This window comes from Megalops cyprinoides, chromosome 11 (assembly GCF_013368585.1).
Source record: "Megalops cyprinoides isolate fMegCyp1 chromosome 11, fMegCyp1.pri, whole genome shotgun sequence".
Lineage (NCBI taxonomy): Eukaryota > Metazoa > Chordata > Actinopteri > Elopiformes > Megalopidae > Megalops > Megalops cyprinoides.
Window position 1 is genome coordinate 201,675 of NC_050593.1, and position 136,958 is coordinate 338,632.

Sequence of the window (136,958 nt, forward strand, 5' to 3'; positions counted from 1 at the left end):
TGTTCTGTGGAGTGACGAATCACGCTTCTCTGTTTGGCAGTCAGAGGGGCGAGTCTGGGTTTGGTGGATGCTGGGAGAACATTACCTGCCTGACTGCATTGTGCCAACTGTGAAGTTTGGTGGAGGAGGGATAATGGTATGGGGCTGTTTTTCAGGGTTTGGGCTAGGCCCCTTATCTCCAGTGAAGGGCAATCTTAATGCTTCAGCATACCAAGCCATTTTGGACAATGCTATGCTTCCGACTTTGTGGCAACAGTTTGGGGAAGGCCCTTTTCTATTCCAACATGACTGTGCCCCAGTACACAAAGCAAGGACTATAAATGCATGGTTTGATGAGTTCTGTGTGGAAGAACTTGACTGGCCCGCACAGAGCCCTGACTTCAACCCCATCGAGCACCTTTGGGATGAACTGGAACGGAGATTGCGAGCCAGGCCTTCTCGTCCAACATCAGTGCCTGACCTCATAAATGCTCTACAGCATGAATAGGCACAAATTCCCACAGAAACACTCCAAAATCTTGTGGAAAGCCTTCCAAGAAGGGTGGAAGCTGTTATAGCTGCAAAAGGGGGACTTTGACCTAATGGTGGCGCTAGAGGGCTTTATTGACTGACCCCAAAATTGGTGAGTGGACAGGTAGGACTGTCCTTTGTGAGTGTGCCAAATTTCATAAGAAGCATACAAACAGATCTATGGGCTGCCATAGACTCCCATGGCAGATGTATAATAATAATAAGAAAACTAACAAATACAATAGGGTTCCAGCACCTTCGGTGCTTGGCCCCTAATAATCCAAATAAAAACAAGAGGGTTCCAGCACCTTCGGTGCTTGGACCTCTAATTACTTTTCTAAAACCAAAGCATGCTTGTTATGGAAGAAGGGACATTCTAAAATGTTTAGCGTGGCTTAATGTTCCAAAACAGCGATCAATTTCTCTCGGACATCTCTTGTCATAAACACTTCCACCTGTCAAAAAAAATCAAAACCGAAATCCTGTGAGTATGGACGTTATCTTACATTAAGCATTTTCCTCTCCATTGACGCCCATTATAAGGAAAAAGCTTAACGTGGCTTAATGTTCCAAAATAGCGTCCAATGATCACCAAATTTCTCTCTGACATCTCTTGTCATAAACACTTCCACCTGTCAAAAAATCTAAACCGAAATCCTATGAGTAAGGACGTTATCTTACATTAAGCGTTTTCCTCTCCATTGACGCCCATTATAAGGAAAAACGTTGGATAACCATGCCCATAACCAGCTACGAGGTCACCGAGGTCCGGACCTCAGTAATTTTTTTAGAGCTAAAAATAAAATTTGAAGCTAAATACAACTACATAAAAAATCAGTGGTTGAGAACTTCTCCTCCAAGATGAGTGCATGCTTAATTCAGTTTAGAATTGTTATTTAGTGTCCGTGTTCTTTGATCGATGTTTAGGTAGCCTACATTAAGCCACATTAAGCTTTTTCCTTATAATTGCAGAAAAGCCTTAATGTTCCTTATTGCAACAGTAGGCCTACACATTGATGATCATACACATTGCTGATCACCACTCCAGTGTTGGCTGTAGCTCAAGTGATGTCATGAGAGGTTAAACATGAATATTTGCATTAAGCTATTCCCAATAGGCTAACTGTAGGCCAGCTGCCAGCAGTGTCTTTATAATGGGTTCCTATGGGGAAAACCGATTATAAACAAATGAAAACAGCAGTGTTTATATTAAACCCATGGGGTCGTCATATTGGTTCTTGAATGTGTTCATGATCAGAAATGTGTTGTGTAGTCCTGATACATCACTGTTTTGGTCCATAATGCTATGTTAAGCTTTTTATTTGTAATGGGGGTCAATGGAGAAGAAATGGCTGAACGCAAGATAATTACCCCTTTCACTGGATTTCAGTTTTGCTTTTTGACAGGAGGAAGTGTTGCTGACAAGAGATGTCTGAGAGAAATTTGGTGATCACTGATCATGGATGCATCATGGGTGCAACAGAGGCAGTAGACAGGTTGGAGAAAGCATCAAGGGGTGGGAGAGAAGCAAGAACTGTGGATGACAAGGCTGAAAGTGACAGGTTGCGTGTATAACGGCGAAAGATGACAGAGGTAGGCACCAGGGTAGGTAGTGGAGGAGGAGGTAGAGAAAGACAAAGTAGTGGTCAGAGAGTAGGAAGGACGTAACTTTTAGGTCCAAGGTAGAGCAGTTCCTGAGGAAGACCAGATCCAGCAGTTTGCCTGCCTTGTGTGTTGGACGTGACCGTATTAGCGTCAAATGAAAGGAGTGGAGCAGTGGGAGGAATTCAGAAGCTTGAGAGGTCTCTAGGTGAACGTAGAAGTCCCCAAGTAGGATCAGCGGGGTGCCATCCTCTGGAAAGGAGCTAAGAAGGATATCCATCTCTTTCAGGAAGTCTCCCAGGGGGCCAGGTGGTCTGCAAACAACAATACACATTCTAGAGGGGTTAGTAATAGCAACAGCATGAAGTTCAGAAGAGGGGATTGAGAGATGAGAGAGAGGGAGAACAGGGAGAATTTCCAGGTCTGGGATATGAGAAGCTCAGTCCCCCCACCCCGGCCAGAGGGTCTGGGAGTGTGGGAGAATAAGAATGCAGCAGAGAGGGCTGCCGCCATTGCAGTGTTGTCCTTGCAAAGGATAATGCAATGTGAGGGTGAAAGGCCTACTAACAATACCAAAAAAATAGTGATATTGTGAACAGTGTTCATAGATTCTCTGAACAGTGCTACTTTCATAGAGAAATGACAGAATGACACAGGGTGGGATGCTGTTATTTCTATTCTTAGAATGAGACATCTATATTTTTCTTTCCTTGACATGCCTCATTTCAAACTTGAGGCTTATCCTCTTCATTTTGGAGCTGATTCAGAGAGCCGAATGCTATTTCTGTTGACAACACTGCATGATTATTAGTTTTTGGTATTCGGACATATCCTATAAAATAGGAGTGTTACGGCCAGACTCCTGCAAAAGGTGACTACAGGCAGTCACAGAACAGTTTAGCAGGATAAATACTCTGCACATAAAAGTAAATCAGCCCAGTTACTCACATGTAGGTGTTTGCGAGACGGTAGCACGTTTTGTCGCTGGAGCAGACTCTACACACTGTTGCACTTGAACTCTATAAAAGAGAATGGCTATTTTGGCACAATATACCACACTGGTACTCACAATAATCCCTGACGACTGTGCTTGGCACCATAGCCAATTAAAATACCCGAGGTGCATGCCTTCATGCACCTGTGACCCTGACATCACGTCACCCATAACCCCTACTCTCGTGCACCCTTTACCTGATGTCATGTGACATACCCATAACGGGAGGCACAAAGTTACATGCTAGGAATTAATTTATTTCACCCTGGGAAAACAGACCTCCCTTATTAGAGCCTGGTGGCTGATGCATATTCTGACTGTTGAGTTTCATTATATATATATCTCCTCACTGCAGAACCCAAGTGCAAGAAATGTGCATTAAGAACACTGAGGCAGATGTTTCTGAGAAGTGACTGTAAAGTTGAGTTTGTGCCTTTTCAATTCATCTGTGTCACATAAAACTCACCAAACTGTTTGAGCAAGCATTCAAGTGGGCTTTACGTGTCTGTATCTCCAGACAGAAGATGCCCCTGCATCTTGAAGTCTCTTTAGACTGGCTCCTTTACGTTGTGCTGTCCTGCATATCTTCTATCTATCTTTGCTCCAAACACACATGCTCTTGATTAAATCAGGTGTGCTCAGCTAATCAAAACTGCCACTGATGAGTTCAGTCAGGTAGGTAGAGCAGGGAAAGATGGAAAACGTGCAGAGCAGGGGGGGCCCAGGACCAGGATTGAGAATCAGTGCTCTAGAGTATCAAATAAGCCTCTGCAGATACCAGTAAACAAAAATTAGAGAAATCTGAAGAACAAAAATTCTGTGTACCATGTATTTACATGTCTGCAATTCATCACCATGCAATGCAGACAAGACCTCAGTGTGAAGAAAACCGTCAGGCAAAATAAAAATTGCATTGCCATGGGAGCCACAAGATCCAAACTTCCAAAACGGGTGATCTACAGTCCCAATCCTTTAAATACAGCCAGGCAAAGCTCAGGGAGACAGGAGGCAGGGATCGAGTCATTTATGGAGCTGTTCCTGTGAGAAAGAATAAACACACCCAAGTGGGGTCAGACAGTGCTTTGTTCTGGCACCTCTGCAGGTTCTGAAAATAGTTACAGTTGTTTGCCTTGCACTGCACAAATCCCTGACAAAGCACCTGTAATCTTTTTCCTCTCTGCTCTCTGTCTCCACCCTGGCTGTAAGTAATACTGTCATTAACGCAGACCTTCATAGGCAGGACTGTGGGAAATATATGACTGAGCACATTCGCTGGAGTCCAAATGAAAACGGGACACGTGTTGGAAAGTAAAATAAAAACAGACAGTATTTTTAATGTGTGTCAAAGCAGCCACTGTACTGTATATGGCAAATGTAGATTCTGTGTTATTGCCATGCACATATAGATGTGTGTTGTAGGCCATTGTGAGTATGCAGCACCCTCTGTAAAAACCAATACATACAATTGTCTTCTTACAATAATCAGATAATCAACAGGCATCAGATGACACATACAGTGGGGAGAACAAGTATTTGATACACTGCCGGTTTTCCCACTTACAAAGCATGTAGAGGTCTGTAATTTTTATCATAGGTACTCTTAAACTGTGAGTGACGGAATCTAAAACAAAAATCCAGAAAATCACAGTGTATGATTTTTAAATAATTAATTTGCATTTTATTGCATGACATAAGAACATATGATGACGAGAACAGGCCATTCGGCCCAACTAAGCTCGCCATTTCTTAATTAGAGTATCCAAAACTGCATCAAGTCTAGACTTGAACACAGCAAGGGTCTCTGCCTCAACTACATGACCTGGCAACCTATTCCATGTATTGATAACTCTTTGTGTAAAATAATATTTCCTTACATCAGTGCAGAACTTACTCTTAACTAGTTTCCATTTATGTCCTCTTGTTTTACAGACTGAACTCACCCTATAGAATCTATTATAGTTAACCTTATTGATTCCTTTTATAAATTTAAATACCTCAATTAAATCACCCCTAAGCCTCCTCTCACTTAATCTAAATAGGTTAAGTAACTTGAGTCTTTCCTCATAGCATTTATATTTCACGCCAGGAACTAATTTAGTTGCCCTTCTTTGAACCTTTTCTAAAGCTTCGGTATCTTTTTTATAGTGCGGTGTCCAGAACTGCACACAGTATTCCAGGTGCGGTCTGACTAAGGCATTGTATAATTTCAATATAACCTCTTTAGATTTATACTCAATACTTTTGGCTATATATCCCAGCATCCTGTTGGCCTTTTTACTGCTACAGCACACTGCCTAGATCCTGTTAAGCTTGGGTCAACCATTACTCCCAAATCCTTTTCAAATTGAGCACATTCTAGTTTTTTTCCACCCATGAAATAGTCTTGTCTAAGGTTCTTATTTCCTACATGCAAGATTTTACATTTATCTAAATTGAAAGTCATCTGCCAGGTATCTGCCCACTTTTGGATGCTGTTTAGGTCTTCCTGTATTACCTTAGTTGATTCTATACTGTTGGCTAGACCCCCTAGTTTTGTGTCATCTGCAAATTTTACTATTTTACTTCTAACCTCTGCATCAAGATCATTTATGTATATAAGAAATAGCAAAGGCCCCAACACTGATCCCTGCGGGACTCCATTTCGTACAGGACCCTGCTCTGATACAATTCCTGCCACAGTTACAGTCTGCTTTCTATTAGACAGCCAACTTCGAACCCACTCGGTGATAGCTCCTGTAATTCCCGCAGATGTCATTTTCAATATGAGTCTCTCGTGCGGAACTTTGTCAAATGCCTTTTGAAAGTCCAAATAGATAATACATAAGTATTTGATCACCTACCAACCAGTAAGAATTCTGGCTCTCACAGACCTGTTAGTTCTTCTTTAAGAAGCCCTCCTGTTCTCCACTCATTACCTGTATTAACTGCACCTGTTTGAACTCGTTACCTGTATAAAAGACACCTGTCCACACACTCAATCAAACAAACTCCAACCTCTCCACAATGGCCAAGACCAGAGAGCTGTGTAAGGACATCAGGGATAAAATTGTAGACCTGCACAAGGCTGGGATGGGCCACAGGACAATAGGCAAGCAGCTTGGTGAGAAGGCAAATACTGTTTGGTGCGATTATTAGAAAATGGAAGAAGTTCAAGATGACGGTCAGTCTCCTTTGGTTTGGGGCTCCATGCAAGATCTCACCTCGTGGGGCATCAGTGATCATGAGGAAGGTGAGGGATCAGCCCAGAACTACACGGCAGGACCTGGTCAATGACCTGAAGAGAGCTGGGACCACAGTCTCAAAGAAAACCATTAGTAACACACTACGCCGTCATGGATTAAAATCCTGCAGCGCACACAAGGTCCCCCTGCTCAAGCCAGCGCATGTCCAGGCCCGTCTGAAGTTTGCCAATGACCATCTGGATGATCCAGAGGAGGAATGGGAGAAGGTCATGTGGTCTGATGAGACAAAAATAGAGCTTTTTGGTCTAAACTCCACTCGCCATGTTTGGAGGATGAGTACAACCCCAAGAACACCATCCCAACCGTGAAGCATGGAGGTGGAAACATCATTCTTTGGGGATGCTTTTCTGCAAAGGGGACAGGACGACTGCACCGTATTGAGGGGAGGATGGATGGGGCCATGTATCGCGAGATCTTGGCCAACAACCTCCTTCCCTCAGTAAGAGCATTGAAGATGGGTCGTGGCTGGGTCTTCCAGCATGACAACGACCCGAAACACACAGCCAGGGCAACTAAGGAATGGTTCCGTAAGAAGCATCTCAAGGTCCTGGAGTGGTCTAGCCAGTCTCCAGACCTGAACCCAATAGAAAATCTTTGGAGGGAGCTGAAAGTCCGTATTGCCCAGCGACAGCCCCGAAACCTGAAGGATCTGGAGAAGATCTGTACGGAGGAGTGGGCCAAAATCCCTGCTGCAGTGTGTGCAAACCTGGTCAAGAACTTCAGGAAACGTCTGATCTCTGTAATTGCAAACAAAGGTTTCTGTACCAAATATTAAGTTCTGTTTTCCTGATGTATCAAATACTTATGTCATGCAATAAAATGCAAATTAATTACTTAAAAATCATACAATGTGATTTTCTGGATTTTTGTTTTAGATTCTGTCACTCACAGTTGAAGAGTACCTATGATAAAAATTACAAACTTCTACATGCTTTGCAAGTGGGAAAACCTGCAAAATCGGCAGTGTATCAAATACTTGTTCTCCCCACTGTATGCCCATGACTGAAGTCATTTTGATGTGCAACATAATTTTAAAATGATCAAACTCAACAGTCTTCAAATTTTTATTTATATTTTCCTTTTTTGAAATAGAAGAAGTGATAGATATGGCGTGACATATATTTGATGAGAGATGAGATGTATCTTCTCAATGGATTTGGAGGATGAAGTCTATCCTGGTTCATATTTTATTTGGCATGAGGCAGCTTAACATGTTGTCATAATAGATGAAACAGAGGAAAGAAAATGCATGGACTTCATGTGCAGCATACACTGTATATATACAAACTGAGAGGACTTAATTTGTAAGTTTTGCATCTGAACTTTTTCATGGCAGAGCTTCTGTTTGAGTCATGGTCCTAACCTGTCTCCTGCTCTTTTGTTTATGGCACAAGCGCTTGCTTCTCTTTTTGGATATTTTGGCTAATACTGTTCTTGTACGGCTTGCCAAGCCACATTCTGCAGAAACAATAAACTTCCCCTGAGCCGGGAAAGGGGGTTTAGCTGTGCTTCAATTCATCCTCTTATAAAGGCTGCCCTGGAGGGTTTGGAAAGTGCTGTGGAAAAACACACAGGCCTTAATGACAGCTCACTGGTGCAACCAAAGCCATTTATTTTCATCTGTGCATCTAGAATGGATTGTTTTTATTCTCAAGGAAAAGAAGAAGGAAATAACACAATGCACATAATTGTATCCTTGGTTGCAGTGTCACATTTCAGTGTGATGCTATTAATCACATTGCAGCGTGATTAATAATGCCTGGATTTCAATGACCATCATTTAAAACTGGACAAATAATGCCTGCTTAATGCAAGATGTGTTTGAGTCTGGATGGCTCAAAGGATGCTCACATCTCCATCTGTGTGACAGGGACTAGATCACCCTACATGCACCTTCCCATGAGTGTGGAGCACAGATGATGTAGATACCAATATTACATTATAATACATGATGTATTATTTTTAATATGAGATGACTTTTTGATATGATGATTTTCTGCATGGAACTTCTAATTTGAGTGATGACTTTGGTAGGAGCATATGCAGAATTCTTAACAGTGCAAAATTTCATCAAGTTGAAGAGTTTATAAGATATTTATTTATGAAACCTAAGTCCCCTGGATTAATTGAAATTCATACAGAAAAAGGACAAGGCCATATTTTTAGTTCATTTTAGTTCACATTACTGATCCTTGGGTTACTGTTAACATTAGCTGACATAAATTGTCCAAGTATAATGGTTTAAGTTATGAAACGTGGTTAATGTTTATACGTTTGTCATGAGAATGTTAATTGATGTTACAATTATTTTCAATTGAATGTGTCTGTAAGTAAGCTGTTAAGTGTTTTACGAAATGTTACGGTTGACTAGCATTAATAGCAAAAATGGCGAACAAGTTTTTTATTTTCTTGTGATTTTCGTATTAATAATGGCACACGCACATTTAGTTCTGAAGCAGCGAATATGTATTTCGTTCTAAAGCTGTTTAGTTTTGTACAGTGAACTGTAATATACGGAGAGAGAGACATTTTATTAGTAATTTAATTAATATAATTTTGTGAGAGTATTTCAAATACTTACCTGTGTTTGCAGTAGACAACAATGGTAACATACAGTAAGTTGGATTACCGTGAAAGAAAAAGAATACTATTTTATTGAGTGTTAAACTTACTAAAAGTGAGAATGTTAGAACCTTTGAACCCTATCTTGCAATGGAAACAACTTGAAACAAATTACAGAAATAGAATTTTATTAAGGATAGCATACATGATAGTTGTATGTAATGTAACAAATCACTGCCTGTTTTATATGCACAGGTCAGGTGTTTTTATTTTTGCACATGGAAGAGATTTGGAGGTTTGATTGTGAAGATCTTTCCGACATGGCGAGCCACCCTGGAAGAATCTAACTGCATGCAGATGAAAACAGCCAAGGCCCGGACGATGGCTGGACATTTGTTTCCTTTGTATTCCTTTATATATTGCAAACCACGGCAGGACTGAGAAGGCTTTCATTTTTTATTTCTTTTTTTTTTTTGGGGGGGGGGGGGGGGGACGACTTTGTTTACATTTTTTAAAATTCACTCCTTTATCTCTTGTTTACAGGTGCACCCAAACCAAAGAAAAGATATTGGGAAAAAAAAGCACTGTTGCATTGTACATAGTAACAACATATTGTTATATGCGATTCACATATGTGATTCAATGTGATATACATTCACAGTAAAGCGGACTAATTTTTCTTTCTTCTATCTTGCGTCAATCTAATCATTACCACCTCCCTCCGAATCTAGAACACTGGTCTATACGAGTAGGGGTTTAACTAAAACTTGCTACAATAGTAACCTGAGAACAGCACAACAATTTGTGATCCATCAATGCTGATGCTAAACACTTGCATATCTGAGTTATATGCATCATTGCTAAATCTGAAAAGGGGTGGCAGTGTAGCATAGTGATTAAGGAGCAGGACTCGAAACCGAAAGGTTGCCTCTGCAATCCCCACAAGGTCACTGCTGGTATTTCCTTGGGCAAGGTACTTAACCCATAATTGCCTCAGTAAATATCCAGCTGTATAAATGGATAACATTGTAAAAACCTGTAATTTATGTAAGTCACCCTGGATAAGAGTGTCTGGTAAATGCCAATAATGTATGTAGTGAATGCTTTTCCACATACACAAAATCAGTGCTCCATGTGAACACAAATTAAGAGTCAAATTTATTTAAGGACTGATAAATGAAGCCCCTGGTTTCATAGGTGAAAAGGCTCTCCTTAACACTTTCTGACATATTTTAATAGAAATTAAACACTTCTTGGATGTATGCAGTTATAGTCTCCTCTAATTCTTTAAGACCTTTATATCTAGTTAGTAGCCCTTTTCATATTTTTTTATTGAGAAACAGCACACTTTTCTATATATTTTAGTGTGTTATACATTGCACTCAAAAAAGTATTAATTTACATTCTTCGTGTATTTAATCTATTTTTCCATCTACATTTACTAGTACTCTGACCAGTACTCAACATAAAATAGAAAAGTAAAAACATCAAGATCAATTACAAATCAATGGAACAATTCAGTACATAGTTTTTTTTCTCCCAGTCTGCTCTTTGCCCATATATCATATGATTGTGCTTTGTACGCCTGGTCACGTGTTGCCGGAAAATGACTGAAATCCTGTGATGTTCTCCTCCCCCTCCCTTGTCTCCTTGACCATGCTCTCCCACACAGGATGTTCCTCAGCAGCAATTGATGCACAAGCTTTTCTGGACTCGTCCCAACTGATTCACAAAAAAAAATGCAGCATGTCAGGAAGTACAAACTGCCCACTGTCACAGGATGAGTGCTCACCCCAAACATTGATTTAAACTGTGGAATTATGTCTTATTTGGGAATGATGTTTAGGAAATATGTATGTTCACTTGTGGCCTCGCAATGAGCAGCTCCTCTCATGACTTGTACTGTTGAGTGAGTTACCTGATGTGAGAACAAGTAAACTGTGTAAATATTCCTGGGAGTCAGTTAAAGTAATAAATGATGTAAATGGACTCCTGCAGCACAAGGCAACATGCACTTTGGACGACATGGCCACTGATTACACACCTCTGAGTATGAATCAGCTGGTTATTGACACACTGAGGCACCAAAAAGGAGTATTCCCGCAGAAGCATGTAGCAGAACCACACAGTGAGCTGCTTATTTTGCTTATTATTCTCTCTTAGCAACTGCTGTGGTGCCCAGTCACAAGAGTACACTACCTGCAGGAGATAAACTTGCTCTGATACTGTACCTGCAGGAAATGACCCTGCTCTGATACAGTACCTGCAGGAAGTCAACCAACTCTGGATACAGAACCTGCAGGAAATAAACCAGCTCTGATACAGTGCTTGCAGGTCATAAACTTGCTTAGCAGCAGTACCTAAAGGAAAGTAACAATCTCATCCAGGATAAAGGATATAATCCTTCCATGAGTCCTTTTTGATGGATAGTTTTTTTTGACATCGCAGAAATTAAGATAGGGATTTTCAATGGCTTCAAAGCAAAAAGCATCTTTTATTATATACTAGGACATTACCTAGTTCATCACACTTTAGTGTTTGTTGCTAATGTTCTGCCACACATCAGTCTGGTGCAGCTGTGTAGTTCAAGGTCCCTCTGCTCCCCCGCAGTGAGGATGCCACCAAGGACTCAGGGGGTGGGACACAAATTATGGGGTTTCTTTACCAATCTTAAAGGGTGCATGGTCCGCACTGGTCAGGTTAGGATTTTAAGGTGGGGGGCACCTAATTAAAGTGTAACATTTTGATATTGCGCCAGATGGTACATCGTGTTGTAAGAAAACAATTCCCCAGTACCATTCTTTTAGCAGTGCTATTCTCTTTATGTTCTAATACTTTGCTACCATCGTTAGGAAACCATAGGCAATTTTATGATTTTGGCAAGACACACAACCAAACAGTTAGCCTGTAACAATGGAATAAATGTTCGCCAACAGCAATCCCCTGTCCCCGGCTCTCTCTACCATATCTTGCTCTGTATGGAATTCCTCAAGCTATCAATTCATAGAAGAAAAAGGGTTAATGTTTCTGGGGACATAAACCTAGCAAGAACCAGACTCTTCAAACCAAAATCTTTATTTACAAGGACTTCACTTGAGCAGAACATTGTTTTGAAAGAAAAATGAATGGTCTTTCAATAACTCCAGCATTAACTCAAGGCAGAATACCCAAAGTTTACACAAAGTGTTCCTTCAACAGAATCTAAAATAGCTCCAGGAAATTGGACTATATCCATGCCAACAGGTCTCTCTCGCTCCCCCTCTCACTCTCTCCTTTTTTTTGTTGCCTTTTTACCAAACCCATCTTGTGAGGAAGAAGGCAGCCACTAAAGGAATCACTGGAGAAAAGTGGGAAGTGCCTGGAGGCTTGAGGGTGACTTGTGTAAACTCCAGGCCTGCAGACAGATATGGAAATAGAGCAATGCAGAAGAGCAGGGCCACCTGTCCTTTGTGAAGGAGTTGAAGGAGACTTCTCCAATCCATTACTGAAGTGCAAACTTGTTTTCAGAATCAGAATCAGAATCAGAATTTCTTTATTGTCATTGTAACATGTGCAATGAAAATTGAGTGCAATCCTCAACAGTGCAAAAGATCAATAAAAAGCTAATAAATAAAAAATAATTTAAAAAGTAAGGCTATATAAAAAGTAAAAGAGGGTAGAACACAAGTAAAAACACACAGAGATATCTACATTCTGCCAGAAAAATTGCACAGGTCCCTTATTGCAAAGTGAAGAACCATGAACATTAATTGCACAGATCCCTTATTGCACAGTGAACGTGAACATTGTGTTTAGTGGCATTTAAAGCTTGTACAGCTGTGGGATAAAAACTGTTTTTGAGTTGGTTGTCCTTGTTCTAATGGCTCTATACCGTCTGCCTGACGGTAGCAGTTCGAACAGAGAGTGACCGGGGTGGGATGTGTCCTTTATGATGTTATGGGCTCTCTTGAGGCAGCGGGAGTGGGAGTTTTTACATATGCAAACATTTACTTCAGTAGGGCATATGGGAATGGTCTGTGTACTGTTTCAGCATATGGACCCCATCCCAACAAATGCACACTAACAAATAAAGGTGGAGAGGTGAAGCTGTGGGTATAGCAGCACACCCAGCCTAATGGACCCTCTTAGAGAATAAACCCACAGAAAAGACAGGGTGTTGTTAGGAGGGGTTCATCGGCTCCATCTGTTAATGTCAAAAATGACAAAAATGAAAATGAAAATGCCCTGATCACTCATGTTCATCTTATTGAAACTGTTTTTATATACACATATATACAGTGGATATAAAAAGTCTAAACACCATTATGAAATTGAAGGTTTTTGAAATGTAAAGACAGAAATAACAAAAATGTAAATGTCAGACTTTTTCTGTATGTAATGTGATCTTCCAACAAACAAAAATCCAGAGAAAAAACAAATTATTCATTATAAGGAACATTTTAAATAAAAAAAACTATAACTTGCATAAGTCTGCACACCCCACCCAACTAATACTTTGTGGAAGCACCTTTTGCATTTATTACAGCAGCAAGTCTTTGTGAGTAAGTCTCTATTAACTTTGCACATCTAGACTTTTATCCCACTCTTTTATCCCACTCTTCTTTGCAAAAAAGTTCAAGTTCCTTCAAATTGTGAGGGGACCTCCTGTGTACAGCTCTCTTTAGGTCATTCCACAGGTTTTCGATGGGATTTGGGTCTGGGCTCTGATTGGGCCATTCCAAGACTTTTATTTTCCTTTTCTGAAGCCATGCCTTGGATGTGTGCTTTGGGTCATTGTCATGTTGGAATGTGAAATTCCTCTTCATCTTCAGCTTTCTGACAGAGGCCAGCAGGTTTTGTGCCAAAATATCTCATTTGGAGCTATTCATTATCCCATCTATCTTGACAAGAGCCCCTGACCCAGCTGAAGAGAAACAGCCCCAAAGCAAGATGCTACCACCACCATACTTCAGAGTCGGTATGATGTTCCTGGGATGATAAGCCTTATTGGCTTTGCACCAAACATATCTTTTACAATTCAGGCTAGAAAGTTCAACCTTTGTGTTGTCAGACCATAGCACATTTCCCACATGGTTTGGGATGACTGAATGAATCTTTTGGGATAATTTAGTTGGGCTTGGATGTTCCTTTTTGTAAGGGTTTCAGTCTTGCCGCCCAACCCTATAACCCACACATGCAGAATCAGAATTGGTTATAGGCCAAAATTCAATCAGGAGCAAATTCACTCATTTTACACTGGACCTTGATGGACCCTTGCCCCAACTGCAGCCATCAAAGACTGTGCAACTGTGCAATTCCACTGTGCACTTTAAGTAATTTTTAAAAAAGGCCATATTAACGCACAAGTTTTTCTTATATTTCTTTTCATTTACAATGTGTCTTCTTTTTAAATTTGTAAATTTGTATTTTACTGTATTTATTGTATTTTATTGTATATTTTGTATATATATATATATATATATATATATTTTTTTTTTTTTTTTTTTTTTTTTCCTGTGTCGTGTGCCTTATTTGTATTGTGTTTACATAAATTCTCCACAGTGCGCTGCTGTTGCAGATCACCCACAATTTCGTTGCACCCCCACCGTGCAATGACAATAAAATCTATTCTGATTCTGATTCCAAGAGTGGGCAAAACTACTAAAGACGGTAGTGCCTTTTTCTATCGAGCCCCTCTCCTGTGGAACAGCTTACCCACCGAGATTCGGGGAACAGACTCTCTCTCCACCTTTAAGTCTAGGCTCAAAATATATCTATACAGTAAATCCTTCAGCTGAGGGACATGGCCTGGTAATGGCAGGGATCATAGTCTCTGGTAGACTAAGTGGTCATTGTTGTCACTTTATCATGGACTCTGTGCCGTGATCTGGTGTTGACTGTCTTAGGGTCGCCCTCATGACTATGCCGGTCCCTTGCCTCCTGTCCCCTAGGTATGCTGCCATAATGTTAGTCTGCCAGAGTTTTTTTCCTTGTTGCATACTGGCACCTTTTTCACTGCCCCTCCTCTCCTGCCTCTCTGTTCTACATCCCTGCCATTCTTATCATCCACTAATCACTGTTTTCTGTTTGCTTCCTACCCCTGCTCCGGGCTCCTGTCCGGAGCTGTAGCCCAAGCATCTCAGCCCAATTTCCAGTCCTGCTACCTCACTGCCCTGCCCATCAAAGCCGACTGTGTTCCAAGAACCGGACATCCTAGGAGACATTTTTATAATCACTCTGCTGTTAATTACTATTGTCTATCAATCTTAAATGTCTTAAAGTACATTGTCTAACTTGTCTTTAACTCTATCTGCCCAGTGCCGGCCAGAAGCAGTGAAAGTGGCCACTGCCATCAGGGAATGCCATTGCCATGAAGTGGTGTACCTAGTCTGCAACGATGTTTAGATAGGTGGCCCGTGTCAAATTGACGTCCACATGAATGGCCCGACCCAGTGTTTCCCAGCAGAACATTGCGCAGAACATCACACTCCCTCTACTGGCTTATCGTCTTCCCACAGTGCATCCTGGTGCCATCAGTTCCCCAGGTAAACGGCGCACATGTACATGGTCATCCACATGATCTAAAAGAAAACGGTTCTCATCGGACCAGGTGACCTTCTTCCACTGCTCCAAGGTCCAGTTCTGACATTTGCATGCCCGTTGTAGGCACTTTTGATGGTGGACAGAGCATCATGGGCACTCTGACCGGTCTGCGGCTACGCAGCCCCATACGCAGCAGGGTGCGATGCACTGTGTGTTGTGACACATTCCTTCTGTAACCATCATTAAAATTTTGTATGACTTGTGCCACAGTAGACCTTCTGTCGGTTCGGACCAGACAGGATAGCCTTTGTTGCCCTCGCGCATCAATGAGCCTTGGGGGCCCAACACCTTTTCGCCGGTTTGTGGTTTGTCCTTTCACCTACATCGCTCCCCAGTGGTGGAACGAACTCCCTGTCCCGCTACGGACAGCTCCTTCACCCCATTCCTTCAGACAGGGCCTGAAGACACACCTCTTCAGACTCTACCTGGACTGACCCAGCACAAAATTGCTGTCCCCCCCCCCCACCCCCCCAATCAGTGCTGTTGTAAATTGCTGTGCTTTTTGAATTGTTTCCTGTTGCCGCCTTTACCCTGACACTCATTGTGCTGTTTGAAGTTGTTGAAGTTTGCTGTTTGAAGGTGTATCATATTAGTTGCCTTATACGCTGTAGTTGTACAAATCTGATAGTACTGTGTCCTCAAACAGACCTTGCTCTCAGCTGAGAACTGTCTCATTGTGGAACTGTACACATCCTGTCCCCGTACTGTCACTATACTTACTGTATGCACTTTTGTACGTCGCTTTGGATAAAAGTGTCTGCTAAATATAAATGTAAATGTAAATGTCCCTCCTCGGACCACTGTTGGTAGGTACTCACCACTGCTGACTGGGAGCACCCCACGAGCCTTGCCGTTTAGAGATGCTCTGACCCAGTTGTCTGGCAATAACAATTAGGACCTTGTAAAAGTTGCTCAGGTCTTTATTCCTGCTCATTTCTGCTCATGTCAGGGTGACATCGGCGGGCGACAGTGGCTCAGGAGGTAGAGCAGTCGACTGGGGATTGGAAGGTCCCTGGTTTGAATCTGGCTCATCCTGGCAGAGTGTCGAAGTGTCCTTGAGCAAGATACTGAACCCCCAACAGCTCCCAGTGGCCAGTTGGTAAGCCTGTATAGCAGCCTCTGCCACTGGTAGGTAGATGTACTCAAATGAGTAGAAAAGTAGAAATGAGTAGAAAAGCGCTATATAAATGCAGTCCATTTACGTTACGTTGACTACGAGAACTGATTGTTTGCTTACCATCTAATCTACTCAGACCTTGAGATGTGTCCTTGTTTGGAGATGATCAGCGTTATTTGGTTCACCTGTGAGTGGTCATAATGTTTTGGCTCATCAGTGTGTGTATGTTTATATATTAGGGATGTGCAGAGTGCCCAGTATTTGTATTTGTATCTGTATTTGTTGAGGCAAAATTATCTGTATTTGTATTCGTATTCGAATAAAAGTGGAATTAGGCATAACAATCCTGTTGTTGTTTTTATTACACTTATAATTTTAGGATATTAAAGTGTTAATCTAAATAGATCTATAGATCTTGCTGTCTGAAAAAAAGGATAGTAGCCTAACAGGCTATGCAAATATCTCAATCCATGTCATGAGTAAGTAAATTGCTGGGTTGTTAGACGAAGCCATCTATCAGTATCACTTACATCACTTACATCTTAAGACATCGCCGCCATTGTTCCGTCCAATGTGTCTTCAACTCCAAACTTGTTGTCAGGACTCAGTTGTTTGAAATGTCTGAAATTTCTCAGTTGTTTGTAATTTCAGACGTGGGCTGAAGACACCTCTTCAGACTCTGCCTGGACTGACACCTTTGCCTTTTGACCTTGTAAATCTATGATTCTTGGCTCGTACATGTAGCAAGTTACATTGTATTTGTAGCACGTTTTGCCTAGGTAGTATAGCAGCACTTTATTGTCCCAGTGACTGTATTTGATATGTAACCTCAGATCAGATTAGTTCTGTCTCGCTACACTGACCTTGCACTCAGCTTCAGCACTGTCTGCATTGTATGACCTGTACACATCTTGCCCTTGTGCCTGTTGTTTGCCCACTATTTGCACTTTTGTACGTCGCTTTGGATAAAAGTGTCTGCTAAATGAATAAATGTAAATAAAATAAGCCTCTGGCCAAACAGTGTCTGCCTGTGTTACAGGCTTCAGAAACTTAGAGCACAACATACAGATGAACTTTGCCATCTACAAAGTTGTATTTCAGAAAGGATTTCAAAATTTGAACAAAGAAGAATCAGCTAATGGAATAATGACCAAACATTGCACATTATTGGCAAAAAGCATAGCCCAACTCCTATTTTACCTCTTCATGTAGAAGGAAGATGGATGAGTCCTCTCTCTGGAGGACAAGGTCTAAGGTGGAGAAGACTGGCAGTGTTGCTTGATAGAAGAGGAGGTACACCTCCATTAGTGGGTTAGAGAATGCATCCACCAGCCTTCTGAACCTTGGTTGTTTCTCATCTGTGAATAAAAAAGCACAGGTTGTGCATACTACATGTGTTTCCATTTTAGTAGGAATATTGCATTTGTGTCAATGAAACATGCAGCCTACTTAATGACTTGAAGTAGTTGGTGAGTGGCTCATACTGCTGCAGAATGCGAGTCAAACACCTCTCCAGGCTCAGCCATCGTATGGAAATGTGCTGAAGTATTTCCAAGTACTCACTTCCATCAAACTCACAAAATTCTGTGACAAGAATGTAACATCTAAAATTTCAGTCCATTGAAATTCTTCCGCATTTTATTTGTACTACACTGGTGCTGGTTAAGGCACAAACCTGACAGGTAACCTTTACGGTTGCTGCTTCCCCTAAACCAGTATCCAACATCCACAGTCAGATCCTCTGGATCAAATCCAGTCACCTGCAATACATGATGATTTATCACCTTATTACATTTTGGTCACAGATTCATTACACCACTACAGAAGAAACTACTTCACTTGGGATTAGGCCTAACAGACACATCACTGAAAGAATACATGATCAGACTTACTTCTGAAAACCTCTGCCCAGCCTGTTTGGCAGTGTTGTGGATAACGTGGCAGGGGCACCCATGGATATAGATATTGCTATTTTCATTCAGAATTCTGGATGCGATGGAATTTTTTGCTCCTGTATTGACAGGTGCATTATCAATGGACAGGCTTACACAGTTTCCTCATGGTATGGCATGTTTCTGCAAGACCTCATTCATCTTTTGGTAGATCACTTCAGCTGTGCCACACTTACTCCCACCAGGCAAAAAACATATGGACAACTTTGTTGATGTCACTGTCATATATCCGCACAGTGAGTGGATTCATCTTCTCTTGTCCTGCAATGATAAGATACATGTTTTACATATTTAAAGTTACACACTACACTGAAATTGTGTGTCTGTGTGTTGAAGAAATGGGTGCTGGAAAGTGTGAGAAACAAATATATACAAAAGTAGTCAAATTGATACCTGTATCGTTAGAGCCATCTGTGATTAATGTGAAAGGATTTTCCCTCATCTTCATCACCAATTGATTTCTAAAATGTGGTGCCACTGCTTCATTGATAATGCACGTTGTTTTGGTGCTGGCACACTTGAAATTATGTGCAGTGATGGAATCTTTGAAGTACTCCTTATACAATGGGCTGAAATGGTCTGCTACTGCAAATGGCACATTATGTTGGACCATTGCAACTGCAATCTTTACCTCAGCTCTCCTTGTCTGCAACAGAAATGGGTTAATTAAAGCACAGAATCATGTAAACATTCCATGCAACATTAAGAGTTTCTTGTTTGTTTTAATTATTACCATAACCTACAATAATAAGAAATTTGCAATATACCTAATGTTACCACAAGCTTAATGGTTTTCATATGTATCATGTACCTCTTGTGCTGTCATGCCAACAACAGAAGCTGGGGCATAAAACTGTGCAATGCTGCTTGTTGACTGGAGTGTCTGTTCTTTGGCCTGATGCCCTTTACTTTTTATATGCCTGATATCTGTCACACCTTGATGGGCACAGGAGTTCTCTTGTCTGCAAACAGAGTACCAGTAATAGGAGCTGGTGGAGCCTATGGTGATGAATGGCCATTTTGTTGACCACTCACTTTTAAAAGTACATCTATAGGTGGCAGCTCCACATAATGCTCTGTTTTCCCTGTTTCCACTGTCTCGTCCACTGTCTCTTCTACGGTCTCCTCCACTATCTCCCCTACAGTCTCCTCCACTGTCTCCACTACTGTCTCCCTTGGTGTCTTCTCAATTGTCTCTGCCACCGCCTCTTCCTCTGACCTGGCAAACTTTTTAGGGGGCTGACCCTTTGCTTCCAAAAATGAAAGAATACTCTTGCTTCTTTCCTGACATTTTGAAATAGGACACATAACAAGACACAATTGAATCATGAGAGCCAGAGTGTTCTGCATTAAGACATGTGCCGTGCATGACAACACAGCTATGGTGGCATATGCATGATAAAGTAATAAAGTAGAATTTGAAAACAGTCCTTTAGTATTCCTTTCAGGTTTCACCAAAATAGGTAATTAATTTAGTATGAATTTGGCTACATTCCCAACATAAGTTTTCAGTAAATCAAAGGCAAGCAATTTCCTTCAGCTATCCTATTTCATCCAGGAAATCATTACATCAAAATTCTAATGAATGATAAAAAAAAAAAATGAGGTGTTCAACTACCGTATTCATGGGTTGTTGCTCTTCCACTTCCACCTTGCACTCCGTGTGTGAGTGCGTTCATCACATAACGTGCTTGCAGCGGAAAAACTTACTTTTCGATTTTACTGTGATTGGCTGATTAGTCAATATTAACTCAGCTATTAACCCCAATTCATATGCCTGCACCTCATCCATTAATTCTCATCCAATAATAGGACACCTTAATTTTCAGCGTGAGAAATACAAGGTGTGGCGCATGAGCGTGTGAACTTGGTGAAATGCGTGTGTCTCACGGGGAATGCGTGAGACTTGAGAGCCCTGTTTATGAGGAACACCATCTATTGTATCAGAGACCATTATGCCTCTTGCAGAAACAATACCAAACACTTATGCTTTTCAGCATAAAGATTGTGTTTCCCACTACGGGGACACTGCTGCATTTCTAAGGTAGACCCATAACTCAACATCAGGCCCTTTGTTGCCACACCTTCATTCATGCTCCTACATGGAGTCGGACCAAAAAATATAATAAATTCAATAATTATCCTTTTGTTATTTTATTACAGAAACTACATGTCAAATAACATAATTATATAATGATTTAATTTAATACATACATTATACCTTATTTTTAATTTGGCTCCAAAGCACTAAATGCACTAGTTCAGTTATACCTGAACAAGATATAATTCCATGTAACACTGCTAAAGCCTTACATTCTCAAGCAGCTGGCTACCTTCTCATTTTTGAATGTCATCCTGCCCATTGCTCACTATGATGCTACAGTGCCATAATATAGTCAGTGTCTTTAAATAAATTAAAACATAAAACATTAATTTTACTCACTTTAATTGTTTTGCACTGTGTCCATAACTGTCACCAGAAACCTTCCCTGTTCATATTTGTTTTCACTGATGGGACACCTCCTAAATTCTGCTTTTGTTCTTGGACAAGTTGTGTAATGCCCGGTCTCTGCTGAATCTCTCATTGGTTTTCAGATAACCATAAGACTCAGCTTTTTATATCTGCATCTCATTTCTCTTATCCCTGCCATGTTGCCTGACATCCAGACACTTACTTTTACAAGCTAACTAAACTGCAGAACCTTGTCAATATATTTCACATGATAGGTCCCTTTGTCATTAGCATACAAAATACAGAATTCAATGGCTGAGAGCTGGTATTTTGCAAGACCTGTTTCCCCACTCCAGGCAGGGAAAGACTGAGCTCTGAACTCTTGCATCAGCGCAGCGTACAGGATTATAAATTCCAAACCTGCACTCTCATGTTGAAAAGCACAAAAATCCCAGCCCTGTGAACTCGGAATGTTCAAACTAAAATAATACAATTGAAAAGGTTCCCACACAACTGTGCGTCTTGGTAACTAAACAAGTCCTAATAGCTCAGTGGTAGGTAACACATATATACAAAAATATCTGAACTGTGCAGAGATAGCAAAATTAATCCTCACACACAAAGGATCTAATTTCTCAGGGCTTTCTTCCACAACAGCCCTGATCAGTATCAGTTTGCCACATCCAACTGCTGTCAAGCAAAATAACTTGCACAACCAGAACTACTCTGGGTGTTGTTGCAACATTCGCAAAGGAGCCAACTGGCCCTTTAGCCATATCGTTTCTAAACTACATTGACATGTATGATACATTATCACCTGCAGCTATTCAAAAATCCATGGAGTACTTACCTAACTAGCCATGTTAAGGGACCAAGCACTGGAGGAGATGGAGGAGCTGGCTGTAGCTTGTTTATTATTCTTCTGTCATTTTCATAAGATTGGCCATAATTGCTTATGGATGACCATAATGGACTTTTATTATTTTGATCAATTAGTACATTAGACCACACAACATTCTCCAACACCACTCATCTGTTTCACACTAATTTCTGCACACATTTTCTATGATCTGCGACATTTGGTGAAAAAAGACAGCCACCACAAACAAATGCAATGACTAAGTGAAAACATTCTGTGCCATATTCAGAGAGGTGAGATATGGTTCTATACTGTCATTGTGTCAAATTTGAACTGCATTATTTTCACATTTTTTTCCGTTTTGTGTTAAGTGAATGCCTACTCAGAAATAGTTCAATTTTGAGTATTACCACATGCTTGTGGAAAACCAGCAATTGTACTACCACACATAAAGCATCTTTGCAGTGGTTTCAGTTTAAGGAATGTAATCTTTCTGACAGTCACGGACTAAAGAAAGAAAGATTATGTTACGTCCTTGGATGTATGGAGTTTGCGTGTCTGCTCCTGCTCTCGTGCTGTTCGTCCTCCGTTTTCTTTTTTATGAGTCCTTCTTTTCCAGATGGGTGAGGGCTGAGTGGATAGCAGTGGAGATTGCGTCATCTGTGGACCGGTTGGCTCGATATGCAAACTGGAATGGGTCCAGGCAGGGAGGATAGATTTGATGTGCCGCATGACTAACCGTTTCAAGCACTTCATTAAGATGGGCGTCAGTGCAACAGGGCGGTAGTCATTGAAGCTGGATGGAGATGGCTTCTTTGGCACAGGTATTATTGTGGTTGCTTTGAAGCAGGTAGGGACAACTGCCTGGCTCAGGGAGGTGTTGAAGATGTCTGTAAAGACAACTTTGAGCTCCTCTGCACAGTCCTTCAGCACACGGCCAGGTATGTTGTCGGGCCCAGCAGCTTTCTGGGCATTGATTCCGGAGGGGGAGCTCTTCATGCTGGCTGGGGATAGGCACAAGACCTGATCGTCAGGAGGGGGTGGTGATTTGTGTGCAGGTGTGGAGTTGTTTGCTTCAAAGTGTGGACTGGATCCCCTGCCACAGGCTCCTTGTGTCTCTGCTGTCACTGAAGTTCTGTGCTAACTTCTGTGTGAACTGCTTTTTGGCTTTCCTGATGCCGCGGGACAGGTTGGCTCTGGCTGTTCTCAGTGCAGCATCATCACCGGCTCTGAAGGCAGCATTTTGGCCCTCAGTAGCCTGTGGACCTCTCCTGTCAGCCATGGCTTCTGGTTAGCCCGTGTGTTGATGGTTTTGGTTTCAGTAACATCATCAATGCATTTGGTGATGTAGGCTGTAACTGTCTCTGTGTACTCCTCAATGTTGATGTGTTGGTTGTAGGTGGCTGCCTTTCTGAACATGTCCCAGTCCGTGGTGGCAAAGCAGTCCTGCAGTGCTGAGGAGGCACCCTCTGGCCACACTCTGATCTGCCTCTGAACCGTTTTGGTGACTTTCACCCGTGGTCTGTATGCCGGAATTAGCATAACAGTGATGTGGTCAGAGAGGCCAAGGTGGGGGAGGGGTGAGACTCTATATGCTCCTCTATGTGTTGTGTAGACCAGGTCCAAAGTGTTATTTCCCTGTGTTGGAAAGTTAATGTGTTGATGTATATTTGGAAACACAGTCTTAGGGTCTGCATGATTGAAATCTCCAGCTAAGATGAGAAATCCCTCTGGGTGGGTTGTCTGTTGTTTGCTGATGGCCTGGTAGAGCTCACTGATTGCCCCGTTCTTATGCTGCAGAGTCTGCTTCGTTTGGGTGAGTTTTTTGGTTGGCAGTTTTCATTGTTGTGTGTGGGGGGTAGTCATGGAATATGTCATGTCATGGAATTAATTTGGAGGAGTTTGCCATACGTCCCACGCTCGGACAATTTAATCGCTGTTGCAAGGCAGATCTGTTGTTGATTGCCAATTTCTTCAATGTGTCGGTTCCTGGTGGTGCTACAAAGAAAGAAATCAGATCTGTGTTAGAGCCAATGCTGATGGACCAGGGAGTGTTACCGCGGGGTGAAGGGGCCAATGTTGCGGGTGTTGGTCTGGTAAGGGCAGGTGCGGCTGAAGTGGAAGCTGATGCCAGAAACTTGTTACCGCCAGCCATAGATCCCAGTACCGCGTTGGTCAATCCCCAGTGTGCTTCCTTTCTCAGAGGTGTCATTTTGTGGGTCGCATGTGTTGATGCGTGGTGTAGAGCTGGGCTGTGTGTCAGTCCCCCTACATACGGTCATTGCACGGTGGGGGTTGCACCCCCACCATGCAATGACAATAAAGTCTATTCTGATTCTGATTCTGATACCATTTACCTCAATTCTAAGCTTGTATCCGGCTATGTATGAATTGGGGTGTGTTCATGGTTGCCTGTGGAAGGTGTTTCTCTCCTCCTCGGCAACGATTTGGTGGGAGGTAAAGTGTTTCCTTTGCCGGAGGTGGTTGAGGAACTGAGTGTATCTGACCAGTTAACCGAACAGTTTCCTTCCACCTTCCCCACCTGTGTGGTGACGCGTGCCCAGACGCGTAAGTTTGGCAAGGGACCTTTAACACAAACATGGACACTGTCTACACAAAATGATATGGGGTGGAACACGATTTATCAGCTTGTTGTTCCTGTCGGGTATTGGCCACAAGTGCTGGCTTTAGCACATGATCATGCCTTAGCTGGTCATTTAGGGGTCTGGAAAATGTATCATCGGGTCTTCCAATATTTTTTTTGGCTCGGGTTGAAGTCGGATGTGTCAAAGCATTGCCGTTCATGTCACACTTGTCAGTTGGCAGGGAAGCCCAATCAGGTGATTCCCCAGGGTCCACTTCACCCTATCCCAGTTATCGGTTTGAGAGGCTTATTATTGACATCAGTATGTTTTGATCTTGATGTGCGCTGCCACACGCTATCCTGAAGCTGTGCCGCTACACACGCTCAAGGCAAAGGCAGCTGTGAAGGCACTGGTGAAATTCTGTTCGATTTTCGGTTTACCTACGGTCGTCCAAATGGACCAAAGTTCAAATTTCACCTCCAAACTGTTCGCCCAAATCCTAAAAGAGTTGTCCGTCCAGGTGTCTGGTGTCTATCACCCAGAGTCCCAAGGTGCGCTAGAGTGCTTCTATCAGACTCTCAAGTCTATGTTGCGGACCTGTTACCTGAGTTCGGGTAATGAGTGGGACGATGGACTTCCCCTCCTTTTATTTGCTGTACAGGAGGCCATACAGGAGTCCCTTGGTTTCAGCCCTGCTGAACTTGTATTTGGCCATATGGTTCGTGGACCGCTGAAACTGTTACATGAGTCCATGGTGTCTAGTAAAAATTGTGCTGAGTATAACGTGTTGGATTATGTAAATTCTTTTCGCGAGCGGCTTCACAGTGCATTCGCTACCGTGAAACAATCTCTGGAACTGACCCAGTCCAAAATGATAACTCATTTTGACAAAAAGACAAGGCAGCGAGACTTCTCACCTGGTGACCAAGTCCTGGTTTTGCTTCCCATCCCTGGCTCTGCTCTGCAAGCCTGATTCGCTGGCCCTTACATCATCGAGTCAAAGAGTGAGACCAACTATGTGGTGAAAACTCCGGATAGGAAGCGAAAAAGTCATGTCTGCCATGTGAACATGATAAAGGCTTATGTCTCTCGCAGTGTGGCTAGCGGCAACGTGTCCTCCGTGTTGTCTCTGACGGAGGAGGATGAGCTGGTGATGCGCTCCGCTCCGATGTCATGTGCTCGGTTGCAAAATTCTGAGATCCTGGGAGACTTGGAGTCTCATCTATCCCACCTGGCTCTGCCTGCCCAGTTAATTCAAAGTCATCCCACCATTTTTTCCAATGTTTCCACACAGACCGATGTTCTGTCTCATGACATCGATGTATGTAATCATTCACCGATCAAGCAGCACACTTATCATATGAATCCCACTAAAAAGGACCTAATGCAGAAGGAGGTGGAGTATTTAGTCCATACGGTTTTGCCATCCCTAGAGCTAGCTCCTGGAGTTTTCCCTGTATTCTGGTGCCGCAGCCTGACGGCACAGTGCATTTCTGCACGGAATACCTTCGCCCTCAACCTCTCGCCATCACCTGCGACCCACAAGGCCGGCAACCAGCTCGACCTCGTGTTCACCAGGAGCTGCACCACAACCCACCTCACGGTGACTCCCCTCCACGTATCGGACCACTACTTCGTATCATTCATCCTCACTCTCCCCTCCACCCTCAACCCCCCTACTGATCCCCCCCACCTTCACTTTCAGAAGAAACTTCCACACACTCTCCCAGTCTGCATTCTCCTCTACTGTTCTCTCTTCCCTCCCTCCCCTTCCCTCCTTCTCCATCATGCCTGCTGAGTCTGCTACATCAGTCCTTAACACATGTCTCTCTCAATCTTTAGATGCTCTCTGCCCTACTGTCTCCAGGCCATCGCGACCATCAACCTCTTGTCCATGGCTGACTGACTCCCTCCGCTCTGACAGGACTGCGCTGCGAGCTGCTGAGAGGAAGTGGAGGAAATCCAGATCCTCCGTGGACCTGGCTACCTATCACTCTCTGCTAACAGCATTTACAACCGCAACAACATCAGCTAAGTCCTCTTTCTTCCAATCCAAAATTAATGCTAATATAACTAACCAATGAAAACTTTTCTCCACCTTTTCAACCCTCCTCTCCCCCCTCCCCCTCTCTCCTCTCTGCCAATGATTTCAGGGTTTACTTCGAGGAAAATGTGCCCAGCATCCGGGACTCCTTCGCTCCTTCAACAACACTCTTGACCACCATGAGCAACCAGCTGTCTTCCTTCATGCCGCTCAAAGACTTGGAAGTGCTCCAACTCACCACAGACCACCATGCCACAACCTGCCCTCTGGACCCCATCCCCTCTACTCTGCTCCAATCCATATCTGGTGAGATCGCCCCATTTCTTTCCTCATTTATCACTTCCTCACTAATCTCTGGTACTGTCCCCACAGCCTTCAAGAAAGCTCTGGTCACACCACTCCTGAAGAAACCATCCACCGACCCATCAGATGTTACAAACTACCGACCGGTCTCTCTCCTCTCATTTCTACCTAAAACGCTGGAACGTGCAGTACTTAACCAACTATCCCCTTTTCTTCTCAGGAACAACTTTTTGGACCCCCATCAGTCAGGTTTCAGAGCTGGCCACTCAACAGAAACCGCACTCCTGGCCGTGACAGAGGCTCTCCACACTGCTAGAGCCTCCGACTTGTCATCTGTCCTCATCCTCCTCGACCTCTCCGCTGCTTTCGACACAGTCAACCACCAGACACTAATATCAAAGCTGTCTGAGATGGGCATCTCTGGAACTGCCCTCTCCTGGTTCAAGTCCTACCTGACTGGTAGATCCTCCCAGATCTACTCAAAAGGCTCCACCTCTGCACCCACCCCCCTCACTACAGGAGTTCCACAGGGTTCAGTACTGGGACCCCTACTCTTCTCAATTTATATCAACTCTCTTGGCTCAGTTATCAAATCACATGGCTTCTCCTATTACTGCTATGCTGACGACATCCTACTCTTTTTCTCTTTCCCTCCCTCTACCTCCCAGGTCAACGAAAGAATCTCTGCATGCCTGGCTGACATCTCCAAATGGATGTCATCCCACCATCTCAAGCTGAACCTCAAAAAATCAGAACTGCTCTTCATCCCAGCTGGCCCTTCCCCCCTGCATGACCTCTCCATCACCGTTGATGGCACCACAATACCATCCTCTCAGTCAGCAAAGAGCTTGGGCATCATCCTCAACAGCAACCTGGACTTCAAGGAGTACATTGCTCGCACGTCACGGGCCTGCCGATTCCTCCTCCACAAAATCAGGAGGATTCATCCGTTCCTGACAACATACACAATGCAGCTCCTTATCCAGGCCACAGTTCTCCCTCGACTGGACTACTGCAACGCTCTCCTCGCAGGCCTCCCAGCCTGTACCACCCAGCCTCTCCAGCTCATCCAGAATGCAGCTGCCCAACTAATCTTCAACCTCCCCAAATTCTCCCATGTTACTCCCCTGCTGAAATCCCTCCACTGGCTTCCTGTTGCTGCCAGGATCAGATTCAAGACCCTGACCCTCGCCTTCTCTGCAATCAACAGGACAGCCCCTGCCTACCTCCAAAAACTCATCCAGCCCTACACACCAGCCCAACCCCTGCGCTCAGCAGCAACTGGACTCCTCGCTCCTTGCATGGTCAAGGCAGGAGGTGCTCGTTCTGCCAGACATCGGCGTTTCACCTACATCATTCCCCAGTGGTGGAACAAACTCCCTGTCTCGCTACGGACAGCTCCTTCACCCCATTCCTTCAGACGGGGCCTGAAGACGCACCTCTTCAGACTCTACCTGGACTGACCCAGCACATAATTTCTGCCCCCCCCCAATCAGTGCTGTCGTAAATTGCTGTGCTTTTTAAATTGTGCTTTGTAAATTGTTTCTTGTTGCTGCATTTACCCTGACGCTCATTGCACCGTTTGAAGTTGAAGTTTGTTGAAGTTTGCTGTTTGAAGGTGTATCATATTAGTTGCCCTATAGGCTGTAATTGTACAAATCTGATCGTACTGTGTCCTCAAACAGACCTTTCTCTCAGCTGAGAACTGTCTCATTGTGGAACTGTACACATCCTGTCCCCGTACTGTCGCTATACTTACTGTATGCACTTTTTCTAAGTCACTTTGGATAAAAGTGTCTGCTAAATAAATAAATGTAAATGTAAAATTACCGGAGGGTAAATGCAGTAACCAAACCTGACTCTTTTCCTCTACCTTGTATGGAGGATTGCATAGATAAGGTTGGTTCTGCTGGTTTGTAACCAAGCTAGACCTGTTAAAAGGTTACTGGCAAGTGCTGTTAACTCCTCGTGCTTCTGAGATCTCTGCTTTTGTGGTCCCGGGCTGTTTCCTGCAGTACACGGTCTTGCCATTCGGTCTACGAAATGCTCAAGCAACATTTCAAAGACTTATGAATATAGTCCTTTGTGATGTTCCCAACTGTGAAGCCTATCTGCACGATGTTGTAGTGTACACGTCCATCTGGGCCTGTTGCTTGTGTTTGGTCGGTTGCGAGATGCGTCTCGTGTGCGTGTGAATTTGGGAAGGTTACTGTTACCTACTTGGGGAAACAGGTGGGTCAGGGCGAGGTGCGCCCTGTGGAGGCCAAAGTCAAGGGCATTGTAAATTTCCCGGTGCCTACTTCTCGACGGGAGTTACGGCGTTTCCTCGGCATGGCTGGGTATTACCGCGCCTTCTGTCAAAAATTCTCCACGATTGTCTTGCCGCTCACTGACCTGCTCCGTAAGTACAGAGAGTTCGTATGGTCAATGGAGTGCCAGTGGGTGTTTGAGTCTGTGAAAACCCTGCTTTGCAGTACCCCCATGCTTGCTGCTCCCGACTTTGCACTGCCTTTTAAATTAAAGGTAGACACAAGTGCTACCGGAGCTGGCACTGTGCTGCTGCAGGAGGACTCCAAAAGCATTGATAATCCTATGTTTTTATTCCAAAGTTCACCGAACTCCAGCTCAATTACAGCACAACTGAGAAGGAGATGTTAGCTCTACTGCTGGCTCTCCAACACTTTGAGGTGTATCTCGGGTCCAGCACTCTTGCTATAGTGGTGTACACAGATCACAACCCTCTTGTGTTTTTAAGTCGGATGAGCAATTCAAACCAGAACTTAATGAGACGGGCACTGTTGGCGCAGTCGTTTCCCCTGGAAATATGTCATAAAAAGGGTTCAGACAATGTAGTGGCAGATCTAGGGCATAAGTTTATTGGTGTCAGTGCTCCCGCCCCCTAGCCGTTGTGTTTTTGTTTTTTCCCGATCCATGTGCCTTTGTTTTCCTTGTGTTTTAGCCCTGCCCTGCTCCCCGCCCAGTTCTCCGCACATCTGATTGCTCATCGCCTTCACCTGCCTGCCTGCACACCTGCTTCCCATCCCCTTGTCAGCCCTGCCCTATATCTGCCCTGCGTTTCCCTGTCCTGTTGCTAGTTCGTGGCAGTTTATTTCGTCCCCGCAATTTTTCCTGTTCGTTGCCTTATTCCATTTTCGACCTGTCCGTTTTTCGACCTGTTTTTTGCCTGCCGATCTGTACTGTTCGCCCGATCTCTCTGCCTGCCTGTTGTTCGACCCTGCCTGTTCCGGTTTACCCTCTCCTGGATTTTCCCACGGACTGCCTCTCTGGTTTTTGACCCTGCCTGTATACTGTTTACGATCTGCTCATCGGATTACTTCTGCCCGGACATCTACGCACGGTGGTCTGTGACTGAGTCCTTGCCCGAGCCCTGACAATTGGGTTGCTTGTGTGTGTGCACTATGGTATCCTCAGACAAACCCCTCTTAAAAGGAAAAAAACATTGGGATGTTTTATTTTGTGTGTGGGGGAACAAAACCTGTCCCCAAGAATGGGCTATAACCCATATCGCACCCTTCTGCAATGGGTGGGACAAATACCGGTGGCACAGTTTGGAGCAACACAACACTTTTGGGATCCGAACATTTTTTGTTCCAAGCCTTGCAGTCCGCAATCAAATGATAAGGCTTATGACAATAAAAACATTCCCGTTATTCTCCTGCACGAATGGAACCGGCGGGACAAGACATTTTCATACCATCCTGTCCTAAGGCTGAGAACCCCCTTGGTTCTTTTGCCACCTGTGGCAATAACATTTCCCAAATGCGTGCTGAAAATACCGTCTTATGGGTCAACACAAACTCATCCGCCAGAACAGCAGCATCAGACAAAGATATCACTTTCTGCATGTTTAGATACACCACAATATCCTCGTGCAAACATCTCTTAAAATCCTCCAGCAGAACCAACTCACGGAGTTGCTCAAAAATAACCACCTTTCTGGCTGCACACAATTTGTCAAAATGTGAGGCTTTTTCATGGGTGAATTCCACAAATGTTTCCGGAACTTCTGCCGGTAAGCTTCAAGGACAAACTTGTACGCATGCAGTACAGTGCTCTTAACTATGTTGTAATTCAAGCTATGTTCTATGGAAAAGACTGAACAAACCTCTTGAGCTTTCCCGACTAACTTGCACTGGAGCAACAACGACCACATGTCCTTTGGCCTGCACAGTTGCGACAATACGCTCAAAGGCAGCAAAATACGAATCCACCCCCGATTCACAAAATGGAGGCACTAGACTGATATGCTGACTCACATCAAAATCAGGAGTACTGGAAGCTATCACCGAGGACTTTATGGGAGATAAGCAAATGGGAGTGGTAGCTGCAGCAATGACCGGAGATGAGACAGGAGAAGCAGGGGAACTGGTCATGGGCCCAGCCCTCTGAGGTACAGGCACTGGACACGAGGCACAACACCCGCCTCCACCTTCACCTCAAGCCGGCGTAACTGTATGTCCCTGTCCGCCTCAATCTCCAATGCCCTTACATGTAAGAGCTGAGTTTGGTACTCTTGCCTCTTCAGCTCCAACTCCAATTTCAGCTCAATGGCTAACTGGGGATTGGCTAATGCGATACCGGGATCTATGGCTGACGGTAACAAGTTTTTGGCGTCAACCTCTGCTTCAGCTGCACCTGCCCTTACCAGACCAACACCCGCAACGTTGGCCCCTTCATTCCACGGTAACACTCCCTGGTCCATCAGCGCTGGCTCTAACACAGATCTGGTTTCTTTCTTTGTAGCACTACCAGGAACTGACACATTGAAGAAATTGGCAACCAACAACAGAAAACAGCACCCACCCCCTACTACCCACTGGCTAAATAACAAAACGGTAACACAAAGAAAGTATTTATAGCTGTTTACAAATTTATCAAAGAGCACACACAAACGCACATCAGCTAGCACTCTAGCAGTTCACGGACGGGCATTAGCAAAAGGGGAAGCGCCGTTCCATCCAACGGAGGACAGACAGTGCAAGAGCAGGAGCAGACACACAAACTCCATACATCCAAGGACGTAACAAGTAGTTATTTACAATGCATAGGAGAAGCACAATGACCATAACAACAGTAAACAACCACCTTTGGGCAACACATTGTCAAAGCCAAACTACATATTCCCCTGAGTACTTAGAAGCTCAGAGATATATTGGTGCAAGGTACTGCACTGTTGCAAGAGACTGTCACAAATGTCTGCATCAAAGGCAATGCAGGTCTTGTGGGTTGTACATGGTCATTAAATTTCATGCCAGCTGTCTCTTCAGTGGGCCTCATTCCAACAGGACTTTTTATAAAATTAGCCCCAACAGCCAAGAAAATTTCTTGACTTAATAGCCCATTTTTCAAAAAGAAACATTCTCATGAATGTCCAAACCCAGCTCAAATGAAAGTTGGCAGGTATGGTCCCAGGGCTTGCCCTTTATCAAGTTTTTGAAGTTATGCATGTTAAACAATATGGGGGCCAAAAACCCAATCAAACTGCCAATCAAAGCCCATTAATTACATTACATAATATTACATGCATTTAGTAGGGCTGTCCCAACTCCCGAATACCATTTTTTGGCCTCCGGAGCTTTGGTAGCAAGCAACAGTGAATATTCGAAGCTTCAGCCAGGGGGGGGCGTGCTGAGCATGACTTGGGAAGGACTCGGCCAGACATTTCTCCATTCTCGGCTGAGGTGGACGGCATAGTGCTGCAACACGTCTTTCGGTTTAATTAAAGGCATTATCTTTTCAAGGATTCTGTTATAAAGTATTGTTGTTTGTATTGTTATTGGTAAATAAAACATTTTCCAAAAGGTTTGGTGTGTTGTATGCATGTATGTAATCCCGAGGGGTTTGGTTGAACAAAGTCCTATCTATGCACTTTTTGTGACATAATAACAGCTTGTGACAATTTTTCTTATCATGGATAAATTATAGACCTACATAAATGCTCATAATAATAGGCTCTGAATCCAAGACAACGCCTGACAAAGCGCTGTGAAACAAGCGCAGAAACAGCATACTAGCTCCAACAAAGTTAAGATTTGAGTTTTATATTTATACGATTTATATTTATTTATAATTTCTTTATCGTCATTTCTCAGTACTCGCATACATTGAAATGAAATTTGTCCTCTGCATTTAAGCCATCCTATACACTCATCGCCGTCACTGCTTACGGAGCCGCGGTATTTAAAAATGGTCTCACACCCCTCCAGAAGCAGAGAGAAGCATGGCATCCCTGCAGCTAACATCCTCCCAGGGTGACAAACTTAGCTAGGTGTCGGTCAAAACCATTACACCCGCTGTTCGAGTCCCAAAGCACGAGCTTGGCAATTGCTGGCTACTTTTTAATTCCCATGACCATGACATTCACTGCTATTAGTGAGAGGGATGTCAGGCACCCAAGCTGAGATGGTATATATTGCCACATTTTAACAGTGCAATTAAAAAGTATAAATATAGTACACGAATGTGCTGACAAAATGTAGTTTGCAGTTCGCATTTATTGATAGCCTACATTTAGCAAAAAAAAAAAAAGAATCTGAATCCCAAAACTGAAAACCGGATACCTATCCAACGAACAAATATCCGAATAGTAGCATTTAGCAGATTCTCTTCTCCAGAGCGACTTCGATCACAATATAGCATAAGTGTATCCACTCAATTTAAACGAGCAACAGTATCAGATCAGTGCGCACAGCGCAAACAGTCCACTAGCCAGGCCCCTGGGTGCTTATAGCATGAGCTCACCACTAGGGCCCCCAAGACCCCTCAGTGCTTACAATGGGAGGGCCCCCAGACCCCTTGGTGTTTAAAACGTAAGATGACCACTAGGGCCCCCGGGCTGACTCCAATATGGAAAAGAGGTTTTCCCCACCTGGCTCCAGGCTCCTGCCTAGAGCTGTAACTCAAGCACCAAGCCAAAAGACATGTGCCCAGGGGCCTCACTGGACCATGAGCCGGCCCTGAGTGAGTGTGAGCTTAACACTATTCAAGCCATACAACAAGCTGGCTTTTGTCAGAGTGCACAAGTTCAGTACACTACGATACAACAATCCCTAGAACACAGAATCAAAATACATCACAATATTACACAAAATATTTTCCTATTGTACAAAACTTGGCAGTTATCGTTGAGGCTTTTGGGTCACATGCACTCACCAGCTTTCATGCCAGGAATTAAAACATTTTGGAAGCCAAACTGAGTTACATACTCAAGAGTACATAAGTACATCCCTCATTCTTCTTGACATGAGAACATGAATTGATTCACAATCATTATAAGTACAAACAAAAACCTAAGAAGCCAGCTCAGCTGTTACATGATTACATGATGTTACATGATTCCTCCAGGGATACTGCTGCTTGTTTTATGCCCAAGAAACAATGCTAGTGTTTCTTCTTGAAAGAAATGTCAGTGTTCATACTAACATTTATCTAGATATGCACTTGTAGCCTTAGTTCTGGTTCTAGAATAAGCAAGACACCCAAAATGCAAGAAATGACTGCCCTCTCCTTTTTGGATACCTTTGAAATGATCTGTTCACATCCAACACTTTTGTGCACTTAAAATAAGTCACCCAAACACTTTTAATTGTCATAAATCGTGTTTCCCAGAATTTGGCCTTGTATTTTACATGTGACACAGATTTAACATTGACAGTTCAGTGTGGTTGTGTGGGACAGTGTCAATCTCCCCTCCCAAAAAAAGCAAGAGAGACTGTACTAGGACCTGACTGAATTTATTACACTGTTAAAAACCATGTATAAAATTTGTCCTGCTCCAGAACAAAGGCACACAATATCTTGGTTCACGATCTCAGGTTTTGTGTAGAGCAGTCTATATAAAACATCCAAACATTACTGAGGTTAAAATTCAGAGCAGCAAGACTACCATATGAAAGAACTGCAGATGGAATGCACTAGTAGTACGTCTCTCTTTCCACCCACCCTGAAATAGGAGAAAGACAGAAAAAAGTTTAATGATCTCATCTCACTTCAGAATCCCACTGGGGTTCCAGGTAAATTACAGCCACAATGAAACTGACATGACTTGTAGATTACAACAAGCATTGCATGACGTGTAAGAGCAGGCATGGCACAGAGTATGTGTAATCTGCTCAGGCACCAAGTAAAACGCATTTTATTCTGACCTCCTGGGCTGCGTCGGATGATAAGTTTCCGGATTTCGTCATAAATGAAAATGAGGAGCGAGTAAGGGAAGGCGCAGAACCACCAGTTGGGCCTGTGGACATATAACGTAAAACAGAAAACAACCATGAGAAGAGAGCAAACACAACTTAGCATAACAAAGAAAAATAGAATGTATTGTCAAGCCTGGGGTCAAAGGGCATTTCACAACAGGCGTGGACAAAAAATAATGCCAAGACCCTGAAATGTGCAGCCAGATTCACTCTCCAGTGACATGCTCAGAACAAGTGATGGACAAACTCACTTGAGTGGGTACATCCTGAGAGCGATGTCCATTCCTGGGCAGTAAGACAGGAAGGCGGCCAGGGCTGTTTCTTCAAACAATCCGAAGATGAGGATTTTATTCCTAAAAATCAGAGAAAAGGCACATTTTTAGCTCGGCGGTGCCTTTCATTCCATCATGTTGTTGGAAATCCTTGTTACGCAGGTTCAGACCCATTCCCCTCCTCCTTAGCCTCTTGCACTTACTTCATTCCCTGCTGGAAGACAGAGTTTCTCCTGGTCTTACAGATAATCAAATCTGCCCACTGCACGACCACAATGCTGGTGAAGAAAGCTGTGTGACAGGTGAACTCCACAATCTTCCTTTGCTCATATGTCTGAGATGCAGGAAAAGGAGGAAAACAATGATTAGTGTTCTGGCACAGACTATTCCAGCCACCCCCCCCATCACCATGGTGATGTGTTCAGGTGATGGGCACTGACCCACTGCTGGCCGTAGCTGTCCTCCAGGTCGTTGATGTACTTGTCATCCCAGCTCACACGGATGCCAAGCAGCTTAGATGGAAGGAAGCCATTCTCAGCAAGGATGACAAAGTAGGTGAAGAAACCAGCCAGAGCCTGGATCATACCTAGATAGAAAAATGGACTGGATGGCTCACTGTTTTTCTCTGATAACTGCAATTATGAGCCAAGATTTCCATAACACTTCTAGAATTGTATAGTGACCATCCAATAAGGGCTGCCAATGTCAAATGATGCATGTCCATTTTTCCATAAGGTGCTTCAGCAGCAGTTTCTGGTAAACCATCTCTGAGTACCACATTACAGGTCTGTTTGGAAATACAATCATGTAAACACACTGTCCTTCCTGACATGTATCTTTTTTATACACACAGTATGAGGAAAAACTTCATAGATGTAATAACAAAGAAGATTCTGATTGTCATGCAAGGCTGAGGTGACAAAACTGTTCTGTACATTAAAAACCTTCAGCATATCTTCAGCACTGAGACCACAAGAAAAGACTTCTGCTGTTGTCCCTTTTCCAGACAGCAGACCAGACAACCCTTAAGAGGGCCAGGTGCAAATGTTTGGCTAGTTCTACTGTGTTCATACCGATTTGACCATAAGCTATGCTGATGAGTCTCTCGTTCACCAGCTTGTCTGTTTTGGGGTTTCGGGGCTGCCTCTTCATGATGTCACTTTCAGCAGCTTCATAGGCCAGGGAAATAGCAGGAACCTTGCAGGTCACACATAATATACACACACACAAAATATACATCGATTAATAATCCTCATAAATCAATCATGTTTGTGAGTAAATGAGATTTCATAAACTGGTAACATCCCTTTACCATGTCAGTGCCCAGGTCAATGCAGAGGATGGTGACAGTGCCAAGGGGCAGGGGGATGTTGGCAATGATGAAGAGGAGGAAGGGGGTGATCTCAGGAATGTTGCTAGTCAGGGTGTAGGCAATTGATTTCTTCAAGTTGTCAAAGATCAGACGACCTGGAGACATCAGAAATGCACCAATGACTCAGTTTGCAGTGACGCCATCTCCTGAGAAAGCTGCTTCCAAATTCACAGAGATCCCTTCTAAAGCTCCTTTTACCTTCTTCCACCCCAGTCACAATTGAAGCAAAGTTGTCGTCTAGGAGGATCATGTCAGCAGCCTGTTTGGAGACGTCTGAACCAGCGATGCCCATAGCAACACCAATGTCGGCCTTCTTCAGAGCAGGGGAGTCATTAACACCATCTCCCGTCACAGCCACGATGGCACCCTTTCAGTTTGAGGCATTTCAGTTAATGAGCTTGAATGTTTCATCACACGTTAAACTTTCCTACGGGCCTGTGGGTAAACGAACCCATCCCACAGTAAATACCCTTCTACTACAGGTATAAAAGTGATGAGAAAAAGCTTTAATCACCCAGGCTGTTCCCCAAAGGGTCATTCATTCACAACTCCATATCAACAGTAGAGGTAGTAGTACAGGAGGAGAATAATAGCAATATCCCTATTCATTGCAGAGAATCACATCAGTCCTGTTTATTATTGCTATGCCAACAAGAATATGAACACAACCAGGCTTGACACCAGGAGAAAATACAGAGGGGTGCAACTGCAATCCACGGGGGTGCACAAAACGTCATATCTTGATGTCTGCATAGTATTTAAGGAAAAAACTGTGGGTGCACTGAGGTCGAATGCACCCCGAAGCACCCCCACTGCACTGGGCCCAGACACAACCATGATCCTACTGATGGATTACTATCTACTGCCTTGTCTGAGCTTGAGGAAAATGATGTCACTCTTACTAGTTAGTCCTTAAAAAAAATCACAGAGCTTGCTAAACTACTCTACCAGGATACTGCAGGTAAGAAGCTAGCGAGCCGGTTAGCTATATTACATATGCAAGATTGCAAAAAACTCTTCAAAATAGTCAAAACTCATAATACATAAGGAAAGGGAATAACTGCTGATAATCCCTCCAGGGTCCCCCTGAAGTACCTGTCGCTGGCAGCCTTCCACAATGATCAGCTTTTGCTGGGGAGAGGTTCTGGCAAACACAATCTCAGTGTGGTGCTTAAGGATCTCGTCCAGCTGCTCAGAGGTCAGATCCTTCAGGTCTCCACCATGGACCACACAGGCTTTAGCATCTCTGGAGACAGAAACATTAAAATGGTATAGTCACATCCAGCTAAATGGCACTCACCAACATGCATCTGATTGGGGTCCAAAATTTCTTACTCTCTAGTTCGGTTTACCAACTTCTGATGAAACCACGATGTGATAAAAATTACCTAGGGTTGACTTCATGAACAGGAATGTTCAGACGAGCAGCAATGTCTTCTACAGTCTCATTGCCCTCAGAGATGATACCCACACCCTTAGCAATGGCCTTTGCAGTGATTGGATGGTCACCGGTTACCATGATAACCTAAAACAAGAGGGGATAGACTCAGTTTGAAGTCCTAAATGCAGTTTCAATTTTAATGAATTCTACAATGGAAGATCCAAGGATGAACCTTTAGGATATACCTTGATTCCAGCGCTTCTGCACTTCCCCACAGCATCAGGTACAGCAGCACGAGGTGGGTCGATCATGGACATGAGGCCAACAAAGCAAAGGTTCTCAGTGGGGAAGTTCACCTCATCTGTGTCAAACTGGAAGCCCTCTGGAAACTGGTCATCAGGGAGAATGAAATGGCAGAATCCTGTACAGTAAAAATGGAAAATATTTTAAAAGTGAACATTAACCATCTTCTCAATCCTTTGTAGCAGTTTTGTTCCAAGCTTACATTTATGAACATGGATAAAAGCACACTCTGTTCAGTCATTACTGCAGTAGGGAATGCCAATTCCTTAAGATCCATGAGTCAGGAGATGTTTACCCATAAACAAACAACAGTGCAATCAGATGAAGTCTGGAGATGTGAACTGCTTGTGAATGACTAATACTCAACTATCTCTACTGTGAGCTTGCCCCAGTGCATCATGGGTATGTTCCTTACCGAGCACTCTCTCTCCCAGCCCACCCAGCTCCAGGTAGGCATTCTGGAAGGCATCCTTCATCTCATCATCAAGGGGCTGCTCTTTGCCGTGGATCATGATGGTGGAGCAGCGATCCAGAATTCTCTCTGGGGCCCCCTTCATTACCAGGAGGTGTTTAGGCTCAGAGGAGTTGGGGTTCTTGTGGATGGAGAGCTGTATGAGGGGAAAACCAACAGACAAACAGATTATTCAGATTACAGTTAAATATGATAACACGGGAAAAGATGACAGGATATGCTCTGTGTACCTGGTACTTGTTAGTGGAGTTGAAGGGGATTTCTGCAATCTTGGTGTACTGCTCTCTCATGTCCTTCACAGACCCACAGCACAGCTCAATACACTTCAGCAGGGCAGACTCAGAGGCATCACCAGCCACATCCCTCTGTGAAGGATGAAAGTGGAAAAACAAGGAGTGAACAGGCTGGTCACACATCCATCACCAGCTTAATGAAGATTCCAGCAGCTCAGACTCCAAAGCAGCCCCTCAGCTGCTGCATGTGATGGTCTCCTGGGGGAGGTCAGGAAACTGCTGGGGCCAGGGAACGTGCATTCAATATATCACGGCTCCAGCCTGCGACCATTTAGTCACATTTTGAAACCATTTTTGGAGACAGTGCGACTAAATTTTATAACTAGGCGCACCAGTGAGTCTTGCAAATATGCCCGCATATGCGAACATTTTTTGAGAGTGTGCAAGTTAAAATTTCACATGGTCACATTCATGCAAGTGCATGATGATCATTTTGGTGCCCTTCCCGCACGGGTACTGCGATAGCCATGGTTGAAAGTAGTACTTTTTCTTCACTGGCTTAGTCGGTCTCTCCCTACCTGCACTCTCCCTGCCTGTACACACGCACTGATGATGAAACGTGCGAAACAATCCATTTAGCTGTTGCAAAGATGAAACAGTCTATAGCTGATTATTTTAATCCTTTCGCACGTAACTTATTTTATGCTATGTAGCACGCGTAACCTTACATGGTTCGTTATGTTTTCATTAGCGTTATTAAGCTTCTCATAGTTTTCACCGCCGCATTTGCTATAATTTTAATGTTAAATCGCTGTTTCCTCAAAGCTAGAATTAGCTAGGATTTTTCCAGTCTCATGTTCTAATCGCACTGGTTTTAGCATACGCACTAAATGGCTAATCACACCGGTGTGACCGTACGTGCGAAGGGGTTTAAAAAAAAAAAAAAAAAAGAGGAGATAGAGGAGGAGACTGGTGGAGAGACAGAGCCAGCAAGAGGTCCCAACTCAGACACAACTGATGATGAGAGTGCAGGTGCAGGCAGGGAGAGACCGACTGAGCCAGTGAAGGAGAAAAAGTACTACTTTCAACCACAATGGCTAACGCAGTACCTGTGGTTGCAGTACGAGGGAAACAATGTTCAGATTAAAATATTTTGCAAATATCAAGTCTCGAGTCACTGTCAATCTTTACATCAATGCAAAACTAGGGTATGCAATTTAAGACAACTATTCATCAGCAAACAAGGTCATTGATTAATACCATGCTGCACCAAAAAAAAAGGGTGCGACCAAATCATGTGCTGGTGCGACCAACTGAGAAAGTGCTACCAGTGGAAAAGTTAGTCTGGAGCCCTGTGTTTACATTTGTAAATTTATAATTTGGTGTTTATATTTAAAAAAGCACCATTTAACTTTTTTCTCTTAAATCACCACTTCACTTTGACTTTTTCCTTTAAAATAAAACAGCACATTGCTATTTCTGTAAATTGTCTATTTATTACCAAACGATTTATCAGTAATACAGTTAAGATGAAAAAAAAATACGAATCTGTTGTGTTGCATGTCGATTTAAGTGGTGCGCCTAAATTTTATGCTGGTGCTCCTAAAATTTTCAGTAAGGAGCACCAGTGTTGATAGTGGAAAAAATTAGTCTGGAGCCCTGGATGTGCTGTAATGGTAAAGTAAGTGGTGCAGTAATTGCAATAAAGTGATCACTTACCGTATGGTTGCATTTAATGTATTTGTTTAGCTGTTTTTTGTACTGTAATGACAGGAGGGTCACTGAACAGATATTTCTTTGTGTACATTTGTTAAGTTGAGGTTCTTCTCTGACCACATACCTCATTCTGACTACATTCTGTAAACATGGTTGAAAAAGCACCATTTCAATTAAAATGTGACACTGGTAACAGCACATTGTAGTTTCTGTACTTATTACAGTTAAAATGGGGGAAAATGTGAATAATTGTGTTGCAAATCGATTTATGATGTGCGCCCCTAAATTTTCTGCTTGCGCTCCTAAAAATTTCAGTTAGGGGCTACAGTGCTCCTGGTAAAAAAGTTAGTCTGGAGCCCTGTATATGTAGTTTTTTTGGCAGTAAATGCTTAGGCATTACCATACCACATGGCTTGGTCCTACCATTAAACTGAAGCAGAAATCATCAATTCCACTGCTGTGAAGGGATGCAGAAAACTGTTCACTTATCTCCATAACATAATGGACACTTGGAACACACCTTGAGGATGGGCACGCTGCTCTGCTCAGCCAGGAAGACAGCCCGGTTGCAGAGGCCTGCAATGCGAGCCAGGCCAGCCCAGGTGGCAGAACTCCTGTCAAAAGAGGTTCCGCTCTGGTTCTCCGTGGTGTCTGCCTCATGGATCTGGTTGTCGAACCACATGTGGGCCACGGTCATGCGGTTCTGGGTTAGTGTGCCGGTCTTGTCAGAGCAGATGGTGGAAGTGGAGCCCAGGGTTTCCACAGCTTCCAGGTTCTTCACCAGGCAATTCTTCTTGGCCATGCGCTTGGCAGTCAGCGTCAGACACACCTGGGGGGACACGTGGATATCAGGCAGAGACAAGGAATCTTAACTGTTGTCAAACAGGAGAAGCTGGTGAAACTGCTCGGGTCTAACAGGTGAACGCAGCAGCCTCTGGCTAAAACCAGCTGCCTAATCACAATACATGTCCATGCACAAATTGCAATGCACTTTAATTCCTCGGAATCCATTTTACAATTTGGCAACATAGTTGCACTATTGAGGCTTTTCACTTTTACTTGGCTACTACTCTGACAGAATAGGTTCAGGGACTGAAAAGAATCCCAGGAATTTCAATAACATCAGATTCTTTACCCAAACATAGTATACATGAGATCTACACTACAGAGCTGCCTTCACTGTGCCACAAGCCTAGCACAAAACAGAATGCCTTCACTCCTTTTCCAGTGTCTCCCAAAAAGTACAAACTGAGAACTTACTGTGACGGTGGCCAGGAGGCCCTCAGGCACATTGGCAACAATGATTCCGATGAGGAAAATGACAGCTTCCAGCCAGGTGTACCCCAGGATGAGGGAGAGGATGAAGAAGGACACGCCCAGGAAGACAGCCACGCCCGTAATGATGTGGATAAAATGCTCGATCTCAATGGAGATGGGGGTACGCCCGACTTCGAGACCGGAGGCAAGGGTAGCGATGCGGCCCATCACAGTGCGGTCACCAGTGTTGATCACGACACCACGGGCTGTGCCTGTTGGGTATGCATAGCATATAGGATGACTGCATCTGGGATTTAATTTGTGGAAAATCAGTCGTTTGTAATGTCAGATTTCATTTTTTCAGCAAGATCAGTATTGCTGGGATGGGGCTACAAACCCCTGGGGCCAGCGACAATTCAATTCAATTCAATTTTATTTGTATAGCGCTTTTTACAACACAAGTTGTCACAAAGCAGCTTTACATTGATCCCAGGCCTGAGACCCCCTGAGAGCAAGCCTAAGGCAACAGTGGCAAGGAAAAACTCCCCAATTAACAGGAAGGAATCTTGAGCAGAACCCAGCTCAGAGGGGGAGCCCATCTGCTTCTGGCCAGCACTGGGCAGATAGAATTAGAGAGAGTCTAAAAGTTGTACAATGTACTTTAAGACATTTGGGTTAGATAGACAGCAGTAATTAACACCATAGTAATTATGAAATCTGTCCTATAATGTCCGGTTCTTAGCGCGCAGTTGGCTTGACGGACAGGGTAGTCAGGTAGCAGGACTGGAAGTCGGGGCAATCAATTAAACATTTAAACTTGGTTAATTTTACCATTCCTGAGAGACTGAGAGTGACACTGGTCACTCCCACAGCACCCAAAGGGTCAAAACACTTACACAAAAAAGACATTTTTATTTTGAAAACAGTATGAATTTCAAAAAGTTCTCTGAAGGAAATATCAGTAACGTTAGAAATATTATCACATATGACTACATTTCTTCAAATCGTGGTAACATTACCAGACTAAAATGTGATTTAATATGCTCAGTACAGGTAACTATAGTGTGTCACAGCTGTGCACATTTCAAGAGCATCGTAAATAAAAATTGTGAGACTTTGCCGGATTTGCTGGCAGGGCATAGTAAACTGTAATCAAAAAAAAAAAAAATTCTAATGAACCGTTTGTCATATTAAAATTCAGAGCACAGTAACAAATACATTTTTTGACTGAACCAATGAAAATATGAAACACACTGAATGTCATTTCCAAGAATATCTGTCCCCTCCCAAATGTGCTCTGCTTTAAACAAATCATTCTTAAGCTTGTACTCAGCTTTTTCTTTGGAGCCATTTTTCTGGTTTATCGAGTGCCTGTCCTACAATTATCCTGTAACCGTTCCAATGAAACCAAAACCACTTTCTCTGGCCTTCTACTCTCTACTGCTAGGCAACAACACTTGCATAAACCTCGGGTTCTGTTTGTTATCTGGAACAATTCATCTTAATTAAGCTGGATCACATCCAAATTCAGATCACCCCAAGACAAATCCCTCTACTTCACAGGACAAAAGTAAAGATTATTCCAGGTTTTCTGCTTGCAGAGAATGCTATCAGCACAAATGCAAGCACCACTGAACAACAGAGGCAGTGCTCAGCTTTGAGAGGTTAGGGACAGCTGGACAGGCAGCTGAAACTAATAAGGCCCTTCAAAGCTGCTGCTAAAGAGCTCTTCTGGAATGAACGGGGTTGAGAGCACCTGATGTGGTGGTGGAGCATGTGGAACCTACCCTCAACACAGTTGGTGGAGAAGAAGGCGATGTTCCTGGTCTCTAGGGGGTTGTCATTGGAGAAGTCAGGGGAGCGTGTCTGAGGCTCAGATTCACCAGTGAGGGAGGAGTTATCCACCTGATTGATGGGCAAATATCAATGTCAAGAACCAGGTCTGAGCAGATACAGGTGACCAAATTCAAACAGGAGTCCTTGAGGGGAACTTTAGCGACCCACCTTGCAGCCATGAGCGGATATGATACGCAGATCAGCAGGGATCCTGTCTCCTCCCTTCACTTCCACCAAATCACCGACTACCACGTCTTCAGCATTAATACTTTTCTTTTCACCATCACGGATTACCAGGGCTTGCTACCAAACAAAGAAAAAAGAACAATAAACATTTACCACTTTCAGGCATAACACAGCCAATTTATCATTATGTCAGAAATGTTTTAAAGGCCATACCTGAGGGACCAGGTTCTTGAAGGAGTCCATGATCTTGGAGCTTTTGGCTTCTTGGTAGTAAGAGAAACAGCCAGTGATGATAACGACAGCAGAAAGCACAACACCCAGGTACAGCTGTGCAGAGGGGAGCACAGTCAAAAAGTCACAAACCAGATGTTGGCACATGAATCAAATTCAAAATTAATTAAAATGTGGTTCACATGTTCTTACATTATCGTTGGCTGGCTCCTCCTCCATAGCGGCCTGGATGCCATAGGCAAGGAAGCAGAGGATGGCCCCTGTCCACAGCAGCATGGAGAAGCCACCAAACATCTGCTTACAGAACTTCACCCACTCTGGTGTGGTAGGGGGAGGGGTCAGGGCATTTGGCCCATCACGGGCCAGAATCTCCAAGGCACGAGCAGCAGTCAGTCCCTGCAAGACAGGAGAAAAGATTTCCATCACCACAAAAAAAACACCTTGTTAATTAAACAACCTCATGCTGTAGCTTTTGCAATAGCGCACAAACTACAGACAATCTGTGCTGTTTCGTGAGCATAATCATTTACTCTACTTACGCATTGGTGTCAATTATTCTGTGAATTATTTGTTTTATTATTAATCAAGGAGGATGAAGGGGAACAGGTTGAAAGTAATGATAGATTTAAAGGTAATGTTTCAGCCTCCCCCGTTTCCAGCTCACCAGCCACCACTGTTCCTTGCCCCCCAAAAACATTTCCTTACTTTAATTCCTCTTCTAAGTCATAACACAGTGCATTTCAGTCATACCTACTGAGAGGCAACCAATGCAGCACTACTGAGAACCATGAGAGCCAGAACCACCGAATGGAAGTGCTGGATCAGAAACTTACCCTGCTCAGATCTGTGCCATACTTGCGATGCAGCTCATCCAGGCTCAGCTTATGATCATCCTACAGGAAAATAAGTAAACCAATGGCAACACACTGTAGTCATTTAAAACCTTAATTTAAATTAATCTTGCTTGCCCAAAACTGGTAAGTGAACAAAAAGGCATTCCACACACAATGGTATATTGTCAATACAGACTAGCAAAAAGTCTACAGAAGACCAAAGTGAAAAAGGGAAAAAAGTGATCCTCACCAAATCCACTTCCTTCTTGAGCTCATCCATGTCCTTCTCCTTCTTCTTTGCCTTGACTTTCTTCTTACCTCCCTGCTCCGAGGTTGCTGCCAACTCGTATTGATCCCTTCCTTCCTGCAATGCAGACAGACACTGGGCATGAGCATGAGACATGCATACAGATTTTACTCCTCAGTACCACTAGAATCCAAAAAGATCACACCCTAGAAACAAGGAAAACTACAAACCCCACATTGGGTTTCTTCAGTACCCAATGCAGTCTGATCACAAAAAAGAAATTAACATTAAAAAAGAAAAGAAACACTCAAATTTTTCTCTCAAGGGTAGGTTAAGGGCCTCTCAGCTGGTGCCACAACAAGGTTGAAAATATGGAGACTAATAGGTGCTAAACGTGACCATAATCTACAGCACAAACTGACATAAAAGGACACAGTGCCTTAACACAACTCAACCAACAAATCTGAGAACATCGCACCAGCACACAAAAGGCAAACACAGCTTGAATGGTTTTCCTTGTTATTGATTCATGTTTCTGGGAGAGGAGGTAAGATGGGTTTTAGAGAGTTTGACCCTGTGTTTTGGACAGTAGACTATTGCCCCCACTGGCCACTTTGGACTTCTACCTTATGTTACAATCAAATTAGCACATTTTTTTCTTTTGTAACAATACTCTTCATAAGGATACTTTCACAGACTCTAAGTAACAGCACAAATGAAAGATGGGTGTGCTTGAAGCACAAACTGACACTCACAATAAATAGGAATAAACTGTGCACCTGAAGTGTCTCAACCTTGCTTACACAAAGTCACCAAATCACATTTTTTCCTTATGAGCAAACCCAACCCAAGCAACACCGAAACCCCTTGCCTGGACAGAATGTTCAGTTTTTCTCAGTACTAAGCCATGCTGTTGCTCTACAATAGTAACAGAGCACTACAGAATACATTAATGTCTAAACATTTGTGTACAGGTGACTACACCACAGCCACTGAGGCAGGTAACCATGTCCACCACCAGATAAACTGCTCAAGACTTTGCATTCATGTTTTATTCAATGTTCCAGTTCCCTGGGGTGCACCAGAATTGTTACCCGCAGCTAGAACCCATACTCTTCTTTACCCAGTACCATGCTCACAACACAAGTGCTTGTGCACAGATCTGGTTATGGTGAATTTGTGCACTGTCTCACTGGATCAGGATTTGAGCACAAGAACCTGATCAATGATACGATGTCAGATTACACAGAAATTTAAAAACTCTCCAAGTCAATTGCTGTTGACACACTGAAACAGGCTGATGGCTGAAGCTACCCTTTCAAAGTTTCTAAGAGCTGAAGCGTTATAATATCTACCCTGCAGTCCCTTAAGATACTATTTCCCTGAAGCTGGGAACCCACACATTTGCCAGAATGAACCATATGGATTTGAATCAGATCCAGATTACTCCCAATTCAGGGAGTAAAAGCAGTCTCAGCACCATGTTTTCTCTTGCTTTAAGGGCTGGGCAATTAGTCAAATTTTATTTTCAATTACAATTTTGGCTTCCAACAATCATGAAAACAAGATAATCAAGATAAAATGATTATTATGCCACATTATTTATTGAAACATATCTTATATTTTTTCCATTTATTGTTTTATTTGTTTTTCAGCTGAAATATATTTAAAGTTCAAGAAAATCCACTGTTAACCCTTTCGTATGTAACTTATTTTTATGCTATGTAGCGTGCGTGTTACATTACATGGTTTGTTATGTTTTCATTAGCGTTATTAAGCTTCTCATAGTTATTTACTATATTTTTTAACGTTAAATCGCTGTTTCCTTAAAGCTAAAATTAGCTAGAATTTTTCCAATCTAGTGTTCCATTTGCGCCGGTTTTAGCATATGCGCTAAATGGCTAATCACACCGGTGTGACCGTATGAGTGAAAGGGTTAAAAAGACAAGTTTTTTAAAAAAAGTTCAATAAATGCATGATGTTTCCAAAGTCAATGCGTAATCGTGTTAAATAGCCTAATCGTGATCTCAATATTAACCAAAATAATTGTGATTATGATTTTTGCCATAATCGAGCAGCCCTACCTGCTTTCTGTGTAACTTAAGAGTCACCATCTCTTTACACGTATCCAGAGTCTGCAAAAACCTTTAGCTGTAGACAGTAGGGATGCAACTAACGACTATTTTGATAGTCGAATAATCTTATCCATTACTGAAACGAATAATTGACGGTTCGAATTATGAATAGCACAATTATTCAATGGCTCTTATTTATCTATAGACTTAAATTTAGCTTGACATTGTTTTAGGCATATGCTAACTAACAATAAAGACAATAAAGATGAGAACTACATTCAAAAATATGTCTTTTAATGAATGGATACTAGGACTAATTTAGTGAGGGCAGTTGCTTGCTGGGGAGTAAAAGTCTGCTTCATTTGAAGAAAGCCATCCATGGTAGCATTACGAGATATAACAAACCCATACCTCGTTGGAATTAATTCGAATGCAACCCACATTGGGCATGCACGCATAGAGACGAGTTGTAGAAAACTGTCACGATTTAAAAAGTATAAAATTCTCTGGTGTTCTCTAAACTTGTGCACTCGACAGCATCACTATCTCCAGCCATAAATGTCGCCATGACAACAATGCAACGTTTAAACAGAGAATTTCTAAATAGCAGACATTGTAACATTGTAAAGTTAGGGCACATTTGGAATATGAACCGGATCATTGTGAATAATAGGTTATTATTTGCTACACTGTATGTTCAATGTCATTAATAATTTATTGATCAAGAGAAAATGTATTTCAAATAGAAAATGTTACAGCTCATAACGTGAAGTAACATGGCTTTTGACATTAACATTAGCTATGTTAACTAGCTAACTAACTTAACGAGACAAGTCTTCATCATCCAGACAGCCAGCGTGCCAATACATCATATTTAATTAGTAATCCAATTTCAAATGGTGAAACACCATGTCAATACACACGCGTGTGCGCACACACAAATATTCTAATAAACAGTCTCTCACAGCTTGCAAAATGCATTCTATTTGTGATATTCCATTAACAATGAATAATTGGTCATTCTGCACTCAATGATGAATTACACAACATCCACAAGAGTGGTTCCCCAAATTATAGATAGCCAGCTGCCTTCAACCAGCCCAAAATACACACTGCCTGGCTCAAAGACCTTGGGAATCCCTGTCAACTGGAAGTCACCGTTTCCTGTCCTGTACCACTTTTTTTTTTTTTAAACTGCCTTTACATAGAAATCACCTTAAACTATTCTCTAGTCTTCACAAGTCTATATTTAGTTGCGACAAGAGGCATGGATGTTGCTACGCAAGAAAAGCCTGGCCACTGCCTTTTATGGCAAAACTAATCAAAGAGCAATTAGGACGCTGCCCTAGGAAACACAAAGGATCACATGCGAGGTCCCGCAAAACCAGCTTTTCTGCCCTCAGAGAGAAGTGTTACAGGAAGGATCCCAGGGGTCCTGGGCAGCAGGGCGTCATGGATTCCTATGGACTCCCACCAACCCCATTCCACCCCACCCCCACAACAGTTTAAAACTCAGACAAATGAAATATTTTTGGGTAAAGTCAGCTTTCATTCTCCACAACACAGATGGGATCCTGAGAGACCAAAGGGTTGCCTGATACACAGTGACTATCAAGAAGAAAGAATCTTAAACCTATAGGAGGAAAGTGTCGGGTGGGGGAGGACATGGCCTCTGTTCTCTTGTACGTTCTGAGGATCTCAGTGTCACCTGATGAGCCTAACAGCACAGCTAGGGGAAAACGTAACTCAATCTTTTTATTTGTTCTGAATACACCACAAGGGAATTGCTACATCATTTATAAACACAAAACAGACAATATGAACTGCCAGCACTCACGGAAAGGAACATTTTTGAATTTTCTAAGGAGAGATCTATGCCTAGTAACTGTCTGGCAGATCTGAGAGCTAGCAAGGATGACTGTGCATCCAATCAGAGGTGTATCCACATGCCACAAAATCAAGGTGAACAAATACTGAAACAATCAGGGAGAGCATGATAACCACCTACATATCATAAACGAAGAGCATACTAGAAAATAGCCACCACCATCTCCAATTGTAGTTAACTGAAGGATATCCATTACCCCAAGGTGGCATCAGGAAAAGCCCAAGAACTGCGTTTCATGTTTGTCGCCATCGAGCGGGGCATTCGAGCGTTGCCAAATTATGAGAAACCCCTCTCACAAACGCCCGTTGATATAAGACTTTAAAGTGGAGAAAATAAAATGGAGACAGATGCCACAGAGGATTTCATGGGGAGAATTATTTTGTTCAAGAGGGGAAATTCAAACGCTCTTCTTAAAGTGCCATCTTTGCAAGAGTAGAAAATGTGTCTGACAGCTGACAGATTTTACCTCTGGCGAGAGTGACATGGAGAATAACTGAAAAAAAATCTTCAAATCGTTAGCGTTAACTCGGACTGCTCAGTAAAGGTAATGACGCAGCTGGCAACCCCGGGCGACTAGGGCGACGCATCAGAGCTCTAAAGTACATAAGGTATCAAAATCAAACCACAAACGCCATACGACTGATGAGACTTTAAGCGCATTATTTCAAATATTTAAGGTTCAATAATCTTTACTACGGTGTACTTTTAAAAAATATGTTTCTGCTTCTCTTCTACGTCAAAGTAGCAAGGTAGCCAAACTAGTTCTTCTGCTCCGATCTATCTGAATGGAGCGGTGTGGACTTCGTCGTGCTTTAGCCAAACAGCGCCGGGGGGGGCGGGGGGGGGGCGATAATGTGGGACAATGCGCTTTTCATTCCCTGATCATCACATTCAGCACCGACACCGTCATGCCTGGACACGTTTGTCACAACGTTAGCCAAGCTCACTTCGTACCATGAGCCAACGAATCTTGCCTCTACACTCAGGAGCCCCGATCAGATATCAAAAGTAGAAGCAGAATTACAAACGCACGAAAAAAATTTAAATGATTAACTGCCTTCATATCGCGTCAGATAGCGAGGGTACCTAGCAACAAATGGAAATAAGCGTTTGCTCTCGTACTTTAACGCAACCTGCTCTTTCGTCTGGTGACTCGTTCTCGAAAATATAGTGATGTAGCGAAATGTTAAATTCCAAACCAAGTCACAAGATCACTTCCCCTGTCAAGGCGAACTGAGAAAGCCCACGCCATGTATCGGAAGCTATCGCTAGCTAGCCACGTTCCATTAATGCTAAAACTCTTCTCAGCGGAGCTAGCCAAGCTAACCTAGCTACCAAACTTAAGTTTAAACGGCAACATGTCGTTTAATATATGAACAATTGAAATCGATGTCAGGACACGACATAGCCAGCTACCAAACGAGCAGCATAGGTACGCCTTATTCCAGCGTGAGAGAGGAACGTAGCTTTTAGTACTTTACACATGCCCCTTTAAAACCACCTTTTATGGCCCTCAGATACGGAAGCCAAGCACTCCCATCACCAAGTTAATCGCAGGCCTTTTTTCGAGGTATGTAGCTAGCTACTACCTAGCCAACGATACGGACACCATTTGAGAAGTTTTTGTTTCCTCCTTTTGAATGACCTGTTTGGGTGAAAAAACGAGAACTCTGACGTACAGTTCAACCCAACAGATAGCTAAGAAAATGTGTCTAGTTGTCTAACAAAGGAAGCCCGTTTTGATAATGAAAGCCGAGAGAAAAGTCAAAGAGGAAAACAAAGTACAGCTACTCACTCCAAGTCCCATATTTGCTGGATTTTTTTTTTTGAAAATTTCCTGAAATGCTCCACACCCAACGTGCTAATAACAACTAATTTTTTTATATGTAAGACTGTATTTTAGTGCCTCGGCTATGCCCCGTCCACGCCTGTCAACTCTCCCGGAGCCGCATTTAACCGCCCTGGCAAATCGATGTTCAAATACTTATATACTGCGTTCCTTGGCTCGTGACGTCCTCTCATTTTCCCATGGTAACCATGAATAGAGGGAGGGTCTGCACCGTCAAATAGCTTTTCGCCTTTTCTTTTCTCGGTCACAATCCGCCAGCGTAGCTACTTTCAGTAGGGAAGTAGGCTATATCTTCAAATTTAAGTAACACTAAATTTTAAGATATAACGCCAAGAGCGAATTGTACAATGTAAAATTTCACACAATTTTCTCAAGTTTTATTTAAAACGTATTTTCTGTTTCTTGACAGGATATTAGCATCACGATTTCCCACAATACAATCGTAGTACAATAAAGTACTGTACTACGATTCAATTTATTCATAATTACCTTAAGAATGGAGGTTTATATACCTACAGCTAAATATCTGCTGACATCATCACCTTGCACGCACGCAGACATATGTCACACACAGTGCTTAAGCACGAGACGCTGGTTGGCTCACATGGAAAACAAACGTTACAAAATGCAATTAACCAAGGGAAAATATCCCTTATTTTGTGCAGTTTAAGGATATTTTACCTTCACCAAAAGAGGCAAGGAAGCAAGATGGCTTTGCATGGAGACAACAGTAACTATTTTCATCAATCTCTTAACTGTTCACTTTAAGGCCATGAACATTTTTGCTTGCTTATTTAGTCTAAATTGGCTTTTTTTTTTTTTGCTTTTTTTTGGTCAAGTGATTTTATTTTATTTTGTTAGCGTAGGTCATTGACATTTTGTATTTGTGTGTCTGCTTTTCTGTATTCATACTTGACTTAGTTTGGTGTGTTTTGTGAGCTGCAGTGTACATGTGTAGATCAGAATTATGCATTTGTTCATAATTCTCATTTTGAGATCAAGATCGTGCTTACATAATACAGGGCATGCATTACAGGGCATGAATTGAAGGCATTATGTATAGTTTTTTAATGGGCATTTTAGAAGTTAACAGTAACATGAAGATCAGTTGATCAGGGTTATTATAATTTCACAGCTGTATAAACCTGAAAAAAGAGATTACAATTTTTAAAGAGGTGGAGCTATAAATGAGCAATCCGAATTATTCTGCATGCACATTTAACAAATGGCAAAGTAATCTTTCATAGTGCAGAAAAGCTGAAAGTTAAAAAATCACACCCTTCTATTTACAGTGTAGAATCAGTCTCATGCATGTTCTGCCATTGAAACAACCCTCAAAGTGCAGTGGAACCACAATTGTAGGTTTTTTTCCTCCTAAATTGAGCGCCCCCTAGTGAAAGCTACATCACCGGTGTTGCCATGTCATTCATGTTAATTCTGCCTACAAAGACTGAGCCCAGGCGGAGTGTAGCAGAGCTGAAGTGAAGAGCTTGTGTGAGTCCTGCGTAAAAGCCTTGGTAGCGGGTAGCAGGTAGCCGCACGATTGCAGCGGCTGCGTCACTCCCCGGGACCTGGTTAAGTGGCATTGTTGCCAACAGGCTAGGGGCAATTTGCCTTTAGCTCAACTGGCAACGACGCTGGCCGCAAAGGGTTGGCAGCGAGCAGCGAGAACCTCAGTTTGAAACTTGCTCGCTCGCTCTCCATCACTGTCGATGGCACCACAATACCATCCTCTCAGTCAGCAAAGAGCTTGGGCGTCATCCTCGACAGCAACCTGGACTTCAAGGAGTACATTGCTCGCACGTCACGGGCCTGCCGATTCCTCCTCCACAACATCAGGAGGATTCGTCCGTTCCTGACAACATACGCGACGCAGCTCCTTATTCAGGCCACAGTTCTCCCTCGACTGGACTACTGCAACGCTCTCCTCGCAGGCCTCCCAGCCTGTACCACCCAGCCTCTCCAGCTCATCCAGAATGCAGCTGCCCGACTAATCTTCAACCTCCCCAAATTCTCCCATGTTACTCCCCTGCTGAAATCCCTCCACTGGCTTCCTGTCGCTGCCAGGATCAGATTCAAGACCCTGACCCTCGCCTTCTCTGCAATCAACAGGACAACCCCTACCTACCTCCAAGAACTCATCCAGCCCTACACACCAGCCCGACCCCTGCGCTCAGCAGCAACTGGACGCCTTGCTCCTTGCATGGTCAAGGCAGGAGGTGCTCGTTCTGCCAGACATCGGTGTTTCACCTACATCGCTCCCTGTCTCGCTACGGACAGCTTCTTCACCCCATTCCTTCAGACGGGGCCTGAAGACATACCTCTTCAGACTCTACCTGGACTGACCCAGCACATAATTTCTGCCCCCCCCCCCCCCCCCCCCCCCCAAAAAAAAATCAGTGCTGTCGTAAATTGCTGTGCTTTTTAAATTGTGCTTTTTAAATTGTTTCTTGTTGCCGCCTTTACCCTGACGCTCATTGCGCCGTTTGAAGTTGTTGAAGTTTGCCGTTTGAAGGTGTATCGTATTAGTTGCCCTATAGGCTGTAATTGTACAAATCTGATAGTACTGTGTCCTCAAACAGACCTTGCTCTCAGCTGAGAACTGTCTCATTGTGGAACTGTACACATCCTGTCCCCGTATTGTTGCTATACTTGCTGTATGCACTTTTGTAAGTCGCTTTGGATAACAGCGTCTGCTAAATAAATAGATGTAAATGTAAATGTAAATTCTGACTTCTGAAATGTAACCACTGCTCACAGACACTTGTGATACCAATAACTGCCTATAAGCCTGCAACATGCTACAAGATCTTGCAGCATAATTCTTGTAGAACTGCATGTACTGCACTTTCCATATGGAGCTGAAATAATGGGGGTCCAGACTGGTCCACACTTACTCTGTCCTGACTTTGCATTATTGGACCTTGTAAGGTCCAAATAAGTGTCTGTCATTAATTACGTTTATTCACTGAGAAGTAATAGCACAACATTTTACAGCCTGTATTAAATAATGCATAAATTATTGACTTTCTTTGAGCCAATTAACTACAGTTTGCTAAATGGCCTCCATTCACAAAATTAAATAAATGTTTATCTTTATAAAGATATACATTTATTTATCTCTTACCTCTTGGTGACTTGTACTCCTCACACCCTTGGTAGCAATGCCCTTTGGCATAGGTTGATTCAACAGTAGGAATGTGTGAATGTGTTTACCACACGTCAAAAAGAAACACCAATAGACCCATACTAATTTCATCATAGACACCCTTGCTACATTTTGATCATTTATCAACTGATTCTTTCTATCAGTCTGTTGGAGATTAGAGAAACTGTATTTATAAGTGATTAATCCTATAAAGTACCCCCCCCCCCAATCCCCATAAAGACAAGCCATTTTGATTAGTTGCTCTGTCTGGGATAAACTGGTTGTAATAAATTTTTGTTTGTCCCCTGATGTGGACTTTGAGAGCCTTAGCCTGTATGGAATGTTTGCAGGAGTGGTTAGTGCACTTATACATACAGTATTTCTGAAAAGCAGCCATCCATATGTTCTTAGTAAATGCTAAATGCCTCATAAATACTGACAAAAAATATAAACCACCATTTTGTGAGGTTATCAAATATTAACTGTTATTGCGGCCTGTCTTCCCAGAAACTCTTATCTTACCCTTATCTTTTTTTCCCTCTCTGTATTCCCATTGTTCAGAAAGCAAGAATGTCATCCAATCTAACACAAACATACTTCAGATAACATAAACACAGATGGTCAATACTCTCCGGCCCTTTCAAATGAGTGTACTTGTGTGTTACAGACAGAAAAATGTGAAAAAAGTGTCACTACTGCAAACTGAGAGAAAAACAGCAAGTGGATGACTGCTCTGGAGTTAGAAAAGCAGAGGAACTTTGCAAGGTACCTTGTTGAGCAGCAAAACAAGGGCTTTTTCTAAAAGATAAGGGAACCTAATTCCCTAATAAAATAGAAATATATAAAAGATAGAAGTTGAAAAGACTTTGCAACTAACAGTGAGACAGGAGACAGCGATATGTTCATGGAATCTGGAGCAAAAATGTTATTGCTTATTATTATTATCGCTCAATGCTATTGCTTAAGCATACTCAAAAAAGCTCCAATATGTTACTCTCCAATATCAGCGGCTCAATTGAGTTCCACTTTCTTCTCTGAATACGATCAAGTTCATGCACGATGGTTACAAGCATTCATAAAAATAGGAACTGCTAGTCCCACTAGTAGCAGGTACAAAAGCCTGCTTTTAGTATGGCTTACCAAGCTCATAGGCATTAACTTATGCATGTGTCTGGGAAGGGTAGTTGAAGAGTGGTAGCTGGTTATGGACAGTTGCACAAGTGATATGTGAAATTTCATTGATCCTTTCCAATATTTGTTTTCATGCATATTTGCACCACATTAAGCAATAAAGGGTGCAAGTGGTATCTTTAATTTTTTTCTGATATAAATTCCCTTCCTGTCATGATCCCTGTGTTCCCAGAGTGCATCCTTCATCCAATAGAGTAAGAAACCAGCTTGCAGATATCACATTCCAATTGTCCATGTCATTTACAATCAGCTCTTGTGCTGGTGTGGTTGTCACTTCTCATTAGGACAGCTCTGGCAGCCATGTGGAATGAGAGTTCTATCACTTCTGCTGATAGTGCTCGGGTGAGCATATTTGCTTATGTAATATGCATGCATGTAGAGAAAACACACACAGCACAGAGTGTAGTTTGTTATGGCTGACAAGCATGTAGGAAGCCCTAGAGTAGTTATTGGAGCAAAAATAGAACACAGACAGATGAGAAATATCAATGTGGAACAGCAGAAAATAGGCATGATGTTTTTATTGTTCATTAGTGTCAATTTACTAAAGATGTTCTGAGTGATAGAAGAGAAATGGATGTGCATACAATGTGGAGCACAATAAAAACAGAAATGTCTGGAAGTGTATGGACTGATGCATAGATAGTTCATGGCCTCTTTGACCAAGAGAAACAGTACTATTTAGATCTAAATACTTTACTGTGGACAAAATTGTGCATGGAGTCATCAATTTGTCAGTGGTTGAACAATAATTCCTCAGATGACATGCCAGAACTTTCATTATTCTATCCTTTTAAAATAATGTGTTGCTTTTGAAATAACAGGTATAAATAGTGGGTACATTCAGCAGCTTTGTAAATGTTGAACAATGATGTACCCATCCAGCAGGCACAGATCTTCCTGCAATGGGATTGGCTGCTTTTGCACTTTGGTGATGGACAAGTCTCTATGAACTTTGTCCCTGTTTTGTGCATATTGTCTTGAGCAGATGAAGGCAGTGGGCGGCAGTGTAGCATAATGGTTAAGGAGCAGGACTCGTAACCGAAAGGTTGCCGGTTCAATCCCCGCTGGGACACTGCTGCTGTACCCTTGGGTAAGGTTCTTAACCCACAGTTGCCTCAGTAAATATCCAGCTGTATAAATGGATAACATTGTAAAAAAACAACTGTAACCTATGTAAGTTGCTTTGGATAAAAGCGTCTCCCAACTGAATAAATGTAAATGTAAAATGAAGCCTAATCTTCACTAAGAAATAAAATCACCTGTCACTTGTCACAAGCTGGGCATTCAGCAAAATGAATTTTGGATGAATGAAATGAGGATGCAACTGGAAGAACTTGGAAATCAGTGTACACTATTAATTGCCTTTTTAAAGTTAATATTCATCATTAAAATAGTTATGCTAATCATTAAAGCAATGCTTAATGATTAGCCAGATAATCCAGCGTTTTCCAATGCTTGCCAACTGAACACATATCTGTAGTAAAGATCTTCCAATAAGTACTTATTTAGTGATATCATATCCATAATGTTTTCAATTAAAAGCTAAATCAAACCTAATCAAATTACAGCTCAGCTGTAATGTATAACAGCATGCATCCTCTGAACCTGGATTGTGAAATGCTGGGTTAATGATTGACAAGTGTACAAACATACCAGTTGTATTTGGAAATCTGTCTTTGATTCATATCTGAGGTTCACTTTTTAGCAAAAATAGAACACAGACTTAAGAAAGAAGAGTAAGCTTAACAGATGAGAAATATCAACGTGGAACAGCAGAAAATAGGCATGATGTTTTTATTGTTCATTAGTGTCAATTTACTAAAGATGTTCTGAGTGATAGAAGAGAAATGGATGTGCATACAATGTGGAGCACGATAAAAACAGAAATGTCTGGAAGTGTATGGACTGATGCATAGATAGATTGGCCTCTATGACCAAGAGAAACAGTACTATTTAGATCTAAATACTTTACTGTAGACAAAATTGTGCATGGAGTCATCAATTTGTCAGTGGTTGAACAATAATTCCTCAGATGACATGCCAGAACTTTCATTATTCTATCATTTTAAAATAATGTGTTGCTTTTGAAATAACAGGTATAATAGTGGGTACATTCAGCAGCTTTGTAAATGTTGAGCAATGATGTACCCATCCAGCAGGCACAGATCTTCCTACAATGGGATTGGCTGCTTTTGCACTTTGGTGATGGACAAGTCTATTCACTTTTAAGGTTTCTCAGGCCTTGTTTCATTTGTGCTGAAATAGCACTGAGAGGTATTCTTCATGTATTTTTTGACTTAATAGAGAACACCACAGGCAAGATATTATGAATGTTAGAAGACAGCAGCGCCTGTGATGAGCTTATGGATTGGATGCCAATAAACTTCACTTAACAGGTGCAAAATTCTTCACATATTTTGCAAAATGAATCATGATTATGATGATGCATCACACATCTTAAGGTTTAATTCAGATTGAATTCATTTTGGGTCATTAACTTATGAATGTTCATGTTCCTCTACAAATGAGTATACCATGCTCTTTGCAAAACTAAATAATTAATAATAATTAACAGTTCCTAAGACTTGGTTCCTGATAATTAATGTTATGTAAGTAAGTGTAAATGGTTTAAAGATTGTTTCTTCACTCGAGAACTCCCTAGTACTTTCCCACGAATATTTTGTCCTTTATCCTCATTGACTCCCAGTGTGAAAAAGAGAAAAAGGTCATTCCACTTTCTGACTGAAACATTGTACATTGGCAGTATCCCATGGAAAAAACACTAGACAACAAAAGATTTACTCTGAACTGAGGAGGTGAAGCACATGACACTATAGTTTATTATCTAATTTTTTGTGGGAAGAATTCTCACAGTTGCTGAGGTTAAAATTCAGAGCAGCAAGACCACTTGCATGCTGATGCACACTGACTGCTCTAGTAGTATGTCTCTTTTTCCACCCAACCTGAAACAAACAAACAAAAAAGGATTTAGGAATTGATTTCAATGCATTTCTAATTCATCAATACATAACACATTAACGGCATTATTTATTTCCTTAGCAGTAACTGTTGATCTGAAGTATCGATTTTATTTCATTTATTAATTTATTTAGTTGGTTACTTAGTTACTAAGTATTCATGTTCTCCCTCTGCAAAGCCTGCTTCTATTACAGTCTGACTTCACCTTCAGTCTGACTTAAATGCAAACAAGACAAAAGCTGTTTTTCACCCCTGACTGAACAAAGGTACCAAACTTCCTCATCAACACTATAAAAGGAATTCCTATTGAATGTATAGAAAGATCTAAATACTTGTGTATTTGGGTAAACAAAAATCTTAATTTTAAATACCACGCAGAGTGTCTAGCCAAGAAACTGAAGTTAATACTGGGCTTCTCTTACAGGTTCATGCTTTTCTATGTCTTCATATGAACAGCTGGTTGCTGACAAATTCCTGCCCCAGCTTGATTGTGGAGAGACAATTTTTGATTTATGTGTTCATAAATTTGATTTAGTATATCATTTTGCTTTGGGATCTAGTACCTATATTCAGGTTATAGGACCCATTACATTATTTTATCCTGTATAGTTTGGTCTTTTTGACATCCCTTGCTGTGCATAGAATGCAACAGACTAACTAGACTACCTACTAATGTATGTCAGCACTAAATTTTTATTCTCATGCAGAAGCCACAATCTTCGATCTGAAAAATGGCTGTACTTTAAGGAATGTTCAGACATTTAGTGTTCAGACAACAGCTGCAAAGAAGTGGTGGAATGAATTCCCCATGGATGGTAGGACAGGAGAATCACTGGCTGTTCTCTGACCCACCTCTTCAGACTGCAAATCGGTTCCATCTCAATCCCTGCCCCCTAATACCTGCTATTTCTAGTATTTGATGTTCTGTTCTACATGTAGTATTGTGATGTATTTTGGATACTTTGTTCTAGTGACTGATGTATCATAATATACTTGACTTCCGTTGCCTAGTCAGATTGTACAAGTTAACTGTGGTAGGGTTTGAATGGTGTTATGCTCATACTAACTGATCTGGGAGTGTTGTTAGCCTGGTCTGACAGTGTTGCTCATTTAACTTGAATGGATACACTTATGTTCTATTCTGCTGGAAGTTGGTCCCTGTAATAGTCTCTCCTAATGTGTGTCCCCTGTAATGTAATGTTTTATTATGGCTGTAGGGTCCAGGCCAGTCTCAAACTTGAGTCCCTCTTTTGAATGCTGTTTTTCAAATGGAAGTGAGTAGACATTCTCTCTGAAATTCTTTTTTTTTTTTTTTTGCCTCAGCTATAAATTTTGTCATTTCACGTATGTGTTTTGCTAAACCAGGCTTGTTTCTAATTTTTATTCTATAATACTATATTCTATAATATTTATTCTATTAATTATTCTATAATAATGTTTTACCTTTTGATTGAATGATTTTTCTGTTTTTGTGCTGTGCATGCTTTTAATTGTAATTGTAAATTGTTTAATTGTAAAAGTGATTCTTTATTTTCATGGGACCTTCCTAGTAAAATAAAGCTTAAATCAATTTTAATGTTACTTGAGCAAATGGCAATTGAACATCAGGCTCTTCTCACTGCAACAAGCACTGCACTCCACGGGAGCAAAGGGCACAGCGAAAGTGATCTTCTGATACATGAGCAGGTGACAGAATCTTACCATCTGGGTTCCGTCGCAGGATGTACCTTCGGACCTCGTCATACAGAAAGATGAGAAACGAGTAAGGGAATGCACAAAACCACCAGCAGGGTCTGAAGTGACAAAATGCAGAAAAGGAATTTCAACACGTAGTAGTCACTGTAGTCACAACAAGAAAAAATATATATTTGTGAAGTATCTGTAATATGACAATTAATCATAATACTACACCGTATTAGAGATCTAATTTGGTGCATTTGTAAGAAACAAGTTGCAGCTGGATTGAATAAATATGAAAACTAGCCGAACACACCAGATCAGATTATGATAGCATTTTGAGTTCTACTGTTGATCAAATGACTAGAGGACATGGCTAGAATTTAGGTCATGTGATTCACGTATGAATACATTGTAATTCTAATGGTATAGCTGCATTTATTAAGAATTGTGCGCATTATTTTAAGGTGCTTCAAAACTATGAAATATGAGCTAGTACACCAAAAACACAAAATACTCACAACTCAATAGGATGTGTGTACCCACTTAAAAACTTTGGTTTTAAGCATTTTACTCTGTAATCAAGTGCATTTCCCTTCTCTTATCTATAATAATACAACATTGGAACACGTCTCCTGAACTCACTTGAGTGGGTACATCCTGAGCGCGATGTCCATTCCTGGGCAGTAAGACAAGAAGGCCGCCAGGGCTGTTTCTTCAAACAATCCAAAGATAAGGATTTTGTTTCTGGATTGAACAAAAGGCACATTCTCAAATCAACACCATTCTCACCATTGCATGTGCCAGTTTTGAAGTTCCCAGTCAATCAAAGGGCGATTATCCTTCAATCCATCTCTTCAATGCATGATGCCTGACAGAAGTCCAGTGGTTTATAGATTGGAATCGGTATCACTCAGTAATGGAATGTTGGGTACTTACTTCATCCCTTGCTTTATGATGGAGTTTCTTCTGGTCTTGCAGATGATTAAGTCTGTCCACTGCACAATCACAATGCTGGTGAAAAATGCAGTGTGGCATGTATACTCAATAATCTTCCTTTGCTCATATGTCTGAGGAAACAACAGGAGGAGGTAAAGAAAACAAGAAAGGAAAACATTAATAGAAATTTCCTGCTCTTTACCACCATTCTCATTGCTATCTGAACACGCTCAGGTGATGGGCACTAACCCACTGCTGGCCATAGCTGTCCTCCAGGTCGTTGATGTACTTGTCATCCCAGCTCACACGGATGCCAAGCAGCTTAGACGGAAGGAAGCCATTCTCAGCGAGGATGACAAAGTAGGTGAAGAAACCAGCAATTGCTTGCATCATTCCTTGGGTTGTAGACAGTAAATAAAGGATGAACACTCCCTTGAACTCCACTCAGCATTGATTGCCATTACAGGACTAAACCAGTATGTACATTTAAACAAAAGAGAATACAAAATTGAAAAGACTGAGTTATAGTTGGCACAATGAGTCCTTACCAATCTGGCCATAGGCCATGCTAATTAGTCTCTCATTCACCAGCTTGTCAGTTTGTGCATTTCTAGGCTGTCTTTTCATGATGTCACTCTCAGCAGCTTCATAGGCCAGAGAGATAGCAGGAACCTTGAAAGTGGGATCCAGCATGAGCAATCAAAAACCATCAGATCTTTGTCAGTAAGATTTATAAAGATTTCTCAAAAATAATTGTTTGGGGCCTTACCATGTCAGTGCCCAGGTCAATACAGAGGATGGTGACAGTGCCCAGGGGCAGGGGAATATCAGCAATGATGAAGAGGAGGAAGGGTGAGATCTCAGGAATGTTGCTTGTCAGGGTGTAGGCGATGGATTTCTTCAAGTTGTCAAAGATCAGGCGACCTGACGATAGCAGAAACACATGTTCATGCCTGAAACTTTAGCAACTTATGCCACTGTTGCAGAAGTCACAGAGATCTCCTCCAGAGATGGTTTTACCCTCAGATTTAGGCTAAATCTATCTTTTTAAAATATTTAGGATACTGTATAATGTCAGATTAAAATTTCTTCTAAAAGATTTATTGTCTAATGTAAATTACAAAATTACAATATTCTGAGATTTTAATTACAAAATTTTAGGTTGTACTTTATGTCTGTGACCCAACTGAAAACTGTTGCAGAAGTCACAGAAATTCCTTCTAAAATTTGCTTTACCTTCTTCCACCCCAGTCACGATTGAAGCAAAGTTGTCATCTAGAAGGATCATGTCAGCAGCCTGCTTGGAGACGTCTGAACCAGCGATGCCCATAGCAACACCAATGTCGGCCTTCTTCAGAGCAGGGGAGTCATTGACACCATCTCCTGTCACAGCCACAATGGCACCCTGAGGGTTTATCACACATATACAAGCACCAGCATTCAGATCTCCCATGTTCATCAGACAAGCTCCAAGCATTTCATCCAAGCTCTCTGGGTGAAATTATGTATTTGTTTTAAATCTGCACAATGAACCACCTAATCAGTTTAAAATATTCTAGCAAGCAGTCTGAGGTGTGTAATGGGTTACAACTACAGGGTACAGTACCTGTCGCTGGCAGCCTTCCACAATAATTAGCTTTTGCTGGGGAGAGGTTCTGGCAAACACAATCTCAGTATGGTGCTTAAGGATCTCGTCCAACTGCTCTGAGGTCAGATCCTTCAGGTCTCCACCGTGGACAACACAGGCCTTGGCATCTCTGAGACAGATGCATTTATTTAATTTGTCTACTCTGATCTCAGTCCAACATTCTCATATGCACCCAAGCCAGTCCATACTGAGACCAATAATGCTATGTGAAAAGATGGCCAATAAGAAATTGCTATTAAGGTTCATAAGAATAAATATCAACATTATTGATATAGATAAGAGAAACTGAAATTCCCTGGCACAGTCTAAAGCCAAGGAACTCTATTTTCATGTTGTTCCTTACCTCACATTTTATTTGGCATGCCAATTTAGTGCAGTAATTGTGCTAGGATCAACTAACTCTCTGCTTTCTCTAGTTTTTCAATTTTTACTTTCAAAAGACCAGCACATGACATTTTCCTGCTCTGGGAAGAATACAAGTGGATGGATCTCAGATTTGAAACTCCCTGCAACAAAGTATTACCATATTCTTGTTACGATTAATTAGACACAAAGCCTAATCAACTGTGGTTTAAAGATGATTTTGTACCTAGGGTTGACTTCACGGACTGGGATGTTCAGACGAGCAGCAATATCTTCTATAGTCTCATTTCCCTCAGAGATGATGCCCACACCCTTAGCAATGGCCTTCGCAGTGATTGGATGGTCACCGGTTACCATGATAACCTGGAGTACGGGAGGGACGTTCAGTTCAAAGTCCTGGATATGATTTGAGGCAGTTCCATAATAGCTGATTGAGCAATTAACCTTTTGGATGTACCTTGATTCCAGCACTTCTGCACTTCCCCACAGCATCAGGTACAGCAGCACGGGGTGGGTCGATCAGGGACATGAGGCCAACAAAGCAAAGGTTCTCAGTGGGGAAGTTCACCTCTTCAATGTCAAACCGGAAGCCTTCAGCAAACTGTTCGTCAGGGAGAGCAAAATGGCAGAATCCTGCAGAGCAGACATAGAGAGTATGCAACAAGTGAAGATTCACCTTCTGTTCAAATATTTAATAGAAAAAATCTTCTTTTGTGGTTTGTTTACTTTCCTTACCGAGCACTCTCTCCCCCAGCCCACCCAGCTCCAGGTAGGCATTCTGGAAGGCATCCTTCATCTCATCATCAAGGGGCTGCTCTTTGCCGTGGATCATGATGGTGGAGCAGCGATCCAGAATTCTCTCTGGGGCCCCCTTCATTACCAGGAGGTGTTTAGGCTCAGAGGAGTTGGGGTTCTTGTGGATGGAGAGCTGTATGAGGGGAAAACCAACAGACAAACAGATTATTCAGATTACAGTTAAATATGATAACACGGGAAAAGACGACAGGATATGCTCTGTGTACCTGGTACTTGTTAGTGGAGTTGAAGGGGATTTCTGCAATCTTGGTGTACTGCTCTCTCATGTCCTTCACAGACCCACAGCACAGCTCAATACACTTCAGCAGGGCAGACTCAGAGGCATCACCAGCCACATCCCTCTGTGAAGGATGAAAGGGGAAAAACAAGGAGTGAATGGGCTGGTCACACACATCCATCACCATCTTAATGAAGATTCCAGCAGCTCAGATTCCAAAGCAGGCCCTCAGCTGCTGCATGTGATGGTCTCCTGGAGGAAGTCAGGAAGCTGCTGAGGCCAGGGAATGTGCATTCAATATATGTAGTTTTTTTGGCAGTAAATGCTTAGGCATTACCATACCACATGGCTTGGTCCCACCATTAAACTGAAGCAGAAATCATCAATTCCACTGCTGTGAAGGGATGCAGAAAACTGTTCACTTATCTCCATAACATAATGGACACTTGGAACACACCTTGAGGATGGGCACGCTGCTCTGCTCAGCCAGGAAGATAGCTCGGTTGCAGAGGCCTGCAATGCGAGCCAGGGCAGCCCAGGTGGCAGAACTCCTGTCAAAAGAGGTTCCGCTCTGGTTCTCCGTGGTGTCCGCCTCATGGATCTGGTTGTCAAACCACATGTGGGACACGGTCATGCGGTTCTGGGTTAGTGTGCCGGTCTTGTCAGAGCAGATGGTGGAAGTGGAGCCCAGGGTTTCCACAGCTTCCAGGTTCTTCACCAGGCAATTCTTCTTGGCCATGCGCTTGGCAGTCAGGGTCAGACACACCTGGGGGCAGGTGGATATCAGACAGAGACTAGGCACAACAAATTTGCCATAGCAAAGACGACAGAAAAATTTCAACAGAATCTACTCCAAGTTTTCAACATATTTTTTGCCCAGCATTCAATTTCAGCTCAGCTCATTCAAAGTCATCTCATGTACCCAGTGAGGTGCAGCATTCATAAATTGAAATGACATGTATGCTTGACTGTAGTAGCATTTTTGCTGCTGTTGTTTGTGTATCTGTGACCTGGGAGTCACTGAGCAAATGGTATCTTAATGTGGCTCATGGCAGACCCCAGAGCTCTCAGCATCCATCATCCTCCAGTGAAGTTTTAAACTGTGTTTTTTGTTGAACATATTGAAAAGGAACTGATTTTTAATTTTTTAAATGAGTTCAGCCCTGTGGTATGTTTGCCTGGATATACAGAAGCTACCCAAATAGCTTTTCAGATTAAATATACAATTTTCACTGGAAGCTATGAAACACTACAAAACATGTCATATGTAATTTCCACACTCACAGTGACAGTTGCTAGGAGACCTTCAGGCACATTGGCAACAATGATGCCAATAAGAAAGATAACAGCATCCAGCCAGGCGTAGCCCAGGATAAGGGAGAGGATGAAGAAGGTCACGCCCAGGAAGACGGCCACGCCCGTAATGATGTGGATAAAGTGCTCAATCTCAATGGCAATTGGGGTTTGTCCGACTTCAAGGCTTGAGGCAAGGGTAGCGATGCGGCCCATCACAGTGTGGTCACCAGTGTTGATCACAATACCACAAGCCGTGCCTGGTGGGAGGGGCATAGTGCATGGGATGTGGAACGTGATTTTTCATTACAACTGTTTTCTGAAATATGTGAAATACTGCACATTCAATGGTGAAATTTTCATATATTAAAATGTTTGGTTTTAAAATGCAGAAAAAACAAATAGCTAATTTTTGATAAAACTATACTTCATTTTTGAATACAGCTAAAAAACAAATTCAGCTCAAAGGGGGCATTCACTATACTAGTGAGTCTGCTGCTCTTGTAGTTATCTCTGATTTTCTGATTTACCTTCAACACAGTTGGTGGAGAAGAAGGCAATGTTCCTGGTCTCTAGGGGGTTGTCATTGGAGAAGTCAGGGGAGCGGGTCTGAGGCTCAGATTCACCAGTGAGGGAGGAGTTATCCACCTAAGTGACAGTCAAAGATCAAAGTCAAGAACCAGCTCAGCGCAGGTGCAGGTGACCATCTTTGGTGGGGGACCATAATCTTTGAAGGACCCACCTTGCAACCCTGAGCTGAGATGATACGCAGGTCAGCAGGGATCCTGTCTCCTCCCTTTACTTCCACCAGATCCCCGACTACCACCTCCTCTGCATTGATGCTCTTCTGTTCACCATCACGGATCACCAGGGCTTGCTACCAGGGGGAACAGCCAATGGTAGAATTGAGCATCACTCCATATTTGCATGCATTACATAGTAATAGATGTAAGTATCTTGCCCTAGGCTTACTTATTACTTGTTTTAAATAACCATGTTCCCCAAATCTGGAAAAATATCCAAAGTCATTCATCTGTGGTCCCAGACATAGATGGTTGATGATGGGATCACATTTTGGACCAACTGACCTTCATTTTTGGGTACAATTTTCTTATGCACAGCGGGGTTGTAATATGCTAGAGGTCATACCTGAGGGACCAGATTCTTGAAAGAGTCCATGATCTTGGAGCTTTTGGCTTCTTGATAGTAGGAGAAGCAGCCAGTGATGATAACGACAGCAGAAAGCACAACGCCCAGGTACAGCTGTGCAGAGCAAATGAGAAATGAGGAGAGAAATATTGCCATGGTTTAGGTAGTGGACTTAGTAGCTGTGCATTCCAATTCTGGATGTGACACAGTTATTTTACCCTTCAAACAGATTATTTACTTAATTATTTAAGCAGATTCAAACAGATCATTTACTAAAGTAAAATAAAAAATCCAGCTTGACCAATGAATTATACAATGCAATATTGTGTAATTCATTTGTAAAGCTAAAATTTACATTAAAATCGTAATATACGTAAGTCCCTGCTGGTGATGGATTTCTTCCAGGTGAGCTAAAGTGGGCCATCCAGTTTGTTATACATCTGTGTTCTTACGTTATCATTTGCTGGTTCCTCTTCTGAGGCAACCTGAATGCTGTAGGCAAGGAAGCAGAGTATGGCTCCAATCCAGAGCAGCATGGAGAAGCCACCAAACAGCTGCTTGCAGAACTTCACCCACTCTGGGGTGGTGGGAGGAGGGGTCAGGGCATTCGGCCCATCACGGGCTAGAATTTCCAAGGCACGAGCAACAGTCAACCCCTAAGGGAGAAACAAGCTTTGTTACTCCTGCATATGAGCATATATGTGTCCATGACTGTTGACATTTGATGAGTCGTGGCTGGATGCTAACAACTGTCCCATTTCTCTGGGCATTCTGAAAAGCCATTGATGGACAACATGTTGTGCTCCTGTGGCAAATGAAGATGCAATCAGACATTTTAAAACATACCCTTAGGCTGAAGAACCCTTGTAGGGTCTTGTGTATAAAATTGGATGTCTTTGGAGCTTGAAAGCATACAAAGGCATTTTCCTTTAGCTTGAAAATAAGTGTCAGACATAAATCATACTCAACATCACTAAACCTCTTGATAGTTTATGTTAGGATTTACCTCTAACAGCAAGATTTTTTGTGCAGTCCTCATGTATTTTTTCCTTCCCATAAATAACATCTTATAATGTATTGAGTGGAATTGCACAGCACTGAAATCATTTGAAATAACACCTTGGGAGATCATTGCGAAATAGAATTGCTCATAACTTGACATTTTCCAAGGTATTGTGATTTTACAAGTATATTCACTTGTTGCATATTTCAGTGAGCTGTTGATGACAAAACCTTTTTCTTCCACAGTGAGTCATTAAGATGTCAGCAAGAATGAGAGAAGGTCTAGAGCTGACTGAATGAAGCTCTCAGGTCATATCAAGTTTTCTATAAACCAAACACGCACTGGTTCCAGGTTTCTCAAAAGTATTGTTTTCCTATACTTAAGCCAAAAGACTTTATTACAGAGTCCAATGAAAACTAAGAACTCTTCAGCATCAGAAAACAGCAGGCATGCCAGTGCATTCTGCAGAATGTATTTCTAGCCTGTATATCTAGCCGAATGCAGAATGTATATCTAGCCCGTTGTGCTTCCTGCTTCTGAAGAAGTTGTAGAAATTGATGAAAGACACCAATCAACATGTTGACATAATATAAATGAATCGTGGAATCATTTTCACCTGGTAATAGTGTAAGGTAAGACAACAGTTCCATCTTTTGTTACAATGGTTCCACAGATCTATCCAGGATCAGAAACTCACTCTGCTTATGTCTGTGCCATATTTTCGCTGAAGCTCATCAAAGGTCAGCTTGTGATCATCCTACAGAAAAAAAAATGGAGTTTAGATGCAAGTATTACATATTTTTTTACCCAGAGTGCTTTATTATTATTTTTGTATTGGAATTTAAATTAATGTCAAATAAAACTAAATAAAAATAAAATTACTTTCCCCATAACTGAATGTAGGAAATATTATGATTAATGCATTGTGTACATTTTGGGAAACCACGCAAAAGGGCTCTGTGTGTAATATTTTTTCCACTTTGACAGATAGGGGGTGCTCACATTTTCCTGTACATTGCTATGTTCTGCCTTGATCTAGGAATTCATCTAGACATGGCATTTACAATTTGAGTGATGTCCTGAAAATATATGTTCGTATGGATGGATCTTCAAAATCAAAATAATATGAATACCACCACATCCACATTTCTGATATATTATGCATTCACATCCTACAACTCCATCAATCTATGATGTACCACAAAATGGATTCCATAAAAAGTTATAGGTTTGTTCTTGGTAAATTCACTCGTCACCACACAGTTCAATGAAAATAGAAGCTCTGGTTGACCTGAGACCTACAGCTGGAGCGACTACAAGTGAAAGAACACTGTCCACTGGGGTAAGAAACCTTTCTCACCAAATCAACTTCCTTCTTCAGCTCTTCCATGTCCTTATCTTTCCTTTTCTGTGGCTTCTTCTTTTTGACCACATGCTCTGAGGTCGGTGCCAGTTTATACTTGTCACTCCCTCTCTGTGTCAGAAAAGAAACATGACTAATTGCTTCAAACTCAAACAAAATATCTGCCACTCAGAAAAGTGAATCATTTATCTTGCCAGATTAGAAATATTCTTTACATTTAGAGAGAAGTGGTTTGGTTATAGCAATATAGCACAACCTCAGTGAAGCAGAAGGCACAAATGTGCAGAATTTCATATCAAAGCGTGGCTTCAAAACATTCCAATTAAGCTATATTAATTTAATGGTGTTATTAGCCAGCCACTTATTGCTGACAATTAACACAGCAGGACAACAGGAAACCCTTAAAGGTCAAATCTAAGATGACTGCATGCCTAAAAAGCAGATAGTGTATACTATCACTGTGCCTAATTGACTTATTTTACAGTGAAATAGAGTTAATAAAGAGCACTTTTTTTTACAAAGAAAGGAGAACAAAAACTAAACAATAACTTACTCCAAGTCCCATCCTTGCTGGTGTTGTGTAACAGTCTTCTCAATTTCTCAGATTTGAGTGTTTTTATATTAACAACTATATTAAATTATAAATATAATAAAAATTATATTTTCTTTAAGCTGTGTGTAAAAATGGCTGTGACTGACTAGGCCATCAAAGGAGCATCACACCTGGACACATAGCCTCCCCTTTGGCCACACCAAGGTCCAGGTACTTATATACTCTATTCCATTCACCTTGACCAGAAGGTGGAGTCTTCAATATTGGGATGGATAATGGCATAACATGCTATGTAATGAATATATTCATGCTTTCTCCAGGTAGAGCAGCTAAAAACCAGTTTTCAGTTTCCGTGAAGCCTATCCAGGAAGTGTACACTTATTTATCCAGGCAAATCAGCTGAAAACCAGTTCTCAATTTCTCTGAAGACTGTCTGAGAAGCTTACAATGCAAACATTGTGATGTTGGCCATTACAATAAAAGTATGCATGCAAGGACATGAAACCCTGTAGGACACAAAACAGTATAACTAAATGGTAATCTACAGAACCAATCAAACCTACCTTTGTTCCTATGCACTTTCCAATGCATTGAAATATTATATTTCTATTCATACTGATGGATTTATTTTATGTGTTGATTCCAGCTTACAAACAAGTTACATAGTGTATGACATAATTTTTCTTTATGGGCTTTAAAGGGGAAAGTTTAAAGGGGGAAGTAGCAAAATATATGGAAAAAGTACTCCAACAGAAGTTCCAGCATTGTTCTGGAAAAAATGCCACAACTCTTAAAATATAAAATAAATAATTTCAAATTAATTAATTTTTTCATTTGATTTAATAGCATAATACCACTGTCACACATTGCAATAAAGAAAGCGATTGCAACTTATAACATTAAAATGAACTGGAGTGAAAAAGGATGAAAAATCATGCACAATGTGTCGGGGCTCAGGCAGGGACTCAGGCGCGGACCACGGGAGCTTCGGGTTCCAAGCCTCTTTAACGGAATCGTCAGACAGATCGCTAATCCGAAAACAAGCAGGGTCGAAAACCGGGAGACAGTCCATGGACAGAGCGAGGATCGGGAAATCGGAGCAGGCAAGGTCGGGGAACTGGACAGGCAGGCAATCAAGCGAACGAGGCAAGGAGGCAGGCAAAAACGAGGTCAGGGTACAAGCAGGGTCGAAAAACGGGAAACAGGCAGACAGAAGCATAAAGCGAATGCCGGGGACGAAACAGGAGAAAAACACTGTGACGAACTAGCAACAGGACAGGGAAAAGCAGGGAACATATAGGGCAAGGCTGACGAGGGGATGGAAAGCAGGTGTGCAGGCAATCAGGCGGGCGGAGACCGGGTGGGGAGCGGGGCAGGTAAAACACAAGGAAAACAAAAGCACGACAGCTAAGGAGGCGGAGCACTGACAGTACCCCCCCCTCTACGGACGCCCCCAGGCGTCCTAGCGGGTGCGCCAGGATGCCGGCGGTGGAAGTCCCTGATGAGGGCAGGATCCAGGATGTCCCTGGCAGGGACCCAACACCTCTCCTCGGGGCCGTAGCCCTCCCAGTCAACCAGGTACTGGAGTCCGCGCCCCCGTCGCCGAACCTTAAGCAAGCGGCGCACAGTGTATGCCTTTGTCCCGTCGACCAGGCGAGGAGGTGGAGGAGCCCGCGGAGCCGGGCAGAGGGGGCTACGGACGACGGGCTTGATCCTGGAGACGTGGAAGGTGGGATGTATGCGGTGGAGTGAGAGCGGTAGCTTAAGGCGGACCGCCACGGGACCGATCACTTTGGCAATAGGGAACGGCCCGATGAAGCGAGGATTGAGCTTGCGGGAGTCTGTCCTGAGGGGAAGATCCCTAGTGGAGAGCCACACCCGCTGACCCAGGCGATAGCGGGGGGCTTTGGAGCGGCGGCGGTCGGCGAAGCGCTTAGTCTGGGCTGAGGCTCGTAGCAGGGCGAGCCGCGCACGCCTCCAGGTGCGGCGACATCGCCGGATGAACGCAGGGGAGGGGACGCCGACCTCCTCCTCCTGGGCTGGGAACGGGGGGGCTGGTAACCTAGACAGCACTGAAAGGGAGACAGTCCCGACGACGACGAGGGCAGGGAGTTGATGGCGTATTCTACCCATGGCAGTTGCTGGCTCCATGCCGACGGCTCTTGGGAGGTGAGACACCGCAGCACAGTCTCCAGTTGCTGGTTCGCCCGCTCGGCTTGGCCGTTGGACTGGGGGTGGAACCCGGACGACAAACTGACCGTGGCGCCCAGCAGCCTGCAAAAAGCCCTCCAGAAGTGAGAGGTGAACTGGGGACCCCGATCAGACACCACGTCAGTGGGCAGCCCGTGCAGCCTGAACACGTGGTGTACAAGCAGTTGGGCGGTTTCTCTGGCAGAGGGGAGTTTGGGGAGTGGAACGAAGTGGACGGACTTGGAAAACCGATCAACGATGGTGAGGATGGTGGTGTTACCATCAGATGGGGGCAGACCGGTGACGAAATCCAGCGCGATGTGGGACCAGGGTCGTCGGGGAACCGGCAGGGGCTGCAGCAGACCAGCAGGCGGCTGGTTAGATGTCTTGTTCCGGGCGCAGACCAAGCAGGCAGAAACAAAGCTGCGGACGTCCTCTTTAATGGTGGGCCACCAGAACCGCCGACTGATGAACACCGCCGTACGTCGGGCGCCGGGATGGCAGGCGAGTCTGGACGAGTGTCCCCATTGCAGGACCTGGGATCGGACAGAACGAGGAACGAAGAGGCGATTAGGGGGACAGGAGCTAGGACCCGGTTCGGTCCGGAGAGTGGCGTGGACGATGGTTTCGATGTCCCATTGCACCGCTGCGACCACACATCAGGCAGGCAAAATGGTGCTGGGTTCCTGGATCTCGTCTGCTGGCGCGAACTGGCGAGACAGAGCATCGGGTTTCCCATTCTTGGTTCCTGGTCGGTAGGACAGAGTGAAGTCGAACCGGGAAAACAGCAGGGACCAGCGGGCCTGTCGGGGGTTCAGACGCTTAGCCGACCTGATGTATTCCAGGTTCTTATGATCGGTCCACACCAGGAACGGCGTCTTCGCCCCCTCCAGCCAATGCCTCCACTCCTCCAGCGCCAGTTTAACAGCGAGTAGCTCCCGGTCACCGATGTCGTAATTACGCTCAGAGGGTGAAAGACGGTGGGAGAAGTAAGCACATGGGCGGAGCTTGTTGTCCGAAGCAGAGCGTTGTGAAAGGACGGCCCCCACTCCCACGTCCGAGGCGTCCACCTCCACGACGAACTGTCAGGCAGGATCGGGCTGGGTTAGAATGGGCGCTGAGGTGAAGCGCCCCTTCAGGTTGCGGAACGCCTCCTCCGCTCCCGGGGACCAGGTAAAAGCCCTATTGACAGATGTCAAAGCAGTGAGGGGAGCCGCTACCGTGCTGTAATTCCGAATGAAGCGGCGGTAAAAATTTGCAAAGCCGAGGAAGCGCTGCAGCTCTCGACGGGAAGTGGGGTGAGGCCACTCCTCTACTGCTCGCACTTTCTGCCGGTCCATTTGGATCTCTCCCGCTGTGATCACGAAACCCAGGAAAGAGACGGTCTTCCGATGGAATTCGCATTTCTCCGCTTTGACATACAGGTGATTCTCCAGCAGGCGCTGGAGAACCCGACGGACATGCTGAACGTGTTCGGACAGGGAGCTGGAGAAGATGAGTATGTCGTCCAGGTAAACGAAGACAAACCGGTTCAGCATGTCCCGGAGCACATCGTTTACCAGAGACTGAAACACAGCTGGGGAATTCGTTAACCCGAACGGCATGACCAAATATTCATAGTGCCCGGATGGAGTGTTGAAGGCAGTCTTCCACTCGTCTCCCTCACGGATACGGACCAGGTGGTAAGCGTTACGGAGGTCGAGTTTGGTGAAGACGGTGGCCCCTTGCAACGACTCAAAAGCAGTGGACAGGAGCGGTAGGGGGTAGCGATTCTTTACGGTAATGGCATTGAGACCCCGGTAATCAATGCAGGGACGGAGAGAGCCGTCCTTCTTACCGACGAAGAAAAACCCGGCCCCGGCAGGCGAGGAGGACGGGCGGATGATCCCGGCGGCTAGGGACTCCCGGATGTAGCGATCCATGGCCTTCCTCTCCGGCGGAGACAGGGAGTACAGGCGCCCCCTCGGGGGTGAGGAGCTGGGCAGGAGATCAATCGCACAGTCATAGGGGCGATGCGGAGGAAGCGAGGTGGCGCGGGACTTACTGAAGACTGGCTTCAAGTCCAGGTACTCCGGTGGCACTGCTGACAGGTCCGGGAATTCCTCGGGTGCGGCGGCGTCAGGTGACACCGGAGTCAGAGCATCGCGAAGACAGTGGGAATGGCAGAACGGGCTCCAACCCAGAATCTTGTTGCCCTGCCAGTCAACGTGGGGCAGACCCGGCCCAAACCAATTTGGCGCCCTAGGCGAAAATTTAGGTGACGCCCCCCCTTGCATCGGAGTAAATTCGACTGCTGGTGTACATACTCACAAGAAACTGAATAGCTTTGTCTTCGACATTCTTTTATTTGCGATTGCAAAATCAAAACACTTGGAACAAATTAGAAAGAAATACAATAAAAATATGAAATGAATTTTTGAAATACAATATGAATAGCTTAAATAAAGTCACATCACTGCTGGGTTGTGCTGTTGAGGTGGAGGAAACAGGAGGAGCGCTTGATGCTGTAGATGACCCAAGATTTGCAGGGGTGGGACTGAGAAACCTCAACAGCGCATCTGAAGAGAGAAGAGGAATATATTACACCAATCTAATAATAAATATGATAAATAATATGATTTTAAGAATAAACTGAAATATGACAAATTAAAAATTTAAGGGATACGTGCGTGATGACTACGCTGTACATGTTTAATACTCTTCTGATATGCAAATGATATGAGATTCAATTTTTGTCATTACAAGGAAATGCTGATTAGCAGAATGCAAAGAAGTAGTAAACTGCACTATAATATAGAATGTAGGAATGCTAAGGTATGCCTTAACAGGAATGATGTGCATTGTGCAGGCTTAAAACTATAGGAAAAGGAATAACACGTTAGCTTTTTGATTAAGGCTAATATTGCAAGCTAAGAAAATGTAAGCTAACCAGTTTTCAATAAAAATGTAAAAAAGTTTTATTTTAATTTTAACTCTTGCTGCCCCTATAATATTTACATATTTGGAAGCTGGGTGGGAGTGCCATTTTTCATAACAGCTTTGGTCCTTCGTAACATGCCATTAGCCTAACTGAAGTTAAAACAGTTCACGCTAGCTATTTATTGATTAGCAAACCATGTTTGGTTAACAACGTGTCGTTGTTCTCCTACGTACAAATAATGTCATGACATCACCTTTATTGTATCATTACCTCTGTCTTTCTCTCTTTTTTCCTCCTCTTCTTTTCTTTTTTTCCTCCCCTGGGCACCAGACAGTTTGGGACGTTTTGACATGTTGTTGTTGTCCTGTCGTCGTTGTCTTGTTGTCGAGCTTGCTTTTGGGGTCACGTCAATGCGTGCCCCCCTCCCCCCTCCCCCCTCCCCCCTCCGCCAGCAGGTAGAGTCTAATTAGTCCGGGGGGAAGGGGGAGCATCTCAGGAAAGTAAAGTGTGATCATCATTATTATTATTATTTATTCATATTTAATAGGGTTTGCTATGCAGTTAGATATTTTTGGCTCATTATCTTCCTATTAAGATATATAATACCAACTAATTTTAAGAAGAGTAATTTTTTTTTCTCCCCCGTTTTTGGCGCCCCCTGGATGGTCGGCGCCCTTAGCATTTGCCTATACTGCCTATGCCGCGGGCCGGCCCTGACGTGGGGGTTGTGCTGAGCTAGCCAGGGATGGCCCAGGACCACGGAAGCTTGTGGGGTGTCTAACACGTGCGACACGATCTCTTCGCGATGGTTGCCGGAGATGAGGAAGCTCACAGCGGGGGTAGCGTGGGTGATGCGGACCAGAGGGGCCCCGGTGATGGCGTGGGCTTCTAGCGGCGAGTGCAGCGGGATACGGGGCAGCTGCAATCGGGCCGCCAAGCCGGCATCAATGAAACTCCCGTCGGCCCCCGAATCGATTAAAACAGAGACAGCATGGGAACAACCCCTGATGAGCAGAGTGGCCGAAAAAAGAGGGCGGATCTCAGGGGACTGGTTTAAAGGGGTCACGCTCACCTGTACTCCCCTTGCTACGGGCGAGCGCTGGCTTTTAACGGGGCAGGTCGCCACGAAATGCCCTGGCTGACCGCAGTGCAGGCAAGCTCCAGCGCTGATCCTCCTCTGTCGCTCGGCAGGGGACAGGCGAGTCATGCGAGTGCGGTCTACTTGCATCGGCTCCGGGGAAGTAGGCGGCAGAATGGCGGGGCTACGCGCAACCGGTGCGGGCAGTTCTTGGAAGGGGCTCAGCAGTCCACTGGCTCCTCTCTCCCGGCACCGCTGCGACAGGCGCTGGTCGACACGGATGGCCAAATCCACCAGGGCGTCAAAGCTGGCCGGCAGTTCCCGAGTGGCCAGCTCGTCCTTGATGGACTCCGAAAGGCCGTGGAGAAAGGCGTCGTACTGCGCCGCTGTATTCCAGCCACTGGTGGCAGCGAGAGTGCGGAAGTCTATCGCAAAATCCGACACTGACCGGCGGCCCTGGCGAATCCTGAGCATCTCCCTTGCAGCCTCGCGACCGTGTCTGGATCGGTCGAAGACCTTCTTCATCTCCTCAGCAAAGGCTGTGAAGGAATGGCAGAAAGAAACGCCGGCATCCCAGACCGCAGTGCCCCACTCCCTGGCACGTCCCGTCAGCAGGGTAATGACATAAGCGATCTTCGCCCGGTCCGTGGGAAACGTGGAGGGCTGCAGTTCGAAAACCAGGGAGCACTGGGAGAGGAACGACCGACAGGTTCCTGGATCCCCCGCGTATGCCTCGGGAGGAGGCAGACGGGGCTCCCGGCTCGGGGGTACTGGTGAAGCTGGTGGGGGAGCTGCCGCAGGCGGCGAGAGGCGATTACCCTGGCTCAGCTGCAACTGTTGCAGCTGGGACGTGACGCTGGCGAGGCTGGCAGCGAGGCCCTCCAGGGACCGGCCGATGGTTCCCAGCTGGGATTGGTGCCCCCCCAACAACGCGCCCTGCAGCTCCAGTGCAGCCCGCAGCTGGGGTAGGTCCGCTGAGTCCATGGTGGCTAGTTCGTACTGTCGGGGCTCAGGCAGGGACTCAGGCGCGGACCACGGGAGCTTCGGGTTCCAAGCGTCTTTAACGGAATCGTCAGGCAGATCGCTAATCCGAAAACAAGCAGGGTTGAAAACCGGGAGACAGTCCGTGGACAGAGCGAGGATCGGGAAATTGGAGCAGGAAAGGTCGGGGAACCGGACAGGCAGGCAATCAAGCGAACGAGGCAAGGAGGCAGGCAAAAACGAGGTCAGGGTACAAGCAGGGTCGAAAAACGGGAAACAGGCAGACAGAAGCATAAAGCGAACGCCGGGGACGAAACAGGAGAAAAACACTGTGATGAACTAGCAACAGGACAGGGAAAAGCAGGGAACATATAGGGCAAGGCTGACGAGGGGATGGAAAGCAGGTGTGCAGGCAATCAGGCGGGCGGAGACCGGGCGGGGAGCGGGGCAGGAAAAACACAAGGAAAACAAAAGCACGACAGCTAAGGAGGCGGAGCACTGACACAATGATGCAGAGAATATGTCAAATAGAAGGATGCTATTAAATAATGAAATAAGGATAATAAATTAAACATATAAACTCATCCAGTTTAAAATCACTTTTAAGATGGTATTACAATACACCGACTTTATCATCAGATAATAAACTGTCAGGTTTGCTCCAGTTAAGGGTGAGAGTATGCAGTCATGAGTTACAGAGCAGGCAATATTGCCAGAAAGCCAATATTGCCAATGTTTTCATATTTGCATGAAAATAAATGAAAATAAATATCACTTTTGGCATTCAAATAGTGCTTTCTATCAAAATAGGCATAATGCAGACAAAGACTGTTGTTGGGCACAGTTGTAAAATGATATAAATACTACTGTCATGACTTGAACGTCAGTGTATCAGCAACATTCTGAAAATTCTGATAATGAATGTAGGGCCCAGATTGCTCCATAAACTTTATCAGTGCTGCTTTTTCAAACTCCCATGTTCAAATTAAAGGAATGTCTGTGGGGTGGGAGGGTGTGGGTTGGGGTATTTGATTGACATTTTGGGCTTTGATCATTTAAAAACTAAGTGGCATGCATTGTGGTTTACTACTGAAAACCGATGACAAAATTAACACAGCAAAAGGAAACAGCTTCACCACATCAGCCAAGGCCAAACAGAGCAAGTACAGATTCAGGAAGGCAATAACTTTAGATATGCAATTAAATCAAATTTGAGGCCACTACACATTTTGCAAAGGTATGAATGAAGTAGTTTCTATGCATCTCTCATAGGAAATTTACTGGTGCAGATCTGGAGTGAAGCAGGTTTAAAATGGGGATGTTTGTTTTTAAAATATATTAAAAAATAAACATTGTTTATTGTTCCCGCAGTGAGTTATGGGGGAGACCAGGCAATTGTCAGGCAGATGTTCCTCAGAGCTGCTGATGTAACTGTGTCGTTGATACGGACAGTTACGGAGTTACGGAGAGGGCCCATTAATCCATTAATTCATTTATTTTTTGTCTATTTTTGCTCAAACTCTCAGGCTGGGTTTTGCAGGTTCAGCCCTAAAATAAAATTATATTTTACCTTTTAACTAGGCAGCAAGTTACTTCTCATCAGTTGCACAGTTGTCCACTGAGCAAATTCAACTAGTAATCCTCTATGGTTTCCTCTATGGTTTCTGGTCACACTCATAACTTAATGCTCATTAGCATGCTAAGCATTATTAACAGTTTTACTACCTGACTCAATGAAAAAAATCTGAATGGAATAGATTGTTAAAAATCTGAATGGAATAGAATGTTAAACAATATTATTTTATCATTTTAGTTGTTAATTCTTGATACCTTCCATCTAAACTCTACAGGAGCTGTCTCATACAAGCTAGGAGATCTTGACTGCCCTGAATGTATGATCTGTAGTGTCCAGCCAGATTGAGAGAAAGAAGGATATGTATGGTTAGTACAACATGCAAGTATGTGGTGAGTTATCATGCATCTTTGCCACTCCTGGTTGGACTGAGGGAGAGAAAGACAGAAAAACAAAACAAAAGTTGGATGTGGTTCAATCTCTCCTCACAGCTCACAAAACTTCACGTATCTTTTCTGATGTAAAGACTGGAGAGAAGGAAGCGTTGCACCAAACAAAGCTTAAAAGGGAAAAACTGAAAGAAACCCAAGAATGTGTCTCTCTTGTGAAAAGAGAGATGAACACAGGATGAAACCTTTCACAACACACAGTAGCAATACTGGATCCTAAGCCAAGTCCAAGGATTGTCATGTGGCTTTTTCACTGAAAGGATAGATGTGTGATAAGTTTTCACACACACACACACACATTCACTCAGCCCCCGCAGCAACGTGCATGTACATTCTTTGAAGGGGAAAGGGGGGTGGGGGGGCTGGGTAATGTGTGTTCAGATAATCCGTGGATATTGGCTAACACACTTTGCTCGTGGAAATAAGACCATCTGGAGGACTGTTCTAGAAACAGGCAGTGTTGATGGTCTTATCTGAAGGAGCATGCCACAAAACACCAAAACATGCATTCACCTGCGGGGCTTTCCTGACACTAACTGTAAGCAGGCCTCAGTATCTCAGCTTATGAGTGCCTTTACATTAGTGCATAATTTCAACAGAAGGCATGGCAGATTTCACAGCCTCAAGAGTGGTATGAACTAGCTGCCTTGCGCAAGCATGGATTTTGATCAAAGTCAAGACAAAGACAAGAATTACTATTTTTTCTAGAACCAGCAGAGATGCTGTTTATCTCTCATGGCACAGGTAAACAGGTAAACAAAGATGTCAATTTCATATTTGTGTATATGGCTGCCCCTACAATGCATAGTGGTAGTAGTAGTAGTAATTTATTTCAGTCCTTATTAACAATTTTACAAAATGAATGCACATAAAAATAAATAAATAACAATAAGGCATTAAATTAAAAGGAAAACAAAGAATATTGACCAAAAAGGTGTAGGCTGAAGCTTAGCTTATTAAACATACCCTTTTCCAAACATTTCATACACATACCTCAGTTATATATTTGTTTACCACCTTATTTTTAAACATAAAATTTAAATTCACAAAGTGAGCTATACATTCCTAATTCCTTGTCACAACAATTCCACAAGTTTACCCCTCTGACAGATATACATGTATTTTTTATATTTGTTCTTACCTTAAATATACAATACATATTCCCCTAAGTCCATGTTGGCTCTCTTTAATTTCAAACACCCTCTAAATACAGTTAGGAAGTAAATCATTTTGTGCTTTGTACATTATCTGTGCAGTTTTAAGTTCAACTAGATCACAAAATGTTAATGTATGTAAGTTAGTAAAGAGTGCGTTGGTTGGGTCATAATAATCCAATTGATTTACAATTCTTATGGCTCTCTTCTGTAGCATGAAAATTGGATTTGTGTTGGTTTTGTATGTGTTTCCCCATACCTCCACACAGTAGGTAATGTATGGAAATATGAGAGAACAATACAGTATATAATAGTGATTTCTGATTCAAGATATCTTTAGTTTTATTTAATATTGCAATGGTCTTAGACATTTTTGCTTTTACATTATTTATATGTGGTTTCCAACATAATTCATGATCAATTATTATGCCCAGAAATTTACTTTCATACACTCTTTATATTTCAACATCATAAATCATAATTTTTGCTTGATTATTGATTTGCTGATTACAAAATGTTATAAACTTTGTTTTACTTAAATTCAATGATAACTAGTTAATATCAAACCATTTCTTTAAGACTTTTAATTCCACTGTATTCAGAAGTCGTTCCAAACTTTTCCCGGAGCAATATAAGCTTGTGTGATCAGCAACTCTTGTGGAACCCAACAAGTAACCTTCCACAAATCAGATTTGACATTATTTATTTGGACATATTGATATCTGTCATCAAGGTAACTTCATTCATTCTTAGCCATGACTATACTATCCATCTAATACCATATCTCTCCAGTTTCTTCATTGATAAGCCATATGATCAATAGTATTGAATATTGAATAAACAGTATATTCCTTGTTGTCCATTGCAGTAGAAATCTCTTCTACCAGTTCCATCACTTCCATTAAAGTGGACCTATTTTCTCTAAAGCCATACTGATGGTAAACACAACACTGAACAAATACATGAGAATGTAGCCTTTTATAACAATATCAATATACCAATGAGCCTAATGCACACACAATCAACACGAGCTCTCATTTATAAATCTGAACTTAGTGCTTATGCAACATTATGGATGTACTCATTCATATTTTACACACCCAGACACAGCGCTTATGCAGTGTTATACAACTCAGACATTGGTGATTATGAGTATATCAAGGGACCAGTGGGCGCAGGGACCACGAGTTATTACACAACCCCAACAGCAGTGATTATGAGGTGTTATACAATAGAGCTAAGCTTGTGAGGCGCTGTATGCCCAGGGTCAGAAACTGTGGTGTTCTACTCCCATACATTGTGCTCATGGCTTGTTTCATAGTCATACTCAGCACGTACTAGCTGTGCACCTGAGGTTAAGATTGAGAGGCTGAGATTAAGTCAATAAAAGAAAACAAAATGGCACTATGATGACATTCCAGATATTTTAAATTTTTCAACTGATGTATTTTCTCAAGAACAGTTATTTGAGTGAAAGTAGCAATCAAAAAAGTTTAGGCAAAATATGCCATCATTCAAATGGGGCTTTCACAGACTGACGACACAGGTGCCTTGCATTCCTATTCGCTGTTAACACTTCCATTTCTCATACAAGTTATGACTGTCCAATTCACCATCTTCCTGCTCATCATTACTGGATACCTGTTATTTGTTTGCTGGTAACTGCATCTCCTTCTTGTTCAGTATGAATTGCGATTCATAAATAACTCTAATACCTTTCCATTCTGTTTTCTTTTTCTCATTCATGTACATTTTGCCAGCCTTTCCTGAACTCCAGTGAAATATATACATAGCAAGAGAGCACACAAGCTGTCTTCAGACAATATTTAGATACCCATCAATCTAGAAATTCTGTAAAGAAAAGAAATTAGTTCTCTTTGAGTTAGTTTTCTCTTCATTTTGCCAGGGTTTGGACCTGTCTTAGACTACACAGACTGGTTGTGCTCTGAGGCAATATTGTGGCTGCATCTCTTTGAGGCTGAGCTTAGTTAACCAGTTTGGGGGCAGAGGAGCACCAGACCACTGATAGCTCTGCCCCAATCTCCCACCCCCCTTTGCATCCCAGGCCTGCATTCATGTGTGTGGGAACAGTGGAAAGGGCCCAGTGAATGGGGTGCTTGTACACAGACGTCACATTGGGGTTATTGTGTTGCCAAGTCCTTGCGGGATGAAAGAGCTCATTGTTCCTTTTCAGAGTAAGGGAGAGACCTTTCACGAATACCCAGGCCAAGAAATTGGTCTTTCTAAGGCTCAGGTTACCAGGCAGTCACTCTCCTCTCTCTTCTCTTCTCTTCTCTTCTCTTCTCTTCTCTTCTCTTCTCTCCCCCTCTCACTCCTTTTCTCTCCTCTCCTTTATCCAAATCCTCTTGGCTGTGCTGGTTGTTAGAAAAGCTTTCAGTTTCAGTTCCGTCCTCTGCCTCTCTTGTGCAGTCATTCATCATCTCCTTCACAAATCCCCCCTTTGATTATAAGGCATTAAAGAGGATTTCTGACAATTATAAACATTTTGAAATTCTTATCAGCGTAATTTGTCTCCAGTATATCAGCGTGGCTGGCTACTGCCATGCTATAGTGGAGATATAATTAATATTTTCTCAATTCTCCACTGAGAAATTGTATTAATCCTTACTGGTTTATCTGCCCAGTTTGTGTTGTCTTCGAAAAGTCACCATGTTTTTACAGAGAGAGAGCAAAGGAGAGACAGAGGCAGAAAGGAAGGAAGGTCATTAAGAACATATCCGTGAGCAGAATGGCATGATGCAAGGTCACAGTGGCAGCTGAGATCACAGAGTTGTAGGTAACATGTCCTTGACCTGCCTCCATGAAGACCACATTGTACCTCCTACCTCCCAGGGACTCACCAGTTGGTGCCTTGGTGGTGTTTACATTAAACTCAGTTTTTCATGCTCTTTTGCACACTCATCTCAGAAAGAGTTGCAATTCTTCCTCCTACCAGAAAAATACATCCTGCTCCAGTCCCCACACCTGAAAGTCACTGTTGTGTTGCACAGCTTATCAGGGATATGGCTGAACTGCCAAGAACAAAGAAGGGAAAGTGAGTGTAAAGTGTGAGTGCCTGGATCAGAAACACGCCCAACAAGGCCTGTGAAGCTGAGTTTGTTATCTTCCCCCTTTGTACAGCCATGTGAAGATAGATGCCCATTTCTGCTGCTGCCCAGCCCAATCCAACCACCAAGTACCTCCTACAAGAGTACATGAGTACAAGCAGCCATATCTCCTCCAGCCCAAACCAACTGACTCTGAGGCTTACTGGACAAATTCACACAGACACCAGTGGACCACAAGGGCAATAAAACACTAAAACAATTTTGAATATGAATGAACGTCACCATAGAAAACAGAAAATCGGAGAGGTGAAATAAAATCAGGAAATAAACTTAAATGCAATCTGGTTCTAACCTGAAATATTAATTTTGCAGAATACCTCAACATTCAACTCACAAGAAAGAAAATTCCCAACTAGATCTGGACTCAGTGACCACAGCTAAGTGACCATAATGTCCAAATTTAATGTGCTCCTAAATGTTATTAATCCTTGATCCCCCAGGGAGAGGAGAAAAAGTGCCGTAGTTTAGGAGCCAGCCATAGTCTGAGGGACAGAGGGAAGAGATTTTGCTCTTTCTGTTTTTGGAGAAAGTGCAATTTAAGGGATTAAGGTATTATTGTTGTGAATGTATGTTACCTTTCAGTGACATTCGGTTGTAATGGTGTTGTTTATATTAATAGTGCAGTCATTGCTTTGGCAACATTATATTTTACGATCATGCCAGTGAAGCATATCTGAATTTTAATTTGAGAAAGTAAAACAAGAGAGAGTTGCCAAAGGACTGATAGAGTGAAAGAGTGTGTAAGAATGAGGAAGGACAGAAATAAAGAGAAGAGAGGGAGGGAAGGAGAGAGAGTGAAAAGGGAGAGAGAGGCTGTCTCTTTTTTGCCCTTATTTGTCCCAGTGAAACCTACTGGCCTGGCACTGCAAACAAAGACCCCCTGTTTCTGCTAAGCCTGCATAGCCAGGTCCTGTGGTCAACTGAAAAGAGCAGTTTATGAACAGACATCTCTCTCTGTCTCTCTCTCCATCTCCCTTTCCTTTTTCCTCCTGTTCAATTCAATTCAGTGGTGCCTTATTGTCAGGACAAACAAAAGCAATGTTGCCAAAGCTGCAATGAACAATATTAAAGTAAGCAAAACTATGCAAAGTAGAAGAAAAGATGTTTGTACGGGGATACAGTCAGTGGAAGCGACACATACACGAATACACAAACACACACATACACACATATACATACAAAATTATCAGAGAAAAGTTACAATTAGCAGGCAGTCAATAAGCAACAATTAACATTAATCAACAATTACCCATCAATTAGATGTAACAGTGAAATTAAATCAACAATTAAACATATCCATAAACTGCCAATTTCTGCATCACTGGCTATTTGCAGAGATGGGCAGTATTTCAATTAAATGTATTTAAAATACGTATTTAATTACTTTTGAGTATTTTGCAATTTGTATTTTGCTGGACAGAAAATAATAAGATATAATTTATAACAAAATACTTTGAGAAATTGTATTTTGTGTATTTAAAATACTCAAAATACTTAATCAAATATGTCATTTTATTCTCAAATAAGACAAGAGCTTTCATCACCAGCCTTACTATAGGACTACTAAATATAGCCTATCACAGTCTTTGGCTAGATGCAAGTAAATCACGTGACACATCCTGTTGTGTCCAGCGCGCTCGTTGTGAACTGATTGTTTTCCTCATGACCAGTAAGCCAAGGAAAGAAGCTGCTTTGGTGCTCGGTGCAAATTGCCTTAGGGTAAAGTATGTAGTAAAATATATTATCAGATATTGCTCACTGAATGTCAATACAGGACAGAGGAATAGAGCAATTAGCAAATAGCTGTGCTCTAGAACTTATGCTGCGTTCAAGACACCTCGGAACTCGGATATTTCAAGCAGGAAATTTCCCACTTCCAATGTCAAGCTTTCACGCTGTTTACTTGGGGAAAAACAAAGATGGATGCCTGTAGGAAAACCTCCTTTACTTTGTTTGTCAAGGAATATATTAAATATACGTAATAGTAATATGCTACAGTTCTCCGCTTCTTGCTGAACTTTTTGAAGAACAGGGGAGATACATTAGATTAGTGCAAATGTAATAAATGTCTGCATATAATGTTATATATTGAAATATAAATATTTAGGCCTATATTAAATATTTTTCTTATAAATCAATGACTTTCTAGAAGTAAGATATTTATCTAGCAAACATATTCAATAGCTTACAGGCTTTTTTCCTTTGAACCCATAAATGGGCTACTTTTAACCCAAATGCTGGAAACTTTTCCTCGTTGTTATGTCACTGGTGCTTGTTTTTAACTAGTTCCGAGCTGTCTTGAATGCAATATTACTTGCTAGCTTGTTAGTGGCATTCCAGCTAACATCACAGGCATGCTCAGACAGCCTGGGACAATGGCATCTTGTGGTTAGTCATATATAGAAGACTTCATTAGTGATAAATCAGCCTAGCTACTTTTGTTCCTAAGGACAAAATTAATTTCTAACAGCTAAATTTAGGTGTTTTTATAGTGGTTAATCTTCATTGTTGTCAGCAAAATAGCTTCGCGCCATCCTCTTGAGGATAACATTTTTTATTAATGAGTTTTCTGTGTCTGTGGAGGGTCAGTTTAATTGTATGTATTTTTGTATTTTCAAATGACAAATTACTTGTATTTTAATTAAATACATTTTCTCATGCCAGTATTTTATTTTGATACATTTGATGAGCAAGTATTTGTAATTTGTAACAAGATACTTTTTGATGTATTTGTGCCCATCTCTGGCTATTTGTTGCTTGTCCCTCATGCTGTGATATGTGGCCACATAGTGAGATGCTGTTGGGGCTTTGGGCCCTCTACTAGCTTGACTGACATTTTTTACTGTATCAGTCATGGGGGAAATGGGGGAGGACAGCTAGACTCTTTTGACTGACCAAACCATTTACTGATATTGTCTGTAAAATGTGTTTAATCAGCTCGGTTTAACCTGGCCTGGTGGTATTTATAACTGTAGATTCCAGAAACAGCATGTTAGTCCCCTGTGCAGACTGAATGTTAACACATTTTTCAGAATTACTGTGTGCCCTGAAACCTTAAACTGAGGTCCTCAGAAATACCCCTGCTTGAAGCACATATACCTGGCTTAATAGGTTTCTCTGAAATTTCCTTTTACTGGCATAACCATTCTCAGGACCACAAGGGCCAAAAGTGCAGTGTGTGTTTCTTAGAATTCAAGGATATGCTTGTTTAAAATAAAATCAACCCCAACACACACACACTATTGCCCTGACAATTGCCACTAAAAATAAATGAATTAATATACTGGGTTTTGGAACCCAGTTTGGAACACAGATGTGACTATAATGTGGACACATTACTCTCAAACATTTATGAGGTGTCCAACACAGCCATGGACATGACTGTAGATTTTGATCAATCAATTGATTTACTGTCATTTGCAGAGCTAGAGTCCATTTTTGAACAATGCACATGTAAAACAGAATGAGAAGCTCAAGAGAAACATGTACAGTTCACAATTATCTCTGAGAGTGTCAAGTTAAACACAAGCATGCACCTTTACCCTTATGAACAGTTAGTGGAATGAAAACTTATAAATGAAGATGAGACTTTACTTTCTGTAGTATTACATTATTTACAGAGGAATTTGTCACAGAGTGCTTTACACAGAATGCATTACAGAGAAGCAATGCAAATTATAAAGTTTTATGCAGAACACCCAGACATTCAGGCCATCATATTTTCTTTTTGAAGGGTCCACTGAGTATTCAAAGTAGCCACAGTTTAGTAGTTGTCAATGGGCCAAGCTCTGTGGTCTTCTCCGTCTCAAACTGCACCGCCTCCCACATCTGATGAGTGCTTGTGTCCCGCTGCCAACTCTTTGTAGTGTTTTCCTTCTGCGCACAGAAGTTTAATGAGTATATGTAAGTTCTCTCAATGACAGAACGGGCTGACGGCATGTACTCTCTGCATCAAAGCAGAGAGGAAAGAGACATTGCCATGAGCATTGGCTATTCATCCAATACCATCAGCAGCCCATAATTTAACTCGGTCTGGGTAAAAAAAATACTGCAGACAGAATGAACACTGTGAAAGTATTGACTTACTAAAAAAACTGCATGATTACAGCATTATGCGTTCCAGACAGTAGAGGATTTTACAGGTACATCATACAACATGCATTATCTTGATTTAACCAGCACTTTTGACTGCAGACACTTTTGAATACCAATTACTGTGAATATGTGCCTATTCTACTGTCATCTAAGGGATAACACAAAAGTACAACAGAGTACATGATTCAGAATGTTACATGCCATTAAAGAGCTTTGGGCCTACCATGCCTTTTCCTTGAACAACAGCAAGCCAGTCTTTTAAACATCCATAACCTCAGTGCATCTTAGTACATTGTTGTTTTGTTTTTGTCACATGCTCTATTATTATCCATACATATAGACACACACACACAAACACACATGTACACAAAGACATGCACACACATACAGGCACACACGGAACACACACGCAGGGAAAACAGTGCACTTCCCAGGGGCAGCAGCTGTAAAGACAGCTCCCCAGCATAATGCCTTCATGGTGAGTTTACAGGAAAGTAGAGTCAAAACAGCCAGATAATATTGGGGATAGGGGACAGCATGGTAGTATATGTATCTGTACTCCTTGTAACGTTGGAGCAGGCAGGACCCAAATGCAGAGATCAGTCAAAACACACAGGAGGACTACAACAAACAAAGAAACTTTACAGAACAAGCAAAATACTGGCACAGGAGGGAACAGAATGCAGGTAAGCTCAAGACAGAGCAGGGAACAATACAGTGGGGGTTTAAATACACCAAACATTCAGAGACTAATTACAGACAGATGTGAACAATGAAACAATGATGAGACATAGACAGTGCACACATAAACAGGAAGAAAGTCCCTCTGGTGGCGGCTGAAGGAAGCAGCCGGCAACTGGGACAGACTGGCTGTCACGAGGATGCCTGCCTGGTCATTTCGGGAAGCCATCTCCGAAACCCTGACACTTCTCGCATTGTTTCTATAGTCATGCATTGTTTCTATAGTTAGCGCATACACTGTGGGACTGATTCAGCCCTCTTACTATTATCTTACTATTGTCTTTTTAAACAGTTTTTTTTAGAAAGTGTTGCCTTTTGTGATTTGCAAGGTTTGTACAAAGTTACAAGTGGTCACCAATGCTGTTGTAACAGTTTCTTGGTTGAGGTAGCTTGAAACAGACGATAGTTAGAAACTCACAGCCACACTGATACTGGGACTTCCACAATGTTTGTCGTTTATTACTAACATAAATTACTCAACCTTACCAAGCCCGGTTGTACATGTACATCGTACATGTACATGTACATGTACATCGTTCATGTATTTAATCATACATGAACGAAACAGAAGCCACACGTAACCTAAACGTTACCATTGAGGTGAATAAAGAAAAAAGGAAAACTAGCTCAGCAATAGGAACTTGTCCATAACACATGAGCTGCTCAACTAACTTTCCGATGATGTTGCCTCTCTTGCACTTTGGCACACAGTATGTCTTAAATGGACTGCATTTATATAGCGCTTTTCTACTCATTTGAGTACTCAAAGCACTTTACAGTTATATATGCCTCACATCTACCTACCAGTGGCAGAGGCTGCTATACAGGCTTACCAACTGGCCACTGGGAGCTGTTGGGGGTTCAGTGTCTTGCTCAAGGACACTTCGACACTTTGCCAGGATGAGCCAGATTCGAACCAGGTCGACTGCTCTATCTCCTGAGCCACTGTCGCCCCCACGTCTTAAAGGTACATTTCATAATTTCGACTGTTACACTGTATTTGTAATGAAAAAAGGTAACAGAATTTGTCGCTTGAAGCTAATGAAAGCAGCTAGTGGGCAAAGTGTTATAACATAGTTAACTACATTTAGAGCTGGCTTGAACAGAACTCTGTGTGTGTATATATGTGTCATTGCTATTGTATGAGAGGTGAGTCTGTGTGGAAGGAGTGAGGCTGGTGATGTGTGTGTGATGTCACAGCTCCCTGAGGTCTTGTTATGAGTTCTTCAAGCTAGGGTAACTCCTTAGTCCCCTACCAGCCCCCTTGCTGGTAGATAGATGGACCATTAAATACTGATGAAAGATAAAAAACTCATTTGACATCTTGCCATGGAAGCTTTGAACAAACATCACAAATGAATACACTCCTTTGTTCTCTTGCAGCAGGGGCTTAAAGCTTCAGGGCACAATGGAATTCCCAGAATAAGACTGTGGCCTTGAACACCATCAACATAATACTGGGTAGAGCTCAGACTGGTGCCAGTTCCTTCCAGCAACATCCTGTACTGCAGTATGTCCCAGTTTAAACGTCATCAGCCTACTCCCTGTCCACACAGTGAGAAAGGGCATAGCATTGGTATAATCCCCACCTCCATGTACACTTAGTGCTCACCTGTTAGTAAATCTCTCCAGCCAGTCCCCTGCACAGTTGAGCAGAGGGAGTTCATTCAAATGTGTGGTGGTGCATGTGGCACCAACAGCTCAGAGGTCCTGGAGAAACCATTCTCATCCAGATGCTGAATAAAAGAGACACAGATTCTGGTCCAGCTTAAGTATGCCGGGATCATGAAGAGGTTGACCACAGGTTGCTGGCAAAAATGCAGTAAAATATTAGTTTAATAAACAAATTCTCATGAAGGTTTTACAAGTCTAATTTGGAAAAAAAATCATCTTAGGCTTTTAGAGTCAACAGAGTTTATTGATTGATGCAGATATGTCACTTGCATCAGGTAGGACACCTTTTCCCTTTTTACACCACATTGCTCTGGTGACACTGGCTTGCTGGTGTGTAACAGTTGCTGTAACCCCACATGTCCACTGCATAACCCACAGCCAAAGCTGTAGCACATGATGAGGCATACGTTTGGAAAGTTGGGTGTAACGGTGTGTGATTCATCCAAAACACACTAAAGGAAGGGTGTCGTGCTAAGTGATCATAACTGAAGAACATACATCACACTCTATTTTGAGTTTCATGTTTTTTCTTTTGTTAGTAATCAGAAGGGATGTAACAATCGGCAAAAGCGTTGTACTCCTTACGTCATCACGTCTTAGCTGGAGCAGAAGATAAATAGTTTTGAAAACAGTTTATAATTCTCTTAATTTTGCCAGTGTCAGTCACGATGCAATAGTAATGACAGCTTGTCAGATCCGTCTACAGCTCAGTTATGATTCGGCCAGCATCAGTGACAATATAGTTAATGTGCCACATTAGGTCAGTCGATGCTGTGAAAATTGGTTTTGGATATGGATTTTTTTACTTGGTGGGTCCCAGCATCGAGCCCCAGTAGAAGACTGGTGTTGTGTCCTTACACACTGCTCTCCGCCTGGCTCTCTCCAATTAACATCCAGCGGCTATTGTATATGTATCAAATGTAAACCATTTGAACCAAACCAGGAAAACACTCCACTTGATTTAATACACATGTATCGTCCTTTTGCTGTAACTACACATGTCTGGGTTTATACATACTCACTGTGTTCGTAACCTAAATGTTTCAAAACATGTTTGGATATAATTCCTATAAAGTGCAATAGATTGGATGATTGTACAAGAGAACAGGGCACATTGTGCAATGCGTGCAAAGGCACCAAGTAGTGGATTGTGCCAACCACCCCCTCTTCAGCTGCTGTGCTGCTTGACAGCTGACTGACTGACATGTTGGGTGGTAGCGATGTGTTGTTTTGTGGGGGACTGGGGGACTAGCTCCTTGTATCATCCTCACATCCCCACATCAAACAGCTGATGCAGCTGGAGGTTGTACAGCACCTGTCACTCCATCAGCCTCCCCGCATCCTCACAGGCTGCATCTGGAACCATACTGAGGCAAAGCTGATGTCTGAGGTTCATTTTTTGGTGGCCATCCCAACAGCTGCAGTGGCTGGCCAATGGTGTGGGTAAAGAAGGATCAGGTCCTGGCCTAAGTCTGCCTCTCTGGTGTTATGATCTCACTAGGAGACAGATCTTTATTGCTTTATCACAAAGACAGAGCTGCTCTCCTATGACTGCTGTTCTCCAGTATATGCTGTTCTCTAATGAAATGCTGTCATGTGACTGCTGCTCTCCTATGTATTCTGTCCTTCTGTGTACGCTGCTCTCCTATGCTTTCTTGTGTATGATGTAGTGGAGCAAGGGGGGGGGGGGGTGGAGCAGAGGGTGTGGCTGCCCCGGGCCCACGGTTCTTCCAGTTTGGGCCCAATCTGCTTGACTGAAAATGCATTTTTGTTTAGTTGATTATTTTGAATAAAGTTTGTGTGTCTTGATTGTGGCAAAAAAATAAAAAGTCAAACTGAGGGTGTAATGATTTCGACCGACCCCTAGCTAAATTTGTGGCCGTGATATTTATTTTGAATGAGCAGAGACACAACAGAGTTACAGAAAACTCTATTCGCTGTCCAGTATCCTTGTGTAAGTGTACAAACAGAAAAATTACGCCCTCTGTTCGAGTCCCAAAGTAAGAACTAGGCGATTGCCAGCTGTCTTGTTTTCTTTCCCATCGCCGTCACTGCTGACAGAGCCATGGTATTTAAAAATGGTCTCACGCAATGAGGTGTGCTGTAATCCGCATTTCTCTCCGTTCCGCCCTTCTGTCTCCGTAAGTTTCCCCTTGGATCTGTCTTGCATCTCCATACAGCCTATAACAGGCTGTATACGGGCCCACTACGGGTCCTCGTGTAGCAGAGCTGAAGTAATAGCTCGTGTGAGTCCTGCATAAAGCCTTAGATAGCGGGTAGCAGGTAGCCGAGAGGTTACAGCGGCTACGTCACTCCCCCGAGTCCTGGTTAAGTAGCGTTGTTGCCGACAGGCTAACGGCAGTTTGCCTTTAGCTCAACTGGCAACGACGCTGGCTGTAAGGGGTTGGCCCACACCCGTTCCATTGGTGCCGTGACTCGGATCACTGGCTAAGCCACTGCTTGGCCGCCAGTGGTCGCTGGGGAGTTAGAGGAGGTCAAAGTGTAGCAGAGCTGAAGTGATTAGCTTGTGTGAGTCCTGTGTAAAGCCTTAGGTAGCAGGTAGCCGAGCAGTTGCAGCAGCTACGTCACTCCCCGAAACCTGGTTAAGTAGCGCTGTTGCCGGCAGGCTAGCGGCAATTTGCCTTGAGCTCAACTGGCAACGACGCTGGCTGTAAGGGGTTGACAGCGGGCAGTGAGAACCTCGGTTCGAAACTCGCTCGGTCGCCGACTCCCACCCGTTACGCCCCCTCTGCAATGAGCCATCAGCTCCGCCCCTGCCTCTTAGGTATGCTATTCACTAGTGTGAATTGCTCTCCTGGCTTCTGTTTTTCTGATGGCTTTTAGTTCACTGTACATCTAATCCCAACCCCCTGGGAAGGGGAGCAGTATATTGTGAGAGCTAGTGTGTGAAAAACATTTTTTTACATGTGCACATTCTCATAAAACAAACAAATTTAAGACAGTTCAAACATTTTATCCATTCAAACTGCAATCTGGTAATATAACCCATACTCCGCATATCTCATAATATGTGAGCATCAGGCTATGTAACGGCGTTACGTAATTAGGATACAAAAAAAGGAAACTGTATTCCATTACAGTTACAGAAAAAAAAGACATAATCAGATTACCGATACATTTAGTAAAAATGGGGATTATTAGCAGGATTACAATTGTAAAATGGCTACATTTTAAAATAAAGAACGATACTACCATGCACATGCGCACACATTACAATACTTAACGAGTCTCACAACACCACTCTGGTCTCGAGTGAAACTATAGGCAATCTTACAGTTGCCAATTTATTATCATGGCCTCTAGTGGAAAAAAAATGCTCTCACTGGGTGGAAATTTCGCAATAAGTTTGTCTTTAAAGCAGAAAAGGGGAACAACATCACAGTACAGTGCAAGTTATGCCTTACAGCTGTGAAAATGCTGTCATCATCCAAGGACTCGACATAATTTTAAGAAACAAATATAGGTAAGACCAACCACTAATGTTAACTACACAGAAATCCAGTTAGCTAAAGTCTGATAAAGTTTGATAGTTAGTAAGCGAAATTAGCTAGCTAGCTACTTGCGCATTCAACTGAAAAGTACAAATACCACCAAGTACAAATCTAGCTAGCTAGCTACAATACAAACAAAACAATAAACGTAACTAGCTAGCTACTATCACATTCCGCTGACAAATACAAACATTACCTTGCAAACAAACACATAGTGTAGCTACCTCAGCTAGCTACAATAAAAACAACATAGAAAGCTTGATAGCTTGCTAGTTTTCACGCACTTTCCTCAACTGTCGTATTACTAATAGCTATCTCGCTAGCTATCAAACTAATATACAGTCTTATCACGTCTCTTCTGACCAAATAGTTAATTTTACCACAGACACTGCAAGCAAACTGTTCTGACAACTTTAGTACTGTTAGCTACCTAGCTACCAAATTAACATTATAGTTAGTAAATTCGCATAATTATCGCCAGTGTGCGAAATACTCGGTGGCAATCGGGGGGTCCCCTCCCCATACCTGCCAACATTTAGGCCTAGAGTTTCAAAATACGGGAGTTTTTTTCCGGCGGGGGGGGAGTTTGCCGGGAGAAACAACAAAATGGGAGGGCGCTGGGAGATGGCTTTTAATTTATTGCAATGAAAAGCAAATACATTATTTTGTGTTTACATCCCACTTTGTACAAAAAGTAATATCAGCCCTATGTTGGAGACAATGCAGAAATTTGCTGTGATTTCAAAACCGGATTACTCGACAACGCTTCCTCACACAGAGAAATAACTAATAGGCTATCATCGGAAAGGGTAAGTTCTGCTGTTTATTTTGATATGTGGTACGTTGTGAAGCGATAGGGACTTCGTGACTAATTCAACCAAGAAGCAGGAGTCTGAAAATGGGTGAAGAAATTTCGCACCCTGGTTACCGCGATTAATCTAAACGCATATTCGCGCAATTCCTCCCCTACCGACGTCTGCATGGTAGTGGAGGCGTGCCCCTTTAAGACAGCCGTGGAATAAGCGCGCCCCCTTTAAAAACAAGATGGCTGTCCCCATTCCACAGCTTCTCTGCAAATGGTAAAATAAGCACTTTTAAAAACCCAATGTTGTACTTTATGCAGGCTATTTCTTACATTTAAATAGCCTGTTTAAGTGATCTCTCGTAGCATTTAACTATGTACTCCGCAACCTGAATGGATCTGTGTAACCTTACTCGGTTATTTTTAAAAACATTTACAATGCGTAACTCCAACTAACATTTTCCCCAACTCAAAATACACCCATTGCTGCAACTTATTGCTGTGACCTGACAAAGTTTGCTGGCAGGGTAGCATCCCAGCCGCAACATACATAATACATTTTGGAAATTAAAAAGGCTATTTTTGTATTTTTACATTTATTTATTTATGCATTTCTACATGTATTTATTTCTGTATTTCTACATTTATTTTTATGCACTTCTACATTTATTTCTGTTTTTCTACATTTCTATATTTATTTATTTCTGTATTTCTGTGTCCGTATGTTAATTGAGTGGGTGGTCCTATACCTCAGTCTAAAGCCGAGTTGGTTATAGCAGTGCGATTGGATCGACTGCTACTGCCTTGACTTGACTGGGGTTATGCACGTGATGTCACAGTACGCAGAGTCACTGCAGTTTCCACCTACTGAGTGGCAGCGTTACTATTCAGCTCGAATGCTGCGAAAACACAAAATCTAAAATGGGAAAGAGCTGTTGTGTGCTTGACTGTACAAATAGATTCAACAAGAAATCGGAGCTATCTTTTTACAGACTGCCGAAAGCTAAAGAAAAGAGAAGCAAATGGATTGCTGCAATTCACAGAAACAAGTGGAATCCAGGCACCGAAACGTGTAGCTTACAGCTTTCCAAATAAAAGTTGTAATGAAATAAAAATATTTATACAAACCACATACAACCAGAATATCCATTGGTGTTCTCATCACTTTAAATTCGCCAACAAATCCTGCCTTTAAGTAGGCTAGCCTACGACCAAGTGTCAAGGCTTTTGCAGACATTCTAAAACGCTTAGGACGACGTGAAACGGTTTAACGTGGCTTAATGTTCCAAAACAGCGATCAGTGATCACCAAATTTCTCTCGGACATCTCTTGCCATAGGCCTAAACACTTCTACCTGTCAAAAAATCAAAATCGAAATTCTATGGGTATGGACGTTATCTTACATTAAGTGTTTTCCTCTCCATTGACGCCCATTATTAGGAAAAGGCTTAACGTGGCTTAATGTTCCAAAATAGCGTCCAATGATCACCAAATTTGTCTGACATCTCACATGTCATAAATGCCATCTCCTATCAAAAAAAGCAAAATTAAGCTACAAAGCGTTTTCGTTGTAATGGGCGGCAGTGGAAAGTTTTGCTTTTTTGGCTCGAAATCAGGTAGATATAAATGTCAGGAAACCCCGATTCCTGGCCACATGTCAATGTCCATTGACTACTGGTTCTTTGGTAAGTTGTAAATATCACTGTCAAGTCCACCTGCCTTTAATTTAGCCAGATAATCATTTGTTTCGCAGTTTCCCCTACTGCAGGCAGCCATGTTGCAGCATGTTTTGCCTCTCAGTCCGACTGAGGGGGCGTATTCCGGTGGGACAGTGACGTCAGTGCATACCTTCCATACGGGAGGTTTGCCTTTAGCTTGCTACTAGCCGCTTCGCTAAACTGAGTTGTTGACAGTTTTGATGTAGGCCTGTGTTATTGATGGAAAGTTTTGTACGAGCCATTGCGCGGAGTTACTACCAAGGTTAGCTAACCAGTTTATGTAATGTAGATATTATAGGAATCGTTTGCTTCTGTCTGGTTCGCCCAGCTGACCAATCCGGCTTTATACTGAGGTATAGGACCACCCACTCAGTTAAAATACGGACACAGAAATAAATAAATGTGGAAATGTAGAAATGCATAAATAAATGTAGAAATGTAGAAAAACAGAAATAAATAAATACATAAATAAATGTAGAAATGAATAAATGTAGAGATGCATAAATAAATAAATGTAAAAATGCATTTAAATAAATGCAAAAAATGCCCAAAATGTATTTATTTTTCATTTATTTATTTATGCATGCTTATGTCATTTTTGTCCTCCATACATCCCAGGCCAAAACTGCTTTAGCATTTAGTACCACGGAAGCATAACAATCATGCGCATGCTTGAAAGGGAGCAGCAGCAGGCCGGCTCATCTGCTCCGTGAGGAGTGCCGAACGTGCTTCCTCACAGTCCAGGTATTCATGAATTTTCTCTGCATGCAATTGGTACGCTACTCTTGATTTCACTGCACTGCATACATGTAGAGGAATCCATGACGCTAGCTAGCTGGACTGGAGGAGAGAATAATCATTTCATCCGCTATTTGCTCCACAACAGTGTAGTCTACTGTAAAAACAGTGCACGTTGCTAACACATTATCTTCCACAAGGAAACACTTTGTTTCGGTACAAATAACAGACAAACACGATCACAATTACAGTGCACACACAATATACATTTTACAAGAATGTATATCACCCTCCTCTCTTTACAGACAATTGTAATGCAACCAGTTGAACTGAGGCATAGTACTTACATAGGCATAGATGCACACAAGAATACAACCTTTATGTTGTCCAAAATCCTTGGCCCTGTTGGGGTTCTTATTGGTGGCCAAAGGGTATGGACAGGTCAGAGGGCATATGGTGACCTGGGGGGTCCATCTGTGGGAGTCCTGCTGATAAGGGGAGCAGCAGGAACATGAAATTATTGGCATTTAGGAGATGCTCTTATCCAGAGCGACTTGCATCAATTACAGTTTTTTTTTCTTACAATGTTATCCATTTATACAGCTGGATATTTACTGAGGCAGTTGCATATAGCTTGCCCAATGGTATAGCAGCAGTGCCTGTGTGGGGAATCAAACCTGCAACCTTTCAGTTACAACTCTTGCACCTTAACCACTGTGCTACACTGCGGCCCCCTGCTGCAGCAGGACTGGTTTGGGCAGGTTTCAACTGAGTTGTAAACAAAGGGTCTGTGAGGGGTGGGGTGGTATGCACGAATGGAGGCAAAGGGATGTGGCCCATTTTAACAGAGACCTTTATATTTGCCCATCTGCACTTCAGGACTTTGTCAGATTCTCTGAGTAATTTGCACATTCTGACAGTAAGATGTCAGAAATTCTAAAAATGTCTCCTCCTCTCTCTTTCTGTCAAAAGTATGTGGGGGACTAAGCAAACATTATATTTCTATCCTGCTACTTCAAATAACATAAGATATATAGGAATGCTGTCTTCTAACATCCCTGCTGTGTTTAAGCATTATAGTACTATCACATTACTACAGCATATAGTCATAACAGTAGTGTGGGTAAAGCCATCAGTTAAGGGTCAAAGAAGGGCATGTTACAGAAACACATGAGCATGATGCCAACCTCATCAACCTTGTGAAATTGACTGTTCCTGAAAGATGCTTTAGTGATAGCAAGACACACATTGAAGCACAAAAGGTGTCGCTTAGGTCTTACAGATTTGAAAATAGAATAGATTTTTATACCTTTTGTCAAAATCAAGCATTAATTCTGTGCTACCAAGAGGTTGCAGGGATGGGCATTATATTTTTGGTTTTTGAGCCCAACACAGCACACCAGTAGTACTCCCTTTGGCCACCTAAGAGTCTACGGTCTCAAGGCTGATGGATGTTTTATTTTACAAGTCTTCATGTCTCTATACCAGTGTGTGTTTTCTCTTCCACTGTCAATCACACTGCCCTTGGGTCATTGAATAATTTCCTGCAACTGGCTGAGCTTTATGGTTTTCTGTTCCCTCTGGAAAATACACTCTCCCCAGCACTATGCTGCAATGTACTTGCAAGCTGGCCAATAGTGAACAAACACATTGATCATTTCATTGATTGTTTGATTAATACTTTGTTCAGGAGGAGCTGACATAAGTCAAGACACAACCCTCAGGGTGTGAGACTTTCCCAGGCTGTGAGGCCTAAACTGAGGCAAATGCGTGGATTATACATTAGGGGATGCTGGCGTGACTGAAATGTACCCCCTCCTGGTCTCTCAGCTCCAGCCCCCAGTCCCTGTAGGTGCACTAGTGGACATTTGCATCAATATTTGGTATTGACTTCAAATGTGCACACAGGTGCTTGGAGGCCTCCTTGTGCTGGAGAATTGATTTCACATTAGAATAGTGTGGGATGCACAGCCCTGCAGCACCTGTGCCCTACCCAGTTCATTCAGTTACCACCCTGTACCCTCTCAGCAGTGCTACACACTGTTTTATCTGGGGAGGTGTCTTCTGCCTGGAGATCTTGCTACATAAAATTGGCCCCTGACTGCTGAACACCCCCTAATAAAGAAACACAACCTATAGATATTGAGTAGGAATTCTGTCAGTACCTCTGCATTATTGGCGATAAAATCAGTGTGTGAGGATGTCCTTAGTACTACTAGTGGAAGAGAGCTGTTGGTGCAAAAACATTTCATTGCTGAAAGTCCAAAATAGAGAGGATGATCTCATTACATTACATTATTGGCATTTAGCAGACACTCTTATCCAGAGCGACTTACATCAATTACAGGTTTTTTCTTACAGTGTTATCCATTTATACAGCTGGATATTGACTGAGGTAATTGTGGGTTAAGTACCTTGCCTAAGGGTACAGCAGCAGTGCCCCTGTGGGGAATTGAACCAGCAACGTTTCGGTTACAAGTCCTGCTCCTTAACCACTGTGCTACACTACATATTCCACTGCTGCTCAGTGGAATGTGCTGTTGTAATACTGATGGAATGGCCCTCTCCAGACATAACATTTGATAAGTGTCACTAGGACAAAGAGAAAGAAAGAGGAGGAAAGGAGGGAAAGGGAAAGGACAGAACAGGGAGAAGTGTGGTACTAAAGTGCTGGTAGTTAGTTTTCAGTGATTTCTACATTAAATGTAGCTCTGTGGATTGAATCTGCTTAAATTTGGTATGTCGCTTCAATGATATAATTTAGTGTGTTTCATATCACTCAGTTTATTAATACTTTTTTCCTGAGATTTGATGGTGTCTCTTTCCAAATTATTTTTATGTTGCGTAAGTGAAACATAAAGGGTTTACTCACACACTGTGCAGTGCTGATGAGATTGTCAATAATTTTGACAATACCAGATGAAACATGAAAACCTGCAGCACTGCCTACTTCAAGCAAACAATTTTGGACAATCATTCATCAACCATACTGGTCAAGTATTGGTTAACTAACCGCTGGGAAACATGACATAAGGTCAATGTGCAAGCACATTGAAGACAAAAACTGTAAATCAGCATGATACACTTCAAAAGATAAGACAATTTATAAATGACTAATTATAATTCAAATCATATTGCACTTCATGGAATATTTCAGATTGTTCTTGGAAGAGGCCTTTGCTCTATGTTCCATTTCGTACTTGTAGGTCCTCAACAGCAAACGTAGTACAGCTATGAATAATGAATGTGTTTGGCCTATGGGGAGAGGCGCTGAGTGTTCTTCTTTAAGAAAGAAGGGTAGTTCTGCATGGTCTTCGTGTGTATCTCTCCTTCTCTATCTCTCTCGCTCTCTCACTCTCTCTCTCCTTGTCCCCCTCTCTTTTTTTCTCTTTTTCTCTCTCTCCAGCCCTTTCTCTTCTCAAATTCATTCACTTAAAAGTCACCAAATTCTTTGACATCCTCTTTGCACTCCTCTGTGGGCGAATTTGTGTCCATCATTGCAGTATTTCTTCTTTTCTCCTTCATTTCCCTCACAGGCCCGGCTTCCGCAGTTTGGAGGCAGGGGGTTTCAGCGCTCAAGTTTCTTCATTGGTCTGGCTTGTTTGTAGACTTTGCTGGCAACACCATGTCCACCTTGATCTGGACCCAAGGGCGTTTCCGCGGCAACACATTCCACAGGCTCCATGGGCTCCAAAACAAACGGGCTTCTCATTCACATAAACAAAAAGATCCCATTCACTGCAGGTTTTGGGAATCACAGCAAACAGCGGACTGTGTGACATGGCTGAGGGCAGCTTTGCTTTGCAACGGCAGTGGCAAGTGGCAGATCTTGTTAAAGTGTTGAAGTGGGCTTCATAAACCAGCCCCTCAGGATCTGAATCCTGCTATTCCATGGGCATTATGTAAGAAACAGCGCTCAATTGACTTGAGACAGGAGGCAAATCAGATTTTCATGAAAAAGTAAACTTGGGATTAAATCAATTATTCATAAGATATTAATACAAAGTATTAAATATTTATATTATAAAATATTTGTACGTAGTACTTACTTAATATAGTATAGTACATAGTATAGTATGAATATTCAGAATTGTGATGCTCACAATACTGGAAATCACACACACACAAATCATGATGCTGAGATAGGTATGCACCAGAGAAAAAGTGAGAAAGTACACACACTCTGTTGATGAAATATACTTTCAGCTTCAGCAAATGAGCTCCAAGCAATGATTCCCAATGGAAATAAATGTATTTTTTTTTAACTCCCCTGTTTTCATTGGCTCTTCTTCTCAGTTTCCCACAATGCAAATCAGAATTTTGAGTCATACAGTAATTAACGGGGCCATGCTTATAAATGTATAAAGGTTGAATGTTGTAAACCATATTGCTCTGAAATAGGGAGTGTCTATCTCAGCAGCTCCTCTTGTGTTTAGTGTTGTCTTCCCACAACATGTCTCAGCTCACCAGCTAATGTTCAAAATTTTCAAGTTTTAATTGTGTCTTTGAGAACACGTTGGTGCTATTGTTGGTTTTATAAAAAAAATTATCGCAATGATTCCAATGTGTCCATTTTCAGTAATATGTCGTATACTGTGCGTGTCTCTCCAGCCAATAAACGCACTGTATCTGTTTTCTCTAGCCAATGAGTAGATGTTGAATAATGAGTATACTATTCAATACATAATAATCACCAGTAGGGGCAGTTGCACCAGCTAAGTCAGGGATGGGCAACTTTGTTGGTGGTGGGGGCCAACACATTTTTCTCCTTACTACCAGGGGGCCAAATTACAAATTCACACTTTCACATAGTTCACCCCCTTAATACAGTTTCCCCATTACTGTGGGTAATTCATGTAAGAGTAATGCAATGTGTTTTTGAAGCTTTTATTAACTACCAAACCTTCAATATTTGCTATTCAACTGGAAAATTACTTTTCAGTTAACAAGCAGTGCTACTTCACATTACATATTATCAAGGAAATTTGAATATCTCAGTGCAGAAAATACGTTACGTTTCCAACACACACAAACTTACAGACATAGGTCTTATCTTTTTCAGTTTTACTACCTCTCAAATCTTAATTTTTACCATTCAAATTAACTATTCCATTTTACCCTTCTTCCATTTTCTATTCAGTCAGTTAACAAGAAATGCTACTATGCATGACATTAACAAGAACATGTAGTGTTTCAGTGCAGAAGTACATCCAGAATATTAAATCCCCCCCAGCACACAAACACACACACACACACACAGGCTCAGTAAAAAAACATATGTCTCAAAAAAACTATGTCTCCATGAGAAACCTGTGGCCTACCCGGCTGGCGTACAATAGACTCAATGTCAATCTCAAAATTTGTACAACCAATCTGCATTATCTGGAACAGTGTTTCATCTGTCAGCCTGTTTCTCTCTTTCGATTTAATGTGTTTCATTGTTGAGAAACTACTCTCGCAGATGTAAGTGCTACCAAACATGCTGGACATGGACAGTGCAAGTCCATGAGGAGGGGAAAACAGGACTCGGGTAGCAGTTTCCAAAATTCGATTCCCCTCTTGCCTGAAAGAAGGGGTCGGACTGAAGTTCGCACAGTTCCAGCTGCAGCTCTCCAGGCTGCTCTGACAGTCGCGTTAAGGGGGTCAGTGAAGAGGTTTATGCGCATGGTCTGAAAGTCTTGAAAGCGAACTTTGAATTGCTCCTTTAAATTTCCGATATCTCTTTGGTACTTTGCAAAAACATTCTCGCGCTCGGGAACATCTTTGCACATCTCCTCGCAGGCACGGAAGTGTGTCACATCCACTTGATCAGATGAAAATCCGTCTTGAAAAAGGTTAAGTTTACGCTGGAACACATTCATATGCGCATAGAGGTCTGACGCGGTTTGGGCTCGTCCTTGTAACAGCATGTTTAGATGATTCAGACGAGAGGTCATATCTGTGAGGAAGGCCATGTCGCAGAGAAATTCTGTATCCCTGAGTTTGCTACAGTAAGCACTTGTATTAGACCTGATACTGTCCTCCAAGAACACAGGGATTTTGTTGCACAGTGCAAAAAACCTTTCCGTACACTTCCCATGGCTCATCCATCTCATCTCTGTGTGCATCAGTAAATCTCCATAAGCCGTGCTCACCTCCTCCAAAAAGGCTATGAATTTCCTGTGATTGAGGGCCCTGCTTCTACCTCAAAGGAGATTAATAACTTTTGTGACTAAATTCATGACATGGCTGAAGTTCAGACTCTTCGCACACAGGGCCTCCTGTACAACAAAATGAGATTTACCGATCACATATCACAAATTTCAGTATATATATATGTAGGCCCATATGTTTTTAATCACTGATCATTACATAACATTTACAATACAAATAAAAAAATACCAACCTGATGTATTATGCAGTGCAGTACTGGACAGTTAATGCCACTCTTCTGGAGAAGTCCAGTGAATCCAGTGAGTTTCTTCCTTGCATTGCTGGTGCTCCGTCGGTCACCACAGCAGACAGCTTAGCAAAGCCCCCATGCTCATTTAGTATGCTTTCAACAGCATGAAAAATATCTTCTCCCTTTGTGGTGCCATGTAAAGAGACAAACTTCAACAACTCCTCCTGAATCTCGAACAAACTGTTAATGGTTCTTGAGAAAATGAGGAGCGGACTTGTATCCATCACGTCTGTACTTTCATCCAGTGCGAGGGAAAAGTACCTGCAGTCATTGACGGCGTCTTTTACCTTTTCCTGGACTTGATTATGAATGTCACAAACCCTACATGTCACTGTAGGGGACAAAGATACCGATTCAAAATTCTTTGCCATACACTCATCTCCAAAAGCTTTTGCCATCTCAATCGCGCAGTTTCACCCTCTGATAATGGCTTTTTCGCTTTAGCTAGCTCAAGGCATGATGCTTTAAGGCATGACTCTTGCACTGTTACGGCTTTGGTAAAAGGGCTTTGCTGCCGATGTATTTTCCTCTTCAAATCTAAGACTATGGCAGCTCTGGCGGCACCTGTGTACCTCTCATACTTCTCTTTGTGAGTAGTGGTGTAATGGCGATTCAAACTGAAATCCTTCATCACAGATTTGGTCTCCAAGCACATCCCCCTCACAAACAGTTTACACCTGCCAATTTAGATCTTCAGCAGCAATGTCCTCATTGCAGAGATGTCCAGTTTCTGGAGGACATTTAGAAATGGCAGACTATTTTGTAACACTGTCATTGTGCAGCATAGGATATCAATTTCAGCCTTACATCATAAAGCCTTGAGAAATACCATGTGTGGAGATGGCTTAGTACACTTTTATCTGTGACTTAATTTGAAGGCCACAAAGTTCTCTGAAAACTGGCTATGTCATGTGCAGTTCATTCAGTTTAACAAGGACTTTATTTATTTTACCTTTATTTTACCAGAAAGTCCCACTGAGATCAAAAATCTCTTTTACAAGAGAGACCTGGCCAAGATAGCAGCGTACAGAGTCACAACATATACAACATAAAGTACGACATATACAACATGATATACAAAAATCCACAACAACAAAAAAAGCTATTTAAACTCAATGGCCTCTTAAGAAAAGCAACAACATGTCTCATTCACCACATTCTTTATGATCAATGATCACGTAAATTTATCAATGGATATAAATGTATCCAATTTTAAATCTGTCTGTAGATTATTCCATGTCCAAGGTGCATGGTAAGAAAATGCAGTTTTCCCCAGATCTGTCAAAACCCAGGGTTTCATTAAAAAAAACAACCACCTGAAAGAGCGTAGCTGGTAACTACCCGAGCTGGGGCAGAGAAGGGTAGAGAGGTAAGCAGGAAGTTTACCCAGTATCGCTTTATAGATAAAAAATAAACCAGTGCTGTTGCCTGCGAGTGGTTAGTGATGTCCAGCACACTAAATCATAAAGAATGCAATGGTGAGTGAGAGACGTTGCATTTGTAATAAAACGTATCAATGCATGGTACACTGAATCAAGGCTCCGTAAAATGGAGGAGGCTGCATGCATGAAACTGAGGGGGCAGTTTCCACCGTAACTAGGTTCAGGCTAATTTGCTGTCACAGTGGGGTGTCAGTCAGGACACAGGAGTCAGGTTCCGGGTTCAGTTGTTTATTGGGGATTTGGAATGGGTGGATGTGAGGGTTTGTGTTGTATGTTTGTGGTTTCCTGAAAGGAGTAAGCATGGAGAATAAATCAGAACTGATGGTTACATGGCGAATGTGCAATATACAAACAGGCATTCTAGCAGTATTGCAAAGTACATTGCACCGGGATAACATTGTATGGGACATACAGGCTTTGATTGCATTGATGGCTATGGAAACATTTATACATCAAGGACACACTATCTTAATTAACATGCACACACACTCTTCTCTCTCTACAGGCAATTGTATTACAACCAGTTGAACTTAGGCACACAGACGCACACAACAACAGCACAATGCTTGGTCCCCAAAGGCTTGGTCTCCCCAGTTCTTCACCTCCCAGGTATTGTTGCGGTACTGAGGTGGGGGAGGTCAACACCACCTTCATATTGTCCCGTCTCCTTGGCCCTATTGAGGCCCTGATTGGTGGCCGAAGGATACGGGCAGGTCCGAGGGCAAATGGTGACCTAGGGGCTGTCCTTGGGGGTGCGCCTGTGCCTTGGGTTACCTGTGGGGGGGGGGGGGGGGGTCCTGCTGATAAGGGGAGCAGCAGGACTGGTTTGGCCAGGTTTCAACTGAGTTGTAAACAAGTGCCTGTGAGAGGTGGGGGTTATGCGCAAACAAAGACAAAGACAGAAACAGAAACATGTGGCCCTTTTCTACAATGCATATACAACATATCACCGTAATCGATCACAGGTAGAAAAGTGGCTTCCTCAAGTTTTTTCTTAGCATTAAAAGTAAAACAGGATTTATTTCTAAAATAAAAGCCAATCTTCACTTTGAGCTTCCTAACTAACTTAGCAATATGTACATTAAATAAAAGCTTGTCGTCTATCCAAATACTTGTAAGAGGGCACCCTTTCAATGGATTTACCATCGGACGTGAAAATGCTAAAATCATCAAGCAACTGTAAGCGAGCATTTGAGAGGACCATGAACATTTAAAACCAATTTTAAACTAAGCAGAGCAGTCTGTAATGACTGTAATGCAGTCTGAAGCTCTTGTACCGCCTGTGCTATGGGGGGGAGCATGCGTATGACAGTGTCATCAGCATAGAGGTGTATTTTTGCTTGAATGTCCTTACCCAAGTCATTTATAAAAATAGAAAACAAAATAGGTCCCAGAATGGAACCCTATGTATTTCTTATGTATTTGTCAGGAGTTTCTTCTGACAGCGGTAATTTGTTCGAGCTGTACTCCTTGGGAGAGCGAGGGGGCTTGGGCATGCGGCGGGGTGTAATTCAATTATTGAATTATTCTTTTTTTGTCGGGATTCACTGCCGGTGTGTGCTCCGCACCTGCTGCCTATCTGGGTAAGGGGACGCCAGGACTATTTAAGCAGGTGAGTGGGAGCAGCACGCAGAGAGCTGGGAGGCCAAGTGCACGGGATTTTACTGTGGGGATTTTTGTTTGGTATATTCTTCGTTGAACGTGCTGGCACGGCTAGGTTTGCGTTGGTTATTTTCGGTTAAGTTTTGTATTTGGTTTGAGCCCCGAGAGTCGCGGGGGCGGATTTTTGCAGTTGATTTGTTGGTTAATTTTTTTCCTTTTGGTGTGCGTGGAAAAGAGGTTTGTCTTTGTGTGTGTGTGTGTGTGTGTGTGTGTGTGTCAGGAGCGGCGTTGGCTCGCCCCTGAACCCCAACCGGTTCTTTACCCTTTTGGGATCCACCCACCACAAAGGATGCTAGGAGTATGTAGAAAAGAAAGCGAGACTTTAACAGCGAGACTGTTTCCCCCCTGGTTTGGTTCGCTCCTCTCCCCAACCTGCTGTCCCCTCCTGAGGCTCCTCTACCCAGCCCGGGACGACCAACATGGGCAACCCCCACACAGCACACCACACACGCACCACTCGGACTGCTCGGGTCTTCTCCCACACCCACACGTGCTTTTAACCACTCCAGTTGTCCCCATTCTGGCCCTTCCTGCGCCCGACCCCGCTTGGGGGGGGGGGGGTCCCGCTCGGCCTCAACAAAAAAAGAAAAAAGAAAACTGAACCAAAAACCCAGTATAAAACTTCCCCTCAGAGAGACCCCGCGGAGCTGGCTGCTTCTAGCGAGAAGACGACGTGGGTAGCCCATCCTCAGGAGCCACGTGGAGGGCTTTGTCTTTTTGTGTTTCCTTATTTTGTTTATTCTGGGACGTAGGCGAGGCCTGGCACGGTGGTGCGGGCTGAGCTGTGTCCCCCCCTTATACTCTTGTGTTTTGTGTGTCTGCGTGGCATGCGTATGTGCATGTGTGGAGCCTCCCCGTGGTGGTAGGACCTCCCCCTGGTGTGGGAAAGAGTGGTTCTTTCTCTCCCCATGCCCGGGGGGGCTAGGGCAGATCACGGAGTGTACTGCAGTGGGGCATGTGTGTGAAAGGCTATTGTGTGGTGTGGGTTTGTAGTGTGTGGGTTTGTGTACCCGCTCATCTAGGTCCGGGAAGGGGAGAACAAGAGAGGGTAGCAGGGGAGGGGGGGGAAGGAGAACAGCTGTGGGCGGGAAGTGTATTAGCGTCTATGTTGTGAATTTGCGTGCAAACTTTTCTTTGTTTGTAAATTTGTAAAATAAAGGGTGCTTATTCTGCTGACCTTGTCCTGGTGTCCTTGTGGCGGGCAGATCCCCAGGAGGGAACGAACCGGTTAGGGCAGGGCTGGGCATACTGTCCACTCTCGACATATTCATCATAAATGCACTGATTAGAATCATAGGCCACAGAGTCACACCCACCCACACTCATTGAGTGGTTGTCCATTTCCTGGTTTGTTTTGACACCTTGATTACTCTGGGTGCATCCCAGTATTCATACTATTGTCATTTTTTTATTTACTACACCAAAATAAATGGATCTTTTCCAAATTGTCCTCCTCTGGATGCTTCACACTCTGACACCAAAAAAAGCAATGTACCAGGAGTAAAAATGAAACAACAGAGATTCACATTGTGACAGTGATTGACAGCTGTCATTCAAAGCAAATTCAAAGTAGCCTCAAAAAGAGCAGGTTAGCTGCCTTTAAATCTGGTCTATCACAGCATAGTAATATCTCCATGTTCATTTGCTTTACCTGTGTGCCCCCAGTAAATTAACATGGTCTATGTGGTTCTTTGCCTCTTTTATAACCCTCTCTATGACTCTGTGAGGGGGGACTGAATTATACTTTGAATGGATTGCAAAGTGAATAGACCCTCATGTGAGTGGATTCTGCTGGAACTGGATTGTACATGTTACTGTATTGCAGTGTACTTGGAATGGAAAGTGGCTTTATTAGTGCTTGAGCTGCAATAGGATTGGATTGGATTGTAAGAATATGTGTATTCTTTTATTATTATTATTAGTAGTAGTATTAGTATTATCATCATCTCTGGAAATTGAGTACTGTAAAGCTGCCTCATAAATTTTAACTGTATAGGTGGTTGTTCCAAATAAAAGTTGATTTATTGATTGATTGTTTAATGACTGCACTGTGGTATAACTGGATTACAGTATGACTGCTGGAATGACTTTACTGTAGTATGAGTGGATTATAGTGACTATGGCTGCATTACAGGATGGCTGAATTATAGTAAGATTAGACAACAATATTTCTTATGTTAATTGCAACTGGACTGCAGTATGACTGAATCACAACCTGACAGGACTGCGGTGTGGCTGCAATGTGGTTAGACAGCAGCATCTAGTGGCCTTTATTCTCATGGTGTTCTCACACAGGTGTACCTATAGCAAAAAATGCTGAGGCCTCGTTGCCTCCTTGTAGGACAAGGCTGTAGTGATTAACAGGTAACACTTCAGCTTCATGGTCAGTGTGAATTCTGCTGTGCATTACAGTTTATGTTCTTTGTCTAAGGAAATTAATTGGCTGTTTCGGCAGGATATGTGTAATGTGTAAAATTGTAAGCTTTGTTAAACTGCAGAAGAGTGTCAGCCAAGTTAAGAAATAATGTAGTATTAATAAGAAAACATCTCTCTCTGTTCATTTCCATGGAGTTCACACTGTTCGGAGAGAAGTGTGTGACTTCAGCTATAACTGCTGTATTTTTCCAGTAAGGTCATCTCATGTGTACAATGCTGAGAATACTGGCATAGCTCTATCTCTGCTCTGGTTTACATTCTTTCTCCTCTGCCTCACTGTTGCCCCCTGCTGGGTGGTAGGCCTTCACACTGAGTAACAGATGTGCTTTCCTTTCAAAACACGGTGAAATGAAGACTGCAGCAGTTGAGCAAAATTAGTCTCCTTCTGGTCTAGACCTATGGTATTAGCATGGGATAACAACAAAGTACAATGTCATCATGGGGTCAACCACAGATGTGTACCTATGCTATTGTAGTTGCAGCGTAAACATGTACATCATAGCTGGAGACATGCTGATCCTGTGAAGGTTTGGAATCCTTTGCAGCAATGCATATATGGTTCAGTAACCAGAGCTCCAATTGGTTAAAAAAGTATCTGTCTTTTGTTGTAAAAATTTTAATGAATAAACACTTGAATGAACAGTTATATTTAAAAGCTAAGCTCCAGATGATTGTTATAGATAATCCTAATACAGAGTTGAACTTTCAGGAGCAAGAACATGAAATGGCAAATGAAACTTTGGTAAATGAAATTTTACGCCATTCCAAAGAGATAAACATATTTGTTTTGATTGAACAATAATAAAAGAAATGCACTATATAATATTAAGTTACTATACTGGTATGATCATTAAAAATATGTTATCAAGGCTGGATGTTACTGCATAGATGTGTAATACAGATGTTTCACCATGTAATTTGTGGTGAGCAGGGAATTTCCATGGAAGCCCTTGAGTTTAACTGCTGGAGTCAGGAACCAGACCCTGGTTTCTCACCAGCTTCCCACCAGTTTCATTTAATTCAGATGCAAATCAAAACATCAGTTGGAATGATACAAGTCAATGAGGAGAGTGAATACACTCATACCTCTTAGTAGCTGGCAATCTAAGATGGGCTGTAACAGCTGGGATCAGTGATTGAGTGTGGAAACTCCCCAGCATTGCACTGAAGGTATCTCAATGGCAGCTGTGGGCTTTGTGTTGAAAGTACTGGTAGGAGTCATGGTCTTGAAACATTTGTTTCCAAGCACCAAATACACTGTGTCCATGACACTAAAAAATTGCTGCATTGTACCCATTTCAAAATAATCTCAATACCATGGACACTTGTGCAATTAAGGTATTGCAGCTAAAGCTCTTTTGAAGTTATAAACTTCTATATTAAAAGTGTATGTGTGTGTGATTGTGTATGTATTATAACGCAATAAAATATAATATAGAATATAGAGCAATAAAGCTTACACAGGAGCCTTACGTTAATGATACAGAGTGTTAATGGAAATCCTGTCCTAAACTGGAGCATCAGGAACTGAATGGGCACTGAATGAACTTTGGACAATGCTATGCTTCCATCTTTGTGGCAACAGTTTGGGGAAGGCCCTTTTCTATTCCAACATGACTGTGCCCCAGTGCACAAAGCAAGGGCTATAAAGACATGGTTTGATGAGTGTGGTGTGGAAGAACTCGACTGGCCCGCACAGAGCCCTGACCTCAACCCCATCGAGCACCTTTGGGATGAACTGGAACGGAGATTGCGAGCCAGGCCTTCTCGTCCAGCATCAGTGCCTGACCTCATAAATGCTCTACAGAATGAATGGGCACAAATTCCCACAGAAACACTCCAAAATCTTGTGGAAAGCCTTCCAAGAAGAGTGGAAGCTGTTACAGCTGCAAAAGGGGGACCAACTCCATATTGAAGTATATATATTTGATTACAATGTCATTACAATGTGATGGTCAGGTGTCTGAATACTTTTGTCCATATAGTGTCTCTCATTGCAAATCAGGATTTTGTGTTGTAAATCAGTTAATGCAGGCATTTTGACAAGTGTCTTCAGTTGTTGCCATAATCCAGTTGGTCATGACTGTACCAGTACAAGACTAATAAAGTTACATTTATAGTACTAATAACATTTTTTCTAACTTTCCGGCTCTAGTGTGGTCCACTCCTCATAACATGCACTGCTTTGTCCTTGTATGCTGATGTGAACTTTCCTCTGCTCTCACCCTTTGGCAGTGGTGACCTCCCATCTCTTGTGCTGATGCCTTTGTTTTGTCCAGCCATACAAGCCGCAAGCACTTGCTTGTATCAGAGTCTCACTGGAGTGTGAGGAATTCTAAAAACACCTGCACCAGTGCCGACACCACGTCAGCAGCACTCTCATTCAAACCTTCCTAGAGACAGTCTCCTGAGAAGCCATGAAGGAGGTGTCTGAAGATGACAAAATTGAGAGTATATGTTCTTTGGGGTTTCAAATGTTTGACAAATATGTTGTTCTATATATAAGGTCCCAAAATTTAAAAAGCCAGCTGAATTGAAGGCAGACTATCACAATCTCTATACAGAAAAGAGGACCGTCCTTAGTGGATCATTAGATCTTCATTTTATTTGAAAGGGCACATTTGTCTCAGCTTGCTTTTTAAATTTTGGATTGATTACTTGCTATTATCAGCACCTCGTTGTGCACATGGCTTTTTCTTCTCTACACACACAAAATTTTATATGTACACATGGCAAATTCTGATGTCTGTGTATAATATATTTGGAGCTTTAAGAGATTTAAAATATTCCTTTGAAAATATTTTTAATCAAAATGTGAACATATTTCAACATTATTAACATGTTTCACATGGAAGGCCTTGGGGACCTACCATCAAACTCAGAAAAACTTGCAAACTCCGGTATTCCTTTTTTTATACATGATAGGACAGACATAAGGGCCACAGTTTGAGTTAATCAGGAGCAGCACTGCTGGTCTGGGTTGATTCCATCACATCACAGGGGCTCAATACAGAACAGCTGTGTGCATGAATACCCTGAACTACTCTCACAAACGAACATGGGGAGATGGCGACAGGGTTAAGGTGGGGTCTCTCACTAAATGAGGGAGATTTTAATTAAAGGAGTTGCATTGTGGGGGCACCTGGCCAAGAACATTTTTCCTTCACATGCTGTAACATACAGATGCATGTATATTAAGTAGAGCAAGTACAGGGGCTGGACAGGGCCTCACCAATTCCTTTTGAAAGGATTTATTGTTCATGTACTCTCATATACAGGTTAGCCATTTGCGTCTTCAAGGTGTGATTGAGCTTTGCCTTTGGTCCATGTGGGTGGTGAAGTGGTCATAGGAATGCTAGTGTGTGTGTGTGTGTGTGTGTATGTATATGTGTGGTGGGGTGTATCAGTGTACACAGACAGTAGCAGGATGTCAGGGCTCAGGCAGGGACTCAAGCGCAGACAGCGGAATGGGGTGCACAAAGCGATGTTTAATAAAGCCAAGACGGGGAATCCAGAAAACGTAGTCAAAAACAGGCGAAGTCAGAAAACCAGAGAAACACGGCTAACAATACCAAAAATCGGATCCAAAAACGTAGTCAAGAAAACGGGCAAGGGTTCAGATAAACAGCAAGCAGGCAGGCAGGCAGGCAGGCAGGCAGGCAGGCAGGCAGGCAGGCAGGCAGGCAGGCAGAACAGGAACAAACGGCTTGTAGCGACACAGACAAACTGAGACGAACTCGCGATGAGACAAGAAACAAACAAGGAATATATAGGGCAAGGCAGATGACAAGATGGGGTTCAGGTGTGCAGGTAGGCGGGTGGAGCCAGTCAGATGACCAGGTGGGCGGAGACAGGGTGGAGAGCAGGGCAGGGCTGGAACACAGGGAAAAACAAAAGCACATGGACAGGGAAAACAAAAACCAAAACAAACCCGGCTAGGGAGCCGCAGTCCTGACACAGGATCAGTGTGCATATCAGAGTTGGGGTTAATTCCATTTCAATTAAGGGAATTCAGAGAATGAATTGAAATTGAATTCACGAACTAAAATATCTTCACTGAAAATGGTGGGGGGGTTGTAATTGACTAATTGAAATAGAATTGACCCCAGCTGTAGTGCATAGACAGTGGATGGTCAGTATTGGCAGATGGTGAAGATCTGTGTTTGTATGTTTTAGAAGATCACTGAATGTGAAAGATGAAGTCCATATGCTCTAGTTTCTGTGATTCTGTGCACATAAATGTGGCATATCAGTTGTCCCGGAAGCTGGTGGGGGCAGGATCAGTGGATGTAGATGCCTGGGTTGTCCAGGAAGTCACAGATCTTCTTGGCCATGATGTCCAGCTCGTTGGCGTTGGTGTACTTGAGCAGATTGTAGCTGTGGACGAAGTAGTGGCGGAGGTAGCGCTGGCTGGTGCACTTGTGGAGCTTCTTGGCCAGCCGTAACACACTCTCCCTCAGGTTCCTCCAGTCTTTGGAGCTAGGGTACTTCTCACAGGTCCAGAAGAGCAGTGTCTGTGGGAGGAGGGAGTTGGCTGAAATGTCAGTGTATGAGCAGGAGCTCAGATTACATAATCACAGTCAGTGGTGAGTGGGGTGGAGGTGACTTAAATCTTGGTTTGGTCTGCAATTATCAACGTGGGGAGGAAAAGTGGACCACAGGGATTGTGTCATCTACAACAGGCCCAGTGTCTTACATTGTCAGTGTTGGATCTTCACAGCATTGGAAGTGGCACACAGATCAGATACTAGGGTGTCACCCTGACATAGTTAAACCTATGGTACCACCTCAGCTCTCGAACAGTATGCAGCCTGCACCTGAGACAGGTGAAGAAAATGAATTTTCTGTTTCAGGCAATAGTTCAAGCACCCCTTCTTCAGGTCAAGCCAAAACTGCATCCACTGAGCCACCAGCTACACCCCAGCAGACTACAAGGAGATATCCCTCTAGGGTTTGTAAACCCCCAGACTGACTTATTCTTTAATTGTGAGAAATCTAGTAGACTCTGAAAATACTTTTGCTAGAGAGTGCTAGGGTCTGAAGAGAGTTGGGTCTGAAGTGTTGATAAAAGTTTAGAAAAAAAAGGTACACTTTGTATTGAGAACCTTATTAGCAACTGAAATACTGTAATTGTTTGCCTGCTAGTTGTTAACTTGTAGAGGCATGCATATTGCAGTTCAGTCTGGTGAAATGACTTGTTGAATAAGTGGGGAGCTGTGATGTATTCTTGCTCTTATAGATATTATATAGAAGGATCTAGAGGGTGCTAATCCCCTGTAGTGTCATGTTTACAGTTGTTCCAAAATAAACCAGTGTGGTAAAAGCCCAGCTACGGAATCTTAATTCAGTTATACACTATATGGACAAAAGTATTTGGCCACACCTGTTTTTCAGGGTTTGGGCTAGGCCCTTATCTCCAGTGAAGGGCAATCTTAATGCTTAAGCATACCAAGACATTTTGGACAATGCTTCCAACTTTGTGGCAACAGTTTGGGGAAGGCCCTTTTCTATTCCAACATGACTGTGCCCCAGTGCACAAAGCAAGGACTATAAAGAAATGGCTTGATGAGTTCGGTGTGGAAGAGCTTGACTGGTCCGCACAGAGCCCTGACCTCAACCTCATCAAACACCTTTGGGATGAACTGGAATGGAGATTGCGAGCCAGGCCTTCTCGTCCGACATCAGTGCCTGACCTCATAAATGCTCTACAGAATGAATGGGCACAAATTCCCACAGAAACACTTCAAAATCTTGTGGAAAGCCTTCCAAGAAGAGTGGAAGCTGTTATAGCTGCAAAAGGGGGACCAACTCCATATTAAAGTATATATATTTGATTACAATGTCATTACAGTCGCTGTTGGTGTAATGGTCAGGTGTCTGAATACTTTTGTCCATATAGTGTATGATAAGCCAGTTATAATGTCAATCTGCTAGTGAGTACAGTTATAACTAATGCATAATGATCCATACATAACACAACTCACAAGCCGAAAATCACCCATAATTTTCTATGAAGATTTTTCACTTTAAAAATTTTCATTTCAATTCATTTCCTCAACCAGCTGGGGATTGGTTGAGCGGTACCTGCAGGTGGTAGGCAGTGATAACAGGCTTGGACCCCGGGCACCACACATCCTCCTTTAGCTGCCTGATGATGCGGTAGCCCTTTCGGCGGCAGCCCCCATCTTCATCGATGCTTCCCAGCAGCACTTGCTCTGCCCGGGAGAAGGACAGCAGCCAGTGGTAGTTGGATGTGGCCATCAAGTTGAATCCAAAGGACTGCAGAGAAATGTGAGGGAGGATCTATTTCCCATGAGGAGCCCATGTTACTGCTCTGTTGCCAACCACATGACGAGACCCCAGACATTGCATCACTCTTAAAGATTACTCAGAAACTGCCTCTGTGGGGCCTGATCCACTGTGTCCCACAGAAGCAGTAAACTTTTCCTCCATAAATTACACTCTGAATAACTACTTCTCAGTTTTCTTTTTTCTGGAGACACTGTAAAGCATTCTGTGGCAACCTGATTGTAGAGGGCACTAAAATGAATAAAAGATTTATTGCCAGAATGATATGCAAATAAATTAATACAGTAATAATAATAAGAGCTTATAGTGCACTCTCTCTGAGTGGTAGAGCTGGCTGGATGTTGTTGGATAGTCATTGGATAGTAAGACTGTTGTACTGTGCTGTGATGCTGAATACAGTCAGAGTCACTGGTACTCATTGTACTGTAAGGTTCTGCCCCCTCCCTCTGTCTCACCTTAATGCAGCGCACCCGCTCTGTGGATGGCCACCGCTTCAGCAACCTGGGCCAACGGGCTTTTTTGGGCCAGCAGTTCATCATCTCCACTGTCGGGACCAGCTCCACCTCAATCTGACCCTCCGTTGTCTCCACGGCAATGCGGACCACTGATCCCACCGTTTCCAGGATGCTTACTTTACCTGGTGGAGGAGCGAACCATGAGAGCTGTAACAACCAATTGTACCTTTCACATTTCACTTTGATCCAGTGTACTTATTCTTTAATTGTGAGAAATCTAGTAGACTCTGAAAATACTTTTGCTAGAGAGTGCTAGGGTCTGAAGAGAGTTGGGTCTGAAGTGTTGATAAAAGTTTAGAAAAAAAAGGTACACTTTGTATTGAGAACCTTATTAGCAACTGAAATACTGTAATTGTTTGCCTGCTAGTTGTTAACTTGTAGAGGCATGCATATTGCAGTTCAGTCTGGTGAAATGACTTGTTGAATAAGTGGGGAGCTGTGATGTATTCTTGCTCTTATAGATATTATATAGAAGGATCTAGAGGGTGCTAATCCCCTGTAGTGTCATGTTTACAGTTGTTCCAAAATAAACCAGTGTGGTAAAAGCCCAGCTATGGAATCTTAATTCAGTTATACACTATATGGACAAAAGTATTTGGCCACACCTGTTTTTCAGGGTTTGGGCCAGGCCCTTATCTCCAGTGAAGGGCAATCTTAATGCTTAAGCATACCAAGACATTTTGGACAATGCTTCCAACTTTTGCACAGTTTCTTTTCACAACTTTTGCACAGTTTGCTTCTTCATGGCGTGAGTGAGAGAGGGAGAACATCAAACACAGTAAACATAACCTTCACCATAGACCGGAAACACAGCCTCATTAAGCATAGCGAGAAACAGAAGCATAAGCAGTAGTGCAATTTAGCTAAGATTTCCAAAACAATTGTGCATTTTGTGATAAAAGCATATAATTTGGTACACTTATAGCCAAAGGCATTCCAAAAAAATCTGGATATTGAGCCATCATGAATTTTCAATATGTCGCCCATGACAACCATTTTTTTCAAAATTTTCTTATCAGCATTGGATATAATACAATATTGAGGACATAATTAGTTGAATTTATTTACCATACATAGTTGGGAATGGGAATTGCCATTTGGATAGTACATACAAGTCATTGAAAATTCAAGATGGCTGCCATCTTGCACCACTAAAGGGGATCTTTTCCTTTTCAACTTGCTCCATGATCCATGCTACTTAATGTCCTATGAAAGCAGACATCTGTTCCTGGATTAGTCTCTGCTCTGCATTATTCCTCCATTACTGACTCTACATGTCACACCCCTGGCCTGCCTTGTTTCTTCCCACTGTTCTATAAACACACTGCAATAGGCTTTACCAAACATCATTCTGTATCTAGCGCCATTGTCTTTACCTAATTTAAAGTCTGTACATGTTGGTCTACAGATGCTAAACACCTTGCTTGAAGGCATTTTACTTTTTGTTTTTCTTGCAGTATGAACACAAAAATATTATATTGCCTTATTTTATCTGTTTTGATGCAGCATCGTGTAGTGGAAATAGAGATGTACGCCTAGATGTAAGCCTAGCAACACTCATTAACGCTGTTCATCTGAGCCGGTTGGCAGAGCTGTGTCTAAGAAAAAGGAAAATACACAATTCAAGCTGCTGTTAATTACATGGAGAGTGTCCAGTAAAACGGTACATCTCAATAAAACTGGAAGCTGAGCATGTGCTGCTCAGGCTTTGAATGTTTCCTTTCCATTACCAACCAGACAAAAGGCAGTGTGTTCAAACTGCTGTGTAAAATGTCACAATCATTCTCATGGCCATTATTTTACTCACCATGTTATTACCGTTGTCATTATTGTTATCATGATTAGCTCTGATTGTGTTGAGCAGTAAGGAGGTTTGTATATGAGAGGTTTGTAGCGGTTCCCACTGGCTAAGTCTCAGTTCAGTTTAGAATGTAGAATGTAGATGAGATGGAATTCCCTGTGAGAGCTCTTCAGCATTACAGTTTACATGGTATGACCTGACCAATTTGAGGGCAAATGCCTCTCTCAGACTTTTTGAAAAATGGTTTTGAACTCTTTCTGTGTTACAGATCTATAGCAGAGGGCTGTAAAACATGTGATTCAGACAAGCAACCATGTCATCATCCTCCTCCCCATGGCACGTGCACACACAACCACACATGTGCATGCATGCACACACATACACACACACACATACAATACCCTGTCAGAATCATTCATTGACGCTCTTTCTCCACATGACACAGAAAGCATCATAGCTGCTAAAGCAGCACTGTTCAAATGACATCTTGTTGGGAGTTGCCCACATATGATGGTATTGAAAGCTTTTTCCAACTTGGACAGGAGGGCAAAGAGGCATGTGCTTGAAGGCACTACATCCACACACCCCACATCTACCACCTCATACAGAGTCGTCACTGAAAATACCCACAAAGAGAAATCAATCCTTTTTTTTAAAGCACTGTCAATTAAACACTGACAGGAAGATAACACAGAGATTCCTTGAAAACAGGTCCACGATCCAGCTTCTATAGTACTTCAGACTTGTTTGTTGGGTTAACAGCCTTCTGAGTGAGGTGTTCTCCCAGACATTTAAAGGCTGTACATAAAGTACTGTACTGACTGTACTGAATTTACCACTTATATTTGCTGAAAATGTACTCCTTCAATTCCAAGTGACCTTTTATCTTTTTGAATGATGCCACCACAGTATGAACAATAAATTTCATATTTATTTGAAAAAAAAAAACCTTGTTTCTTATTTCCTAGTTGAGTATTATAACTATCAAGTGAGGGTGTGTGGGGAAGGGTGCCCTGCAGTGACTCACTGGCCAGGTTGCAGGCCTCGATCGCTGCCTCCAGCTGTTCCTTGAAGACATTGACCACCTTAGCAGGCACAATGTCGCCCTCAATGGCGACGCGGGCATCGTGCCACTCCTGGGCGGGGTTGAGGAAGCTCTCCAGCTCCAGCCACTGGTGTAGCTTCTCCGGCTCTCGGACAGGGGAGAGGAGCCGTGATCCGCTCAGTGTGTAGTACCGCCACTGCCGCGTCCGTCGCTCCTTGTAGCCCATCAGCCCCCGGATGGGCACAGAGATCAGGAACAGGGTGGGGGTTAGGACCTGTGAGAGCCATTGGTCAGTCAACCAAGCATGTTCTTCCTACTGCATCTTTATTCTTACACTAGCAGACATCCTTCTTGAGTGTATTTTATAATCTTACTATATTATCTTACTGTGATACACTATAATATACTATACTCTCTTACTATATATACCACAAGCTTACAGTGGGTAAGTACAGCGGGTACTGTAACAGTTCCTATAGCACATTAGAGTTCCTTTCTCAAAGGAAATGATGTTTTTTACTCAAAGGTACACCAGCAAAATACAATCTCCTCTTCACAAATCTACAGTATTTCAAATACCATTACTTTGCATTGCTGAATCAGGTTCACCTGGATAGCAGGGTTGAAAGCACATTTCCCCCGGAGGAGGTTTGACCACTTGGCTGTTAATGCAGGTTGATCCTAATGACAAACAAAGGGACAGACAGACATGAAGATGCGGTATAACATACATCATGATGCTTTAAATACGTATTATCACATAATCTCAAGTCCTACAAACAAATTTAACAAATAAGCAACACATACTAGCTGTAAAAAAGATCTGTCCCTAAATCGCATTTTCAGATGTCATACTTTGATGTTGTCACTGTGAATGCCAGAGTTGGAGATGCATTGGAAGCGGCTGTCTTTGGTGCTGACCTCCATGGTCAGTTCCTTGATCATCCTCTGAACCTCCTCCACTGTGTTTGACACCTGCCTGTGTCTGAGATCCACCTGCACAGAGCCAACTTGAGGGTTATTGCAAAAACAAGCCATCATTGCCCATCAATCAACATGGCAGATTACAGGAAATTAGGCTAGATCAGTGCTCGGCCTCCCCCGTGATGAGAGAACTCAAAGGACAGTGCATTACTTTAACTCCTCCTTTTGGCTCAGCATATATCATTATCAATATCATTTCCACACCATATCGCTAGTTACTGGCAGTAAATTAACAGAACTAGTGATACTTTCTGCACTTCATGATCCTTTACCTGATTTTGTAGATAGTGGTCCAGGTCCTCCTCAGTGAAGTCTGTCATTTTTACACCCTCACTCAGGACCTTCCCTCCAAAATAAATGTGTGAGTGTGTGGTTTGTGGTCTGATGAATGGCTTCTCCCTGTTGTAGAAATAAGCCACAATGTGTCCAAGGAAGTTTGCGATCTGTACAACTATCCACACTGCTGTGCTGCTTCAATGTGTCACAGGCTGAACTGAGGGAAGCGTACTCCTGCAAACAGCCATTGATTTTCACAGCATCAGTATTGATTTTAGATGTTTAAAAACGCTGTAGTCCTCTATCCCGATGGATATAAATCAGAGACACATTTATACATCTGTGTGTGTATGCATATAACTGAATTAATTTGTGATTCAACCTCTCCTATGGGCCTGGATAACTTTAAAAGTTACCAGAGGTACATTTTGTTCGCACACTGACTCAGCATACATGAGGATGAACAACACGCATGCACTCGAATGTTAATCAGAGCGTGATGACATTAAAAGGGAACAGACTTTTGGACCCAGGGGATGAGATCCAACCAAACTGGCCTATTTTTGGCTCATGCTGTCAGTTTCTTTGTGCCACCCTGTGTAAATCTGGTTTAACTTATGTTAAAGAGAAATCTTAAAGAGAAATATTAACACAAATGAACTGGTTTTTAGCTGATGTAGCTGGGTTATGGTTTGATTATGTTAAGACATGGTCTATCCCTGCAGTCAATGCTTATTGTAAAAGCTGCCACACAGACAATGAATGACAATCTTAGAGATCGAAGCCCATTGCTGCACCCTCACAGAAACCCTGAGTTTGTCACAGAAGGTACTCCATCCCCACGGTCAACACCTGTGGTATTGTACTGAAAAGGTTTTGTCAAAATTACACATAAAGTCATTACATACATAGAAAGACACCTGTTGCTATTTACAAGAAACACATTTTATTTGTGTTTTAATTGTAAGGTACACCATCTGAACTGGATTGTACTGAATAGCCTCTCATGTGGGTTCTGTATTTGGGGATTGCCCACCCCCAGTGCCTTTCATATTAATATGTGTTAGGGTGGGCCGAGGGCGGAGGACACAGAGGACGACGAAACAGTGATGAGGTGCTGATGGTGGAATTTATTTACAGGTGGCCAGTGGTGGAGAACGGTGGCAGTGCAGTGTACAGTTTTTGTTTTTGATAATTATTTACAAAAACAAAAACTGTACAAAATAAACAGACAAAACAAAAAACTAAGCTTGCTTGGCTATATTTGAAAATCAGATCCAAGTCTAGCATCCACAGAAGATGAACATTGTGTCTTATGTGCTCAAGATGAGGGAGCAGCTGAAAAAGACGACAGCTCTCGCAAGAGAGAACCGGCCAGACTGAAGGTCTGGTACGACAGAGTGGTCCGGTCATGGAGCTTTGAGCCTGGTGAGGAAGTACTGTTGCTTTTGCCAACATCAGAAAATAAATTGTTGGTTAAGTGGCAGGGTCCTTACCAGGTCAAGCGGAAGATGGGGCCAGTGACATATGAGGTCTGCATTCCAACCCGCAAGGAGCCATTGCAGACCTTCCACATCAACTTGCTGAAGAAATAGCATGCCCGGCCACCACCATCTACGTCAGCAACACCGACACCACCACTACAGTCCCTGTACGTCCGCACAGTGGGGGAAGAGGAGGAGGTCAATGAGCAGTATTTCCCCAGTGCCCGGCAGGGGAGTGAGCTGGACTTGCAGCACCTGTCAGGGGAGCAAAGGCAACAACAAAGGTGCATACCAGAACAGCTTTTTATGGACGAACCGGGGAAGACAAACCTGGTCGAGCATCATATCACCCTGAAAGGCTCCAAGCTTATTCGCCAGCCTGTGTGCTGGGTTCCTGAGCGGCTTCTTCCAGTTCTGAGGGAGGAGCTGAATGCCATGCAGGACTTGGGTGTGATTGAGCCTTCAATGAGCGAGTGGAGCAGCCCAGTCATCCTTGTTCCCAAGAAGGACGGAAGCCTGAGGCTCTGTCTGAACTTCAGGAGGCTGAATAGCGTGAGCAAGTTTGACCCCTATCCAATGCCCCAGGTGGATGACTTGGTAGAGCGACTGGGAAGCGAGATACCTGGATGCTAGAATTGGATTTGATCTTCAGATATAGCCAAGCAAGCTTAGTTTTTAGTTTTGTCTGTTTATTTTGTACAGTTTTTGTAAATAATTATCACTGTATATTCCTGCACTGCCACCGTTCTCCACCATTGACCACCTGTAAATAAATTCCACCATCAGCACCTCATCACTGTTCCATTGTCCTCTGTGTCCTCCGCCCTCGGCACACCCTAACAATATGCATTGCTGAATGAATAATAAATCGTAAGAACAATATCTAGAGCATCAAAATACATAGGTCTACGATATGATGCATGATAATTAAGCTAAGGTTATTTGTAACCTTAACTATCTATAAAAATAAAAGAAAAATGCTTGAGAGTAACACCATTACAAGTTAACATCATTATACACATATATTAATTTCCAAATCTGTCTCTGAAATGTTTTGTAGGCCTACCATTGCTTACATAAGCTGTTTTTAATCAATGGCATTGTGTGAAATGTTAGCTAGCCTACTAATATGAAAGAAATAGCCTAGCCTTCATCATGGCCAGAGTACACATATTTAACATGTTTCATACAATTGCCCTTACTCCAGATGCTGTACCAGGTTACTGTTTTGAACATTTTTACAGATAATGGCATAACGATCATTGCTTTGTCTTACTGAATGGTATGCTGCCAGTTCACACACAAGCCACCTGCTGCTGTCAACGTGTGTAGATTCCAATTGCTGCTGTCGGTGGAAGTGCTGATGATGTAAGGGGCTGTGTTCGCGCCCTCTCCCGCAACTCTCACACACAGTGGACACTAAATAACAATTCTAAACTGAATTAAGCATGCACTTGTCTTGGAGGAGAAGTTCTCAACCCATGATTTTTTTATCCAGTTGTATTTAGCTTCAAATTTTATTTTTAGCTCTAAAAACTTACTGAGGTCCGGACCTTGGTGACCTCATAGCTGGTTATGGGCATGGATACAGCTCAGAGAGAGGCCAATTGTTAAGGCTTGATGATCTCCTGGCAAGCTACAAGTGGCGGATATGATCAAAGATAATATCAACCCCTAATATCAACCCAATGATCAACGATTGTGATTTTGTTTTCCTTTGTTTTGTTTTGTTCTATCCTTGCTTTGTAAATAAACATGAAAGATCTGCTCTGAATTAATTCATAAACCATTCAATATTTTGTGGATCATGACACATAAAATATTTGTTTCTCATAGGGGCTAGCTGGACATACCCTGATAATTGCACTTCCTTTTTACAGCACACATACAGACATGTATGTGTGTTATGTATGTCAGGGAGAGCAATAGCACTGCTGATTTAGGTTAAGATACCAAGAGTACCAGTGCTTGGCCCACCCCAGGTGTCCTGTATAAAAAGATAGAGGGTTCATGGTTTGTCTGTGTAGATGGCTGTAAACTGAATGTTGTAATGCACAAAGTTGCTAACCCTTTGACCAGAATAGAAGAGTCCATCACTACTTTGAAATGCATTGAATGGTGCTGTGGCAGATCTAGCAAACTTGTATTTGGAGGTAAAAGTGGATTCAAGGGACAAAAAAGACTGACTTTGCTGCCCTCCCTTGGCTTTGAAAGTCCTTTTAGCTTGTGCAATGCCCCTGTTACATTCCACCAACTGATGAAATGCTGCCTGGGAGGACAGGTGAGTGATTCTTTTATGATCCTCCTTGGTGATGTAATTGTTTATCTTCTGACCTCTACAGCCAGCCAACCTTGGTGCACCTGGAACATATGTTTTAGCATGTCCAAGCCCGTGGGCTCCAGTTATAGGCAAAGAAATGCCTGCCCTTTCAGTGAGAATTGATGGTTGGTTCTTTCCATAATATTTTGAAATGGTAAAAAGCAGACTTGGCCAATTTTGGCATCACAAAATGGTTGAAAACAAACACTGACCTGAAAAAGGCTGTGGTAAATGTTATAGCAAAAGTAACCAGAATAGGAAAAACTGATTCCAATTATCATTGCAAAGTTACCTTTTCTTTCATTTTAAGAAACAGATAAAATATACTGCTCAGAGACATTCAGAGCAGCATATCATAATGCCAAAGAAAGGTTAAGCTATTAATAACACAAGAACCTTGATTTCTTTGGAAAAATAAATGACCACTGGAGTGATTTAAGCTTTAGAAAATACATTAAAACCATGCTTTGAATATCAACTCAGATGTAAACCAGATTCATTTCCATTGCATGTATAATCTGGGTGTATGTTGAAATGCCTCCTTGATTTGGACCTTGTAAATTCACTGAAACCACTGGATTAATGCTTCTGGTCAAAAGTATGTGATCATATGTGATCTTTTAAATGTTTTTGTTGTTCTTCTTCTGTTCACACATACACATATACATACACACACACACACACACACACAGAACAGGAAATGGATAGCAATTGGAGCACAGTAATCTGAATTGACAGTCAATGACACTGACCTCTAACCCCTGTTTCCTTTGCAACAATATATTTCACTCAAACATCATGAACACATTCTGTCATTTCTCAGCTGAAAAGAAGAAAGATCTTTATTAAAACACAGTTTTGTTTTTTGAGCATGTCACTCTGAAAAATCGCTTTATTGCCAGGTTGAGTAATTTAATCCATGGTACCACAGCAGCGTCTTGCAGTGCCCTATGTTTTCCTGGCTCCTTAATATAATGGAAAATGATGCACTAAGATATTACTTCCTTGTGCTTAATGCATGTCTGGGGATTGAATTCAGTGATGGAATGTGCTGATTCCTCTGTTATTTTTGCATGGATAGGTTTTCTGAGGACAATATTACAGTATCTGATGGAGTTTTTCTCTGTGGGTATATTTGCAGTCTCTTTCAAAGATTATTGTTGCAGCAATCAAACCATTTTGCACTTCGTTTTCTAGGTCTGCATCGGAATTGTTCGCAGGGTGCTATTTGAAATGTTTCCGTTTTAGACCTAACACAAAAACTGAGCTGCATAGCAACTAGCACGGCAAACTAAAGTCCTGCACCCCAAGTCAAACCCAATGGCACCTGAAAAAACATGTTGGGTTTGGAATGATTTGATCATTTAATTGTTGTTATAATATTTGGATTTAGGTTGGGCCAGGCTGAGTGTCTCTGGACATCAAGTTTTGAATTCATTGCTATTTAAAATCAGGGCTAATCTTATTTTTAATGAATTACATATACATAAGAGGAATTAACATTTTTAGGCTGCCCAACATGTCAAGCTTGATGGAAGATTTACTTTGCTTACTTGTTCAGACACCATTTATTTTCCAGTGCCTTCCATTTTCCCTAAAAGGAGTGTTTGTTTTATTGAACTATTGAGCTGAATTTTACCGTGTTCATTCATTTACTTGTACAGGCTTAATTTACCATATTGTGCACCGTTTTCCCACCAAGGATGAACTGACTTGTGTTAATTTGTTAAGATGCTGAATGTTTGATACTATAGGATTAAATTACTTTTTTATACAGACCTTTGTTCACTGAGTGCACTGTAGTTTACCAAAACAACAGGGTTTAGTCATATTTTGATATATGTAAGCTGCATTTTTAGCATTAATAACTTAACAACTACAGTTGCAGCAATAAAGATCATCCTGTTTACTGCATGAAACCCCTGCCTGTAAACTATTCATTATAGACTGAGCACATAGCTGATCTGTTTAACAGTAGAAGCCACTTGTATGTGACAGATGCAGCTGTGGTCTACACTTTAAGCAAGAATAGAAAATCCCAGTTGGAGTTAAACAAATAGAGGACCTGTCCTATTTGGCAGTGTGGGAAAGTAAACAGCTTTTGAAGAGCTTTTATGCTCATTCAAAAATAGAAGACTTTCCATTGCTTGCAACAAACTGTGTGTGAACGAGAGAGAGAGAGAGACCACATTCTCAGAGAGTGTGCAACACACCACACCTTCACCAATACCACAGGTCTATTCAGTCACATTCAGGGCCAAACCTACATGGGGTTCAAGAATACAGGGTGAGAAGGAACGAATTCCCAGGCGGATCCCCTGTCTCATGAACAAACATCCTCCAGCCGTCAGCGCTGTGCAATGAAGCCGGCAGATGCTGTTTTCCCACAGGGTCCCGCTGTTTTCTCAGAATCCACTGTTGTTTTTCCTTGCAGGGCACTGCTCCCTCCACCTGGCCGCAAGGCCCGTGGAGGTCCCAACAGGGCAGAATCCAGAGGTGGACATTCCAGAGCATCACGCCACCCCCCTTGTCTCATCTTTGTTGTTTGTTCAGTTGGGCTGATGGCCTCTTCCTCCTCCTCTGACCCCCGCAACTTCTCATCAGCTGAAGTCCTCTCACCAGCTGGCCAGCAGAGGGGAAACCAGCCCGAACATTGACAAAACATAACAATAGATGAGTTGAGGTAAAGTCATTAAAAACACTCTCAGCCCCAGGCTAACACAGTGGCTTGGTGTGTGCATCCACCTTAGTGGTTTACTCCCTGGATAAAACTCTCTCCCCAAAAACACATAACCAGCACTTCCATGGGACCCTACATTGGTTTAACAGCCCTGGGACAGGTTAATAAAGGTCCGCATATTTCCAGAGAGAGAGGGAGAGGAGAGAGCGGAGTTCTGCAGAGATCCAGCGGTCAGCAAGCAGGCTGACACAGATAAGGCTGCACGTCCTGCTGGGACCTGCGTACGTGCCCACAGTCTGCTGCTCTCCTCGCGGATCTCTCTGCTGCTCGTATGGCTGACAGAGAGGCTTTAAACATAAACTTAACCCTCCTTGCTCTCAATGTAGTATCTAACGGTCTACTGTAAAACTGCCTTCGGCTTACAAACAAATGACTATGTTACTCTTGCATATGAATTATATATTCTTCATAAGTCAGCAAAACACATTTTTAAAGTACTGGTATTGTAAAATATTGAATTACAGCTTACATATTGGCCCATGTTACCACAGCACACTAAGAGTCATAGAATGCTATCTAATGATTTTGTAAGACAGAAAGGAAATTCATTCAATAGCGGAGACTATAGAGTGGAATATTTTGCACTTCACTAATTCTTTTTGTTGAGGTTCTTAGTATGTTTACATTTACATTACATTGCATCCGGAGCAACATACAAGATGTGAGTACATTGAAAGTTACTTTTACATTCTTCACTTCCAGCAGTATGTGGAAGTATTTAAATAAACGAAATCCAATGGGCCATTTTATAGTCACAGTCCTCTGATGTGATACTGTGGCTTTACCATCATATACATGGTGGCTGTGCTAGTAATATGACCCTAACCTCACTTGACATAAGATGTATGACACAAATAACTGTCCCTGTTCAATATATCGACCATTAGCTCATGTGGCCTCCATTTGTGGGTAGAGAGTTATAAATTATAATTTGTTATTGTTCAAGCAAAGCGACAGGGTTTGGTATGGGGTGGATAGCATTATTGTTAGTCCTACACTAGTTTCACACACTCTCACGAGTGCTTGCCTCTGTACATTGGAACCCCTTAATAGTCTTCACACTCAGCAGTGCACTTTACTTGTAAATTATTTAATACTCCTCAAACCTCTGACTCCCACCCACCCTGTAATACACTATATGGACAAAAGTATTTGGCTACACCTGTTTTTCAGGGTTTGGGCTAGGCCCCTTATCTCCAGTGAAGGGCAATCTTAATGCTTCAGCATACCAAGACATTTTGGACAATGCTATGCTTCCAACTTTGTGGCAACAGTTTGGGGAAGGCCCTTTTCTATTCCAACATGACTGTGCCCCAGTGCACAAAGCAAGGACTATAAAGACATGGTTTGATGAGTGCGGCCCGCACAGAGCCCTGACCTCAACCCCATCGAGCACCTTTGGGATGAACTGGAACGGAGATTGCGAGCCAGGCCTTCTCGTCCAACATCAGTGCCTGACCTCATAAATGCTCTACAGAATGAATGGGCACAAATTCCCACAGAAACAAACAAAAAGCCTTCCAAGAAGAGTGGAAGCTGTTATAGCTGCAAAAGGGGGACCAACTTCATATTAAAGTATATGTATTTGAATACATATACTTTATACTTGTCATTACAGTCCCTGTTGGTGTAATGGTCCAGCGTCCGAATACTTTTGTCCATATAGTGTACCTCAGTCTCACAGTTTTACACAGTATACATGACCCCAATAATTTAAATTAAATTACTTAAATTTATCCACTGTGATTGGACCATGGCTCAGAAATATCATCCTATCATGGATAAGCAACACCCAGAGGCTAAACCATTATGATGTAGTAAACCAGACTGTCACAGGGCAGTTCTTTCTAGGGAAGTGTATCCCACATTACAGGCTCATCTTCTGGGTAGGATACAATTTGGCACCATCTAGAGGAAATTATCATGGTATAGCATTTGGGAAATGTGGGAAGACGGTCTTCGCTGTGTACAGTGGAATTTGAAGCAGTCATGCAATGTAAAATCTACACAGTTTCACTGGTCTCCATATCATACTGGTGGCCCTTTCCTTTCATTGCACTTACGATGTCAGCTGATCTGCGCCTGGTTAAGATCAGAGATATTTTGCCTCCCTTCAGAGTTGTCTCAAGAGCAATTAATTACTTATTGATCAAGTTGTAATTGCACATTAGAATTGCTAGTGCAGGAGTGCAAGTGAGAATCTAGCTGATTTCTGTGGTTGACTTACTCACACCGTGAGTATGGAGTAAATGGACTTAGATCAACATTCAGTATACAGTGTGGTGTAGTGGTAAGGACCAGGGCTCGTAACCAAACGGTTGCTGACTCAAATCCTCTCTGGGGTACTGCTGTTGTACCATTGCACAAGGTACTTAACCTACAACTGCCTCCGTAAATATCCAGCTGTAGAAATGGATAAAACTGTGACCTATGTAAGCGTCCCTGGCTAAGAGCATCTACTAAATGAATCTGCTAATTCATTTTTCAGCAGAGCAAGGTAAAAGCTAAACTGGAACGTACATGGACTTGGGTATATGACACACTTGGTGTGTGGATTAGTAACCCCCTGACAGGCTATGTTCCAGCTGGAAAAAAAGTAATGCATGAGGTAACAGAATTTTTCTCAGGACTACAGACTAAATTTGAAATGCTTCCATGGTCATCTTCAGCGCAATGAAACTCTCTCTCTGCTGATCGCTGAGAACAAACAAATAAAAATGAAAAAGAAGAAGAAGAACAAACCAAACTATACACCAATAGCACTACCCCCAAATATTTGTATGTAGTAGTAGGTGTTTTTAAAAAAGAAGAGGTGCTTCATGGCCTTTGTGACAGAGTGCCGTTACTACTGCTGAGTATGCGCTCTGACTGCCATACCAACAAGCCTGGCTCTTTGGTGTCATGGTCATAGCTGCAGTTTGGTACCCTGTAGACCTGGGTACGAGGCTGGGTGGGGTGACTGCTCTCGCCCTTCACTACAAATGGTGTCAAAGTGGGATGGCTTACCACGAGGCCATTGGAGGCATGCCAGAGTGTGTGAGCTGTATGAGGGACCCCCAGGTTAGGTTGACCCCTGTGTGAGGGACCCCAGAGATGGGTGAAGCACTGGTGAGTGGGGCACCCTGGGATGGGAGAAGTACGGCAGGGGAATGTGTGAGGGACGCCTTGGTGCGTGAAGTGCATGGGCGTGCTTCCTGAAGGGGAGGACAGTGTGACGGAGTGCTGTCACTACTGTTGAGTACGCACTCTGACTGCCATACCAACGAGCCTGACTCTTTGGCGTCGTGGTCAAAGCTGCAGTTTGGTACCCCGTAGACCCAGGTGTAAGGCCGGGTGGGGTGACTGTGACTGCTCTCGCCTTTTGCTACAGCCTTGCAGTTCCTGGTTTCTTACTTTCAATGCTCTAAGTCAGCCGGGCCAGAAATAGCTGAACTGTTTCTGGGATGAGTATGAATCTTGCAGAAGAAATAGTACAGACAGCTAGCCAGCTAGTTAGCTAGGGATCTGTTATCATAATGTGGTGCACTGTGCAACATTATTTGTACTGTAAATATAATTCTGAAATATCAGTGTCAGAGTTGAAGCCAGCTGGATGCAGTGGCTCATCTTTCCATTTTGGACTCTGATGCCACTGCTGAGGGCTATTCCTCTTTAGCTGTGACCCTAGATGGCACTAAAGATGGACGCCATAAACCTTGTAAGCCGTGGCTTACAGGGAACGAGTTGAGGGTGGAGTCGATGCTCACTTTAGTATGCCCCATCCTGTGGCTGAAGACCTATTGCAGCTGTGCCCCATGTTTGCAGCAAAGGTCACTGGAATTCATGCCAATTCTGGGTGACTTTTGTCAGCCTGTTGGTGACATTCAGATGGACATTGATGATGCCTTGGATACCAACCCCAGTGATCCACAGGAAGCAAGTGGATGTCTTACAAGGGCCAGTATGGCAGCTCAGACAGCAATCTCAGTAAAGCATCTATATGAGCACAGCATACCAATGATTACTTCTGCAGCTGAATACATTGGTAATTAGTGTAATTATGCAAATATGTGTCGGGGGGGGGGGGGGGGGGGTCAAGAGCCACAACTGCCAACGTTGGCCTCCGGCACCCAACTCAGGCTCCCCAAATAGATCCTCCCACCACAGACGACCAGGACACAGGAGTACGGGTACAAAAGCTTTATTATAAGTAAATAAAAAAACAATTCATGCAGGGACGGCTCATGGTCTGCTGACCCCACCCCTCCTAACCTTCCTCCCCCCCTTCTCTATGGCGGCCCTTCCCTCATCCCGCTCTCTCCTCACTCGGCCCGGCATCCAGAGCAAGATTGCCCTCTCCCCCACACACAGCACAGCAATCTCAGACACCCCATGCTACCCCGTGCACACACACACACACACTCCACACTGTGACCCCACAGACTCGCCTCCAGCGCCGGCCCTGGTGGCAGAAACGAGACCCCTCTCGGCCGCCCAGGGGGGGGGGGGGGGTACCACCCGCCAGGGAGGAGTGGGTCCTCACACACGCGCGCACACACACACAAACCACAAAGGGTGGGATGCCGGGCTCCGCTTGCGTCCCAAAATAAAAAACAAAACCAAAAAAACAAAGATGGAGTGCCCTCTCGACGCTGATGTTCGCCACTCGTCCTCGCGCAGCTTCAGAGCAGGCGTTATGGCCATGCTGGGGGAAAAGGAACACAGCGGCACAAATCACCCGCTCTGCTAGGCTGGGCAGACTACAATATGGAATGCACACACAAATGGCAACACCGCCAGTCACGTTCCTTACTGCACAGGGGGCACCGAAACACAAAAGAAACAAAACCAAACTTAACCAAAATATTCCCAAACTGAAAGGAAAACTCAGCCGAAACAATAACCAAAATCCAAGCCGAAAAGCAAACACAAAAGAAAACTAAACTAAACCAAACAAAAAAAATAATATGCACTGAGGGGCCTGTGGGCCCTAGTGGTCAACTCACACTGTAAGCACCCAGGGGCCCGGGGGCCCTAGTGGTTAGCTCACGCTTTAAGCACTGAGGGGCCTCACATTGTAAGCGCTGCGGGGCACAGGGGCCCTAGTGTTCAGCTCATGCTTTAAGCACAGAGGGGTCCAGGGACCCTCACACTGTAGGTGCCGAGGGACCCAGGGGCCCTAGTGGTTAGGGGGCCCTCACATTGTAAGCTCTGAGGGGTCTGGGAGGCCCTAGTGGTTAGCCCACACTATAAGCACCCAGGGGCCTAGTGGTCAGCTTGCGTTGTGCGCACTGAGGGCCCTGGCGTTCAACTTCCTTCGGACGTCTTGGGCCACACATAGCGTGCGGCCAGAGGCTTAGAGGCCCCTTGGCAGTCGGAGGCCCCAGGGCACTGGCCTACTGTCTTGGTCCATAATCCAGCCTTCGTATCAGATACACTTAACCAACTGCTCCCCTCCATACCAGTACCTGCTCTGAATTGCTTGTGTCCTCTAAACCAGAGGTTTTCAACCTTTTTGGGGCTAAAGCACATCAAAGGTCAAATCAGAACATCAAGGCACACCAACTTAAAGTTGGTTATCAACTATGAAGAATGTTGTACAAACTATGAAGGCTGTAATGTCGTTAGTGAGATTTGACCCATATTGCACCACAGCTGACTGAACTAATGTGATGAGCTTGTGTGGAAGGAGTCACAAGACAGAGATCTCAGCTTCTCATGAAATCTCCTGTGCTCCGTACATCGCACAGATCTAGGAGAAGCTGTTTTATTTTACTACATGATACATGCTTATCATGCATACTGGCCGGAGGTATTCAATTACTGCAGGAGTCTCGGCCATGGTGGCTCATTGCTATTTAGCCCCTAACGCTCTCTAAACAACAATTTAAGTTTAAACATTAACAGTCCCATGAGCCTTTGCGCTCAAAACAAGAAAACTGACAACAATTAGAGCGACTGCCTTCTCCGGTCGTTACAATAATAATCCTCCCCGGCCCTAAATTTATTTTCAAAATCAAACTGAGAATGGGAATAAAGGCCATTTAGATAAAGAAAATGGCAAAAGTTGTAAATAAGTGACTACTTACAACCTTCTTAATTAAGAAGCAGTGTCGTTGGTGTATTTAAAAATACCATTTCAGTATTTCACTGAATTTCACCTGTATAAAAATGCATTGGGTTCCTCAAAATTCCACAGCACACTTCACTTTGCCTCACGGCACCCCAGTGTGCCGCGGCACACCGGTTGAGAACCACTGCTCTAAACATAGCAGTAGCAGAAGTGAAATACGGATATGTAATTGAATGCTCCACCTACCAAACAAGAAAGTAACTTTGATCATGTGTACTGTGGAGACACTTGCTGGTAACAGTAGACCCAAACCTATCTAGACATTCAAGTGCATGTAAATACTGAGCCAAAGCAGTGTAAAAGTAGTTTTAGGTGTGGTTGTATTTTATAATGTTCACAATAGCATGGAGAGCACACAAATCATATTGGGACAATATCATTTAGCTGATATTATTAAATCATTAATTAAATTTCTTCGCAAATTTCTGTAGTGCCAGCACTATCCTAGGGAAATGACCGTCTTTGAAACTTGACTAATAAACCTAACATTTAGAGAGGACGTTTCCCATGGTCACACAGTAACCACTGGAACATACTTCACCAGCTTAACGCGGGTCCAAGTCAGATGAAACATATAATTAGATTTCCAAGCCATCTCGCCTTCCCAAAGTTTACCCACGGGAAATGGCACACTATGGAAACCAACCATGTGAGTATTGACACTCAAAACAATTCAAGCAGTAAATGAAACAATTTATACCATCTCACGTTTGTTTATTTTCTGTAGTCAAGTAACAGTTTAACCTCAGACACAAAATACATACATGAATAAGTTCATATATATAATGTAGTGTTCGCGCGGAGCGTTGCTTAAATTTGGCCAACGACCGTTTTCTAGCAACATATGCAAGAAGAAAAAGGGGAGGGACTAACCAAAAGGAACACAAACCACAGTCATTGTGGGCAACTTTATACATAAGCGGGCTGTAGAATCCGCAAAGCAAGGTGGTCGGGTTCCGCCACTCCCTCAACACGTCACACTGCCCCCGCCGAGGAGGGTTGCTGTCCCCAGCTGCCGACAACAAAGTCCCTGAGGTGTTGGGGAAGTCGCCGCTGACGCGGAGCCCGCCGCTCAAGTCCGTCGTCGCCCCCCGGCGGTGTGTCGGACGCTGTCGGCTGCTCTTCGGTCCCCGACTCCCCCCCGGGGAAGAAATTATCTGAACTTAAAATTATGACTTGTAACAATTGGACTGTAGATATCTGAAATAGGAGTTTTTCCTAGTAAGAATTGTATTGCAGATATCCAGAATGTTCATTCTGCATAGGAAGAACGACGTTGTGGATATCTGAAATTGAAAGCCCAATACACATGAATGGCAAAAGTGACGTTATTTGTCGTACGGAAGAATGATGTTGTGGATATCTGAAATGACAAATGTTCATTTTGACTAGGAAGAAATGAATTATGGATATCTGCAATACATATCCAGTCTAGCTATTAAATGTTAAAACGGCCACTTACACTTTTGATGCATTTTTAGATATCTTAAATTTAGCTTTGACTAGTACAATCAAAAGTATAGACATCTTTAAATTAGGGCTGTCAACGTTAGTTCGCGATTAATCGCGAAACTTTAACGCAAGTTAATCACATTATCAAGTTTGACCGCAACTTCTTTTCATAATTCCAGTGCGGATATTTACCTGGCTGAATTACTGAAAGGCGTGACAAACGCAGATGTGCTGAGCATCAAATTTTGTTTTAACCCTTTCGCATGTAACTTATTTGTTATGGTATGTAGCGCATGTGTTACCTTATGTGGTACGTTATGTTTTCATTTGCGTTATTAAGTTTCTTATAGATTTCAGTTAGCATTTGCTATATTTTTAGAGTTAAATCGCTGTTTCCTCAAAGCTAAAATTAGCTAGAATTTCTCCAATGTAGTGTTCTAATCGCACCAGTTTTAGCATATGCGCTAAACGGCGAATCACACCGGTGTGACCGTACACGCGAAAGGGTTAAAACGAAATTTGCCGTTCAGCACATCTGCGTTTGCCACGCCTTTCAGTAATTCAGTCAGGTAATTACAGAAGGAAGTTGCGGTCAAACTTGATAATATGATTAACGCGTTAAAGTTTCGCGATTAATCGTGAACGAGCGTTAACACCTTAATGTTGACTGCCCTACTTTAAATACATTTTCTGCTAGTAAGAATGTTATTGTGGATATCTTTAATTACCATTGTGACTAGTGAGGATACAATTTTGACTAGGAGAAATGCTATTATGGATATCTAAAATGTAATTACAGGTAGGAGTGTGGTTTGATTCAATGTTAAAATGGCTTGCCATACAAGCTAGCTGAATCATTGCTACAATAGCTAGCTAGCTAGCTTGCCAGCTGGCTACGTCACCGCACCACAACTACACTTGCTACTAACAGGATAGCCAAAGTTACTTGCTGTTTTCGCAACCATGCCCCCAGAGCGAGAAGTCGTCGGGCGAAATTCACGAGGTGTTTCGCTGTATGGAAGCCTAGCGTAAGAGAGGAGAGATGCAAACACTGGCACGGCTTTAAGGAAGAAACAGATTATGTAACACAACATCAAACTATATTAATATAAATGGTATTATCTCATCCTATATCTCGTTTGAAATTATATCGATACACCTTAAAAAGTCGATATATCGCCCAGCCCTAGTTGCTTGTATAAAAACACGATTATTCCAACTTAAATATTTTTAAAATTATTTTGCAAAAACCAAAGGTTGTGCCCCCCCTCTCCCCTATTGAACGCAGCTCTGTTACTACCACCTCGTGAGATACTCGCATTGCAGACATTACAAGTAGCTGTTGAACTGCTTTATATTATGTTCATAACTGATAATACTAAACACCTAAACTCATTTTGAAGTTTTGATTGTCATTGATATGAAAACTAAGACCCCTTATCCTTACATTGATGTTTTATCCTCTGTTACAAAGTAGAACAAAGTGTCTTGCTAGCTAAGTGGTTGATTGACCAGGGGGTGGGGCTGGCTGTATGAGGTTGGAAAGTAACTTAATGTAAATTGTTTAAGTATATTTGTACTTGGCATGAGTAATTTATTCCACTGCATTTCAAAGCAAATATTCTACTTTTTATTCCACTACATTAATCTATAACAGCTGCAAATATTAGTTAATTTTAGTAAAGGGTTTTACATGCAAAACATGCAGGCAGTTCATACAAATGATGTACTTTTTTTAACTCAGAGTAAGCCAATCTAAAGAGGAAGCCATCACTGTAACTATAACCAACCCACAAATCCTTTTAGCTCCACTTAGAGGTTAATGCATCAAAAATGGAATACCTCTTTGTACCAAAAAGAGGACATGATATTAACCAAGTACTTTTACTTTTAACACTTGAGCATTTTGAATATATCAAGTACTTCAATGCATTTGCACGAGATTGAAACTGGTTTCTTATTCACAGCTTCTGGATTCATAATTCCCGGTCCACCTTAAGTTTTTAAAGGTCTAAAGTGTCTTGGGCCATACAATTACACGCCAGGGTTTCTGTTATCTGGTTACCGGTTTTTGCCTGGTAAGATTGATAAAAAAACCGATAAATTAAAAACTTGCTGGTCAAAATTGTCAAAATGTCAATAATGCTCACACAAAGTATAGCTATAACGCAGGCTATTTATTTAGCTATAATGATTGCGTATTTATGAGTTCAGCAAGCTGTAGCTACCCTGACTGAGCTACACTGGCTAAAATTGCCTGTTTTCTGCCCGTGTCAAGCGTGCTGGCAGAAAGGGGATTCTCTCTGCAGAATTGAGTCAAGACGGCGCTGCGAAGTCGTATGGAGGAGGAGAGTGTGATGTGGCTTATGTGCATTGCAAGCTGCAAAGACACATTGGACACGTTTGATTTCAAGTCGGCAGCAGAGGACTTTGCCGCAATGAAAAGGAGAAAATAAAATGTTACCTGGTAGCCTATAGGCTACATTTGATGCCATGTAGGCCTAGGCTAAAGATGTTACAGGTTACAGATGTTTCGTAATAGCCTACATTTTAGCAGCTAATGTTGAAGTTTTGCTCAATCGTTACTGTTCATTTTGGTTAATCATTACTGTTCATTAAATAGTCAAACTGATTTGAGGTCATTGTCATTCTTTTGTCAACCTAGGTGGTATATTATATTTGCGTTTGTAACATAGACTGTTATTGAAACCTGACTGGTTAGTTTCAACTGTGTCTGGTAAAATCAGAAAAAATCATAGTGGAAACACAGTATATTAACGAAAACAGACCGCATTTGGCATAGAAAACCCATTAGGGTCAGGCTGAAAGACTTACTTAACAAAGGAGGACCCCCTCCTCCAATATGAGTAGTGTTATGACTGGCCCACAACAAATGAACCCACCAAAAGCTACCCCGAGCTTGCTATTGACCGCATAAGTGTTCATATACATTAGAAAGCTACATGTAAAGTGATGCTGCACTGTGATACAACAATATATTTTCAAACAATTGCAGTTATTTGGTATGACTTTGTTGGTATGGTATTAAATCTAGTTGCTCTTCTCTGTGTTTACAGTAGCCAAAACTGTTGGCTTCTGTTGGAGACGTATACAAGACTGTATACGTCTCCACTTTCCCGCTAGCGCCAAGCTAACAGTGCCCAGCAAACATACCTCTTTGGGGCCCATGTGGGGCCACTGCGGGCAGAAACTTGGGGCCCACTGTGGGCAGCCCACTGTGGGCCCCATTACCGGCGTGAAATGTGGGGCGCGTGTGGGCCCCACACTAAGGGGCCTTGGTGGGGCCCCAGTGGGATAGCCCAGAGTGTGGGCTGCCCAAACTAAGCAGAGTGGGCCCCCAGTCGGTCCCATTGTGGGCCCACAGCATGCCCATAGTATGCCCACACTTTGGGCTGGGAGCAGTGGCGGCTCTGCACATGCCCCATAGTGCTCCATGTGGGCTCGGTATGCTAGTGAGTATACTGTGGGCTCACATATCTTCAGTGTACCCGTGTACTTTGTGGTACTTAACAATAACAGAAAATTACTTAATTATGCTTAGAATAATTGCACTTGTTGAACGTAGTAGTAATCAACTAAAAAATAAACTAAAAGTCATATATGTTTCAAATACATTTATTTACAGCAGCTTAAACAAAAAAATGAAGAAAA

At 42.8% G+C, this 136,958-nt stretch overlaps 4 protein-coding genes across 4 annotated transcripts; 1 reads left to right on the forward strand and 3 right to left on the reverse strand.

Annotated features, from left to right (window-relative positions):
- Positions 1-27,160: 27,160 nt before the first annotated feature.
- LOC118785777 lies at positions 27,161-29,801 on the forward strand (the record flags this gene model as incomplete). The annotated part of the gene is made up of 4 exons (XM_036540709.1): positions 27,161-27,269; positions 27,465-28,255; positions 29,010-29,205; positions 29,764-29,801. Coding segments are annotated over 4 exons (1,134 nt in total), but the record flags the coding sequence as incomplete, so codon positions are not given.
- Positions 29,802-34,405: 4,604 nt separating this feature from the next.
- LOC118785438 (sodium/potassium-transporting ATPase subunit alpha-1) lies at positions 34,406-51,291 on the reverse strand. The gene is made up of 22 exons (XM_036540064.1): positions 51,118-51,291; positions 45,363-45,476; positions 45,113-45,172; positions 44,472-44,675; positions 44,262-44,375; positions 44,031-44,165; positions 43,814-43,931; positions 42,030-42,298; positions 41,290-41,598; positions 39,051-39,185; positions 38,764-38,956; positions 38,291-38,466; positions 38,053-38,189; positions 37,760-37,910; positions 36,863-37,031; positions 36,605-36,759; positions 36,366-36,489; positions 35,733-35,878; positions 35,496-35,626; positions 35,272-35,373; positions 34,970-35,061; positions 34,406-34,767 (listed from the first exon to the last, which is right to left on the reverse strand). The coding sequence occupies exons 1-22, from the start codon at positions 51,127-51,129 to the stop codon at positions 34,739-34,741; spliced, it is 3,075 nt and encodes a 1,024-aa protein (XP_036395957.1). The 5' UTR covers positions 51,130-51,291; the 3' UTR covers positions 34,406-34,738.
- Positions 51,292-58,330: 7,039 nt separating this feature from the next.
- LOC118785433 (sodium/potassium-transporting ATPase subunit alpha-1-like) lies at positions 58,331-69,696 on the reverse strand. The gene is made up of 22 exons (XM_036540059.1): positions 69,514-69,696; positions 68,958-69,071; positions 68,295-68,354; positions 67,047-67,250; positions 66,595-66,708; positions 66,188-66,322; positions 65,976-66,093; positions 65,437-65,705; positions 64,610-64,918; positions 64,142-64,276; positions 63,855-64,047; positions 63,577-63,752; positions 63,346-63,482; positions 62,715-62,865; positions 62,345-62,513; positions 61,878-62,032; positions 61,657-61,780; positions 61,358-61,503; positions 61,109-61,239; positions 60,815-60,916; positions 60,194-60,285; positions 58,331-58,476 (listed from the first exon to the last, which is right to left on the reverse strand). Exons 1-22 carry the CDS (start codon positions 69,523-69,525, stop codon positions 58,448-58,450), a joined length of 3,075 nt encoding a protein of 1,024 aa, XP_036395952.1. The 5' UTR covers positions 69,526-69,696; the 3' UTR covers positions 58,331-58,447.
- Positions 69,697-112,528: 42,832 nt separating this feature from the next.
- Positions 112,529-119,222, reverse strand: LOC118785416 (protein mab-21-like 3). The gene is made up of 7 exons (XM_036540030.1): positions 119,175-119,222; positions 118,774-118,914; positions 118,528-118,599; positions 117,901-118,192; positions 115,013-115,194; positions 114,333-114,527; positions 112,529-112,762 (listed from the first exon to the last, which is right to left on the reverse strand). The coding sequence occupies exons 1-7, from the start codon at positions 119,220-119,222 to the stop codon at positions 112,529-112,531; spliced, it is 1,164 nt and encodes a 387-aa protein (XP_036395923.1).
- Positions 119,223-136,958: the final 17,736 nt, after the last annotated feature.

Excerpts from the sequence above, each read along its gene's own strand:
- LOC118785438 (XM_036540064.1), bottom strand. Across the intron at positions 44,676-45,112 it reads ATGGCACAGATCTGAGCAGG|GGACTGACTGCTGCTCGTGC; the intron begins GTAAGTTTCTGA and ends CCTGTCTTGCAG. Across the intron at positions 35,374-35,495 it reads GTCTTCCAGCAGGGAATGAA|GAATAAAATCCTCATCTTCG; the intron begins GTAAGTGCAAGA and ends TCTGATTTTTAG.
- LOC118785433 (XM_036540059.1), bottom strand. Across the intron at positions 66,709-67,046 it reads AGGAACCAGCAAATGATAAC|CTGTACCTGGGCGTTGTGCT; the intron begins GTAAGAACACAG and ends TGCTCTGCACAG. Across the intron at positions 61,504-61,656 it reads CATGGCCTATGGCCAGATTG|GAATGATGCAAGCAATTGCT; the intron begins GTAAGGACTCAT and ends CTACAACCCAAG.
- LOC118785416 (XM_036540030.1), bottom strand. The coding sequence starts at position 119,222 with ATGACAGACTTCACTGAGGAGGACCTGGACCACTATCTACAAAATCAG. Across the intron at positions 118,600-118,773 it reads TTCACAGTGACAACATCAAA|GATCAACCTGCATTAACAGC; the intron begins GTATGACATCTG and ends GTTTGTCATTAG. Across the intron at positions 118,193-118,527 it reads CTTTCAACCCTGCTATCCAG|GTCCTAACCCCCACCCTGTT; the intron begins GTGAACCTGATT and ends TGGCTCTCACAG.